Below are 141,363 nucleotides of genomic sequence, written 5' to 3'. Positions count from 1 at the left end.
CCGCCCAGCGCGTCCCGTTGCTAGGGCACGGTCACGTGCACCCTAATGCACCCTGGAGCAGGAGCTGTAGCCCCGGGCGGCGATTAATCGGGACTCGGGAGGGAGCCGCCATGGCCGATTTAGTCGGGACAGGAGAGGAAATAGGAGCCATTTTGGTCCGGGTAGGTCAAAGCTGACCAATCCCCTCCCCGCCCCCACGGAGGTCTCGGGGTTCAGCTGCCCCCTTCCCATGAGCCTTTGCGATTCCACTTTCCCATGAGCCTTTGCCCCTAGCTAAAAAACTCCCGTGAGCCTTTGAGCTGCCAGCCAGCCTCCCCCCTCCCCCATGGTGACTGGGAAGCCAGATGGGTCACAGCCCCTCTGAAGGGGCAGATGGGGGAGGGGAACTGGGGGGGGTCAGCCCAGGCTCTGTGGTTGGGTCACGGTGCTGAACCGGGGCTAGAGGCTGGCTCTGGGCAGGCAGCCAGGCCCCCATGGCGGCTGAGCAGGGGACAGCGCTGAGGGAGGATCTCAGGGATGGTGCCAGCCTGAGTTCTGGAGCTAGCTGGGCGGGCGGGTGGGCATCACAGCCTGAGGCAGCCCTTGCCCCTGCTGATGGGAGTGTGGCCCCACTGAATGGGAGGTGGGTGGTAGGCCAACCTCCTTGGTCAGGTGTCTGCATCACCGAGAGGGCAGTGGATGGCAAGAACGTGCTCCGAAGCAGCTGAGACTCTGGTGCCTTCATTTGCCCACTGTTGAACAGAAGACAATGGGAAGGGGTTGATACAGCTGAGTTGGATGGACAGATAAAGTTGCCACCAAAAGGCTGGGAACAGGCTGTGTTACGTGGTTATAAGTAAATACATGCCGTTCTTCAGTTTCTACATAGCCTTTGCCATTAGCTTCCTTCTGTGGTAGCTGTGGGTGGTAAATGTGCTGAGGATTGGTTTTACTTATTAAGGCCTAGATCCAACTCGCTTTAAAATTGATGGGAGTCTTTTATTTCAAGAGGAGTTGAATTGGGCTCTGAAACAACCCAGGGAAGTACTGCAGCTGCATTACTCTTTTTGTCTAAGAATAGATGGGGATGCCTTTCAGTTGCTATTCTAACCATAATCTTGTTACTGTCCCCAAGCATGTGTGAACTACAGAATCACTTTCTCCTGGTGCTCAAAAGCTACTACTATGCAATTTACTCAAATTAAGCATAAATTGAGAAGTAGCAAACTGTTATTTCTATTGGAAAGAAATAAATAGAACTTTCTACAAGCTGTAAGTGGTAACAGTTGCTCTATAATTGAGATTGTGTAGCACATTTCCTCCTGGATCTCAAAGACTTTACAGAGGAGGACATGATCTGTTCAAATTAAAGTCAGTTGAAAACTTCCACTGATTGCAGTGGAGGGAGGCCATGCAGATGGGTGAAAGGAAGTGCAAAGAGATTAAGGGGATCACTCCAAACCACCCATTGAGTTGGTGGCAGCACTGGAAATGTTGTTGATGAGACAAATTCAATCAAACCTGGGGCCCACTGCTAAACTTTTGATTGGACTCTGGACTAAAAGGCATAAGAGCCAGTTCCATCCTTATCCATGTCATCTTCCCCAAGCTGATCTGTAATGGCTGGACATGGGAAGGGGAGACAGTAGGGAATGTATTCACAAATGATGTGTTTATAAAAAGATTTACTTGTACAAAAGATGATTTGCTGGTAAATAGAAGGGAAAGACCTCTGATATGAAACCAGTCTGGAGTCAAGGGGGGATCCTGGTACTCCAAGGGGATTCAAATTATAATTACTGCACAAAGTCACTTGCACTCTAAACTCTGTGGCACAAGAGTACGAGCAGAAAATATCACACTAGCATTTCAAACTGTCCCTGATGATGTGGGCTTGCCTGTCGCCCCAGGTTTAGGAATGTTATCTGATCTGGCGTTGACTTAGAACTCAACGTTCTAACTCTATGGGGGACTGCTAACTGGCTCTTTCCTTGCAGAGGGAGTGAGTTGATTTAATAAGTCTTTTCCATTTTTAATTACTTTGGTCCAATATAGTTCCTCAAGAATTATTTTTCTCTTTCTGTTGCATATATTATTGTAAAGATAGAAAATAAAATACACTTATCCGGTGTGGTTGCACTGGCTAGCACTCAGTTTCTAAGTGAAAATCAATAGGCTGGTTAACCAAGTTTCAGAGGAAGGAATGTGGGCTTTGCTGTGAGTAATTGGTTAGAATGATGGGGGTCTATGACCCAGCAGGGAGTGAGGAAAATTGTCCCTGGAACTGCTCTTTCCCCCTTTCCATGAAGAATAGAGAATGTAGCCAGGAGCTGCTTTCAGACATGTAAAATACAAGGGGATATTTTTTCTTTTTCTCCTTCAAGACTATGATAGATTCTGTTTCTGTGAGTTAGGTGGGGTGAAAGGAAAGCAACCTGTGTCATGAATGTCACAGCAAGTTGGCTGGGGTATTTGCACACAGTGGAGAGAAGGTGGGTGGTCTGGAGAAACATACTTATATAAATGTGTGTAATAATGTTTATGCATGTATATAATCCTATGTATAATATGAATTTGTGTATCATTGACATTTTGCTTTTATGTTATCTGTATATTATTCTTTGTCTGTCTTGTCTATTTAGATTTATAAGTTTGTGCAAAGACTGTGTCTTCCTAACTATTAGTACAGTTCTTAGCATAATGAGGCCTTGAATCTAGTTGAGGTCTTTGAGCGTTACCACAATACAAATAATTATCATCAGTGACAAAGACCTATGTGATCTAGCTATTTCAGTGACTGCCTCTACCCTTTCAGACCTTTGGCAGCACCTGCATCCCTCCAGAACTGTGCCAAGAGTGATATTTTGAAGGGAATGGGATTAGGGCCCCACTTGATAGCAGGCCCTCACTTCTGAAGCTCACTTGGGTAGCGTTGTAGGATGTTGTTCAGGTTTTTCCACTAGCTGTCAACTTCAGAAGTCCTTGGCAAGGTTTCTCCCTGTCTCCTGTAAAATTGCAGGTCTGCAGGGGCTCACAAAGGTATTTGTGTCCTCTATTTATGAAATGTTTTTGCTTTGAATTGAAACCCTGTGAAGTACACCCATATGTTATGGTGATATCTGTGATTATTGGTATAGTAAATTGGTATTTTTGTAGGTTCAAGAAGACCTTCACCAGCTTAAGGACAAACTGACAAGCATCAACCTTGAACAAAATGGAAAGGGTGTGGATGTTTGCGTTCTTGAAACAGCCATTGAAAGAACTGAAAATGGGCTGAGGGTAAGTAGAGCCATTGCTAAAACAGAATCGGAAGAGCTTGCCGGTAGTGAAATCCGTGTCAGTAATTCATTGTAAATACATGGGTCTAAATAGTTGCCTCTGTCTGTATTCCATTTCTGAATAGCAAACAATAGGATGCACCAAGCATTGTATTTCAGAGCCATAATTGCACTTTTTGGGTGGTCAAAGTCAACTGACCTTGTGGTTTATGAAGTTACCCAAGATGTGCTATAATCACCCCCAAATGTCCAGCCTATCATTCCTTTTCAAGTAATTAGTAGAACTAGAATGTTAAGTTAATTGAGCTAAGTGAATAGGCTGAGTGTCCCTAACTCCCCTGTAATAATCTAAACTTGACTTTTTTCTCTAACAGAAAAATGCTGAGAATTATTTAAATGCTATAAATAGAAGTGTGTTGACTATCCCCTATACTGATGAAAAAGAAATGTATTCAGAAGAGCTCCCCAAATGGCAAGTAAAACCATTTTCATTTTTATTGTGGAAACTAATGCAAGTAAATACTGTAAAAAGTTAACTTTTGCATTCAAATGGGGCAGCCCTTAAGAGTGAACTTTATATATTCCTACCAATGGAAGAAGACAGGAAAAAAAATTTATAATACAGACTCCTCTAAAGGGAATTGAAGCAGCTGAGTATTTAAGCCATCAGTTGAAATACTTACTCTGGACAAGGTTAATAGATGAGTGCTGTCTTCTAATTCCAGAATCACATGCCTTGAGAAATACCTTGCATTGTTAAAATGGTATTAATTCATGGATTGCTCTTCTGTATTATATAAAATGTTGAAGAACAATATAAAAACAAAATGCAGTTCCACATAGGTATATCAAGCTTTTCTGCTAACTTGTGTAACTACTATTTTTGGTGTTTCGGATATTCATGAATTTTAGTAAAACTACAGTAGCCAACCAGATAGAGGCAGTACAAGATTTATAGGTAAAACCAAAACAAGTCTTGTCACTTTCATTATTTCTCTTTCTTTCCAAACTAGGAGGCTTCCTCTTGGTGCTCCTCAGAAGCAGTTTATTTTTCCACGGGTGCCTGTTAAACCTCTGAGTGCTCAGCCGTACGGCAGATCAGAGCCACATATTTCTCTGGGTTCACAGGTCTGAAATAACATATTACTACTTGGACATATAGACCCTAAGTAAATGTTGTAGGCTAGGGTCAAAAAGCTTATCAAGAATGCCTTGGGTCTGAGTCAGTTAAATATATGAAATTGCTTAGCAATAATTCATGTAATTTATGTTCTCCTAGCCCTCTTGTTCCAAACGCCAAACAGATTCACTTTAGGCTAGTGTGGCCATTTGGTGGCTCAGGGTTTTAGAAAATTCTCAAAAGAATGAGCACTCCTCAGAGATGGGAGGCCCTTCTCCTGGCTTCAGAGCAAGGCAAGGTCTTGGCCGAAGAGGACATCAAAACCCTCAGGGAAGCCTCTAAAACGAGGCTGTTGAAGTCCAAGAAAATGCCTTCCTTTTTTTCTTTCCATAGTGACATCAGAGATATTCTTATGGAATCCTGAAACAAGTCAGCTGCTTGTTCTGCTCTAAGTCTTCAATCCTCCAAACACTTACGCATGTGCTTAACTTTATTACTCTGAGTAGTCTCTTTGAAATCAATGGCATCAATGTTAAGCATATGTGTAAGTGTTTGGAGGATTGGGGCCTAAAGTGGTGCCCTTTTTACTTAAGAGATGCCACAAGCCCTGGGGAACTCTTCTATGCGTATATATGGTGATTACCTCTGCAGAAAAGTCCGCTCTCCCTCTGGAAATCTGACATATGGCTGTTTTTTGCAAGCAGAATTTTTACAAAAGCATTTTGATTTTTTTCCCAAAAGTAATGGTTTTTGAAAATCTTTTAATTAACATTTTTGTTTCATTCTGAGTTGTCAATTTTGATTGGTCAGTTTAGTCACATAGTGGTAATTTAAAAAAAAAAAAGAGTTTTGAAAACAAAAGAAGTTAGATTTATCAGAATAAAGCCTCTGAAATTTTCACTAATTTTAAAGTTTTTTTGACTGGCTCTAGTCAGCATGGGTTGGCTGAATAGCATCCTTTGGCTTGCTTCCTAGTTATCTGGTATAATTCAGAGTTCTCAGGCTTATTTTGAATTAATTTTTCAAGTTAGGGAAGCGTCGAATGGGCTGAGAGAGCAGGCTGTTGGTAGGGAGAAACTCTGTTGGGTGCCAGAACCCTAACAACAAAGTAGGGAACGGGGCTTCTTGCAGCAATGAAACAAGGATCAGCCATTCAGATTTCATACTGCTGGATCCCTTTGCAGAAAATCAGTGTAGAAATTAAGACTAAAATTTCCCTTGTCACTGTAAATTGAGAAAATTTGATCTAGAAATCTTCGAGACCATGAATATGGAACTCCATGAGGCCCTGTTTAAAGAGGGATTATACAGATTACAACTGAACTTTAATTCTCCTAGTTTCTTTGTTTTTTGAGATACAACCTTAACATTAGTTTAATATGTCTGTCTGCACTAAAGGATAGAAACAGAACACCCACAAGACCATGCAATTTGGAATGGAGAAAAGTGCTGATGCAGAAAATGCTTTTTAGAATCTTTTTGGAAACAAAATACAGTTTCCAAAAAAGGTTCCAACACTCTGCTGTATGAAGATACTTGTGTCATGGAAAAATTATCAAAGGCCCACTAGTGTATAATCGGAGTATAATCCACGGTCTTTCAACTATTACATGCACGGATGAACTTAACTTAGAGCAGGACACACACTACGCCCTCCCTGACTTTCCCTTGGGAGGCGTTGGAGCCCCATTGTCCTTCCATTTCTGATATCTATGACATCTGCTTAAAAATGCATATCCGTGGACACACAAGATAGCCCTAATTTCCCATTATAAAGTAAATGACAAGCAGTGCTGTTTTGCCAGCTGTTCTACATGCATGGCATGCTAACATAAAAGCTTTTATTATTAAATAGTTGTAAAATCCAGCTGGGAAATTACCACCTATAATTCCCCACTTTCTGTCTTTTAAGGTAGGTAATCCCCAGTTGCAACTATAAACTCTTTTTCCACATTAAAAACAATGCAAGGTGAAGAGTTATCCGTTGTTGAGGGTACTTAAGCATCTACAGGCCTAGTTTATTTAACCTGTTGCTTAGTGGAATCAAGTTTCAAACATATTGTAGATTCTGAATGAAAGAAATAGTTCATATAGCATTATATGGTTTGCGGTCAGTAGCAGACGGTGTGATAGTAGATATGGAGCATAAGTTGTGCTTGCAGTAGTTAGCAGAAAACAAGATTGTAATCAAATTAACATAGGCTATATTTTCACATACAGATTGTTAGAATTCTTGCCATATGCCAAATAGTCTGGCCACAGATGTGCTAGTATACTCTTGAAATTATTATTTACACACAGGTACGGTATTTCTGAATCCGCAACAGCAGGATGAGATTGTGCTAGCCCAGATAATATGGAAAATCAGGATGCATTGTCACCATTTTAGTTCTTGCTTGTTGTAATTGGGTTTGTTCTTCCTGTGAAGAGAGACTTATGTACACATCTCCCACTAGGATTAATTGCGGTTGTCTCTTAAATCCCCTGTACAACAATGGTAGAGAAGACTTTAGTGTCTGTGTAGCTGAGTAGTTCAGTTCACGCTTATTTAGAAAATATGCTGGGTTGAAAAGACCTGAACATATCTGTTTGGGTTTTTTTTCCCAAAAATTGTTTTACTTGTGGCATCCTAAAGATGTAATGGGGGTTCCCTGTTTTCTCCTTAGTAACAATGGGAGTTATAAAGGTAAATGAAGAAAATAGACTCTCTAGTACTGTCAACTAGGTGCAAACTGCCTATTGTTAGGAATGAGAATTGGTTCAAACTGGACCAATATATATTTTTGTTTCAAAGACTAGTATGGTATAGTCAGCTTGCAGGGTGAAGTTCATCCCTGAACACTGGGCCATGTGCCATTTAAGTCCTCAAAATAGGCCTTATGTACTGGAAAGGATTTATTGGCCCTCCATATGGGACATGTATGAAGTGACATTTGTACTGAAATAGACTGAGACTTGAATTATTCCCCTGGATTGTAATGTACAAACGAGATAGTTCTGTGGATGGTGAACCAGTGTGTAGAAGGGAGAAATACACAGAACCTCCAGTAGCATGGAGGCCATTCACAGCTGATCCACAGCTTGATGGGCGTGCAGACACATCTACGCTGCTCTTGCTTGTCATTTTCTATCTATCTGTTAGTACGGGGGCCTGTAAGGTACTTCCCAGTTATCCTGACCAGAGCCAGTGACACCAGGTGGGATGCCCCATCTTTTCCCTATTGGCAGTACATTTGTAGGGTTTGCCACTAGGTTATTTGCTCATTGTACTTGTGTAACATGCTAGTTGTTCTGCCCATCATATATCCCCTTTTTGTTCTGCACCATGATAATAGAAGCTGGAGATAGAGGTGATAGAAGTTATCCAGTCTATCTCCCTGCAAACGTAGGATTATTCCCAACAGTACATTTACATTTATAATGTAGCTTTCATCGGCTCTCTTTATTGAGCATTTCATTTCTCATTATCCTGTGTGGAATTTGCCACTGGGAGATTTATCATTTTACTGTCAGCCTGTGACTGGGGAGTTTACACTGTGAGTTGTCTCTTGTTTTTAATTGAGACCGTCTTCAGAAAGAAACCATTGTATCTTTCTTTCCAACCCTTGTTTAATAGCACAAGCAGTTTCCTTCTTGTATAGCAGTATGATGTGGTAATAAAATAACTACCCCCAAATCATGGTTCAGGTGAAAAATGAACTTTCTGCCTCTGTACAGCCATCTAAGTAAAAGAGTAGTTGGTGTGGATAATAACTTTTGTTTTTGCAAACCGAAGTCTGACAGTCACGTTTGATATGTTTGCTTGTAATTACTTTCAAAAGAAGAGGATATAAAGGTCAGATAAATTCAAACATGTTTAGTTCTTCAATAAATTAAACAAATTGAAATCTTTTATTAATAGTTTTAAGATACCTGCAAAATGATCTCTTAAACTTGCATCCAAATTTATTTGTTTTTCAAAAATTGACATCCCCTTAAAACCTTTTATTCTAACTTGATAGAAATAGCAGTGATAAGTTCTTGTCTATAACTACATTATATATTTAGATAGCTATCTTGAGGATGCACTTTTCCATTCCCATAAGTAGATTACAGGAGTTATGACCACAGAGAGCTGATGTAAATTGATGTAGCTCTGTTGACTTCATTGGAGATAAGTCTATTTACGCCAGCTGAGAACGTTTCTCCATTCATCAGTTGGTGAATAAACCCATATCTGTGCAAAGCAATTTAGCCATGTTACTTCAGTGGAACTATTGGAAGATGTTACTACTCTTGATAGTGATCCAGATGTTTTGCTCTGACTTTCAGTACAATTAAAACACATACACCATGGTAAATGCAAATATTTTCACAGTGATAATTTTACTTTATGCAGCGCTCCTTTTAGTTTTTTTTTACAAAAATTGTATGCATTAGATTCATTTTAAAATGAAATTATTAGGAAAGTGTCTTTACATGTTTTCTATCCTTTAGGATTGCCTTCCATACTAATTATTATGTGCAAAACAGCTGGATCCATTCCACACAAATGAAACAGGACATTAAAAAAATCTCTTGTTACTTACTTGTTACTATACTGATTATTTATTTTCTCCTTTACTTATTAAGCAAATGCTCTACCTGCACTGAGCCAATGGGCTGTAACTGATCCAAGTAAGCTGTTCTGGCCCATAAGGTCAATGATCCCGGAATTTAAAAATCTCTGGCAAGCTTAGCTATGATGGATGAAAGAAACCATTACTGTAAATTATGTCAGCAATGCACATTTAACCCCTTCCCATAATCAGAGTGCATATTGCTACATCCAGTTAATATGGGCCTGATTCAGCAAAGTGCTTCAGCATTTGCTTAAGGAGAGAAAATCATCAAGGAGAAAACAGATTTTTATGTCCAAAAATCCTGACTTGCTTTCTATCCTGAACTGAACTTATTTATACTTACATACTCCCAAGTACAACTGAGTACGTTAAGGACTGATCTTGCACCCATTGAAATTAATAGGAAAATTCCCTGTGAGGGAGGAAAGCGTGGGGAGATTTGGTCCAATTGTGAGTTTCAGGGTGTATTTTAATCCTCACCTCTAAATTTCTTTGTTTTCTATATGGTAATTTACAATATATTTTTTTATTCAGCTACAGAAATTCAAGTGTTGCTTGTGCCTGTAACTGATCTTAGTATTAGATATTTGCTGCATCTCTTGCATACCTTTTACTAAATCGGAGTATGGTTTTATAGTGCTGGAATCCCTTATGGTGTTTGCAAGCCTCGTCTGGAGTTTACCTTTAGTGGCCTCCAAATGACCAGAGTGAGAGCATACTTTACCTGTTTAGCCATAGTACATACAGAGTTCATTAGCTTCATCTTTTCTGTGGATGGTGACAAGTAAATCCCAGGCTGGATTTTTAGTGCCTTCATCCTCACTGGATTATTTATTTATTTTCATTCAGAATATTTCCTTTTGGTAAAATAGAGTAGATGTCCATTTGTAGCTTCAATGATGGAAATTACATACAACCTACGTATGATGTGTAGTGCTGAAACTTACAGGACATGTGAAATAAGTAGATCCAACAGAGTCTGGTGGAATGACATTTATAAATAGCTATTTTGACCCTCTCCTGTGCTATTTGTAAAGAGCTATGTAAATAGCTCTTTTGTGTCAATCATCAAATGAACTAATCACAAATATATTTTTTCATAATTTGTCCAGTTCAATGAATTCTTGAATCACATTAATCAATTTATTTGAAATTTTCTCCCCATTGATTGATTGATTTGATTGATGAGCAATGTTTTTCATTATTCAATCACTCTTGTTTTTAAACATTCTAGTTTATGTAGTAAATCTATTTTGAGAGTATGCATAGATTCTTTTTATTTCTTTGTTTCAGCACAAGCTTGCAATGAATGTGAAAATTATGTATGACTCAGGACACACCAGTAATAGAGTTCTTTTAAAACAGAACTATGGAATCAGTTTGCCACTTATTAATAAGAGAAAATCAGCTCCTGTAAGTAACTTGTTTCAGAGTCCTTTTTATCAATATTGACCTTATTTTTAGTTTAGGCTTTCATATTGAAATGTTTTACATGAGTATATCTCACCCTTTTCTCTCTTTTTTTTTTTTTTTTTTTTTTTTTTGAACTTCATAAGTATTCCTAAAATCATTTTAACAGGGTAACAATGCTGTCAAACACAGAGTTACAGTAGCACTCAGTTTAAAGTAACAGGGCCTTGATCATGCAAAGACTTGAGCACATGCTTATCTTTACACACTGTGAGTAGTCCAATTAAAGTCTGAGTAAAGTTTAATCCTTTGCAAGTTTGGGGTTGATGAAACTTTGGGCCTGCTCTAAAGCCCATTGAAGGAAATAGAAAGACTCCCATTGGTTTTAATGGACTTTGGATCGGTTCCTTTAAGGAACTGTGAAGGAATCAATTCTGTATTATGCCCTCAGAAACTTGAAAATAAACAATGAATTAAAAAAGATTATGAAAAATGCACATACAGTCCTTGATACTTTGGTGTTATATTCTTAATTGACATTTCTTCAAAAGTAATCCTAACAACAAAACACTATAATTCCAGAGATAAGTGTCACTGAACTAACAAAGAAAGGCTCCTTTAATTAAACTAGGGAATCAGAGAATTTTAAAATCCATATCTTGATGAAGTCTAAGGTTTGAAATAAAAAAGAATCCAGAAATACAATGAACTAATTATATAGACTTACGTTTTAGAAAAATTCCTAGAGTAATATTATAGTTTCCTTCACATAAATTGCAATCAAATCCCTTTAGATGCTAATAAACTAGTTATAATTCAGAGCTGTAAAATTATAGTAGGTAGGGTATGCATTCAAAACATTTCTCTTCCGCTGATGACCTTTCAAATATCAACAAATCAAATGTTTACTGTATTTCACAATTTTGTTACCAAAAAAGAAAAAAGATAGCAAGATCATACTTTGCACATGCGATTTCTGTTGTCAAGAATACATTACCTGTGGTGTGCAAAATGCCCGCTCAGATACATTTATATAAATTATAGCACCTTGATACTATGATGGCAGTGTCTTTGAAATATTATAATAGATTATTTGGAATGTTTTGGAAGACTAGAATTCTCTTCAATATTGTCTTTGTATCTTTATGTGAGATTGAGTTTTTATAATATGACCAGGCGCAGTGGGGCTATATTCCACAGGTTTTCTTCCTTCAGAGGAAACATATTGGAGGAGAGGGAGAGAGAGAAAAGATGTCATAAGCTATGTCATTGCTTCTGTTGGGAAGGATAGACTTGTGAAAGCAGAGGTATTGATTATACAAAGAATCAACAATAGACTCTGAGCTCTGTTAAACAATTTGGGTAGGGCTCAACATGGCTACCTAGGTCTTTGTTTTCTCGGAGCATGGTTTCAAAGTAACATATCCCTCCCATCTAATTTGTGTAACTTGAGCAACATAAATTATCAAAAAAATTCAGTTTTCAAAGCATTCTGTTTAGCCGAGATAGTTCTGTGCATGCTGAGCTGCAAAGGCTCTGAGACTTCATTTTCAGTGGGCTTGATCCAGTTCCCGTTGAGGACAATAGGAAGATTCTTTAGTGGAAGTTGTGTCAAATCCAAAGGCTGCTTACTCCATCTCTGTAGACAGGAAAAAAAATAAACTAAAACCGCTTTGAGCAGCTGGATGCAAGCACCTCGCCACTGACCTAAGGCTTCGGCCACATTTAAACCTGCCCTCTTACTGGATGAAAATGGACATTTGGAAAAGAAGTTGCACAATTGTGTGTGACTAAATTTTGACTCACAAATTTCTGCACCTTCTCCACTGTCCTTTTTAAATAAATGAATAAGCATTAACATGGTATTTTCCACAAATGTTGCTCTTATATTTATTATGCACAAACTTACAACTCCAAAGATCAATTACTCTCACAATTTTGATTCAGCGGTATGGACCACAGGGAAGCACGTGCCCTATGATCTCATACAAAGCACTCTTACAATTCAATTTATGTAATAGATGCATCATGCAGCAAGTCCTATGCCATACAAGGCATTCTAGGGTGTTTGGTTTTAAACAACATAAGCAGCATCTATGAATGGCACAGTTGTGGGCTGACACTTATAAAAATGATTTTTGAATGCCGTTGCCCAGACTAGGAGGTGATTTGTCTAACCTTGTGATATAGAGTTAATTAGAAAAAAACCATCATGGCTAATAGCATTTTAAAACCACTCTAAAACACTTGCACAGAGGAATATTATTCTGCTGCAGAGAGTCATGTGTTTTACCACTTTCACTGAAACATGTACTGATCAGAGAAAACATCTTAATGTTGACTTAAATTACAAACAATCTAAATTAGGGAAGCTATTTGATAGAGCTTCTTAGTAATTGTTAGTATGTATATGGTATATGGTTTTATATATAAAAATATGGCAGTAAGATGGACTGAATAACCAAACAGGTATTTTCCATCTTCAGGATTCTTTGATAACGCTACTTAACCGGTAACCTTTTAAAAGTGTTTGTTGTTTGTTGTTTGTTGTTTTTTAATCTCAGGAAGTACTTTGTTTCATTGAGTTTTCTTTTTTAGGAAGATGTTTCAGTTGCTAGTGAAACTTAATGCCAACAGTTTGAAAGCAGGAAGATTTTCATGGATTTTTTTCAAAATAGGCCTTATAGGGCATGTCTACACTGCAATAAATGGCTGGACAGATCAGATGACTTGGGCTCAAGAAGCTATAAAATTGCAGCGTAGATTTCTTATCACAGTGCAGACATACATACCCATAGTGGGATTGTGGTTACAATGTTATCCATAAGTGTTAACTATAATGAAACAAGTTATTATTGCTGCTCCATAATTAAAATAAGATACATAATTGCAGTGCTGGGACTGAAACTAGGGTCCTCTAGCTTTAAAAATAACGACCTCTACCACTTTAGGTACAGAACGACCTCAATTAGAAAAACCCTTATTATCTTTAAGATGTAACCAGCCAATAGAGGACAACATGCCTGTACATACATAGTTCCGGAACTTGCGCCCACTTAAGTCAATGGCAAAAGAACTCCCATTAAAATAAATGGGAGTTGGATTTGGACCAAAAGTGTCCGCAACAAAAAATGATCATGATTTTTCTTAATTGTAACCTATTTTCTTCAACGGTAGCCAGCACGTGAGTGTGCAAGGAAAGTTAACAATTTGGAAGGTTTGAAGGGATATTAACAAACCGGTTTTGAAGTAAAGGGAGACAAAAGATATTAGACAAATCAGTTTCAAATCAGGATATAATTTTTTTTAGTGACTTGAAACTTTAAAACAGTTTGACAAATTTTCTTCAAACTGTAGAAACCTTGTTCTCTGAAAGAAGAGTAAATGTGTCAAATTTCCAAGTCAGGAGCTGATACTGGATTTTTATGATGAAAGCCAAGTACAAGCTTTAACTATGGAGCAGCTACTGCCTGTCCCTAGTTTGGTCATTGTGTTGCCTCAACTTCTGTTTGTCTAATCAGCACTGGCACTCTTCCTCTATCATAGCATTCCATACATATCTAAAACCAAGCAAAGATTATAGTCCCATTTTAAACAATATAGTTATTTTGGGCATCACATTATTTGCCAAATACATTCTGGACAACAAATGAAAAATGATGAGGAAATAAACATTAAGAAAACACACTTCCCATGGAGCATCTAGCAAAACAAAATGCTGATCTGAACCTACTGCAAAAATAACTCTGACTAACTGCTGTGACCTAAAAGAGATTCACAACCGTACTTTCAGTTTTTGTAGAATTGCTGTGCTGCTATAGAGTTATGTTGGCACTTTGGTCCCAGTTTCCATCTAAATAAATATATAATGTAATGTAAACTTAGAAGCTTTTAATTTATTCATGAGGTATAATTTTATACTATGATGATTTCTAGTTTTTATAAGTCGCATCATATTCTTTGTTTTTCATTGACTTACTCCAATTGCAGCTGTATCAGTCACCATATCATTATTCACTCTTTCACCCGGTGTGTGTGTGTGTGTGTTGGTGCTGATTACATACTTTCTCACTAAAAGCATATATATTTCCAAAATTGTAAAATAATGCTAAGTATAGCTAATTCTTTTAATTTCACATGATTAGAAGAATGAGCAGAAGAAAGAAAGGAACAAAAGGCTTCAAAACCCACGTGTATTTTAAGCCCATGCATGTGACAACAATTACAGTCCAAACATAATTTGGCATTGGTAGCAGAATTAGATTTAAACAAATTGATTTTACATGATAATAATTCCAAATGAGCTTGTTGCATTTGTAAACCATCCCAAGAAACACATGAATTGTTGCCACTAAAAATAAAAAAAGGTATAATTGGTGAGATGGAGTTAACTTAACAGATGACTATAGTCAGCATCCTTTCAACCTAGAAATGGGAATGTGAAGGTCACCCCCATCTCAGATGACAAACAGAGAACATTTTGTTGGTAAACAAATTAATCTTTTGAAAGGTCACCATTTGTTTTAAGTTTTTATCCAGTTCTTGTCATCTGGAATAGGAGATTGACTGTCATTTTGCAAGGCAGGGTGCAGTCGGAGCCATCGAAGCTGCTTCTGTACATATCAGCATTCCTTGAGAAAACTCAGTGCCTGATTGTGATGCTATGGGCTGCTGGTTTACAGCTGTCTCCGGACAAGAATGGAGGCCCACCCCTGAATTCCAATAAGATGGGCCTGCATATTCTGCCTGGTGTCAGCTGGCCCTTTGCCCACAAGTAAAATGTATTGTAGTTCAAGCCAGCAATTATCTCTCTTACTTCCTTCTGTGCTGCTTCTGTTCTCTTTTTCAAAAAACAGATGTGGTATTCACCGAAGTTCTGCATCTATTCTCTTTCACACCTGCTATGGCAGAATTTTGACAGAGGTATATTTTGGGAAAGCTAGCAGTAAGCCATCAGCTAGCATTTCTTTGATAATAGTTTAAAGGAACAGTGCTGATTTTTCAGGTAAAAAGAGTACAGAGCTATCTTTAGAGGACCCAAAGGAAATTCAGAATGTCTGCTGTATTATTATGAAGAAGCCCTAGCAGTTCCATATTTAAAGTTGTGTTGGGCTGTCTACTTAAAACAGAGTTTATATCTCCCTTTATACATGAACGTTCTTGTTTATCACCTATAATCTACACTAGAGTGTGTACATTGGAATAAAAATGGCAGACTCGAATTTTTGAGATCATTTTCAAACCCTGACATCTCAGAATTTCAGCAGACAAACCTCTTGAAAAATCATTCATGTGTGACATTTTTATACACAGTTGCACTTTTTTTGGGCACTATCACATTACAATGGCTTTAGTGAAGTCAATGCAAGTTTGGATTCCAGATGGCACTTCATGGTGAATAGAGGAGCAGAATGAGGTCATTTGAAAACAATTTTTAAAATTACGATTATTTAGCTCGTTTGTCTTAATGGCTTTTTTTTTTTTAAAACCATGGAGACTGATGGCTTAGATCTAGCTTCACAAAGAGCTTCTATTCTCCAGTGTTGTCCCTCTAACTCCACTGCTCAGCACATACATACCCACTCAGAAAAACTGTCAACTTAGAGGCCAAGTTTTTAAGACTCCACATCCTAACAGTGCAAACCATAAAAACACCTGTGAAATAGGTAAAGTTACTCAGCACCCTGTCATTGGTTTTTCAGAATTTGAATTAACTTCATTCCATCACTCATAGCCCATGTATCTCTATCCTCCTCCTGAACAGCAGGCCCACTTGATCACCAGCCATGCATATACATATGTTTTGATTATTAACATAGAATCTCTATGGTTTCATAAATTACAATGCATGTGCCTTAGTATAGTGGTATGGTGTCAGATTTCAAACAGTGGCTGCAAGATATGTTTTTCTGTAACGTTTAGGGAAACGTGTGTTAATGGGTGATGTGTGGTGTTTGTGATTATAGTAAATCTGATGGATTAATTTTTAATGAGGAAATTACAGGATCGGGTGGGGTTAGTAAACTTAAAAAAAAAAATTACATGGAAATTTAAATTGTCCTCTGAAGAATTACTAGGCCTGTTCTTCACTCTACTAGTGTAAATTTGGTGCGATGGAGTAGAAAGGCAGGCCCATTGTGTCAGGTGTGGAGAGAAAATTCACAGCCAAAATCTCTGCTTGCATTCCTCCATTAAGCTCAGTTGATTTACACCAGTAGAGAATTTGGCTCGGAATCATTAAAGTGTGAAACCGACAAATTTGAGCCATGCCTTAGGTGCAGATTTCAATGCAGCCTTAACTATCAAGTCACTACAGAGGCCTTGGTGCGTATGTGTTGTCGTTCTCCCTAAATACGGCTATTTTGTAATGAAGGAAATAAATAGTGAACAAATGGGAAAATACTTGCTGCATTAAAACAAATACTCCATTTAAAATGAAGCAATGAAAAATACTGCGTAGAGCAGGACAGTTGTAACCACAAAAGAAACACACTTTTAAAAGGCTAATAGAGTTGTTTTTCTTGTGTCCCAGGTTAATTACACACAAAAGTATTTTTTCATCTGAAGTGCTTATGAAACACACTCCAGGCATATTATGCAGAACAAATCTTAGCCTGCACTACAAATGAAGTGCTCGCTCCTAGTCTCTGAAAACTGTACTTTAAAAGCACACTGTCTGCTGACTCCATAAAAATATACTTGCTGAATCATAATGTTTGTAACATACTTTACTTGAAGATATTACTCACAGAGGAGCATCTCTTAAATTCTAATCAACTCTTTTAAACTATTTAGAGCTCAATTATAGCTCTTCTAAGCCTGAGTTGTGTTGTGGAGGGAGGAGGTGAAGTGCCTACAGGTATTAGGCCTGATTCTGCTGCCTGGTCATTTAGACCTGTGCAACCAGGCTGTAAAACATGGAGAAATAAGAATGGTAGAGTTTTACACTCTGTACAGTTGTAAATGACTGTTCAATGTGCAAGGTAGTGAAGAATAAGGCACATTATACCATTGAAAACACTCTGCAGGCCTTCAGAGAGTATGGGAATGAGTCTCACTTACCTGTACAACAGGTGTAACCAATGCTTTTACAGATCTCCCTTCCCCAGTCCAACCAGTGAGGTGTGCAGGACAGATGGTGGCCTTGCCTGGAACATCCTCTCTAGTATCACCAGCCAGCTACCTACTTCCATTTGCATTTCCCAGCACTGGACGTCAGGTTGCTGGGGGACATGCTCCCTGTGCCTTCTTTCTCTGTAGTGCACCTACATCATAGGAGACGTTATTTAGCCCTTCATACGTAATTAAAACACACAACTCTGACCATCAGTGTATCTGTTCCCTCTTTAACCTATTCATCTGATGTATGTTGAGAGGCTAATTGTTCTATAGAAAGCCTGACTTCCCAAGACCAGTTTAATAAACAAGCCAAGCTCTTATGGGGCCTACTTTTATGGGCACATATAGCACATTTTGGATGCTACTGCAATACAAATAATAAATAATACGAATTTTGGGGGACTAGATGGCACAGTGACTTGGTACAGTCACCTTTTAACTCTGGAGAAACTCCATTGAAAGCTTGTTTGAAGTATGAAATCATACAGCACTGAATAATAAAAATAATAAATCATAGTAATAGTAAACTGCACATGGACCCTTTCTTCACTATGGACTATCTTTCTATTTATTAATTATACATAGTTATTATTTTTAAGCTATTATTTTTTAAACTGGCCAAAACTCAGTTAAAGGAAAATAACTAGTATCTTAAAACATACTTGCCACTTTCTGCTTTCACTTACTCCTGGCCAGCCCCATTGATGTCATACAGAATAAAGGATAGGGGAGGGCATTTGAAGCAAAGAGCATAAAATGCGTTTGTGGTGAGGGGAGGCTGTGATGGAAAAGCAAGAGGGTTATTAAAAAGAGGTGTGCTGGGCTGGATAGAATTTTCCTGATTAAGAATTCTGGGTCAATTCAACTCAGGTTGCTCCGATATAACAACTTCATTGCAGTGGGGTTGCTCAGTGTAAAGGAGAGCATAAATTACCCCACTGTTTGACATGCAGAGAGTTACATCTACCCTGTTAGTTGGCACCTGCCTTTTAGTTTACAGAAATTTAATTCCACCTATTTGCTTCCTTGCCTCACTCCTCAATTTCCTCCTCCAGAAACAAATCTAGGCTTCTCTTGAACTCATACTCTCTGTTTCAATTGCTTTCCTTTGTATCTTATTCCATACATTTACTGACACACACACGGTGCACACGACTGCCTATCATGAAAAATCTACTCAGATTTAAACTGAGGGTAAATCTGGCCAGCAGTAAAAATCAATGCTACCTTACAGATATAGCACAAGATTGCAATGGTCTGAAAAGAGAGCCACTATATAATTAAATCCTATTCTTTTACTATATACTTTATTGTGTCCCCACGTGCAGGGAAACAAAACAACTCACTGTTGGCAAGATTTAAGGCAGTGGGAGGGGGAAGCATAGCTGTAACCCTTTTCTTCAATATCAACCCATTTATAATCCTGGCTGGTGTAAAGCTAATCTTTGCTGCATTTCTCATTGCTATACTCTTGGAATATAATGAAGTAAAGATTCATACCTCTAGTTCCCTTAGAGTGTGATGTTTCATAATAGCCGCAACCAAAAATGTGCATCTGTTACTGCCCCAAAAAATCTTTATTGTAATGAAGCATGCATGCTATTCAGTCTCTTTGGTGTCTGCTGCGGGCAATGCTATTGTATGAATTAGGATGGAGAAATTATAAATGGTGTATTTCGATCTCTCTCCATTTCCTAGTTGGAAATATAAACAGATCTTCAAAATGGCCTATCCCTTTTTATAACGTTGATTACTTTTATTATTATTTTGTGTTACAATAGTGCCCAAATCAAGACCAGGGCCTCATTGTGTTAAGTGCTGTACACACACATAATCATAATAACAGTTATTAACACTTAGCTCTTGTAATGCTCTTCATCGGTGGAGCCAAAAGTGCTTTACAAAGGAAGGAAGTCTCATTATCCCCACTTTACAGGTTGCCCAGGCAACCTTAATTCTGGCATTTTGTATCTTTTGAGTACTTGACTGTGCTACCTAAATAATGTTCTTGTGATGCAATTGTGTGTGTGTGTATTCCAAAGCTTTTAAAACAGTGAACTGAAAAAACAGAAATTCCATCATGTGGCATCACATGGTTCAGCGGCAGGGTTGGAACTTTTAATTCAAGCTCTCTCGCTTGAAATAATGGAGTAACTGATAGCAGTAGTACATGATCATATTCTGTGTGGACCAGCACTGTGGAAGGCTGTGTGTGAGAGACTTAGGCAGTGGATTTCATGGACCTTTGCTGACAGCAGAGGAATGGTGAAACTCAGGGCTCTTGGGTTCCATTCCAGGCTGTGGAGGGCAGTGTGCTCAAAAAAAGTTTGACCCTCTTCTTTCCCTTCCCCTCCAGCCTGTGCCTCTCCTATCCCTTCCCCACATCTGCCTCTTAGTTCCAGTCCCATTCTCCTCACCTAGCCAGTCCCCATCTCAACTCCTCAGGCGTCTGATCTCAGTCCCAAATTCTTTGTCCAGCAAGTCCTAATCTCACCCCTCTGGAATACCTGACCCAGTCTTCCCGCTCCCAGTCTCCTTGTGCAGCCATTCCTAGTTCCCTCTAGTCTCCCAGTGCTTTGTCCCCGGTCTCCTTGCTCAGCCAGCCCCAATCTTCCCTAAGCCCCATCTCCTCAACCAATCTCAATCTCCATCCTCCTTCCCCATGGCTCCAACCCATGCATTTACCTCCCTGGCTTAAAGTCCCAGACTCCCCTCATCTCCCATTGCCCAGCCCATACATCTGCCTCTGCCCCTGCCCTTGAACTCCTAGTCTCACTTTCCCTCTCTGCTTTCCACCCTCCAGTTCTGTCCTCACCACCACCATTCCCATCCAGCTCCCTGTCTTAATCTACTCCCCTATCTCCCGTTGCAGGTCTGGCTCTTGTCCACTTCATTCAGATCAGATAGCTTCCTCCACCATGCTACCTGGGCCCACCAGGGAGGTCATTGAAAGCACTGGAGAGACAGGCTCCCCATTCTCAATTCAGATGCCTAACCCAGAGCTACTATTGCAGGGAAAGTCCTGTTTAGCCCCTGATTGGAACATGCCAGTTTGGATGGCATCTCTAGGGAATGAAGCGGCTGAAATCTAAGAAATCACTCTTGAGCATGTGTAAACTGATTTTTCAAAGGCTTATAATTTGGCCAAATTTTGGTGGATTTTCTCAGGGACAGCAAAAGACTACGGAAACAAACATCAGCTCCTGGATAAATTTCAAGTTCCTTCTCCAAAATATGGGAGCACTAGACCTTTTCAAAGAAAAGGTCACCAAAATTTTTCAACGTGGGCAAAACAAAGCATTTTTTTTCATAGCCTCGTTCTAAGAAATGGCTGAATCATTTGGGCTGAAATTTTTCAAAAAAATTCAACCTGAAGCAGATGCTATGCATGGAAAATTTCAACCCAAACGGTTGAAGTCTGGCAAAGATATAAGCAACTGAAAAAAAGGTTTTTAATGGAAAGTGTTGGGCAACCTGAATAATAGGTGGTGCTACCTGCCCTGCCTATAATAAAACATCGGAAATCTCTTCTAGTGATTTGTCTAGCCATTATCAGTGAGCAATTTACCAGAGGCTTCACGGTCGTAGTTGGTTTTAAGGAGGACAGGATAACGATCTTGCAAATATTAGAATAATTGATTCTGAAGACCAGATTTTCAGCACTTTCCTCCAGTTTTATGTGTGAAATGAATTGTGTGAAAAGCAAGCTTTGTTTGCCTTTGAACAGCCATTTATACGCGTAACTTGGTTAGTTGAACATTCAGTGGGCTGAAAATGTGTCCCTGAATTCTCTTGTGGAGTCTGCGCCCTTTGCTTCTATCCTTCACAAAAGCTCCACACTCCTACAACCCTTCTGTCTAGACATAAGGAAAGTTGAATGAATCCATCCTTACCGATTCTAAAATCAGCTCCAGAGAGAGTTATAGTAGGCACTGACCCCCGGCATACTGGAAAGGGAGGGAGGGAGGAAGACGTGTGTCTCTTTTGTAGCAGCATATTGTACAACCACTAGGCCAAGATTCACATTTCATTTGCCCTCAACCTGCTGAGTAGAGCAGCACTGTGGTTAGCATTTTCCTCTCTTTCATATGTAAACTCAGGGGCTGTACTGTATGACTAGAGAATTGCTAACACATAGTTCCTATTTTTAAGAAAGGGAAAAAAAAGTGATCTGGATAACTACAGGCCTGTTAGTTTGACCTCAGTAGTATGCAAGGTCTTGGAAAAAAATTTGAAAAAGAAAGTAGTTAAGGACACCGAAGTTAGCGGTAATTGGGATAAAATACAACATGGCTTTACAAAAGGTAGATCATGCCAGACCAGCCTGATCTCCTTTTCTGAGAAGATAACAGATTTTTTAGACAAAGGGAATGCAGTGGATCTAATTTACCTAGATTTCAGTAAGGCATCTGTTACACTTCCACATGGGGAATTATTAGTTAAATTGGAAAAGATGGGGATTAATATGAAGATTGAAAGGTGGATAAAGAACTGGAGGGAAGTTACTAGTGCAGTTCCTCAGGGATCAGTCTTGGGACCAATCTTATTTAACCTCTTTATTACTGACCTTGGCACAAAAAGTGGGAATGTGCTAAAAATTTTTGTAGATTACACAAAGTTGGGAGGTATTGCCAATACAGAGAAGGATTGGGATATCATACAGGAAGATCTGGATGACCTAGTAAACTGGAGTATTAGAAATAGGATTAAATTTAATAGTGGAAAGTGCAAGGTCATGCATTTAGGGACTAATAACAAGAGTTTGTGTGATAAGCTGGGAACACATCAGTTGGAAGTGACAGAGGAGGAGAAGGTCCTGGGCGTATTGGATGACTATGAGCCGCCAATGTGATGTGGCCTTGAAAAAAGCTAATGTCATCCTTGGATGCATCAGATGCAGTATTTCCAGTAGAAAAAGGGAGGTGTTAGTACCGTTATACAAGGCGCTGGTGAGACCTCATCTGGAATACTATGTGCAGTTCTGGTCCCCCATGTTTAAGAAAGATGAATTAAAACTGGAACAGGTGCAGAGAAGGGCTACTAGGATGATCCCAGGAATGGAAAATCTGACTTATGAGAGGAGACTCAAAGAGCTTGGCTTATTTAGCCTAACCAAACGAAGGCTGAGGGGAGATATGATTGCTTTCTATAAATACATCAGAGGGATAAATACCAGGGAGGGAGAGGAATTATTTAAGTTAAGCACCAATGTGGACACAAGAACTAATGGATATAAACTGGCCATCAGGAAGTTTAGACTTGAAATTAGATGCAGGTTTCTAATCATCAGAGGAGTGAAGTTCCGGAATAGCCTTCCAAGGGGAGCAGTGGGGGCAAAAAACCTAGCTGGCTTCAAAACTGAGCTTGATAAATTTATGGAGGGGATGGTATGATGGGATAGCCTAGTTTGGCAATTGACTGATCTTTGACTACTCGTGGTAGGTATGCCAATGGCCTGTGAAGGGATGTTAGATGGGGTGGATTCTGAGTTATTACAGAGAATTCTTTCTTAGGTGTCTGGCTGGTGAGTCTTGCCCACATGCTCCGGATTTAACTGATCGCCATATTTGGGTTCAGGAAGGAATTTTCCTGCAGGGTAGATTGGCAAAGGCTCTGGGGGTGTTTCACCTTCCTCTGCGTATGGGGCACGACTTACTTGCTGATGGATTCTCTGTACCTTAAAGTCTTTAAACCATCATTTGAGGACTTTAATAACTCACTCATAGGTTAGAGCAGGGGTATCAAACTCATTTGCTATGGCGGGCCAGATTTGAATTAAATGTACTTCAAGTGGGCCATACATACTATAAATCGAAATACTAGGCACAACCATTTTTATGTAGTATTGTATTTTATTTACTAGATATCAGCGAAAAACTGCAGTAAATTCACTTCTACAACTACTACTATTTTACGATTAAAAGAATCTATCAATGATTAAGAATTATAGTACTGCGCGATGCCCCAAGACCACACTGTCCCTCTCCCGCCTTTTGGGATTACACAGATCTCCTGGCAGCGCGCGCGGCCACGATGTCTCGCGGCGTTGTACTCTCTGGTGGCGTCGCGCGCTGTCGTGAGATCTCGCAGCATTGTATGCTCTGGCAGCAGCGCCTGGCGCAGCGAGATGTCGCAACAGTGCACGGTGCCGCCAGGGGCTGGACCAAAAAGGTTGGTGTGCCGTATCCGGCCCGCGGGCCAGATGTTTGACACCCCTGGGTTATATGTTTATTACAGGAGAGGGTGGGTGAGGTTCTATGGCCTGAGTTGTGCAGGAGGTCAGACTAGATGATCATATTGTTCCCTTCTGACCTTAGAGTCTATGGGTCTATCAGTTATGTCATTGGTAAACTTAACAAGTTTGTATCTGGAATCTTCATCGATGCCATTTGTCACAAATGAGTCAAGCCTAAGAGCGGCCTGTTAATGTTCACAGCACTCTGCTTTCACTTTTCTTGGCTTTATATATTGCTGCATTTTAACTTGGATCCCAGAAACTTTTGACTTCAGAAGCAACCTGTCAGGGGTTCTTTGTCAAAGGCTTTCTGGAAATCTAGATAAACTATGTTGTACGCCTCAAAACTGTCAGGCTTGCCTTTTACTTCTCCACCAATAAGAAGAAATTGAATCTGCTATTCGGAAACATTGCAGCAGATTTTTCGAACAGTTGTATGAAGCATTGTCAGATTAAAACAGATTAGAAAGCACTTTCTTTCTCTCCTTCCCTCTTTCAGCATTGCAGCTATTTGCTGTGACATTTTTCGTGTGACCAAAGATGTGATCGTTAAATCCTGAAGATAATTGTCAGATCTGTGGTTAGATATCAGGCCCAACTCATGTTGTCTTTCTCTCTGTGTGTGCCAGTTATAATCTTGGCCTCTGAGCTTGCTTGTTCAGTTTTGAATGTGCAGAAGTGAGCAAGCATCTGTTTTATGGTCACAAGTCAGGATATTTTTGATGTTTAATAGCACAGAGTAAGTACATGCCTACAGTCGCATGCACAATATCAGAGGCTTATTTGATCCTCTCTCTGAACTCTCATTTACTTCAGTGGGATTGGTGCACACAGAATGGCAACATCCGGCCCATAGTGTATATCAATATGCATCTTTAGCCAGTGAGAAACTGAAAATGTGTACCATATCTGAAGAAGAGAGAGGCAAAATGTTAAGTGATGATATTGAGTATATGTGTGTATACAGCTGTGTAAGGTTATAAAATCTGTTCTTTCCCCTGTGCAATGCTCCATACGTGGGATACTAATTATAATAGCTATAATCTCATTACCATGTGAGGATTATGTGTGTGTGACATGGTGCTTCACACTGGCACTTAGAAGATGCAGGTTTTACCTTGAAAGTACCTCAGAGTCAGTCATCCTATAATAGTTACTGTTCACTGATTACAAATAGTTACATATACCGTAAATCCACTAATATTCTGTGCAGTAAATTTGCTTAGGATTTATTTACATATTTCCAACTACTAACTCCTGCTTCCTTTCCTTTCCAGTACACGGTATGTGTACATGTTTCCTGTATTCAAAGCCTGCTCTGCCAAGAGATACTATGTTTATAATATAGTCATTAAAATTGAGCAAAGTCCTTGCAGTTCCTTTATTAACTAGTACACTGTCTTTGTGTAGCAGAAATTGCAAGACGTTGATTGGATTTAATTAACTTTATTTTAAATTATATACACTAATGACAGTAGACAATAGTGCAGCATGTTCATAAGCAGTAAAAATCAGTGCCCGTACTGTTACATTATTAAACCTTAATGAAACTGTTCATAGCAGAAATTGTATTTATTATTTAGCTTTATGCAAGTAGAAAACTGAGTTCTTTGCAAAGCCAGGAATGTTGTTTGCTAAAGGAACATTCTGTCTGTTCTTAGGTATGCACTCAGAAGATAGTGAAAGGCCCGACAGTTGGTAACCTCTCGGCTTTGCCTGCCTCTCATCAAATGGATGCTCGCTTACCTATATTAGAAAGGGATGCAAGGAAAGGTCAGTCATAGATGCCTACTCATGTGGTTTTTAAGCCCACAGGATGAAGTACTGAGCTCTAGGGAGGCAACGTTGTCTGCTGGGAATCAAGATCTCATGGGATCTGCCTTGTGCAAGTTACTTAGCATCTCTGGGCTCAGATTCTCCATTTTATAGACTGGCACAATATCTGCCTCATGGGAACATTATTTAATGTTTGTAATGTTCATTGAGATTTTTTTGATAAGTGAACTGAAAAGCATCATCAGTAAAGGGTAAGGGCCAAATCCAGACTGCTTATCCCATGAATGGATATATGGGAAAAGAGCTTGTCAGTTAGAGAACCTTAAGGAACAACTGTTGTACTCTATGCCAGGCTTCCCCAAAGCCAACAGAGTTTATTCTCAGCTGGTCTCTGAACCTAGAGCTCCCAAGAGTGAGTGAAGGGACAAGTCGATATATTTAGCACATGCATTCTCTAAGCCAGTGATTCACTTCTTGCACAGACTTTTGTTGCTTCAGGAAAGAAAAATCTGTGTTTGAGGGAGGCTTTCTATATGATTGCACCAAGATCAGAATGCCATGATGAATGCCTGTTCAAAATTATTCAAAATAATTGAAAGGGCCTGACGTTGCCCCACCCTGTAACTAGAGCTGCGTTTGGATTATTTAGAGAACGAATCAAATTGATTGTAATAATTCCATAGCCACAATTACAGTGTAATTTACAAGTGTTTCTTTTCAATAGTTCTACCGCATGTACCTCAAGCCTGCCATTTCACAAATATATAATTCCTATTTATCATACTGCACCAGTACAGTGTATTTAATTTATATGTCACTGTTTATAGGCAGAGTTTGCCTTCCTTGGATTTTGATTTATCATAAAATGAACACCACTTCTCCTCTAGTTCCAGTTGGCTTGAGGAAGAATTCATTAAAACAATTGAAAAGGTTTGTTTTAATCTCCATCTAATTTCTTTCTTTACGATTAGTGATTGACACCACTTTGTCTTTGATGATTGGGGAAAGAATAGCTACAAAGGCTTTTAAGAGGATGAAACATTTTTCTTTAGGTAACCTGAGATGCTCCATGTAACTTTATAAAACAAGAAATTAAATATACATTGTTCAGTGATGTTTTCATTTTCAAGGTATTCTGAATCTAATTGAGCGAAGGCTAATTCCAACAGCAGCAAAGATTACACTTGAGTCACCTCCTGTTTTACCCAAAGCAGCTCCTCTCCATGAATTTCACAAACAGCACAAGAAGCCAGTTGTAGGTAAGGATAAAAGGTTGATAATACTAATCAATCAAATCCTGAACTCCTGTTTCCTCTTAAGAGAGCTGCTGAGGCAGTGAACTCAGAGCCAGGTTTTTAAAGATATTTAGACATCTAACAATGCAGATAGGTGTCTACCAGGATTTTCAAAAGCATCCAGACCCCTAACTCCCATAGATTTTGATTGGGGCCAAATCCAGGCTGCTTATCCAATGTATGGATATATTGGAAAAGAGCTTGCCAGTTGGGGAACCATGGGACACTACTATTGTGCCCTACTCCAGGCTCCCCCAGAGTTTATACTCAGATGCTCTCTGAAGCTGGAGTGCCAGAGGTTTTCAGTGGGAGTTCGGCACCAGGACACTCCTGAAAATCCCACTAGTCACTTATCTGCATCTGTAGCTGCCTATATACCTTTGAAATCTGGCCCTCAGTGCTTAGTAGTGAGTAAACCTCATAATTCAACTGTGATTTATGCTAGCTGATTGGGAGTTGACATTGCCAAGACACTGGAAGAAGCTGCATCCGGTTATCTCACCTGGAGGACAATCATAGTGTTACTCAATGGAGGAGTGCTACCAAAGTACACCAGACCTGAATGTGGAATACAGAATCTACTCAAATCTATTATTCTCTTGCTGCTTAAATCCATGTAAAAAGGCTGAGGTCCCTATGACAGGAATGGCTCAGACAGCAGTTGCTTTGGATTTGAAAGGCGTCATAATGGACCAAAAGATAAAACAAGGGGCCATGAGTTATCGTGGTGGTGGCATGAAATCACATGGAGTAAAAGTGACAAGCATTTCAGGAGTGATATAGTATATTGATTAGGTGCTTTAGTATATCATGGAAAGTGGATATACTGTTGGCTGGTACACTGGCTTTAGAAAACGTATATTAAAAATTGCTGTGGTTTCCTGTAACCTGATCCCAGAATCTGTGATAACGAATTTGTGATTGTCTTTCAGTCTGTTAAGCTTTTATTAGCATTTGATGACAAAGTCATATCATTAGTACTTTCCTTCCAAAAATATTACTGGCTTTGTCAAAACTTAATATTTTGATTACCTCTTTTGAAAAGAGCAACCTATTTGGACATCAAAGCAAAGTAATATAGCTTCTGGGCCAGTTTCTACTGGTGAAATTGCACTTTATTTTTATTATATGGTATTTCTTTTTAGCAATAAAACTTTGCATTGCATTGTTCCATTGGTACAGGAGGGATTGGTAGCAAGGTGGACTTTGCTGGCACAGACATCTTCATCTTTCCAGACTCACAGAGAGGTCCTGATGTCACTTATTCCTCAAAAAAAGGTAGCATTGCTCCACCTCCATCAAGCAGCTCCATGGCTTCAGCTAAGAAATCAAAGCGAGTATGGACACAACCAGCTCAAGGGCTGGAGTTGATAAATTGCACTTCTCCTCAGCCAAAGGTATTTAGGTACTGATGATGAGATTTTATCAGCTAGATATTTCAGTATTGTCTTCATTAAAGATTATTTAAGACATGATCCTGCACCGCCTGAATCAGGCAATTAGGGCCTAATGCAGAGCTAACTAAAGTAAATAGAAAGATGTCCTCTAGTGCCAGTTTGCTAAAGTGTTTCTCCTATAATTTTTGCCTTGTTCATATAGGCAAACAGAATGTCTCACATGCAACAATAGGAGAGTTTGAGCCTAAGTGACTGACTTCTGTTATTACTTGATGTTTGATGATTGTTCTTGGCATCTGTGCATAAAGACATTTCCTTCCCTTTACATGCACCTGAATTTATAGTGTTGCATACCAATCGGGGCTTGGGGTTTTGGTTGGTCTTTTAAGTCTGATAGGATTCAGAAGTGATGAGTCTTGCTGAGTAGCTTTGGGAGATGAGAATATTGCCCCTGCTCTGTGTGTAGGAATGGATGTTCTCCATTCCCTTGGGAGTCCCATAGGAATGGATGTTCTCCATTCTCTCCATCTTATGAATGAGAAAACAATGCTGTAAGGCTGTTGTCAGATACATCATGCACATTATGGGATTAGTTGACGGTATCAGAGTTACCATAAAGCTTTATTTCATATATGACAAGATCAAACATCATTCCCATGAGCAATTAATATACTTCTATAAAAATGTTAATAGTCTTGAGTGACCTAAGGTACTTTTCTGGTAATAAGCACTTTTCTGTGCTTATGACATGTATATGTTAAATCAATATGAGGAATACATTTCTGGATCCATAATTTCCCACAGTTGTGTGGTAAATGATAAAATGGTAGTATGTCTTGACCAGCCATTTAAAAGCAGCTGCAATTTAATCTGTGGCTGTGCTCTTTTTCCACAGAGCCCACATATGATGCCTCCTCAGCCCTTACAGAATTCATTTTTGGATTATGATATAACTATTTACAATGGCATTATAGATCATAAGGCTCCAGACTTCCTGTCATTCAAGCAGCACTATTGTTTATCCTGGGGAAATATTCTTTCTTTCTTGGAACATGTTGAGACGCTTCTCAAGGACTATGCCGTACCATTGGCTATAATAAAGAGTAAGAAGTTGATGGAGCTCATATCAGACTTTGAACTTAACCAGAGGCCAACTAGAGATGACCTTCTTTCAGTGATAAAGAACCGAACAACTGTGAAAAGGATCTTAAATCAAGCTGGCCAGAGATACAAAGGGCAACGTGGTACTGAAATGGCTGCCACAAAGATCCAAGCAACATGGAGGCGCTATCAAGCCAGAAAAGCCTACATCCATTTCAGGAAGCAGCAGTGGGCATCAGGTGTGATTGCCATTTCTTGGCTCTTGCATAATCACGTGGCACGTGTAAAAAAGACCCTGAAGGAATCACGTCAGAGACACCTGGAGAATTTTTACATCAGGGCCAAGGTGTGCAGTGCTGCCAGCTGCTACGGCAGCACTTCTTTTCTAAACATCTCTTGCTTGAGTAATCGCAATAAGCTGTTTCAATTTTTTTCCCTTTAACCATACACTTGTCCGAGCATCATATTTCATCCTTCATCAACGATCCAGCCTTCGTAGCTGCAAAATCTGTTGCAATTTTTCTATGGAAAATGTCCCTTCACTTTTACTTTAGTAGTTCTGTCAGAAAATCAATGTTTTAACTGCATTACCTCAGCTCCCTATATATACCTTGTGGCAGTAAATTGGCTGGAAAAAAAATCCCTCTGTTGTCTACATTGCTGTCACCACTTTGTCAGAAAGTATTTAAGTTTGTAGACAGCCTTTTAATTAGTGCTCACAATTTCATTTATGTTTGCTTTCTTTTTTTTTTTCATTCATATTCTGTTAATTAAGTGAGCAGCCTCTAATCTTCCCCTGCCAGTAGCTTCATGTAGCCACCTAATTAAATTAATTGGGGAAGATGTTTTAAGTATGTAATTAAATCAATTAATATAATTTATGCCTGGCTAAACTGTACAGTGGAAAAACAGCTGAAGTTTGACTAGATGAATCCACTACAGCTTCCTGTCACTGATCAATGCTCTTCTTGATTTTTAGCATCTGGCAGCCAACTGGAATCGCATCAGGACCTCCAGGAGGACTATTATCCATATCCCATCATTAGGTATAACACTTTTGCCTGCAAATCTATCAGCAACCTCTATTACCCACCACATTATGACTCCTTGATTGAGTTCAAGGAAGGCCCCTTGTTTTATTCAAATTGGTCTCGGCAGGAAAATGTTCTCAACATGATGAGAGTAATAACACAGGGCCCTCGCTCGAAACGGCGTTTAATTTGGGGATTAAGCAAATAAAGTCATTATGTGGAGGCCGCTATTCAGTGGAGAGGTGATTTGCTGTAATTCGCTTTCATCTGTATGAAATGAACTAAAAGTTGTATTTTTTCCCCCCTGAAATAACAGATAATGTTTTCAGTCTTCTTTAATGATAGGAGAATGTGGGCCTGTGTGTTGTTGCTGTTACAGCAATAAGACAGGGTATTGCTTGTACACTGTTTTTAATCAAATGTGCAGTCAAAATGATAAGCTACATTCTCTGAAATTATTTAGTTCTAATTACGAGCAGATGGGATGCTTTATTTGCACCTAGGGCGCCTGAGCAAAAAGAAATGCTGTGTGAACAAGAATAATTAAGAAGTTGAATAGTGTTTTTTGCGCTTAAATAATCTGCAGTTTCATGTTAATTAGCACTAATGTAATTATTTAATTACATTTATGAATTGGGGAACTTAAAAGCTGTTTTCTGCAAAGCAGTGGCCAAGTGTAGGTGTTTAGATATTACAGAATATGATTTCTTGGGAATTTCCAAAATGCACCAATAATCTCTTAAAACATGAATTGCTGTCAAAATGTTTGTGATTTGATTTATTTTCTACGCTTTCGTAGCAAATTAATTGACCTTAGAGAGTTAGGATTTCATGAACTGAACTGGGATAGATTTGAATTAATGAAAACTGTGAGTAAATTCTCTCTCTCTCATATTTATGGAATATATATCCTTTAAGTTTTATGAGAACATAATTTTTCAAATGATGTTATCATAAATGTATAGCCAGTGAATGACTGTTTTTATTTACACGTTGATCTTAAACTCTCAAATGAATTAATATGCCAGATTAAATCATGTAACAGAACTCTAATTTAAAGCATAAACATTTTAAAATAATATTTAAATTCTAATGGTTTTGAACCAGATGAGGATGAGGAGGGAGACCAGATATAAAGGAAATACAATTGGTAGTTCTATCTGTAAACTCAGATGTCAGCAATATTTCTAAGCAATAAATGCTTTTCAAATTGTTTTCAAAACTTCAGTATAATAAAAATAGACAAACATAAAAACTATTTAAAGGCAAAATGTCCCTTATACTCAAATGATCCTGTTAACGTCCAGCAAAATGTACAGAAACACTGAAAATATTTAAAACCTCTTGATGATTTATGTAAGGTAAATAGGGAGTCCATTTCCATATGGCATTTAACCTGGTGTCTTGGCACTTATCCTGCGACTTACTACATGCAGCAATCTGCGTGCATGTAAGAAGTTATAGGATTTAGGCTCTAGATAGGAATCTTCTCTCTTTAAAAAGATAAATAGTCTTTATTAGGTATATTTTATTATGAGTTAAAATGTTTTCTTAGGAAATCACCAGGTATATATAACTACCAAATGAAGGAAATACTAAAATTATGTCCATCAAAATAGGGATTCTTATATTATTGTAAGAATATATTTTTCTTTTATAAGAGTTTGATTGAAACCAGAATTTTTAAAAAAGTTGAGCTGCTTTTGAGATATGGAAATATAAAATAAAATAGCTGGAAGCTGACCAGATTGATAGTATTAGAGCTTTAAATACAGCTTACATTTTAAAAAACTGAAAACATGAAGGCTTTTCAGGTCCATAAACAAAGACCATTTCAAGTATATATAAAATAAAATAAAATGGGAACATCTTGAAATTATTAAATATTCTATTCTGCATGGTTTTTCAAAGATATTTTCACTAGATTTTCACCCATCACTAAGGCATTTCCAGTTACTATCATTGTCGTTTATTAGACTTCTCTGATGGTTGTTTTGCTCTGACAAGTACTGTAATAATTCCTGTTTTGAAAAACACTACTAATTACTTTTAGCCAAGATACCAAAACAACTCTTCTTTTTTAACCTAATTGAGCATTGGAATAAATAAGCTTGATTACATATTTACACAAGAGGCTACACTATTCTTTAAACAAATAATATGCATTTCATAATCTGAAGATACAAACATGTCTATAAAACAGAATGGCCCTACTCAACACTACTTATTCACACAAAATTCCAGCTGACTTCAACAGGAATTTTCTCAAAGGAATTGAGTTATAGATCAACATAAAAAGAAGTCTAAATAACTTTACAGTTGAGACACAACTGATGAGCTCCAAGTAATGCATGTTTGACAAAGTGTTCTTCAACAGTAGTGTTGCAGTGTTAGTTAAGAATGGAGAGTGAAATCCTGGCCCCATTGAATTCCCATTGTCTTCACAGAAGCCAGGATTTCACCTGAGTGTCAAAGCCTGAATCTCTTCTCACACAGGTGGAACTCCATTGAAATCAGGCCACAGCCTTAGCTGTGAATTTCTCATCTTTTTACAGTTTGAGAAATGTTTCAGGACCATTACAAGTACATTACAAGTACATTCTGTGCACGTAACTAGGGGAAATATTAAGCAATATGGTTGGTTAAAGACACACTGCCAAGTTAAAAATTATCCTGTTTTAAGGAACAAATTTATGTTTTCATTTTACTAAATAACAAAGCTTTGTTTTATTAAAATTGAGTTTTAAAAATGTAATTTAATTTTCATTATTTAAACAGTTTATTACTTTTTGTATTTCTCTTTGTTAGTATAATGAAAACAGACAAGTGGGTTTCACTTTTGTTTATCGTAATTTTCTAGTCAATTTCGCTTTCAAATTCTAATGCTTTAATAGAGTGCTGCAATATTTCAGTTGCAAAAACCGTAGGAAAATTTTTATTATTTTTATATAACTTTTTTCTATTGGATTGTTTTTAAATTATAGAATATTCTTTTAATTGTTTTTCCAAAAAAATTAAATTTTGGGCCAAATGTGACCTGACTCTAGGTCAAATTCTATTCGCCCATACACTGGTGTAAATTTCCGGTAATTCTTCTGATCTTTAATATGTATTCCAAGCAAGACATTAATGGACTGTAATTATCCACTGAGAATTTATTATCATCTTCATTAAATTAACATGTAAATATTAAAAAAATATATAATTGCAATAAGATATTCTAGTTCTTGAATTATGGTTTAGCTTATTACAAGTAGAGCCTCTTATTACAACATAGTGCTACTGTGGCATTATTTCCTAATAAAATTACTGCTCCCCTCAATAACATTGCTCTGCAGAAACTTTGCATAATATATGGTTATTGTCGCTGTCTCCTGTGTTCCTCCCCCCCCAACTCTCAAGACCTCCTCCTTATTTTAACCCCTTCTTCTTGCTGCATGTGAGTGCAACTCCTATGCAACACTCAGATTCTTTTAGAAAATGGTGTTTCTTTAACGTAAATATGCCAAGTATATTGGGCAAATTAGAGATATGTTTTAGCATATGTGCCCAATACATTAGGCAGTATGAGCTGACTAAACTCCAGTTATCTTTCTCCCCTCTTTTTTCTGCAGGAAAAAAAACCCAACCCCAACTTTCTTAAACTGTTTTGTCTTTGCCATCTCCCTGCTTCATACTACTGCATTTATTTTCAAAGGCCATTTTGAAAAGTGTTATAGGTTCTGTGCTGGGGAGAGGCACTAATGAAGACTTTGAAAACATATTTAGAAAGGGTAGCAGCAGGTCCTGGCAGGAGCTGAGATGGGGAGGCAACAGTAATCCATTACCTTCTACTCCCCCTTTTCAGTATGGCTATGACTCGCCTCTCATTTACCCCAGTGTAAATCGAGAGTAACTCTGATGAAGTCAATGGAAATATATTGGTATGAAGCTGATATTAGAGAAGGAGACCCTCCGTGTTCTTTCAATACCACGAGCACTCATTGCATTTGGCAATCCACAATTCTCACTCTAAAAGATTGAGCTCTTCCATAGTCCAGCTCAGCCATTGGCACATCATGGTGGATTGATGCTGAATAGGGAGTGAATGGCATATCACCAAGCTCTCATGCAATTCTGCATTTTTGGGAGACCAAAATATCACCACATCATTGATTTCAGCCCCAGTTGGAAGCATTATCTACCCATGCTGTCCGTATACACCACCTAAAGTTGTGATTCTGTGACTCAAAAGAGGATCTGTGATTATGGCTTGAGCTCATAGTCAGAGATTCTGTAGCTGCAAAATTGCTTCAACGTTTCAGACCCTTTCAAACCAAACCCAGCTGCCCAAAGTATTAGTAAGACCTAAAACAAATGCATAACTGAACAGATCAAAAGTGGAAGTACATGTTACATTGACAGCACACTGATTGCAAATATAAGCATAGTATATGTAAATTAACTGTGGGGCTGTTATAAAGAGAATAGTGATCAGTTGTTCTCTATTTCCACTGAAGGTAGGACAGGAGGTAATGGGCTTAATCTGTAACAAGGGAGATTTAGGCTAGATATTGTGGAAAACTGTTTAACTGTAAATTTTGTTAAGCTCTGGAATAGGCTTCCAAGGCAGACTGTGGAATTCCCGTCAGTGCAGGTTTTTAAAAACAGATTGGACAAACACCATTTCAGGGATGGTCTAGGTTTACTTTGTTCTGCCACAGCACAGAGACTGGATTTGATGACTTCTCAAGGTCCTGTCCAACCCTAAATTTCTATGATTCTGTGATATTGTGAAGTTGGTTGAAGCTGCAAGAAGTGGAGCAGAAAGAGGCTTCTTTAATGAGTAGTACTGGCTCACCAGCCAGAGCATATGACAGGTGCCAGGACTCACCACTGTTGTAGTGCATGCTGTTAGCTGGTAGGTGCATGGGACGCCATGAGCGAAACTGGAGTTTTGCCATTGACTTCAATGGGGAGAAGATTTCACACAATTTATTTGTGACTTGACATATGTCATTAGTAGTTAGGTAACTAATTTTAGAAAATTGCATATTGTAGCTGATATTGTGCATATGCAAGACTACATAAAGGTAAAAGTTATTGAAATTTGTTCCATAGCTAAAATTAAATATTTGCCATTTAAAATAATTACTCCTTTTCAAAAGGACAATATTAATATAATTTTTCTGCCAAAATTGTGTTCCCTAAATACAAAACTGTTTTTATACATACAGTACAGTGCATGGAAAGCAGTTGTTTGTTTCCTGTGGCCAAAATTTAGGAATTATTAAGCACCACAGGTTAGTGGATTAGAAACATAATAGGGTGCCAAGAACCTGGGCTGTAGTCATGGCTCTACCACTGATTTACTGTGTGGCTTGGGCACATGCCTCAGTTTCCCCATAATGACCTTGCAGGGATTTTGTAAAATTTAATTTTTCATGAGATTGAGGTCAAGATTTTCAGATCCACTAATTCTGAGTGTCCTAATTGAAACTGACATTGAGAGATGGGGACCATTCACAACTCCAGTTTAAGTTAATGGCAGCTGTGGCGTGGTCTCAGGACCCCTGAAAATGAAGCTCTAGATGTCTCAAGTTGAGGCACCAGAAATTAGTGATTGCCTTTGAAATGTATAGACTAAGTCTTTTTAGAATGTAATTTCTCAGTATTTCCTTTGAGGCTTTGCTTCCATAGACAATAGTTATACATACAGAAGGGCACTGCCATACCATTTGGGAATGTTGCTGGTTACTCATAACTAATTTTCTGATCAATAACAAATTCCTTACGATGAGCAAGGAAAAGGTGTAACAGCAGTACCCGGTGCAAATCTATTAATGCTGTCATCTTACCAACATGTAATACTTCACTATTTGAGCAAATTTTAGTCATACCACATTTCTCTTAGTTTCAGGATGACTAGCCATGTGCAGATGCATGGAAAACTGTAACATCTTAATGTTACCAGATCTTGTTAACAGACCACCTAAGAGTCTATGTCAAACACTAGATATTATGCTGCACATCTTATTGATTTAATGACAACTATCTCTGTTAGTAAGTGATTTTATGTTTTTATTAGAATATTTCTCCTAGCCGATTTATTTAGGATTAGCTAAATTTAAAAATCTACACAATTCGAGATTAAAGTCACTATAAATGTGTCATTTACAGAAGCCTTTTAGAAGGTAAGGATGTAATCAGTCAGAAATCTGCCCTCCAAATAGATAAACCTAGCCCAGACAGATTGTTAGTCATTCACACACTACTACATCCTCTGCAACAAAGTGATCAGATGTCATTGAGATTGTACACTGGGCATCTTTTTAATGAGGCATTTTTTGTTGCCTTTTATCTTTATTTGAAAGAAAATGTGCTGATGGAATGGACTGCTCAGTCAGACAGGATCCTTACTTAATTGTGGTGGCACTTACTTTTCTCTACTGTTTAAAAAAAGCAACCCAACAACAACATGCGCAAACCCAAATAAAATACACACTTGCATGTACTTTGGGGTTATAAAACTCTACAAATTTTAATACTGAAGTCCTTATTTAAAAATCTCATCATACACAGTCATGATGTTGCTCCTGTCCATTAACAAAAATGGCTAATTAAATTTACACACATGATGTCGTGTGTTTAGTTGGTAAAACACACTTCTTTCAGACGGCCTCCCCTCAGAGAAGTTGTAACAAACAAGAGGGTTGAAAACCTTTTATAGGAATGCCACATTTGAAACGTTAAATGCCTCATTTCAACTGTTTCTAAAAAATATAATTATGTTAGAGGGAGATGTGAGGATATTTTAGGTTCACCAAAGAGGCCAAAGGTCCAAATGTATGATTTTTTTTGTTTGTTTTTTGTTTTTTGAAAATTGGCATAGCAAAAATAAATTCTCAGTAGGGTTTCCACTAGCACTAAAAATGAGCTGCCTTTTTTTTTTCTTTTTTTTTTTTTTAATTTGTTTTGTTCCTCCTGTTTGGTGCATGTATTTTCTTTAGTTCTCAGTATCAGCAAGTCCTTGCTTCAGACAACAAGGTGCTTAGCTTAAATCTGGCTGACAGTCAAGAATGAATCTGAGATAACATTTTTTAAATATTGCATGGGAGCAGCTATTCCAAAACCCAATAAACTACTCCTCTGGAATTTGAGCATACTCTGCATTTCTCACAATGCATTAAACTTTCATCCTTGTGTGTCACAAATCCTCAGTGAGTTTCTATGATCCTGGTACTGGGAGTTTTACTGCATTAGTAAAAGCAAAAAATAATAATAAAAATAAATAGATTGAACTTCTAGTAGCAGCATCAGCTTCTTGGCATGCATTTTATTGGCCTAATTCTCCTCTCAGTTGTATCAGCAGCAGTTTTTTGTTTTTGACTTTGACTTGGATAGGAGCAGAATCTTGCTCTACATTTGTACTTCAGAATATTTAAAAAAAAAAAAAAAGGATTTAATTCTTAAAGGTAGAATAACTATATAATATATTTTAAAATAATGACTTGCAAAAGGAAAATGTAATTCACTTATCTAAAATCTGATTGCTTTCAAATATACATGGGGGTTTTATTAATAGATACCTTATTTTCTTTTTAGGATATTCCCAATGCATTCGTGAGGCTGCTCATGATTTTGCTCTTCAGCAAAATTTGCAGATGGGGAGGCTGTGTGACATACTAGGTATAGTAAAAGCAGTCAGCTGCCTACATATTTGTTATTGTTTGTCTCCAATTTTTAAGAAAAAGAGCATGAATGAGGGGGACTTTCTTGCTATGGTAATATTGAATGCAGAGCGCATTTAAACTCAAAAGGCACTATTCCGTACTCGATGGGTCCTTTATGCCATTTGCTACTCTCTGAGATGTTCATAAGAGGAACATACTCATTATTTTTGATTCTGCAGTGAAGTAAGATGATCTGATTCTGCACGGTGCTGAGAATTTCTCTGCAGACTCTGAGGTGCTTAGCATTCCAGAGAATCTGGCTCATAATTCTGAGATGCCAGTTATGTATTCAGGATCACATTAGGAGAGAAGATATGCTGAGAAAGAGTAAGCCCTTATTTAAACCAATTTTTTTTAATTAGCAAATGAGGCAAGAAACATACATTTGAAAGTTTTTCCCAGTATGACAGTTCTCCTTTAAGCAAAGGAATGAAAAATATTAATTTGTCAATGACCAACTTTGTTGGCTCCCTGGAATGACATACTTTACATGATTCATATAAATTTCAGTATTATTATTTTTTCATAAATGCCATTTAGTAACTTTGTAACAAAAATATTAGATTTGGAAATTTATGGTAGCCTAAAATAATAATGTAATTGCCTTTATATATTATCTAGGCACTAATGTTGTTTTTCCACAATACAGTTGGCTTTATTTTTTGTATTTTTTTTAAGATAAATTTGTTACATCTACACTGTTCCTTGGAAACTGAAAGGGGGAACATCAATGCATTGTACAGAAGTCAGACTAGATGATCAAAATGGTTTCTTCTCACCTTCATATCTATGAACGTGAAAATTGCATTTCCATCTGAGAATTTTGTTCTTAGAAATAAATAACCTAGAAATAAACCCAAAAGATTACAGCTGAAGGAGATTAGAGATTTTTTTTTCTTTTTTGTTCCCATTTGTTTACTTTGTACATTTGACAGCAGTTTGTATAGACTATGTGCTCTGCACAAACATGTTTACCACAAACATCAGCAGCAAAGCTGAGATTGAAAGTGAAATAGGCAGCAGACAGTGGTGTACACAGAGGGAAAGAGGATGGGTGAAGGAGGGTGTTATTGAGCATGTTGGATGATGTTGTTCTGTGGTCCTCTGCCCCCCAAAATACCCTTCTAAACATAAACGGGAGCAGAAAAAATCCTAAATATTTTTAACATTTTAAAAAACCCCAGAGATTCAGAACATACGATTTAAAGGAGCTTTATCAGAAAACTCTCTCTCTTTTTTTTTTTTTTTTAAAGTATTAGTCAATTTTAAAAAAATGAAGTTGACTGTATTCCCTTCGAATATAATTATATTATAAACCTGTTTACTTTTTACTTATTAAAATCATTTATATAGAACCATAAATTTAAATTAAGGTAAGGCCCAATCCTGCAGTCCTTTTTCATGTGAATGGTTTCACATTGGCAAGGAGTTGGGGGACTGGGCCATTAGATAGAAATAGGGTATTGCTGCTGGCATCCAAATTCATCTTATCCACTGTGTTCAGATATTGGCTCTGATCCCACACAAACACTTTGGCACTTCAGTAACTTTAATACATAAATAGTTCCATGGAGTTCAGTGGACTGCTCACATGCACAAAGTTATGTGTGAGTGTCTGTAGGATCAGGGCCTTAGTGCTTACTTCTGCAAAGTAGGGAGGGTCTGTCTGAACCAAAGAAGTATGTTCTTCCCAGTCAGGCCCTATTCATTTGCATGGGAGTTTATAAGATTACAATCTAAGCCCAGAAGCCACCTGTCCTTTTCAGTGAGTTACACCATACGGTACAGTCTATCAAGAAATAAATATTTTCACAGCAGTGGTTTCCAGTTGGCCAGGCTTTTGGGTGGGTCCTTTTCATTGGTCTTGTTTTCACTAAAGTTTGCAATCGTGCTTTAGCAAATAACCCAATTGTAAACTAGAGTGTTTGCTAATTATGTTGAACCCTCTCCACCTTAAATACTAAATTAGATAAATGTTAGTTCTTATCACAGGAAAAGATGTATTTGGGTGTCTGAGAATGAAAATATGCAGAAACTGAAAAAAGGGGTAAGACACATAGTTTATTGATAATCATCTGTCAGATGCTTAACTCGTGCCCAGCAGAAGAGCACAGAGTCTTGCCACATTGGTTTAATGGTTTCTTTAGAGCATCAGGAAGGTTTCTTTAAACTAATATAATCAGATATCAGCTACAGTCTCCCTGTACATTTCAGCTTATGTCCAAAAGTTTTCATGATAGCTGTTGCTGGGGTACTCCTAGCAGTCTTTAATTCAGCTTTGCAAAATTCTGCTCACTCACTTTACCCTTGGCAAGTAACTTTTTGACAGGGTATTGTAATATCATTAGCTTTTTCATTGTCATAGCCACGGTGGGTGAGCAAACTGTGTGCCAAACCTGGTAAATTTTCAAGAGTGTTTAAGTGACTAAAAGTGATATTGAATATTGATCAAAGCCAAATAGACTGTTGTCCTCATTGTAATTCCTTTTTGAAATTATGTGGTAATGAATTTTATATATGCTTATATATATATATGCAATCAAGGCTTAGATTATGGGCTAGATCCTCAGATCATGTAATTTTTTGTACACCAGTTGAGCATTGGGCCCTATATATTTATATATTTTAGCATTATTTTCTGCAGTAGCGCACCAAAGCAAAGCAAATGAGTGGAATATCTCATTCCAAGTCCTTTATGAAATTAGGTTTTACTTCAATACATATTTTCCCCAAGATTTGGTTGCTGCACCTTCTTAAATTTCAGCATGAGATAATAATAATAATTGTTGGCATTTTTAGGGCTCAATCCAAATCCCGGTGAAGACAAGATAATTCACTTCAATGGGAGATGGATCAGACCTCGGTAGTGTTTTTCTTCATTTGTAGATCTCAAAGTGCTTTTCACAGCAGCACGTTGTGTGTTATGAGGCCCATTAACTCATCAATGTCTAATATTAATGTTTAGAAAAAAATACACCGGGTCAAATTTTCCAATATAGCATCTACAGTTGTGTGGCACTTTTTCACACCTAAGTGTTTGCACGTAGTCTTTCAGTCCAACTTGTTTTACATGCATAAACTCAGATTTGGTATTTAACAAGCCAGTCTCAGACCCACATGTTCTGCAATAGTTAATAATGCCATCCTACTATAAGCATATATGTGGACAGGGCAAGGATAAGAATAGGCCATGCAAAATCCAAACAGAGTATGAAATTGCAGTTTCATCAGCTTTCTAGAATTAATAGCTCGGTTTTATAATTTACTGAAGTTAATGGGATACATGTTTAAAGCAGAGTGTAATTCCCATTGATGTTAATATAAGCTACACAGCTCAATCCCCCTGCAATGCTTTGGAAATTCTCCCTCCAATGTGTTCTGCAGACTTAATTCTGAAAGCTAGCTATTTCTTTGGGTTGCTGACCTGTCTTCAGAGAAATGCTGAAGCACAGAAAAGCAGTTAAAATCAGTAAGGTTTGGGAATTACAAATCTCATTTTATTTCCAGTATGCTTTTAAGGAAGCTGTTTGTTAGCAAATGGTCAGGATTCATCAGATACCAGTTCACAATGGAGTTTACCTTTCTACAGATAATGAACATTGTGCCCATTTGTTTTAGATGCCAACGTGGACGTCATCTACATCTGCCCCCTTCTTCTGAGTGAGGAGTTACTGCAGTATTACAATAAGCTCCTGGGTCTGCAGGCAGCTGTTAGATCTGGGAACCCTGAGGACATGGGTGACCTGCAGGACAGGTTCAAAATTCTCACCCCTGAAGCTATAAACAGCTTCCCTGTGAGTTTGTCTTCTAATTACTACAGCTTGAGGGATGCAGTAAAATTAAATTGGAAATTTTATAACTTGTAACGCTCTGGTACCCATCAGTGAAATATTATTGCAAGTTTAAGAGCTTTACTGATTAGACTACTAGTTAGACTGTTGGAAATAAATATCCCAGTTTAGCGTTATAGATTTAGTTGAGGTTACCAGCCCCTATTGTCTGTAGCCCAGTGTCCATTCTCAGTATTTGTCTGGGACTTTGAACTTGATAGATTTATAATGCTAAGGAAAGCATACCAATAAAAACATTTCTGTTACTCAAACTATAGCCCCTTTTAGGTGTACGGTCATTCATGTATTCATTCCTCAAGAGTGTTTATTGCAATGAAATCCAATTTAGAATTTTTTTTAAAGAGTGTGGAACTTTAAATGTGTGTAATTTAGGTTTTGTAGTAATATTAGCTTTGAACTTTTAAATCCAAACCTGGAACAGTTTGAAAAGAGACTCAAACCTACTGTAAGGACAGCATTGCTGAGGCTACGGCAACGAAGTAAAATTAATGTGTGTGGGGAGCTGTCTAATATTGTAAACTTTAAATCTACAGTAGCTGAGTTATTATTTGGTTTGTAGGAAGTGTGGTGCTCTTTGCTAGATTTTAGGCTCAAAATACCTGTTCTCGTCTTTTAGAAATACAAATATCCGTCTCCAGATATGTTTTATTATGCAAGTATTTGTCCCCGGGGTTTGACTGAAATCAATAGTTCCCAAGGGTAAAGAGGCCTTATCTAGTTATTGCAACATGTAAATTTGTTGGCTTTCAGATTTTAGTCCTGTTATTAGACCCCAAATCAGCAAAGTCTTATTAGTCATGTTTCACGTGGTTTTGCTCTCCTTCAGTTAGTCCTCCGTCCAAATTCAGCCTGACATAAATGGGCACAACTCTCATGCCAGAGTGCAAAACTTGTTGAAGCCTGCTGGAGCTGCATCTGCCAGAGCAGAATATGGCCCTTCATCTCCTAAAGTAAAAAGATTTGGGTAATAAGTCCACAATGTGCATCAGGCATTTGTTTTATTACTGTTTAATTAAGCGTATTTAACTTTGAAAATCGGCAATGATCATGCAGAGGACTTTTGTTACATAACTTTTTCAGTGTGGATATCAGATTCTATGCCTCATATTAGCCACCAAAATGCTAAGTGCATGGTTAAGCTTTAAGGAGCTTTTAAAGCAAATTATGCAAAGCAAATTAAAGCAAATTTTAAAAGTCACCATATTATGGGCTGAGACCATATGTTGAGGCCACATAGAAAGCACGATTCTGATGAATGTCAAATACCTATAATTATTAATGCATTCAAGAGGCTTTTGAAAGGGTTGTTATGAGATTTCTTCAGCATGTTAAAGAGGTCCTGGTGAATACAGCTGTATTTTTTGTTAATATGGATGCACTCTGAGAGGGAGAATCTGCGCTCCATATTCAGGCAAAACATCAGTGACTTCAGTAGCTGTGAGTTTAGTGAGTGTTTTGCCTACGTAAGTAGTATTGGATTAGACCCTTATAGGTGCATTTTAGATACCATTCTTTCAGTTCATGAGATAATCTTTTCTCATTGTATTTAAATTTACCAAAAAATATCCTCAAAGTACCTGAGTTTGGAGTAAAATTAAGGAGCCAGGTCCCAGCTCTGGCAGCACAAAGCAACCTTAATACTGACTTAACCAGCTACCTGGGGATTCTGGTGTAGGGGAAATCGCTGGGTGGTGAGAACTGTGTAGCTGGTGTTGTGCCTCCCCTCGGCCCAACCTTCTGCATGCGGGACATGGCCCAGGAAAGAAGGGTGTGTGGCCCAAACAGTCTGGTGTTCTGGCAATCTCTGGTTGCTGGAATGACCCAATGGGAAGTCACTGCAGCCAGGTACAATTCAAAGCATCCTCGAGATTGCTCTAAATTGTGCTCGTCCTCAGTTGGCCCCAGACTCAGATGGTTTGGAACCACCTTTGCTCACTATCATGAGTCTGGTGCCAAGCTGAGCTTCTCTGGACCCTACTAATTATTGTTCCTGTGTTATTCCCTATTGGAATCCTGAGGATTCCCCATGTCTGCTGGCTTTTATACCTTCTCCCACTCTGCACCCCATGTCATGGCTATCACATCACTACCTGAGCAGGAATGAACTAGATTTTACATCCTGTTGCCTGCTCTCCTTAATTAACTATAGAAGCCATTATTGAGAGACCCATAGCAAATCTCTTCCCTGCATCACCTCTCCTGACCCCAGGGAGCACGTGTCCAGGACTGGAAATTGAACCTGGGTCTCTTGCGCTGTACAGAGTGCTGCCAGGAGACAGTCAGGCTGGCCTTTCTGTCGTGCTTTCACGTTACTGCTCAGGGGAGGAGAAATACAAATATCACTTAACAAAACTTCAAGAATATGCTTTAAAACTGAAAAAAGAAAGGCAACTCAGGGACATAGGTTTAGTCTCTCTGAGGTTATGCCTCTCGTGACCCTCTATGCTGCTGCTGGAACTTTGTGGATCACCCCTTATCTCTGATTTATATCCCACACGTCTCCAAACCATATCCTTCTACTTTACAGAGGGCCTTGGACATTCTTTGGCACTCCACACTGTTTCCCAGTTTGGCTAGGGAGTTTACTGTTGAGTGACATGAGGCTTTCTTTCCCTCTACTTCTGGAGGGTGAGCATGACATTTCCACCATGATCCCAACCCAGAAACCAGGTCCAAAATTTATACTTTGCCCCCTGGCCTGGAAGCATGCAGAACTTTGAAGGAAAACAGCTTTTAAGGTCCCAGTTCAGGAAAACATTTAAACATATGCTTAGGTCCACCCCAGTAAGGACAGTATTTAGGCATGTGTTGAAGAAATAGGAATGCTTTTCAGAACTGGGGCCTAAACTGGTGGATAAAATCTCAATGTAAAGAAAACTTCCTTCCCCATATGATTCTCGAACATTATCTTCATTATCGTGTAGTAGCAATCTCTGACCTGATAAATGTCTGTTGCATTATTCTATACATGGCATCTATCACTGTCTTACTCACTTTCTGAATGTGCCTTGATATTTCCAGTGAAGTAACTTATTTATCGGGTAATTTGGAATGGATGCATGGGGTCTGTTGTCGCAAATATTCCCAATGCTCAAACTTTCATGATTGACGTTCTTAGTTTAATTGTACATGATGTAATGTCTCTCATTAACATCTTGTCCAGAGATAGATATTTTCTTTTTAAAAAGAAATAAAAAACTGAAACCTCTGTGATTTTTTTAAAAGAATCTATGCTTCCTCCTCTGCAGTCAAATTGACTGTAGCCATTAAAACTACTGTATAATGGAAATGTATATCCCCTGTAATTTAATGTGATCAATGAAAGGTTTTCTAAATCAAAATGTTTTATTCTCAGAGAATCTTTTAAAGTACTGCTGCACTGTATGGGGAAATGTATTGTCTGCTATAGGGGTTTTTCTTCATTTTTTGTATTGATTTTGTAGACGCCTTAGAGTTAAACCATGCCAGAAGTGTTGCAGAGATGAATCACTATTATCCAAAGGCCACCAGCCTCTCTGCCGACTGACAGAAGGATAATTCCGCGTGGATCAAATAAATACAGATGTGTAGTAATTAGTTCTATTCCCAGTGTGCCCATTTCCAACACACTAAAGATGTGAACGATTATGGAGCCTCACCCCAACAGCTTTTATCAATTTAAACTGCTAAGCTACAGGATAGGTCATAACCCAGCCAGCTATTAATAATGTATTCATTGTGTGCAACATTATAAATTAGGTGCATGGAATAAAAAAGAACACCTTTTAAGAAGAATAATGTTATCTTTATACAGGGCCATCACATATGCCTGGCCACTCAGCTGAAGTACAGCCCCAAGACAATCAAAAGAATAAAAAATCTTATCCAAGGCAAAGAAGCCTACATCATTGGTGGACTTCCCCACAAAGATGATTTAGCAGTGGCTGACATGTTAAATGTGCCCATATTGGGCTCCGAGCCAGAAATAGCTCATCTCTATAGAACTAAGTCTGGAAGTAAAAGAATCTTTGCTAGTGCGTGTGTGCCAACACCTCCTGGAGAATATGACATCTATAACCATCGACAGGTACGTGGGAAACGGTTTGGGAACCTGTGCCTGTTGGCAAAGAAACAGTTTATTTGGCATGTCAACATATGGACACCTATCGTGAATAGGTAGGAGGCAAACTTTGCTGCCTTGCATAAAATATCAAATGTCTGTCATTGCATTGATTAGAACCTAAATTAGTTTGGATGAATAGTTTGAATATGTATTTTCCCCCTTGGTTTTATTTCTTTCTGCAGTTGTCTTACCATTTAAATTAACTTCTGCCTTGTTAATGAAAGGATTAAGGAAAATAATTGTTCTGGTATTCTTTGTAATCCTCCTCTAGGGCACAAACCATCTTTAAGTATCTGGTCTTCCCAAACAGCTATCATCAATTAACAGAATGTTGAGAATCATTAGGAAAGGGATAGATAATAAGATGGAAAATATCATATTGCTTCTTTATAAATCCATGGTGTGCCCACATCTTAAATACTGCATGCAGATCTGGTCACCCCATCTCAAAAAAGATACATGGGAACTGGAAAAGGTACAGAAAAGGACAACTAAAATTATTAGGGGTATGGAAAAGCTTCCATATAAGGACATATTAATAAGACAGACTTTTCAGCTTGGAAAAGAGATGACTAAAGGGGATATGTTAGAGGTCTATAAAATCATGACTGGTGTGGAGAAAGTAAATGAGAAAGTGTTATTTACACCTTCTCATAACACAAAAACTAGAGGTCACCAAATGAAATTAATAGGCAGTAGGTTTAAAATGAACAAAGGGATGTATTTCTTTACACTTTCACTTTCAACCTGTGGAACTCCTTGCCAGAAGATGTTGTGAAAGCCAAGACTATAATGCAGTTCAAAAAAGAACTAGATAAGTTCATGAAAGATAGGTCCATCAACGGCTATTAGCCAGGATAGGTAGGGATTACTGTTTGCCAAAGGCTGGGAATGGCCCACAGGATGGATCACTTGATGATTATCTGTTCTGTTCATTCCCTCTGAAGCACCTGGCATTGGTCAGTGTCAGAAGACAGGATACTGGGCTAGATGGACCATTGATCTGACCCAGTATGGCTGTTCTTATGTTCTTATCATGGCACATTGTGAGCGAAATCCTAGCCCCATTGAAGTCAATGGGAATTTTGCTGTAGACATAATGGTGCTGGGATTTCACCCCCTATCTCTACTAGGAAGTCATGTCAATAGAGCCATTTCACAGCGTGACATGTGCTGAAGTTCATGCCACTCTGTGAAGTGAATCATTTATCTCAAGGGAGGATTCCCCTTGTTTAGGAAGCGGGGATCATCCAAATTAAGATCCACTCAGCAGATCTGCTGCCTGAATTTTTCCCTTTGTTTAGCTTACCGAATCATTTTCAATTTCATTTATCTTATTGCCATGACAAATCAAGCTCAGCGAATTTTGTGTCTATAGACAAACAGTATGGCACAGGAAAGAAAGAGCTGATACATCACCATTCCTTTCAGGAAGTGGGTTCTTGCAGCATGGTCAGTTCGCCTTACACAGAAGATGTGCTTCCCAAAAATACGCCTCCAAAACTACTTCTGTTTATAATGGTGGTTTACAAGCTAAAACCCTCTATACCTCATCTAAGATTCCACCCACCAATTTCAACTTATTTTTCTGGTTCCGTGGTGCACCCCTCATTGGTTTTCAAATACAGCATTCCAAGCTAGTTGGGCGGGGGAAGCACTCCCTGCCTGTACCAGAGGAGAACACGTGTATATCTTGCCTTTGACATACTGCCTATCTCCCTGTGCCAAATGCTGAATTGTACTGTTACAAGGTATTGTGGGATACTTAGCATAAGAGAGAAAAAGTTAGCATCATACAATTTTGCATGATTGCGCAATTTATATTCAATATACCATAATAACACCATGGGCATAATACCTATTACCATGGTATATACTGCGTCTAAATGATATGTATTGGCAAACAGAGCTTAACTTGTCGCTTTGATAATTGTATCGGGATGACACCTTTGCCAAATTAATACATGAAGTAGAGGTAAGGGCATTCATGTGAGTTTTATATTGTTTTAGCAAACTGCATGAACGACAGTACATAATTAACACAATTAAAACTAATGCACCCTGTAATGCACTTAAAGCTTTTGCTTGTAACTTCTATCTAAATGTGGAAAATTATTATTTCAAGATCATCCTCATGGAGAATTTATCTAGTTGTGCTTATTCTGCTTTGTGCATGTCATTGCTAATCTGGATACTGCGAGTGTCTTTTCAATCCAGTCATGTTTTTAAATTTAAGGTTAGTGGTTCAAAATGTATGTTATAAAGTGATAGATGTTTTTTAAATTTCATCCTGGAGCTGGGGCTTACTTTGAATCATGGATTCATTTGAAAAACTGGAACAGGCATAATTAGTGTGACCTCTAATACTATGTTCATGAAGAATAAAATAGAAATTTGGAGTCGTGGGCTCCCTACATAAACGTTTTATAATTAGCCACTACACGGTATTATCCATCCATATTACAGGTCACCCTTCCTACTGGGTCATCGCCATTTGGTGAGCATCACATAGCAGAAGACAGGAGCAGCTAGCTTTTCTGATTCAATAAAGTGGCCCAGGCCAGCATGGTTATGTATTGGAATTGTGATGTCAAAAACATGATGTCTGCATATGTATCAATATCCTTTAGTGGAACAACAAGCCGTGTGCGGTGCCCACCAGATTTGCGCTGCTGAGTGATACGCCAGTAGCTGAGGTAGAGCTAAGCATTCCTTGAAGATGCTGTCTTTCACATAACCTGCTGAATGGCCAGGAGCCAATTTATCAAATATTGCAGTGTCAGGATCCATTATCGGTAAAGATACCCTAAAGAAATATACATGGAACCCACCACTCAGCATAGTTGTTTTGAATAACATGTACCTTGATTAAGAGGTAGTGTCACTGACCCCAAATTATGAATTGTGCCAAAGGAAATTGTTATAATTGTTGCCAATACATCACAATCTCTGTTGTACTCTGAGGATACCACCATTTGGTTAATTGCTCATCATTAATAAGATTAGGCAATTTCCCTTTTTCAGTATTCCCTAATGAACTAGTTATAGTAGTTAACACATAACTCCCATAAGCAGTGCAACTAATTTCTCTACCTATGTGATTTTCCCTCGCTTTCTCAATGTTTTCTGTGATTATTTCATTAATTTTTACTTGTGTTTGGTTAAGCAGCTTATTAATGTCATGCATATTGTACACCATTTATCATTCCCCATAGCCATGAATTATGGGTTTAGAAACTGTGTCTGCTGCCTGATGCTCAAAATAGTTAATGCATCTTTTTATATATTTCCAACCTGCCCTGTTCCAAATGGACATCTCAGATCCAAATAGCCCTGAAATGGAACCAATAATTCCATCCAAACTGTGGAGTCGCCTAGTTTGAAAGATACCAGACTGCAGAACAGTTTCCTGCCTGGCTATTAGGTCTTGTGAATGTTCCTGGTATGATATTATTGTATCAACTAACAAAGTATGCAACAATATACATTTTAAATCAGGTCTCTCGGAATTTGCTCTGGTACCACCCATATTCTATTTCTGTGGTACATTTGTAACAAAGAGTCATTTGCTTAAGTTAGTTTTGTCTCATAAAATTTTAGAGGCAAATCTTGTGGCAAATCCTTGCACACATCCGCCTGCTTCATTGCTTCTAGCTTTTGCAGTGTACATAATTCAGGTACAGTGTCTATGGCACAGGCTGCAGAAACAAGGGTGCTCACAAATTTACGTAAGACAGTCAAGTTTTCCCTGCTTGAGTAGTCTGCTTTGCAAACCAGTCTGCCACAAAGCTCTCGTGGTGAAAAGAAGCAGTTTTACGATGTCCTTTTCCTTTTAGAACATAAGGAGGGCAGGATAGAGGCAAGAGATGCTATGTACAGCAGAATGGAGGCATGAGCTAAAGGTGAGCCATCAGAAGAGACAAAGTTATGTGAATGCCAGAACAGAATACATTCCATGAAGGCATTACAGAGCCATGCAGAATTGGAAACAAAGAGTAAGGATATTGTAGAGGACACAAAGTGTTCCAAAGTGCAGACTACAGCAGCCAGTCCAGCATCCTGAGCCAAGTGCGGGATACAGGAGAAGGAGAGAGAAAGTGGCGGGGCAGACAGAGAATGGATATAAAGGCCAAAGCCACTAAAGGGTTTGTCTTCCTTGTAAAAGCTGGATCCATCCATGAAAATGCACAATAAGCATGATGTTTTGAAAGAGAGTGGAAGAACTGAGGTAATGAAGTGGAGGTGGCCGGCAAAAGACACTCATGTGGGGGCATCGTACAGGAGCACAGAAGGAAGAAGTGAAGGGTAGGTGTGTCCTTGTCCTGTAATAGCAAGGACCAGCACACTAGTCCTTTCTCCTGTCAGAGAGGAGAAAGCTGATCAGTGTGCATAGAGAATTTAAGATGATTGGGGGAAAGACTAGTTAAAAAGTGAAATGTTTAACATCCCAAAAAGTGGCAAATAAGCTTGATTGCACAGGAAATGTTTACGCTCAGTCGGAGAGAGCACTTTAGATGCATAGGCAATTGGCCTGTGTTTGTCATGAATTTCCTGTGGAAATAACCACTTCACTTGTAGCCCTTTCAAATGGAAAGGTTTGGTGATCAGGTGTGGCTAGGGTAGGAGCATCAATCTTTCAGCTTGTTTGAGTCATGATTATCTGTGTGTGCTCTTGTGTCCATGGCCAGAGAACATCCTTCTTTAAAAGAAGGCACAAAGGGACAGTAATAAAGGCACAGACTGAGATAAAATTCCTATGATAACCAACAAGCCCTACAAAGGAAGAAAGTTTGGAAACACTAATAGATAGTGGTAGGCAAATTATCAGGTCTACCTTTTGCTGAGCTGTGTACTTCCATCTTTGGAGAAGGTGATACCTAAAAAAGAAACTGTTTGAGTTAACAGCTGTGCCTTAGTTGGATTACATGTCAGACCAACTTGATGTAAACTCAGGTGCTCTTCCAAGGTAACGGTCACAAGATAAAGAGTGTCAATGTACTGGTCTAGAAAGTGGCAACAACACGTACTTCATTTGCCTATGGAAAATAGAGGGGCAGTTGTGACAGCCTTGTGGAAGGCAAGTCCTGGTATATTTTTGCCCTTCAAAAGTAGAGGCAAACTTACAGTGGCATTTAGAATCTCAAGAAATTGACCAGAATTCATTAGAAATGTCTAGAGCTGAGAAACATGGAAAGTCCCAAATGAATGATTTAAGCAAGTTGGGAGTGACAGCTATGGTGGGGCAGCAAACGGGCATCAACTGGTTTAGTTTACCATACTCTATAGTAAACTGTCATGATCCATCTGGCTTAATCACTGGCCAAATTGGTGATTTATTAGTAGAAGTACAGTGATAAAGTACACGTTACAGCAGAGATTTTCCAACCAGTGGTATGTGTACCCCTGGGGGTACATCAGAGAACCACAGGGGGTACGCAACAGGATCGGGCGGCTGCAGCCCGCCTCCTGGCTGGGAGAGGGTACTAGGCGGGAGGCAGGTACCTGCAGCCTGCCTCCCAGTTGCGCGCTGGACTTGGCAGGAGGCGGGCAGTCGCCTACCAAGGGGGCCTTCAGGCGCCAATCTGTGGGGGGGGGCATCGGGTCATGATGCACAGGGGGCACAGGAGGCTCCCAGGCAGGTGCCTCCCCCAGGCCGGGGGGGGCGGAGAATGAGGGTGCCCTGTCTGAGCCAGTGCCAGGCTGCGGGGCTGGAGCAGGAGAGCAAGGTGCCGCGCGGCAGATAACTGCAGAGGGCGGGGGTGGCAGGTAAATGTGGGGGCAGTGGAGCCCGGCAGATAAGTGTGGAGGGGCGGATGGGTAAGTGCAGGGAGCTCGGAGGTAAGTGCGGGAACACGGGGTGGTGGAACCTGGCCAGAACCAGGCACTGTGTGGCGAGTAAGTGCAGGGGGCTTGGAGGGTAAGTGTGGGGAGGGGGCTGCGGAGTCTGGCCAGAGCCAGCTCTGCCGCCCTGCACAGGAGGAGGTGAGCGGCATGTTCCCCCCCATCCCTGCAGGTACAGACACACACACACCCGTCAGCTGGGAGGCGGGGCCATCTTGTGGGAGCCGGGGACTCCTCCTGCCCTGCACGGGAGGGCGCGTGAAGCCTGGAGGGGGTGCCCAAATGCAGGCTTGGCCCCTGGATGCCTGAGATCCAGGGTATGCCACTGGAGCTGGATGAGGGGCCCACACAGTGTGCTTTGCCCCGGGCCCCACACCTCCCTAGGGACGGCCCTGCACAAGAAGACTCAGAAGTGCAAAAGTAAAAAAATAAAATAAAATAGAAAATGGTCTTAAATGTATTATCTCTACAACACAAACACATATAAAACATTTTTTGTTTAGCAATTGTTATCTATCGAAACTTTAAATCATAATTCATGGATGCTTAATTTCAATTGTGTGGGTTTACAGTTATATATACATACGTATGCATTTAGCTAACTTTACTAAAATAATTCACGCATGCGTTATTTCGATCATACGGGCTTCAATTCCAACGGATGCACCAGGATAGTGTTTGGTTGAAGAGTGTTGCTTGACAGAGAACATTCATTTCAGTTTAAGCCCTGTATTATTTCTTAAATCAAAAATGGATACATTTCTTAATTGCAAAAGAAAAGCACAGGAAGGAAACACAAAACAGTCAACAGAAAGTGCAAAGCGGCAAAACATCCGTAAGAACAGTGATGATTACTTGCAGTTTGGATTTACATGTTTGGGTCATGAAGATAAATCAAAACCCAAGTGTGTAATTTATCTGGTGGAGCTCTCCAATGAATGTCTGAAACTGTCTTCATTAAAAAGGCACTTGGAAACTAAACATTCCAGCTTATTTGGAAAAGCGGCTGAATACTTTGAAAGAAGGTGTGCAAATTTCAAACAACAAAAGGAATCGTTCATTCATACCTTAACAGTTAGTGAGACTACTCTGAAGGCCTTGTATCTGCACCGGATTGCCAAATGCAAGAAAGCACATATGATCGGTGAATCTTTGATTATGCCTGCTGCAGTGGACATCTGTAAAGTAATCTTTGGCAGCAAGCAAGCAAGTCAAGTCCAAAAGATACTGCTTTCAGATAATACTGTTTCTAGATGAATTTCTGAAATGGCACTTGACTTAGAGAAGCAGGTAATAGAGAGATTGAAAACAGTTTCTGCATATGCACTCTAGGTTGATGGATCCACAGACATGGAAAATCAAGCTCAGTTGTTAGTATTTATTTGCTACGTTTGGGAAAAGAAATTGGTTGAAAATTTTTTTGTTGTCTTACACTGCCAAAACGAACAACAGGAGCAAATATTTTTGAAATACTTAACCAGTACATAACCACGAAAGGTCTTTCGTGGGACAGCTGTAGCGGTACTTGCACAGACGGGGCAAGTGCTATGACTGACAATAAAAGTGGTTTGATAGCGAGAATAAAGCAGGTAGCACCGAACACTGTTTCAACTCGTATTTTTCACAGAGAAGCTTTGGCATTGAAAGAACTGAGCCCAGACTTGAATGACGTTTTACTTTCTATTTTAAAAATTGTGAATTTCATCAAGGCCAGACCTCTGAACTCATGCATTTTTACTGCTCTTTGTGATGAAACTGGTGCAGACTATTGAGGGCTTCTTCTTCATTCTGAAGTTCGCTGGCTTTCCAGTGGCTCTGTGTTGCGAAGAGTGTTTGACTTACACGCTGAGATAACTCAATTTTTGTTGGACCAGAATTCTTATTTGGTTGATTATTTCAAGGATCCCAAGTGGAATGCAAAATTTGTGTACCTGGTGGATGTATTTGATTAACTGAACAGACTTAACACAAGTATGCAGGGATCTGAGACAGACATATTAAATCTCTGTGATAAAATCAAAGGATTTACGGCAAAAGCAGAACACTGGAATGAACGAGTGAGAATGGGAATAACAGCGATGTTCACCTGCCTAACTGACTTCAATGATGGAGAATCTGAAGCAGTGAACATTTCTGAGACAATTTGCAGCCATCTAACAGGGCATGTTGCTCAGTTCAATTTGTACTTCAGTGAAATGGAAGACTTTAAAAACCGACAGGGACTGGATCAGAAATCCATTTTCAAATGCTACCAACAAGGAAATGTTGCATAGTCTAAATGTTAAGGAAGAGGACAAACTCATTGAATTTAGCAGTGACCTTTTTTTGCGTCAGAAGCATCAGAGTTTTGGACGAAACATCTCAAAGTTTTGGTTGGATATCTCAACTGAATATCCAGAGCTTACTTGGAAAGCAATGAAAGTTCTGCTACTGTTTGCAACCATGTATCTATGTGAGTCTGGATTTTCTGCCTTGGCTGCAATTAAAACAAAACATAGATCAAAACTGGATGTGAAGGATGAGATGAGAGTTTGCCTTTCTGTCATCATACCAAGGATTGTCGAGTTATGCAAGATTCAGCAGGCTCAGGTGTCCCATTGAAATGGCAAGTTTTAAGTAAATATATCCAATTATACCAGATTTAAGCATTTTGTGATTATCTTATGGTTAATGTTTTTGGTGTTGTTAAAGAGCACTCCTAATTTACATCAAAAGTAATGTAATAAACATTTACAGCTGGTTTCATGAACTCTGATTAGCTCTACTCTTGGACTTTCCTTACCTAAAGTAAGATTAAGTAGTCCAAGATTAGTAATAACCAGGGATTGTGAAACCAGCCAATACAGTGCGGAAGCTATCTGCATCCAAAGTTTTAATTAAGAGCTTTAAGAACTATTGTTTGGAATTCTGTCCTAACGTAATAGTGTCAGTTCTGTTGTGATGTAAATTATGTATTAGATAAATGAAGAAAATGTGTTAATTTTAGGCCATTATGCCTTTTATTGCAAGCGTGGTAACATCAGGTAGAGTGAAAACCATGAAGGGGTACTTCAGGTGAAACCTTGAGACTGTGGGGGTACAGTTTCTAAAAAAGGTTGAAAACCCCTGCCTTACAGTAATGGTCTCTGAGATAGAAGCTTTTGTCTTATCTGGATATGAGTAATGGTACTCAGGAGGCTGTGCGACAAATTGTAGGACAACAACTGGGCCTGTCTATTCTGACTGTTACACCAAGAAAAGTGGGCTGGCTCACCCCCTGAACCTTCATATGTGAGAAAGTCAGAAAGAGTGGGGGTCAAAGTGCAAGGGTGGTAAGGTGTATGAAAAAATGCTGTGAAAGTGAAGACATTCCACCAAGTCTTCTTCCCTGTGGTTGTAATTGAAAGTGATTAGAGAAATAAGACTTTGAATTATATTTTCAAAATTGCCTAAGTGACTTAGGACCCCAAGTCTGTTTTAAAGATGGGACTTACGTATTAAGGAACCTAAATCTCATTGAAAATCAATGGGATTTATTGTCCTTAGTCCTCAATCCTCTTTTCAAAATGGAACTTACGGTCCTAAGTCACTAAGGCATTTTTGAAAATTTTCTCTTTTGTGCAATAGTCAGCTAGTTTGCCTTGTTCACAGGGATTTTTACAAGGTAACAGGCAAACAAATTAAAATCTGTGATTAGGAAGAAGAAAACATTTTTGCAAGAGGAAAATGTGATTATGAAACCACAGAATCTGGTGGGATCTCTGAACAGCAGGTGTAGTACCTGAAATTACGCATAACTCATTTTTGAAACTGACTAGATTTCAAGTTAACAGTGTCCCTTAACAGCAGCATGCTTAGCCATAGACCTTTTTATAAATGTTCCTTTTTTTCTGATTCTGTGCACCTCCTTCATACCATTGTTGATTTTTTCCCCCGCATGGAATTTGGATGAATTTTGGGATTTTGAGATTCTGGAAGAAGAAATTTCATATCATCAAGAAAATTGTCTTGTTTGTGCTGTGTTTTGAAATGTGCAGTATTCATCCAGCTGGTAATGTCAGCATGTTGTATTTGTGGATGGCAATAATCAATAGCTTCTCTCTTTTTATGTCATAAACCTGAAAATAGTGAGAGGATTCTTAGGCATTCTTGCTGGCTAGCAAAAGGCTTTTTACATTCCTTTTTTTTTTTTTTTAAAACACCAGTGGCATACCATGGGTCTCTGGCACCCGGAGACCATACTTACATTGCCCCCCCTCCCTCCCGTTGGTAGCAGCACCCCGCGGGGGAGGTCTGCAGGCCTGTGTCGTTTGTCCCACTCGCCCCCCGTCGACGTCAGCAGCAGTGTCGGCAGTACTCCACAGGGGGTGGTCTGCGGGCCCATTTCCTGCTCTCCCCCCACTGTGGGGGTGGCAGGGGCTGCCTAGGCGTGGGGCAGGGGCATGATGGGCTCTGGTCCCTGCGGCTCCCTCCTGGTGCCCAGGGCGGGGGCGTAGGGGCTGGGAATATGCTCTGGCTGCCTGCAACAGGGGGCGGCTCCTCTGAGGAGGGCCTGGCCAGCCTCCCCACCTCCCAGGCCGGCACCTGGGGGCATGGTCCCTCCCCGCCACCCCTTTGGTATGCCACAGATTAACACTGAAAATAATAGCAGCTAAACAAATATATTACAACTTCCATATGGTAGATAAAATAAACAAGTATATGTTCACTGATTTGAAAAACAATACTTTAGACTTATAAATTAGATAATTAGATTTATTATTAAGAAATTCATTTATAAATATTTCATACCTAACAGCCTCACATGCTAATTAGTTCCTCTTTTGATCCATGCTGCAACGTTTCAGAAGTTTTCCTTCTGTTGTTTGCTCCTATGAAATATTGACATCGTAGGTTAAATAATAAAAGAAAGGTGACACTATGTTAAAGCACAGTTCAATTTTCACTTAAAGATAGCACATAATTCTTTCCATTGGTACAGTCTTAACAATATTATTGATCCTTTTCATTACTGTAGGGGAATCATCAACAGAAACTCATTTATAGGGTTCTTGAAAGCAACAAATTATAGGATTTTTCGCAAACAGATAATAATTTTGCTTGTGGTCGAAGTCCAAAAAAATATACAACTAGGAGTTCAAAAGATTACCATGTAAAAATACCTTCTAGTCAATGCAGCACAAGATCTGTATAACACTTTTACAAGGTCCAATGGCATTTACTATTTCTAAACAGCTAATTATATTCCACTCCCCGGCTAGTTTTACAAGAAAGCCATTTAAAACTGGGTATGAATATAGATAAATAATTAGGCTTTATCTAGTAATTTCTGCATAAATTTATAACCACATAATTCATTATCCAGAAGGAAACTGTCCCAGATGTTTGCCTTGTATTAGAATGACTGTCGGAAAGTTTTAAGAGAGGATTTTGAAAATAGTCTAGTGCTTCCATCAGCTACCGTTTCGGAGCCACATCCTGAGAAGTACTGAGCTTTCAAATCAACAGCCCTGGTCCAGCAATGAGCTCCACGTAGGCAAACTCTGCACCAACTCTGCCCCATTGACCTTAGTGTGGGTCTGTATGGGGGCAAAGGTCATATGGATCCAATTGCAGAACAAAAAGTGTTCAGGTGAGCTTTAGATTAGCATCCAAACTACTAATCACCAGTATCTTTGCTTTTTTGGGAGGAAGGGGGATTGGGGAATATTGGCAAAACTGGTAGAACCTGAAGCTAGAAACCCTAATTATAGGTCTATTATAACACAAATTTTAGATCAGAATATATCAGCACCTTAATGATGCCCTAATTCAAAATGTCTTTGAAGCCATTCCCTTTGTCTTTATGCCACTGTTTGATCCACAGATGCTTGAAGTTCTGAGTCAGCTGATCATAGATAATCTGGGAGTGAGACGCTGGTTGTTTAAAGTGGACAATGAATTTGGAGGAAATGGCACCGCATATTGTGACATTGCTACGCACCTGAAATGCTACCACTGGGCCCAGAAAGAGTGTCAGAGATACAACACTGAAATGTGGAGGAAGAAATGGGCACACGTAAGTTAGTGAGAAGCTGAGTATCTTATTCTCTGGGACTGTTTGTTCTGTTTTGTGTTGATTATGTTTGTAGGGAGTGGGCCATGGTCACTAACGCGTGCACTTTGTGGTGCACCCCCTTTCATGGAACTTTTGCTTGGTAGGGAAAAATGTAGCTCTCTCTGGAGTTTCCAAAGGAGTTCTGCAGATGGAGGTGGCTGTGGGGATTTGCTGGATTAATGTGCTGCTGCTGGCTTGCACTGGCCTCTTAAAGTATCAACCTCAACTTTCCCTCATGGCAGACTTTTGCTTTGGGAGTCTTATGCGTAAATTTGTATGGGGGCCCCGTAAGTTTAGAGTGATATCTAACTATCATTCAAATGAATGAGTAAGGAGAATATATTACAAATGTAAATGAGAATTCAGTAAATTGAACTTTGTCTTGTGGAATTATTTGGGTGTTGTACATAGGAAGCTTTATAACATTTTATTCACATATAATAATATTAATAATAATACCATCTCTTCTATAGCGCTTTTCATCCCTAGATCTCAATGGGTGTTTCTATGCTGCAGATAGTGTGTTCTAAGAAAGCGTGTATTACTCGCCCCAGCTTGTGCATAAATGAGGTGTTGCAGATGTTTTTAATTCTTTTGTTACCTTCTGGAAATTAATCCAGCTCCTAGTATTATACATTTCTCTCCACTGAAGACGTGCTTGATTGAACAGTTGTCTGGGCCAGATTCATTTCTGATGTAACTCCATTGACTTAAAGCATAAAAGTGAAGAGGAAACATTAGCAGGGATTAATCTGGTCCATTGTGTTTAATGACAAGCTGGGCAGTTCACTAAACTAATGTAAGAAACCATGATTTAAATAAGAGAGTTAAGCAGAAACTGAGGAAAAGAGCAAATAAAATCCTTAGCTCAATAACTATGGGGGTGGACACAAAATAATAATCAGTTAAAACTTCACTCCACTAATCCTGAGCTTAATACTCCGTCTTCGTCATTTGATTTGCTGAATTCAGTAGATTGCTGAGGCAGTGGATTCTGATTTGCAGAAAATGGAGGTGGCCATAAAAGTGATGGCCAGCCACAAACACGCAAACAAAATAATGTAAATGTTATGATCTTACAGCTCTCATTTGTTTACCTTTTAGTCAAGGTACAAGTTTGTTCTTTACAAATTGTTGGACTGAATTTATTGGACCCGATTCATCAAGAATTTGAATTCTGATACAAATTGTATTAATTTTAGTTAAAGGTCTGTGAATATTTAAGTAAGCATTTGATATTTAAAACTATAGTGCCACATTTATTCCCATTAACTTCAGAAGAGTTGTATCGGAAGAATTTTCGCCATTATCCTATTTTAAGTAAAGAAATATTTACAGAAGTTTGGCCTTTTTGATTCAGTCAAGAGCAGTTAGAACATGTGACCTTTGATTGAACTGCATAGTATAATACGATTTCAAATTGTGCTGGTTAAACTTATTTTGAATTTTGATCATTACAACGTAATAGTGCTTTGTGGTATGAAACTTTCTGGGTAAATATTGACGGCTAGATTCTCCAGTCCTCTAAGGCTCCCTGGATGTTCATGAGCAGTGCAAAGTGAACTTAAAACAGTCAGAGATGGCCAGTAGAGAATGTTGCCTCTGGCAGGGAGCTCTCTGCTTGCATAAAGCTAACAGAGGTAGCATGCCCACCTCCTGTACCAGCTGCCCACGTGGGAGGGGAAGGGGGCATTGCAGAGAACAGCTGTATTAGATCTGCTCCTCCACTGATATAAGTTCCTTGAGCACCACTGACTTAAATCAGATCTGTTCTCCTGACATTTTAACTACCCTCAGCGCCAGATGGTTCAGAAATAGGGTGTCATAACTGGTTTTCTTATGGTTCCCCCACCTCAACTGCATTTAAGTGGAGCTCAGACACAGACAAGAATGTGCTCCTTAAAAATTCCTACAACATAATTGCTTACCAAAAGTTGAAAAAATATATAAGGAATGGTACACCTGATATCATTTCCTACAGCCTGTCAGCAGGAAAGCTTCTCTAAATCCAGGCCAGTACTTCCATGAGCGTAGGTGAAATAACAAAACGTGTTGCCATTTAGAACATATTTTCCAGAAATGAGCGTTGACATTTTCTGCCTTCTGAGTTGAGCTCTTTTTAGTAAGCGTGGAGACCTTTCTTATATATAATGAATTGCAATCTCCACTAAATATTACCATTGAGAGCACAGGATTAAAATTATCCTTTGTTACAGAGTACCATTGTAATGATACACATTTAGACATCAAAGCATTAGTTTATGAGCACAGGCATGCTTTAATGTCCAATTGCAGTATGTAGACCTGTTTCTTTCTATAATGAAGACATTGTGTCATCGGCTTAGACTGCCACATACAAAACATATGCTGGCAGGTTATTAAAAAATTCAGCTTCTTGATGAAAGACTATCCTGCAGGCTAAGAGTATAGAGAAAAGACTTTCCATTCTGGTAGAATTATTAGAAATGAGAATATGACTGTAAGCACTGAATTATGTTAATACTTACAAATAGCATCATTTGCATAGCAGTTTATGACACAACACCAAGATTTTTCTCATTGGTATGTAGTAGGCAACAGATTAAAAATAATGTAGTTTATGTGAGTTTGAACTGTATGAGAATCTATTCCATCTAAAACAGAAACAACGAGAGTGCTGTAGCACTTGTTAGTCTTTAAAATGCTACAGAACTCTCGTTGCTTTTGCTGTATACAGACTAACACGGCTACCCCTCTGAATCTAAAACCGAGTGATTTTTAGATTCCTCATTTCAAGCATAACACTGGGCAAACTACAATGCACGACAAGATTAGTAGTGTGTTTTATCCAGTTCAATTAATGCAGAGTCTGAGTTATCTGAGAGATTACTTTGCAGCTGCAGATGGGGTGAAATCTGTGTTGTATGTTAACATTGACTGCAGTGAAACCACTTATGAAGTGAGGCACTACTCAGTGTAAGCAAGGGTATCAGTGGCTGGTGCTTGTATGATCAGATAGTGCTGAAAAGTTTCAGCCCCTCAGTGGGGTTTTCCCGTTCGTTTTTTGCAATGTAAATGACTCTGGGGAAAAGCAAAAAGCTACCTAGCTAAAATATGTGAAGCTTATACATGTGAAACATGTCCTACCTGGGATCCTTTTCTACCTTTACACAATCACATTCCACTCTTATTTGGTATTGTCTTCAGAAAGTAGTCAGAGTCCATTTGTAACCATGAGCCTATGCCTATTCCCATTGAAGGATTGGCCTGAAAATTTAGCAACTCCACTATCAATAGAGAATGTAGTAAGCATTACTGATGATGTTCTGTTTTGCATGTGGAGGTACTACTGTAATAGTTTTTAGTACTGTATTGGATTTTCCAAAGCACCTTAAAAGTTAGATATCTAACTCCCATTGAAAGTCAATGCAAGTTAGGTGTTTAACACTCCTAGGCACTTTTGAAAATCCTACCCATATTTACTGTTTGTTTTTCCATCATCACATGCCATTCTTCTTAACAGGATAAAAAATAAATCACTAACCCCCTGTCTTTCTTAGTTACTTCTTTTGGTAAATGAGAATGTGAGACTTTCAGAATTTGTAAGCAGAGGAGTGCTGCAACCAAAGTTTGTTTTACTTTTTGTGTCTGAAAACTTTCTGTGGATTTGAAGTTCACCCTCTCCATTGCACGCACTGTTAGGGAGGTGCACTAGAAACTCTATAATTATGTTTGCAATCAGTTTACACTGCAAAGCACGGTTTATAGCCCCAGAATTTACATGAAAATGAACACATTCCATAACCAGAGCTGGACCTGTTTAATGCCTGGAATGCCGTCTGTAATTCGGCCACTAGCTTAAGTGTCGCTAGTCTCTGAACACTGAAAACCACTCCTTTGTCAAATTTGTATTTGGGAGTCTGTTTTATTACTTCCCTAGAGCTGACTTCTTACATTTATAAGTCTTCACTGGAACAACAGAGTGTTCATTAGAAAATTTATAACAAGCAGAATAAGTTATTCCCCTTGTTCCTCCTAACGCTTTTTCACCAGGGAAGCTGATGGAGAATGGGTCTCCAACATGGGCTTCCCAGCACAGAAAGCACAGGCTGGAGTTACATAGTAGAGACTGCAAGGAGCACAGGTGGCCAGATGAGGGCGCTTAGAGCAGCTCACTGCTGCAGGAGAAGGCAGGGAAACTTTAGTGCTTCCCTGACTTCTCCAGCTGTGGGGCCTGCTGTGGCTCACCAGAAGTTGTAAGCCAAAGCAGGAGTGCAGTAGTGGGGTTCTTCTGCAGAGCCTAGTAGTAAACCCCCAGATCCCCAGGTAGTACTTGGGGGCTGTAGCCTGGGAATATGTTCTCACCGGTGTCTTAGAAGTCTACAGTCCAGTAGGCTTTGCAGGACACAAAAACCGAAAGGCTGTGTGGTTGTCAGGCTGATCTGTTGGAAGGCTCCGAGTGGAGAAAAAGGCATTCTCTGGAAATGCAGTCTTTGATCTTAGTGATCTTCTCTCTCTCTCATCTTAATCAATCTTCGTTTAATTAGACCAGCTGAGTCTCTGATTGCTGTTTGGAGAGAGAAGTGAAACAGCCTCTGAGATGAGGTAGGAAGCAGGGTTTTCAGGGGCCTGCCCACTCAGAATTCTGACTGCAAAAAGCACGCAGATTGCGGGGTAGTCTGCTGCAAAGGCGTCATGTGAAAGCCTGACAAACATATAGAAAATACCAAATGACTGTCACAGTTAACTGGCTACCTGCACCTTTGCCCCCTCCTGCTTTCTTTGAGTGCATCCCCTCTCAAGCTGACACCTCTCTCTCAGGGTAGAATCACACAATTCTTCCTCTCTCAGACCAGGCTCTGGACTACAGTCCCCTGTGATCAACTGTCATTACTGTCAGCAGATCTGATTTATCTTTAGTGATTTCAGTTCTTTTCCCTATGGGGACAATGGCAGAGTTGCCTTTCTGTTTGTTCTAACAGCACCCATTGAATTAAAGCAATAAACATATATAATAAACATTCCGTTACCCCAGCATCGGTCTGTCTCAATAACCAGGTTACATTTCAGTATTCATAGATTGCTACCTCACAGCTCCATGTCTGCCATAATGATCACTGACTTGAACTGAGTTTAAGGGACTTACGGTGTCAGGAAGTTTTAAAGATAAGGAACCTCAAGTTGGAAGCAGAGAGAGGGGTGCATGTAGGAGATGGAGAAGGGAGAGAAGTGAAGGTGGCACAGAGGAAAAGCAAACTGAATAAGGCAGCAGTAGAAGAAAAGATTCAACATTTATAAATTGGCCTGTAGCAACACAGCCCATAGAAAGCTCTAAATCGTACATCTGTTGTCGAAAGAAAAAGGCTGTTTAACACACAATATATTGTTTTATTTAAGATTTACAGTTTTTTAAATCACTGTTTCTAATTTTATGACTGTAATTTTGTCACTATTATTTGTATTATTGTAGCACCTACGAGCCCTAGTCATGGACCCGAACACCATTGTGATAGGTGTTGTACCAACACAGACTTCTAGGGCCTGGTTAACTCACTAAAATTAGTGATAAGAGACTTAAAATCTTTTTGAAGGAGGATAAAGCACAGAAAACTCCAATTTCCATCAGCATTGACTCAATATTTTAACACTGGTCCTAGGATTTGAACTTGATCACCACCAATTTCAGATGCCAGAAATAGAATATAACTGTTGCCTTAAAATTTAACATTATTGATCATTTTTCAAAAATTCCTTAAAAAGAAATTAGATAAATCCAGAGATTATCTGAAAATCAGGACTAGTGGTAAAGAGGTGTATAATTCTTTGCGTATGGTTCCATAAGGAAAATAAGCCTTATACACAGTTTTCATCACCCTTTTCGTCTTTCCAGAAGCAAAGAGCTCAAAATAAGCAGCATGTATCTATCAACCAACCCAAAATATAACCACAATACTGCCAAAGCCTTAATTTAAGTGTCATAACATCATGCTTTATAACTGAGCTCTATTATTCTCTCGTACACAGTAAAGTTACTGAATGTGTACTTTCCACTTCCTAAAACCCATACTTATTCTTATCACAATATTTGTTAATCACATTCTGTAATGGATTCCAAAATAGTTTGGTTTCAGAAATGTTACCGAGATTGCTGGGGTTCACAAACAGTTGAGTTGTGTTTCCTGGCATACCTACTATGGGTCTGTGGAGAACATTCTTTGAAAAAGCAATCTTGCCTGCTGATTTTATTGATTTCACATACAGTCTTTGGTGTGATCATTTTTCCAGCCTGAAGGGTGCCAGAAACACAGACAGTTACACAGAAAATCCACATACAGTATTTTGAAGGGTATGACAGGCTTTTAAAATTTCTTCTAATTTAATATTGTGTATACTAGGATGGTAAAATTATCTTGGCTAAAGGAACAGATCTCTGCTAGCTACAAACTGTGCAGTGCAGGGTTGTTTCCTCCCTAACGAATATAGGCTTTGCTCCATCAACAGAATATCTTGAGTATTTTACATATTTATTATATCTGAGAACAATCTGCAGTGCTCTCATCAGTCAATTATTATATTTATATAGCTGCCGGAGTTATGTTTCAGGTGATTCTTAAACCCTAAGTAAAATAACAAAGCATGATAATTGTATCCTTCGGTTAAATTAAAACCATGATATCTATTCCTAGGACCTACAATAATCAGATATGCAAGCTGTTGGTTTGTATGTCCTATTGATTTAATATGCTTCTAATCAGTACATAAAGCTATAGGCCTGCAGTGTTAATTTTTCATATGCTTACAAAGTACCCTTTGATTTTCTGTCACGCGTTAATTACAGTGTTTTGCCATTAAATAGGAAGCTTTGTGTAAACTAATTACTAGGTAATCATTGTCTACCGCAAGCGTGCTGTTTGTACCTTTTATTTTATTCTAAAAATGCACAGATCTCGCAGTCTGGAACCACTATACCTTCCAGCCATTAGCTCTCACTAATTCATAGCATTATTGTGTTAAGATTGTAGGAGTTGTAATTGTTGTGGTATCAGTGCTGTTAATTACCGGAGTAAACAGTTGAAATGGTGCCAAGGTCTATTGTACAAGGCAGAGAGAAGGAGGTTTAAATGTTACTTCCACCATCTGGGGACTGGAGTAGAGGCAAATGCTAGAAAACAGCAGTGAGGCAATATCAGAACTTCAGCTCCAGGGTTTTAGGCCATATGGATCTAGAATATTTTGAATCAATTGAATTTTACTGCCAGTTTTTAGCAATAACAGTGTGGAAGGAGAGGATAAAGCAAGAGTACTAAAGAAATCTGAAATTCGCTAGTGTTATCACATGCAATAAAATGCCTATTTGGGATATTTTAAAAATGTTTGTTTTGCTAAAATCCAAAAAGACAAGTGTAAGAATAAAAGAAGTTCAACTGTGTGTCACTTGTGAAACATGACATAGTTTTTATCATACTGCTCTTTGGGCTATTTTGCAAAATAGCTCTGCAATTGACATGGAGTTCTTGTGAATTTACTGAGATTATCCACACAAAGCTTTTTAGTAATTTGTTGGTTTTTTTAAAATCACACTTTTGAAATTCACATAGGCTCCTTTCCTTATGGAAGCAAACGAAGAGGATGGCCGATGAAATAAAGCAAATTATTACAGTTAAAAATATTTTTAAAAGAAACTTGGAAAATCTAGTGAACTTGAGGGGGCATAAACTGAATGTCTATTCACATGGGTCTGACTGATACACTAAAAACGTGCACTCAAATGCTGCTACTCTTATTTTGTATTGGATAGGAATTACTATCTAAGGCTCTGATTCTGCAAACACTTCGCTTGTGAGTGGTTCCATTGATTTCAACATTTTTATTTTGGAAAAAAAAATCTTCGTTGGGGAAAATAATATTAAGAATACATCGTATTGCCCTCGCCCTTCATGGAGAAATGGGTTCATTGGGAAAATTATTTATTTGAGAAATTGGCACCCTGTCTTGCAAAACACTTACACATATGTCTCTTTCAGCACAAAATAGAAATCCGTCAGTCACATTGTTAAAAAAAACAAGCCATTGAATAAAAACTGTCATAATCTCTATTAAATTACACTTGTGCTAAATTTAAATCTGCACGATAATATCACATTGCTTCTAATCTCCTCTTTCTGTCTGATTTTTTGTGGCACTGGATATAGTGTTTTTATATTTAATTTCCTCCCAAATGTTGTTTTCCAAGGTGAAATCGACAAAAAAGAGGTCTCTGTAGCTTGCTGCTGTTACTGGTTTAGTATCATTCAGAGGAAATAGAAGGGATCTCTCTTTCTAAACAATCTTGGTTTATTTATTTTTTTATTGGTCTGTTAGCAGATGTTGAAGTGATTCATGGCACAATGTAAACATGCTTTTAAATAGAAGTATTGTAAGTAGCAAAGTATACAATGAAGCTGGAGCAATGAGGGGTTTTTTGGACTAGGACAATGTTCTCTGCTTTTTGTGTGCATGTAGCTGAATTTAGAATAAAAGAAGTGCTTGATCTTTATATATTGAAATCCTCAGCGTGCAGAGTGACAGCATGAGCCAGAAGAGAAAACCATGGCCCCATGTGGTGTGAAAAAAGGAACAGCAGTTTAAGTGCTGGAAAGTTGAAAGAGAACTAACCTCCTTGTTCTTGTAGTCAAGGAAAGTGGCTGTTTTGTGCTCTCATATTGAAACATAGCATATGTGCCTCAGTTAGACAAAAAGCCTCTTGAGTCAAAGCAACCCTGTGTGCTGATCCAAAACGAAGGCCACAGTAATGAGGGACGAGCTTCTCAAGAAGCAGTGAGTAGATAATACTACATAAGTAGAGAATTCTGTGTAGTGTTCTCTCCATTCTACTTAATGCAAGTCGAAACCACGGTGAACTGCTTGCCATCCAGCCGAAATGGGCCATTAGCTATCAGGGAAAATTGTCTTTGCTACTTTCAGCAGATGGAGCAAATATTTTACAAAGCAATTTTACATACAAAAAACATTTGTGTTACTTGCTAATGACAGCTGTTTTACATGATGTTACCTTCTCCCAGAACATATTTTTTCAGCTCATGGAAGACAAAATTGGCACTTTTTAATTTTAAAATTTGCAGTTAACAATTAAATGTTCATTTTTAAACCAGCTTTTAAACTTCAAATAGCTATGGTAGGCAATGTATCACTTCCAAAAATATTTAAATTTTTCCCCCCAATCTTTCCAAATGTTTTTTTTCTTTAGCCTAGATTATTGCTCTGGACGAGAAAGAATATCAACTCTTTGTCAATTGCAAACAAGGAAGTACTTACAGTAATGTGGAACAGCAGTCAGGACATAAGCTTTGGACTCCGTTTGGAGCTATGGCAATTTACACCACTTTGTATTGTTCTTCTCTGGTCCATTCAGCTTTTTGCCGTGTTGTTGGAGCCCAGTTGGTCCCAGGATATGAGACAAGGTAGGAGAGGTAATATCTTTTATTGAACCAGCTTTTGATAGTGGAAGGTACAAGCTTTTGAGCTGCACCAGTGGTCCCCAAACCTTTTACCCCATGCCCTCCCTTTTCCCATCTGGGCCCCCGCAGATCCCCGCAGCTGGGGCCGGGATCAGGGCCACAGTTGGGGGGGGCTATTGTCAGGGCTGGAGGCCAAGGCTGGGAGTGGGGCCATGGCGGCCGAGGTGGGGGGGCTGGGTGCTGCGACTGGGGACTGGGTGCTGTGTGGAGGCCCTGGGCAGGCCTAAAGCAGAGCGGGTGGATGATGCTCCCTCCCTGCCCCCTGTGGGGGCCGGCCTGAGCCTGGCCAGCCCCCTCCTCCCCCCCCCGTTCCTCCGCACCCTAGAGTTTGGGGATCTCTGAGCTACACAGATCCCTTCCTTCCTCATGCCTGAAGAACAGCTCTGTGTAGCCTGAAAGTTGGTACAATAAAAGTTATTACCTCTCCTACCTTATGTCTTCCGTGTATCTTTACTTATCTGGGCTTTCTTTCTTTGCTCTATTTGCTTCTAAGGCCCAGATAGCTTCCTTTCACTCTGATTCCATCTATAAGCCCCAGGCCTTTCTCATGCACTCCGCTCCACAGCCTCTTACTATCCTGGATTTCTATTTCTATTTCTAGGCCTATTTCTCTTTTTTCCCTTGGTCTCTCTTCTCTTTTCACCAGGCTTCTCTTTGTTGTTTGATCTTTCTCAACTAGATCCGCTACCTGTTTCTTCCAGCTACACCTTTTCCAGTCCTGACGTCACCTCTTGAAGCTATCATTGTAACGCGGCCTTTCAAATTTCTACTTGCTCTAGGAGGGCACGGAATATTTTTTGACAGGAGAGGAAAAAAAATTATTTGTCTTGCTCATCCATGTAAAGAGCACGCCAGTAGACTTTGTGCCTGGGCTTGTCGTGTAAACTGCAACAAAAATATCTGTACCTTTTTTGGTGGCACTGAGAAACATGAGCTGAGAAGTTTAATGAAGTAAGCCTACTGTTCTGAATCAGTCTGAGGCTACATTTGATATTCAAAGTAATTTCTACTGAGCTGTCGTCCAATTTAAAGAAGATTGTCATGAAGATGAGGGACTCTTTTAAAAGGTCTGGCTTCATGAATAAATGCCTGACCTACAGGCTTGAATGGGTTTGACGTTTGTTTTAATGTAGTTTCTCCTGCCTGCTATACTTCCTCGTAGTTGGAGCTATACCTCTCTAAGGGCACTCAGTGATGGAGGAGCTTCAGCTAGGAATTAGATTATTAAGGGCACTTAAAGTGGATTTGATCCCAGATCTACTGAGAGAGTTTGAAAAATGTGATGGTTTATTCATTTCTTTTAAAGCCACTCCCTTCTCCCTGAGAGTTGATTTTCCTTAGTCATTATGATAGCTGGGAGACAGTATTTCTTCTTCGCGTGCCTGCTCATGTCGATTCCATGCTAGGTTTGTGCGCGCCTCCGTGCACGGCTACCGGAATTTATTTTCCCATTAGCCACAGACAGTCGTTGGAACCTTGCTTCTGCTTGCTACCGCAAGCACTTCAGTTCCCCTGGTCCTTATAGTTAGAGATTAGGTTAATTAAGTAGTGCTTTGTTAGTTAAGTACCATAGTTAGTTCGCTGGTTCCTGTTAAGTGTTAGTCCCATTAGGGACTTGGGCTCGGGAGCGGACATGCCCCCGCTCTCCAGGCTTGAAGCCCTGCAGTTTGCAGCAAACCCTTCCTGCTCAGCGACCCCCAACGACAGTTACTTAAAGTGTTGGGGGGAATCGTGCCGGGAAGAGATAAGGCTTCAATTTTGAAGGGGAAGCCCATGATGGGACCCCCTCATTGCTGCACCAGTTGCCTGAGCCCCGTCACCTGGGAATTGGTCTCCGAGGAGAAGGTCTCCCCATCAAGACACGGATCCCCAGGGTTGTGCTCCCTGTTGCCGGCACAGGGGCGATCACCTACGGCTGAGCAGCGCCATCCATGGTGGTCTCCGACAAAGAAGCATGGACGATCTCTATCACCAGCACAGTGGAGCTTGACGCAGCACCGAACCCGCTCTCTCGCACCAAGGTCCCCAAGGGAGCGGCGCCGTTCCCGCTCCCCGGCACCGAGGGACTCCCCTGCGATGGGCAGGCGTCGAAGCTGGTTGCTGTCGTTGAGAGGCTCACTCAGAAATGGTCGGCACTGCCATAGCCCCTCCGGCACCGGGGCGCTCCTCCAATTCCTGGCACAAGTCCCTGCGGTACCGTCCTGGGCAGTCCCATCACCAGTCGTCGAGGTCCCACTCCCCGACGCCCCACGGGAACCATCGTGCTGCTGACTGCGGTGGGTCTAAGGGGTTGAGGCGCCGGTCACCATCGCCCAGGTGCTGGCAGGAATCGCCACGGGACAGTTGGAGGGAGTCAGTAAGAGCCCCCCCGTGGTCCTCTGCTAGTGGCTCTTACTCCTTGGAGGAGGATAGACCTGCTGCCTGCTCCAGTCACCGCTGTGACTCCAAACCCCGGGACCAGGGCCCGGGACCCTCACCATCGGGTTGACCCCTGGGGCATTGGCCCATGCAATGGAAGGATGGCAATGGAAAATGTTAACACTATCGCATGCCAGGAATGGAGACTTGTATTTATACAGATGTGGTCCCAGTGTTCCCAAGCTGCCGCTACACATGCTGCAGGGAATTTTGTATTTTTTAAGTCAAGGAATGAAAATCTTTTCCATCCCCATCCCACAAATCTGTGTGGTGTTTTGTATTTGTTTTTAAATTGCACTGTGCCCAAAGTCACTAGATCTAAATGGTCAGGCTCAGCATGATGGAGGTATAGCTGAACCGACTGAAAGGTGCATATTGGTTTGTAGGTCTGACCTCTGAATGGTATTAATCGCTGAAAAGAACACTTCTCTCTACCATGCTGTATTTATATTAATTGTATAGGTAACGATACAGTTGTTTTGAGATGGCTGCCCCATCTCATAAAAGATATATTAGAACTGGAAAAAGTACACAGATGGGCAATAAAAATGGTTAGGGGTATAGAACAGCTTACATATGAGGAGAGGTTAAAAAGACTAGGACTGTTCAGTTTAGAAAAGACTACTAAGGAGGATATAATAGAGGTCTCTAAAATCATGAATGGGGTGGAGAAAGTGAATAAGGAAGTGTTATTTACTTTTTTCACATAACACAAGAACCAGGGATCACCCAATGAAATAAATAGGGCATCAGATTTAAAACAAACATAAGGAAGTACTTCTTCACACAACACAAGTCAACCTGTGGAACTCATTGCCAGGGGATGCTGTGAAGGCCAAAAGCATAACAGGGTTTGAAAAAGAATTAGATAAGTTCATGGAGGATAGGTCCATCAAAGGCTACTAGCCATGTAGTCAGGGACACAACCCCATACTCTGGGTGTCTCTAAATTTCTGGCTGCAAGAAGGGAACTGGATGACGGGGAACGGATCACTCAATAAATTTCCCTCTTCTGTTCATTCCATCTGAAATGTCTAGCACTGGCAGGATACAGGCTAGATGGACCATTGGTCTGACCCAATATGGCCATTCTTACGTTCTTATGTAACCATTAGCTCTCTTAGCCTCTTGGAATAGTTATATTTAAAAGCAAAACACAAGTCCTGATGAACCCAACTGGTCTTTGCTCACTGTTCTGATGTTTTAGTCAGTCTTGAATTCCCTGGTACAGTTCCTGCTTAGATGAGTTTGGTTTATATCACTGTTTGGCTACAATTTTGATCCTTGACCTCACAGTTTGGAATAGGAGTAAATCACAACATCAGTGTCTCAGCACTACCAATCATGTGGTTGTCTGCTCAGAGGGCGAGCTGATCAGCTGCAGTTACTATTGCTATTTTCGATCTTACAGTAGATGCTTTTAGGAACTCCAGTTTGTATTATAGGATGGTATGAGAAACTTGAGTTGAAGACCAAAAAGAGTTCTTTCTTGTAGGCATTATTGATATGGGGCATTCCTTTTAAGAATTAAAGTCACACCATGAATATATTTTCACCTTTTAGGAAGAATAGCAATTGTACAATTTGAGCTGTCACTGCAAACTGGCGGGGAGCCATGTTCAGTTAGATGTACATTTAGAGTAATTCCACTGAAGTCAATATGGGGAGACAAATTCCAAAGTCAAGGCGTGCTACATGGACAGTGCTCTGCCAGCAGCTTCCTCCTGCTTAAACGCAGGGCTCGCCAGCTCAGAGCCCTCTGATACTCATAAGCGCAAATGTATTGTACAGGGAGAGAGCCTTTCTCTCGGACAGGCATGTCCCATGCCTGACAGATCAAAACCAAACACCTTGTATTCCGCTCCAAAGTCAACAGGCAGCCAGTGCAAATCCCACAGCGTTAATGCAATATTCTCACAACAAGAAAACCCCACGCAACAAGCAGGCTGCTGCATTGTGTACCAGCTTCAGTTTCCACGTGGATTTAAGGTATAGAGCTGTGCAGAGAGCCCGGCAGAGCAGACAAATCTAGAGGTGACAATAGCATGAATAACAGTAGCAAGACCAGCATCCAAAAAACATGGTCCCAGCCTGCAAGCCAGACACAGATGGAAAAATATAAAATACAAAACTGTCAGTGGGACAATTCCAGGAGTAAGGTACTAGTCAGCGTGGGTGACAAAACGTGGCCCAGGATTAGGCTGTGGGCCAGCGGTAAGCCATGTCTTTGCAGTGTAGTTGCTGTTGTATTGTGTTCTCATGTAAGACTTGAAGCACCAGACTTCTGTCTGACGTGGATCCCAGACTGGATGCTGCAGAGGCCGGACAAGCTGATAATGAAACTTCATGTGCTAGACGATGCAGTTGGTTTCACTGGCCTAAAATAGCCCAAATCTGTTAACCTTCAGGGCACCCTGCAAAATCTGTGTGTTATGCTCAGGCTTTGGAAGAGCAAGGAACAGGTTGAGAGGTGGTCATTTGAGCAGAGGCCGATGGGATTGTGTTATTTCAGGCTAATTAGCTGGGATCGTTTTGGCTGTGGGTGAAATGTGCTGCTAAATGTATTTATTTATTTATTGACTTTAAGTGCTTCTTGAAAGGTTTGTCGATGGCACCTACAGCCAGCGATAGACACTTAAAAATATATACTTCTTAGGTCCTTATGTCACCCGCAGCGTGAAACATCTGTGTAACAATGCCACAATCTTTAATGTATTTGCCCTCACTACACCCCTGTGATGTAGGGCAGTCATATTATTCTCATTGTACAGAGGGGGACCTGAGGCACAGAGAGACTAAGTGACTTGTCCATAGTCACACAGGAAGTCTCTGGCAGAGCATGGAAACCAGATCTCCCCTATCCTCGGCTGGTGCCCTAGCCACTGAGCCATCCTTCCTCTTTAATAATAAATACCAATTAAAAACCCCTGTGTGTCACATTGCATGTCATGGAAGTAACATGATTCATTGATTGCTCATGCAGAGTAGCGGGTTTGTTCACATTTATAGAGTGTTAATCACAAGGTTATACCGGGCACCTTCCCACCCCAAAACAAGATCAGGGCTCAGAATGTTGCTAGGATCAGCAGATAAGTGGTCCTCTTCTGGAACATGGGATATTTCTCATTTCAAGTGGATGTAAAACAGAAGGAAAGAGACCCAGGGGAGGCATGAAAATGCTTATGAACCAGCAAGAAAGAGCGACTTGGGGCTTTAGAGTCAGGGTCGTGGCACTTTACATACTTGCTCACTTCTGGGCCTCTTTTGAACAGCAAAGACAATGTACAAATTGTACAGATTTACAAGGATATCTCCCATCATGTATACTCTGTGTGTGTAACGCTTCCAAACTTGCCTGGGCTCCCCCAAATTCATTATGACTGAATGGTGAGTTTTGAGTTGAGTGTAAAAGTAAAAGAGTTGGGAAGAGTATTACTAGAAAACAGCCATTTTAACACTCTCAGTTTTTAAAATACAAATATTGTAGAAGTTACCGACTCTTGATATTGATCACTAAGCCATGACCAAGGCTTTTACGTCATTTGCAATCACAAGGTCATGTTACTGATAGAAGTGACAATAGAATAGATGTTACACTGGAAAAAAATCAGCCTTTCAGGAAAAAAGACTGTATTGGATAAATGTAAAGAGTAGTAAGAAAAAAAATTAAAAAAGACTTCCTGATTGTGAGTAAACAGTAACCACTTTTTTTGTGTGTGCGCCTGTTGGAGGCCTGGTTTTTAATCACCCCACAAGCAGTTTTCATTTCTGTAGTAAAATTGCTTGTGGTTCTATTTAATTTGTTTCTGCAGGAACCAGCTTTGGTGAAGATCTCCCAGGAGCTCCCAGGCCTTTTAGCACAGCACGCACAGCCAGTCAATGAGAAACGATTTCCTACATGGGAAAAATTCCTCCAAACATTTCTTAGTCAAGGTAAATAAGACTGCAAAGTTCCGGTTAAGTATTATAATGGGTAATTATGCCATACTGTACACCATCTTCTTCTTAATCTTGGGCTTGTTTAAAAATGTTTTATTTCCACATTACTTTTAACTGTCCATTTGAGAATGATATATAGGCAATTATTCAATCACTCTTATATTCGGAGTGAATAAGGACCAACAGTTTTAATCTTGTGTTACGATACTGTTGCATTTGGCAAAGAAGCACAGCAGGAAATGTTAGCATGTGAACTAGTGGCATCCAAAACTATAAGTACAGTTAAGTCCTCTGAGTTATTGGTCAGGGAACAACTGTGGGAGTGTGGTTTTGCCATCCCACTGGAACAGAAAGTGAGTTGCATGTAGCACTAGTTGCCTATTCGGGAGGAATTCGGAAGGACCATATAACCCCCAAGCCATTCTCTGTCAGGCATGTTTAGTAAGTTTCTGGTGTGAAGTGCCCTGCAGTTATATTAAATTTGATACGTTCCATGGATTTCATTATCTATAGAAGAGTCAAGAGTACATCAGTATTCCCACTTGAGAATGGTTTGGGGAAAAGAGCACCCACTGTCACATTTAAGAATTGTATGAAAAGCATTATCATTTTATCATAGCTGAATAAAATACTATCGAATATGCAACAGCAACAGTAAGTTAACCCAGAATAACAGGACTGTTTGGCAATGTTTTCTCTATAACCAGCTACGCAGTATTGTTGTTAGAACACATACACTTCATTTTCTAAGAGATGCACAGGGGCTAGCTAGACAGTTCTTATTACGCTTATTTATTTGAAAGCATTTCTGTAGCAGTCCTCACCATAGTATCTGAGCACAATAGATGTTGGTTGGTTGAATTCTGTGCGACTCTGAAAATACAGGAGTTTGAATTCTGTTACAAATTTGACAAAAAATTCCTTTCTTACCAGGCGGTGTAATAGAAGCCTTTCCACCCTCAGAAAATATCACCAACCTTACAGTGGATATGCTGATAGAGCCAATGGGAGACATAAAGATAGTTTCATCTGGCGATCAGATTCATGCAGATAGTCCATTGCAGTCATCCGGCACCACTATTCCACAGTGTTCCATTGATCCAGCAGTTCTTAATTCATTATGTTTAAAAATTGGAGAGGCCTGCAAATCTAGAGGTGTCCTGGGCTACTTCTCAATTGACCTTGTAACTTTCATCCACCCACAAACAATGGAGCAGCAGGTGAGTTGGACAGAACTACATTACAACCTAGCATGTCAGAAAGATCAAGAAATAGCTGAAATACCCACAAGGCTGTAGCAGATCATGTGGAAGACATTACATTTAACAACTCATTGAGCTAATCAACTTTTCCCCTGCAGGCAACTTCTGACTTTTCTGTGCTTCCAATTCTCCATCGGTAAAATAGGAATAATACTCCCACCTGGAGCTTTTGTGAGCCTTAGATCAGTAATATTTGAAAGTGTTTTGAGTTCTTTGGATAGAAGCTGCTGTGTAAGTGCAAAATATCTTTTCCATAAATGTAGTAGTCATGAAAGTTACCAGACAGATGGTGACAGAGATTTTAACTCCACAGATTAGGTACCACACAAGCAATATCAGTGCAAGTGTCACGCTCCTCCATTAACATGCCTAAACCATATCTAGAAGAACCTCCTTCAGTCACTCTACCAATTCAATCATTGGTTCGTTTCAATCCTGGCATCTCTCTCGAGACTGACTACAAGAATTCCAGTAGAACCAGTTATAATGATGGGTTTTGCAATGTGGAATTTGTCTACTCTGTACTGTTCTGAAATCCCCCACTCATTTCACATAGCTGATGACTGATTAGATAGTTGTTACAGGCTGATGATTCCTGTGTCATACCAGCCTGGTACTGATTTGAAATGGTGACCTAGAGGTCTGATGCCCCATATTTAATTGCCAATTTCTGAGCCCTCTCTCCCCAATTAATATTTTAAAGGTAAAATGTTAGTATTAGCAGAATGTTGACTAGTTTGAACCACTGTTTTTTCTCTTAAAAATTCTATGGATTATGGTATGATGTTGAAGTAATTCAGCGTAAGAGTTTAGGTCCTGATGGTCTGTCACAATTCTGCAGAAAGGAGTCATTCTGTGGCTGCAGAATTGAGGAATAGATGGGGCCCTGATAATATTCTTCCCCTTTTTCCAGCCTTCTGAGGCAAAGGTCTGAGGAGAAGAGCTGGGCTTTGTATCATGCCCTGTCTGATGAATTGTGGAAGTGAGTTTCAGGGTACAGTGTATTGTACTGAAAATACCCTGACACCAGCTTTCAGATACTCAGATTTGGAGAGTATAAGATCAAGTGATATTGACTGATCTCAGCTGTTGCAGTGATATATGGAGAGAGAAGTGGTCTTTCAGAGAGCCAGGGCCAACCAAGGTCAGGTTTTAGATAGGAATTTTAAAAGTGCGACTTCATGAATTACGCCTAGAAGCAACTGTACTAAGAAGCCCAGTGTAGTTTTGGAGCTGTGGTGCAATGTACTACCTACAGCAGGCACAGTTAAGCAGATGAAGTGGATGAGAATGGTGATCAAACAGAATTCTGTGCAACCCTGCCTGGGAGAACCCTCACTGTGAATGAGCAATGGGATGTCTTTAAAGAGATAAAATCGGAACTGCTCATGTAACTCCATCTACCTCTGCCTGAGTGTGCAAGTCAATCAGCAAAACCTCATAGCGCTGCAATAAATCCAGCAGGCAGAGTATCAGTTTCAAAACACACTGCTGCCTACAGCAGCTGGGAGAGAACGAAGAGTAGCTGGGGCCACAGTCTTTCTTATCATCCAGCCCACTCACCATTCAGACCCCTCAGGGGCTGTGCTGCTCATTTTCCAGATGGTCCCAAGCCTGAAGCACCAAGGACCCCATCACCAAGAGCATGGATTTACAGAGGCAATGTACTCACAACTGCAGTTAGAGGTGAGTTACCCTCTGTGTAGCATATTTTGGGAGTCAGGCACTGCATCAGTAGGTGACTAAGGAATTACTTTGAGTGTGGGCTGAAAACAATCATACAATTTTTTATTCCATTATTTTAGTATCTTTTCTGGAAGGACTCAGAATGCAAATGACCCATCTAATTTTATTAGCAATTTTCAACATGTTTCAAGCTAACTTTTATTCCATATTCATTTCCTTTTCCTTCTGGCATGAACAGGGCTGATCAGCTTTGACAAATCATGGGACAAAATATTGATCTTGTCTTGTGTTTTGCTGATCTTGAGTGATCTTGCATTTGTTTTGTATACAAGGTCAGATTTCTCTGTCATAATGTCATCTTCCACCAAAAAAGTCCTAATAATGAAATTCTGACTATTCTGGATATTTTCTTCTTTAAAAGAAAGGAAGTCCGGTTATTAAATTAAATTAAAGGGGGCATTGAGATGAAGGGGTTTTGCAACTTATACAATTGGCCAACAATGAAGGCCAGGTTTAGAGACCGAAAACTAATGATAAAACTTTAACAAAAAGGTGAAGTCATTGCAGGTTGTTGTGAGCATGCTATATAGTTGTTGGGTACAAATACACATGTTCAAAATTAGGACATGTATCAAAATACTAACACTAGGTCCCAGTTGTACTTAAGCCTCAGAACCCAAAGCTGATTACGTCACAAACTGACAGCGTCTCCCTGTCTGCTGGCTCCTTTCCCATTGACTCCTGGTTGTAGAGACACCTAATTATCTAAGCAAGGTAGTTGTCTCCCAAGGGGCTTGGATAATTAAGACTGTACTGTATTTATAAGTCACAACTGCATATATTAACATATTTATTTAATCGGGTAAACTATGCAATATGGTTGGGGTTTTCAAAGGAGCTTATGAGAATGACATGCCCAAATCCATTCAATGGAAATTGTGTGCCTACCTCCTATAGACTGCTTGGAAAATCCCAGCCAATGTGCTTTGTGCAATCAGGAGGGGGAAAGGCCTAAATACAGGGGTTTCATTTAAAATCCAGCTGTTACCACAGAATGGTATCTGTTGGCAAAAGTTGACTCTGTAATGGCACCATTGTTATGACAATCGTATTCTATTGTCAAGGTAGAGCGATTTAGTTATCTGATACCACTCTGTGATATTAACTTTGAAATGGGGACCACTGTATGTACATGATCCAAAATATGTATGTGCTCAAGAGGTTTGATTCGGACTGTCCTATAAATTAGCTGCATTGGATCACTTCCATGAAAAGTTTAAAAACAAACAAATAAAAAGGTTAAAGGGTGAAATCCTGTCTCCACTGAAGTCAGTTGGAGTCTAGAAACACTTTCAAGATTGTATTAAGGTTGTGACACATCATGTTAGAAGCCAGGAAAGTTAAAATTAATTACTGCTGTTTGTTCTTTTATTATCCCTGTCTGTTCTGCCTTGTTTTCCCTCCGTTTTTCCCCTCAGTGATTCTACCTTAAAATTTCCTACATTTGTCAGCTCGCACCACAACTTTAGCATTATTTAAGCAGAGTTTTTTAAACTTAATTAGATATAGAGGCAATTAATGATGCCATCTGTCTTGTTGTGAGAGAGAGAGAGAGATTACACAAAAGATTGTGCTTCTAAAAGCACTATTTTTTGGCAAACAAGAAATCCTGTTAGACTCTTAGAATGCTCTCACGCTAATTTCAGAAGTACCCGTTTTAATGCAGTAGCTAAAAGGCTCAAATAAATTTTCTGGAAGCACTGTACACTTAGGCATCCTTTCAAAGTTATATTTTACAGAAAATATCAGATGATCTATTGTTTTTTCAGTAAAACTAAAAATTAAATATATAATTGAACATCTGTTACCAATACAGTCTAACAGTATTTAAATACTTTAAAATCCCTGAAACCTTCATAAAGTTATACATATCTTTTACATAAACACAACTCTTCAAGCAGTGTTAGGGCCTGATTTTCAACTGTGGGTGAAATGGGTGCAAACACACATACTGTGCATGAGCAAAAACCTTTGCATTTGCACACGCAGACTGAGCAGCTGCACACTAAAGAGGGTGTGCGCATGTGTGGGTGGGTGTGTGCAAATGAGGGCTTGGAAACGGTGCGTGTGTATTTGAGGTTTTGAAAATTTTCCCCTTAGAGATTTTTAAACTCCATATTTCTCTCTTCCAAGCATGGTATAAAATCTTTCACTTGGTTTTTCAAGACAAAGGGTTTCCTTGCAACACCCATACTTTGTCATGTTGTTCTGTGTCTCATTTATGCTGCTTCTGTATATGAGTTGTCGGTGGCGGAATAAATAACACAGGCTGTCCATCAGACAAGCAGAACCAATCCCAGGTTAGTTATCGTGCTGGCTGGGAGAGTCTACGGTCCGGATTGTGATTGTCCCATGCGGGAGTGGGGACATGGAGACTGCAGTGAGCCTTACCCACCTCATCAGGGCCTGTCACAGTTGAAGTGCCTGCACTTAGGGGAATAGTGGGACCTGTCTTTCCATGCAACCCGTGGGGTGCACATTGACCAAGAGAAGAGGAAAAAGAGGAAATGGTCTTACCCTTATCCCCGGGCCATGTGATCATCCGAAAGGATGAGGAAGCCTGGGAAGCGGTCCTCCTCACCAGGCCATGTGATGGCTTTGTGCCTCCGTGGGGTGCAGTCCTTCCCATAGTTCCCAGGACGGGGCAGCTCTGCACCATTCTGCATTTGGACCAATACCTAAATGGCGCAATGTGAACGGAATGGCCAAGAAATCCTAGGCTGAAAGGTACAGGATGACGTAAGGTGCATTTTCTTCTTGTGTTCTGGAGTGTGGTACGCACTCAAGTCCCTGCACTGAGTTGAGAACACATCCCTTCATAAGATACTATTGCCTTCTCAAATAGACAAAATCCGCCGGCTGATATTGAATGCAATTTATTCTCAGACAGTTTAACGTGTGATAGAAGTACTTGTTTCTCTTGGTTCCTCCAATCTGTTCACGCCCCCTCTTAGCCCTGTCCTTAACCATCAGTGATCACTTCAATCTGTCATTATCTGGGCAGTCTCTAACTAGCTCACTTCTCTCACTTTCCAAATCTAGCAGGCCGTTTGCTTCATGTATTGTCCGATGTTCTCCCCTCCCATCGCCCAGCCCTGCCAGATGGGTCTCCAAGACTTTCTTGGAGCAAACTCTGTTCCTCTCTTATCTTCTCTCCTCCGAGATCCCATCTTGTATCAGACATCCTTCCAGGGAAGTCACCACGTCGAGGCCTCACAGCTCAGGCAGGCTCAGCAGCTCCTGAACCGGCCATCTCTCCCACCCACGCCGGGGGACCCCACCCACGCCAGTGGAGCCTCATGGAACACCTCACTTGTGAGGGAAGGGATGGAATTCCTTTCAGTCCTGAATCTGAGTCTGATTTTTGGATAGCTCAAGAATGAGGCAACATGAGGCCTACCACTGAATGCATTGTGGGCCCCCTCCCCCCCCGGACTCAGAATTTAGCACTAGAGTAAGTTCAGGACTGCGTCTGCTGCAGGGAAACACACCACTGCCACCGTGTGCAGTAAAAGCCAAGGTAGTGACATTGTGAGAGAGCACAGAGAGCTGTAGACTTGACAGAGGATTCCACCTTCCTTTGAGTTACAGATCTCTGTCTACACCCGGTGAGTCACCCATTTGGGAAAGGGGTATGGAGCCAGGCCACTTCTTCCAATATCTGGGGAGGAGCCAGAGCAAAAACACTGGAAGTGCATGACGTGGACAGACTGGATCGTTTCTGATTTCATCCCTCTCCATTTTCCAAGCCTCACCTTTCAAGGGCAGGGCCTGGCCTCCTCTGAATACAGTCCAGCGCACTGTTGAGTCTCTTACCATGGATCCCAATCCTGTAGATACTTATGCTCATGTGATCCCATTCGGCTGCATGGGATTGCTCACATGTGTAAAGTTACTCATGCACACATTTGGAGGACCTGGGACTTAGATCATCTCTTCTCATATTGGTCTCATAAACTACACATTTCTGCTTCCTATACGCTAGTAGTGAGAGTGCCCTGATCAGGTTGCTCAGATCAAGACCTTTCTTGAGCCTATTCTGCACATAAATTAAGACCTAATTTAAAAGCTCACTAATGTTTTATATAAGCAATAACAGTCCAGGTATGGGGCATTTCCTGGGGATTAATGACCAGTTGGTGGCCTAAAGCAAATCATCATTCACATTTTGTGCACTTACAGAGAATTAATACCTACCTCATTGGCTAGTCAGATCACAAAAGTAGGGGCATTTGTCTGCAATTCAGATATTTATGGCATAGCAAATGCCTCTTTGTGTAATGAAGCAACATAAGGAGAGGGATTCTCTATCACGCTATGACTACCTTGAAAACCCTGGAGCTTGCCTGGGAAGAACTCCACTGGCAAATGCACTCTATAGAACAGCTATGGACTGCCCTGCACAGGTCCCACCCCCTTGCAAGCCCAGCACATCACAGGTGGGGGGGAGAGAGCAGCCCAGTTGGGAGGGGTGCATTGTAATTTAGAGGAGACGGGCTACTAAAAGTGCTAGCGTGGTTGAAAGCCCCATTTGCACTTCTTCCCCCTGGACTATGTGTCTCTGTGCTGCACTTCCAGAGGGCACAGCACAATTTCAGCCAAAAGGTCTGAGCAGTTCTGTATATTCCAAAGATGTTAGCAGAGGTACATTTTTAACACTGATTTGACTATTTATTGCTTTTGGGGTATTGATACATATTAATTTTATTTACAAAACACCCTTCTGCAAAAACTCTTGGGGCACTGCACAACATGAAAACATGATCAAAATACAATCCACATGCCTTAATCTACCCTCACTAAAAATCACCTGTTAAAAACAGCTGAGCTGGGGCAGGGGTCTGATACCAAGAGAAAGAAAAGAGTAGTGATGGGAGTAGAAACAAGGCATCACAATAAGATGGAAGAGATCAGAAGAAGAGATCTCTGACCATAATTTTTAAAAAAATCCAAAGATTGAAGACAAAATCTTTAACGAAAGCTGCACCATAAAGTGTGTACAGCTGATGCGTTTCTTACTGTTAGGGAAGCCAGAGGCCTTTAAATGCTGGTTTACTTTATTTGACAAGATCTGTTTTCTTTTTTGTTTTTATAAGTGCTCTGTTTTCAAGAGTTTTATAAAGGCCAACGTCAGTCTCCAAACACAAATAAGGTCATGGTATTTATTAGCGAAAACAAACGTATTGTAAAATATATACAAATCTGCATGTATACATATTGTGTACAGTACAAAAATGAATGTTACACATCCAGAAATTATCCTTGAATGCAGTAATGGAAACAACAGAGTTCAAATGTGTTCTTTGAGAGAGGAAATATTAATAAAAAGAAGCATTTATATTTTGGATAGTGCAAACAAAGTGATGCCTGGTGTACTTTTCATCACAGACTCCAGCCTGGCTCACAGCAAATGCTATTTCTAGTAGGAGTTTAAAAGTCAGAAAACAAAATGTTTTATAAATAACAACAGTATTATTTTGATGATAAAGCGAATGCAAGCCCATTCAGGGTAAGTTACATAGCAACCCTGGGTTAGAGAGCTCACCTGACATTTGTACAGTGCCCTTTTTCAAAGATCGCAGCAAACTTTATATAAAAGGATCATTGAGATGCAGCCACTTCTGGGGGTTAGAAGGTGCCATTCTCATTTGAACAGTACATAACGGTTTAGGAAATAAAGGGAAGCCTGCTTTATCTAACTAACTACTACAAATGAAACTTTTAAGTAGGCCATTATCCAATGGAATTTAGCTTGAACATCTCATGGGTGCCATCTCTACTGTGAAAAATGTGAGGTGACTTTTAAGGACGGCAGTGGTCAGAATATTTGGTTGAGTTCTCTCACCTGAATGATGGCACCTCAACAACATTGTCCTTCCTTACACCACTGCAGCACTCAGAAGGAAGGATGCCACCTATTGAGTCATGAATACTAACTGCAGCACCCCAGTTTTTCTTAGATGTTCCCTATTGATCAGACCTGACGGTGCTTAGCTTGAGATCTGATGTGAGCTCAGGTAGTTCAAGTGAGCAAGGGATTTTGTGAACTTTGCCATAGATAATCTATAGAAAATATAATGTAATGTAGTCTTACTAAATACTGCTTTCAAATCCGTTCATCTACTAAACTCTACCGTCTTTCTAAATACATTATATTTACATCAGCATTTATTTAGTATTTTTTTTAATAATAATCTTCGGGCCAAGGTCTGATCTAAATGTAAATCTTCATTATAGTTATCCTGGTTTTCACTAACTAAGTAACTAAGAGCAAAATTAGGCTCAGGTCTTAATACCTGTTTTATGAATTGTTACAAGAAATTTAGACAATTTTGAGCATCCTTCAGGAAATCAGCATTTCTGAAATGTTCTTGTCGTACAACAGAAAAGGCTAGCAGAGATTCAGAATTCTTCTGCAGAATAATTGCAGTGATCTCTTGTGCTGGAGAGTTATGCGTTGCACTGTATGGAAAGTTAATGTGTAGAATTATAAAACACCTCGCTGAACATGAGATGATAGGGGGCAAACCGGCATGGCTTCTGTGAAGTGAAATTGTGCCTTTCTAATCTTAGAATTCTTTGAACATGACAACAGAAAATTGGATAAAGGAAAACTGGCCGACATAATATATTTGAACTTTCAAAAAGCTTTGGCAGAGTCCCTCATAAGAGGCTATTAAGGAAACAAAATAATCATGGGGTGAGAGGTAAAGTGGTGTCATGGATCAGAAACTAAGAAACAGGAAACAAAGAGTAGGAACAAATAGTCAATTTTCAACAAGGCTTAACAGTGCGGTGGAGAAAGGTTCTAGGACTGCACTAGGACCTGTGTTGTTTAATAAATGTATGGCCTGGAAAAGAGGATGAGCAGTAAATCGGCAACATTTCCAGTTCAGGTTAGTCGAGACGGCTTGATTCTAGTGGGATTACTGCTAGGGCAAGGTACTATTCAGCATTCAAAACAAACATCTAAACTTCTTGATGGCCAATTTATGTCCATTTTTGTCCATTTGTTCTTATGTCCATATTGGGCCTTAACTTAAATAACTTCTCTCCCTCCCTGGTATTTATCCCTCTGATGTATTTATAGAGAGCAGTCATATCTCCCCTCAGCCTTCGTTTGGTTAAGGTGAACAAGCCAAGCTCTTTGAGTCTCCTCTCATAAGTTAGTTTTCCATTCCTTGGATCATCCTAATAGTCCTTCTCTGCACCCGTTCCAGTTTGAATTCGTCTTTTTTAAACATAGGAGACCAGAATTGCAGTATTCCAGATGAGGTCTCACCAGTGCCTCGTATAAAGGTACTAACACTTCCCTGTTTCTACTGGAAATATCTTGCCTAATGCATCCTAGGACTTCATTAGCCTTTTTCACAGCCGCATCACATTGGTGGCTTATAGTCATCATGTGATCAACCAATACACCGGGGTCTGTCTTCTCCTCTGTTATTTCCAACTGATATGTCCCAGGTTATAGCAAAAATTCTTGTTATTAATCACTAAATGTATGACTTTGCACTATTAAATTTCATCCCATTTCTATTACTCCATTTTACAAGGTTGTCCAGATCATCTTGTATGATATTCCAGTCCTTTCCTGTGTTGGCAGCACCTCCCAACTTTGTGTCATCTGCAATTTTATTAGCACACTCCCACTTTTTGTGCCAAGGTCAGTAATAAAAATGTAAAATAAGATTGGTCCAAAGACCAATCCCTGAGGAACTCCACTGGTAACCTTCCTCCAGCCTGACAGTTCACCTTTCAGTATTACCCATTGTATTTCCCCTTTAGCCAGTTCCTTATCCACCTTTCAATTATCATATCAATCCCCATCTTCTCCAATTTAACTAATAATTTTCCATGTGGAACTGTAATAAATGCCTTACTGAAATCCAGGTAGAATAGATCTATTGTATTTCCTTTGTCTAAAAAATCAGCTATCCTCTCAAAGAAGGAGATCAAGTTGGTCTGGCACGATCCAACTTTTGTTAAACCATGTTGTATTTTATCCCAGTTACCGTTCACCTCTATGTCCTTAACTATTTTCTCTTTCAAAATTCATTCTAACACCTTGCATACAATTGAGGTCAAACTAACAGGCCTGTAGTTTCCTAAACCACCTTTTTCCCCTTTCTTAAAATAGGAACTATATTAACAATTCTCCAGACATAGGGTATGACCCCCAATTTTACAGATTCATTAAAAATCCTTGCTATTGGGCTTGGAATTTCAAGTGCCTTTAATATTCTTGTAAGGAAATTATCTGGGGCCCCCAATTTAGTCCCATTAAGCCGTTTGAGAGGTTGAAAGGATTGGAACTTTACTGTTTAGAGAGGAGAGTGATACGAAAAGACGTGACAGAGGTATACAAAATAATGAATGGTATAGAGATAGTAAGTCAGGCACTTCTGTTTCATCATTCATAATACAGAGACAAGGGAACAGTCAATGAAAGTGACAGGCAATAAAAAATTTAAAACTGAAACAAGAAAGTTGTTGTTTGCCAAATTCATAATTGACCTGTGGAACTCACTGCCACAATGTGTCATTGATGCCAAGAGCGTAGCAGGATGTTAAAAAGAACTGAACATGGATGTGGAGAATGCGGACCGATACTGATTAGATATTTATTAGATAGGATAAAGTATTAGGAGACATGTATGGAGTGCAATGGTCATTTAAGGCTGTAGAGGACGGCACTTGCAGCCAGCACTATTCCAGTCTAGATGAACTAATAAAGACAGACTTGTGGGACAAGAAGGGCAGCTGCTGGAGAGCAGAAGCAGCTTCTGAGAGTCAGTAGAGGGTTTAGGAAGGAAGCCAAACTACTGCCTGTGTTTGGGGATTGAGGCCCAAATCCACAAAAGTATTTAGGCTCTTAACTTCCATTGATACCTTTGTGGATCTGGGCCTGAGACTGGAGTGCTTAAGTGCAGGATGAGTTGGAACTCCCTTCTTCCCTCAGCCCAGAGGGAATGCTGGTAAATGAATGGCAGGACTTGTAGACCAGCCTAGCAAGGCATGCTGGGAAGAGGATAGGGTATTTCAGCAACGTCAGGAAAAGGAATGAGTGTGGAGCGTGATGGAGTTACTTGTAGTTTCTCAGAGACAGGGTTATAAACTGCCATTCTGGTTCCTGGATCTGGACCCTCCTTCCTGAATTTGGCCAAAGGATGGAATCCCTGAGGATGGGAAATTTGTTTGGTTTTGAACTTTTGTCACAAGCTCCTCTGATCAGTGTGTGTCTTTACAGAAGGACTGGGAAACAGGTTCCCTGGGGAATTCTCCCCATGTCTTCCAATTTCATTTCCCTTGGATTTCATCCTGATACCCACTGGGGAGAGTCTGTGTTCTCAATACGGAAGCCTGAGAGAAAGAAACCCTTCAAAGAGGTTGTTTGTTTTGTTCTCTAGGGCCTTTTCTTCATTTGGCCCAGTATTGCCGATCTTGAGTCAGGCCCTAAAAAGAATAATGAGATTGGCTTTAAAATCATGACATTTTAACAGTTCTGATGTTTATAGCATTAAAGCTGAAGATTTAAAATAACATTACTGTAGCTGAAAGCCTGTAATAGACTTATCAAGTGGATTTTACAGTCTTATACTTGTTTGTTATTTGACAATGGACAGGCATGTGGACAGCTGTAATCACTACTATTCTTTGGGTAAGAATCTGCGCATCTTTTACCCCATTTTCCCCACCTTGTCTTGTTTGTTGTTGACAACTTGCCTTTTTGACGGTAAGCTCTTTGAGGCAGGCATTGTCATTTATTTGGTGTTTGCAGAGTATCTTGCACAATGGGGCCTAACTTTATTATGGGCTTTTAGTGCGACCGCAGTATAAATGTTAATAACAATAATAAAGTAATTGGGGTGCATTACAGTCATGTGACCAATACAAAGATTTCCCAGATTCTTCTTAGTACCGCATAGAGTTTTCTTTGTGCAATTTTCAAACAGGTTCCACACCTTTCCCTTTAACTGTGTTCACATCATACAGCCAGCTAGCCAGAGCTTAAAAAGTTGGTCAGAGATGACACTGGGCTATCAAGATAACTGCCACTAGATGGCAACCCGATAAGATACTGTCTGCAATCCTTGCTAAAATATTCAATTCCATTGTGAATTTTAAAAGTAATAAAAACAAGCTCTCTTCTCAAAGCCCAAGTTGCATTAATGTTTTACTAATTGACATTTTTACAGTGTCATCCAACCACTTCTTTAAAAATAGCAGGTGTGCTCTTTACAATAATGTAGACGTCAATACTAGATGCAGATAAAACAATTAAACTGGAGAAAGAAAAGCTATAATTTAGTAACTGTTTAAGAATTTATGTTTTCCTGCCCTTCCTAAGTTTATATTTTAAAGCTGAAGCGTTTTCATGGCAGCTGTAAATAATTACACTATAATTGTGACTTTATTCACTTGAGATGGCTTTATCATGAGGTGCAGCCTGTGGAGCTCTGCATCTTAAAGAAAGCATCTCCTTGCAGTGTTCAGCAGAGTTTGCATACCAGAGATCTTTTGTAAATGATGCCAGATCCTAAGTTTAAACCTTCCCACCCGTAACGTTTTCTTGGCCATGCAGTCAATACGTCTTATAGATTGAACCTCTGATTTTTCCAATGGCCACTGTTGAAAGATTGAGAATTCTGAAAAATCTGAGTTCTCCCTTGTGTAGGCCCAACTCAAAAGCCCAATGATCCTTTTTGAGGGTGTTCAAATTCTCAATCCCAAATTAGCAAATAGTCTCTATCTTTATAATAGGACAGTGCAAAACCCCAGATGTGAGTATCTCTAAACTTTGGGAGGTTTGAAATACAAATGGCAGTTTTAAAGCTTGGATCCATCATCTTCACAACAGAGTTCTGTTTTGGTTAAACTTCCGAACACGACTCTGTTGCTGTTAATAAGAATTACACACATTTATTGAAGGGAAATAGCACCTCTAGTTTGGCAATATTTAGATGGTGACAGAAACCTCTGAAAGCCCTGAAATTTCAAGTTAAAGTTGACTGCATTACTTTTTAACTTGTCACATGGTGGGTTCTGGGCACTGCAGGGGCCACAGATCAGTTTATGACGTCATGCATCGGATGCCCTTCATTGCCTAGATGCGCCAGGGAAAATTAGGAAAATGCGGCCAGGCTTAAACATTAAATGTTCATTACTTTCATGGTTGTGTCACTTTTTGTACTTTACTTATATGTGGCCTCTTTTTTATAGTAGCAGCTGACTGACAGGAGGAGATACCTCACCTTCTTATTAACTGCTAGAAAATACCTGACCTGAGCAGTCACCATTGCGTTTATGAACCACGCGAATATACAAATACAATGAACAAAACGAAGTCTGAGATTTTTCAAAGCATTCTGGGGGATTTTGACACCCATCTTCCATTACAATTAAAGGAAAATATGTCAAAATCCCATAGACCACCTAGGAAATAATTATCCTTTTGTGCTGAAAAGTTAAGAGCTGACTAGCACGGTCCCTGTGGACACAGTTCCATTTACAGTACTAGTCTCGTCCTAGTCACTAAACACTAGTTCAGTTACCAGCAGGGAAACAGGACTCCATTCTCCACCAGGCTTTAGATTGACACTCGTGTGGGATCTTTTCAATAATTCCCTTTTCTGATTTGTTAAAATGATGTAGCAAAAGAACTTTGGCTGTAGCTACAAGCTACCTTTAAAAAAAAAAAAAGAAGTCGGTCATGTGTTTGCCTTTCTTCTGTCTTACGCTTTGGCTCTGTGGATTGTGGCTTTCATTGAATAAGTGGGTGGTATCAACCAGGTACAAGCTGGGATCACATTTCAGTCACCTCTGTTGCTTCTCACAATGAAGAAGGACTGTTCAGTTTTTACAGACTTCATAGAGATCGCCACGGTCTGTCACAGCGAGCGAAAGGAAGATCATTAGAGTAGATGAGAGAAATGATTTTTCATGCAGTCTGGTTAGTTTAGAACTTGTTTTATATAGACTCCGCAATAATAATTGGCTTTATAGGGCCTGATCCAAAGCCCGTTGTAGTCAGTGAGAAGGCTTCCACTGACGCCCGTGGCCTTTGGATCAGAGCCATATAACTCTGTTAATCAAATACTGCAGCAGATAGAAACGTCAAACTTCACTTGTTTCACAGTTCTCACTCCCACAGCTTAGCAGGGAAGAGAAACCTCACTTAGAAGCAGGAGCCATGTGTTTGTTTTCCTTGCTGAGCTGAGGCAGTAGGTGCAATTGGAAATCAGCAGCGTCCCAGGATCTGTTCTCCAGGCCCGGCTCTTTCCTTTAGTATCTCCTCTTTCTTTTACTCAGAGGTTTGGGGGTTTGGTTTTGGTGTTTAGAGTCCTTTGTAGGGCTTCACTCTGATTCTTTTTTCCGCTGTCCTCTCGATCTGCATTGTCTGCTTCTCCGTCTCTCTTTTTCAAACAAAACATTAGCGGGTCTTGCCCTATTTGGCGTTCTTTCCCTTTCCTACTTCCACCAGGTGGTGACGAGCTACAATTGCCCTTAGGCATGCTTCGTACCACCTTGTGCTGCAACTTTCTTGAGCTAAGCAGGGTTTGGGCCTGCTCAGTACTGGAGTGGAACCTTCAAGCAAATACCAGGTGTGGTGGGAAGTGCTGTAGAGATTCTTTGGTGGCATTCTTTCCTCTGGGCGTGGCGCTCTGGGCCACCGAGCTGTTGGAGGTGTTGCTTGTGGGCTGAACTGCAATGCCAATGTCCTACCACTTATGGTAAAGTTGCCATAACACTTGTGTGGGCATTAATTCCCACTGTCTGGCCAAATTCCAGCTCCGATTATCACACCCTTCCACCCAGCATTCCTAGCAGTCCCACTTAGCTCACGTGATCTTCCCTTTCCCACCTGAGTTGTTGCATTTTGTACTGACATGGCTGCGTTTTTAGCAGAGGGTGAAGCCCTGTGTATATCGGTTTGGTATGAAAGATGCTGAGTATGTTGTTAATAGTAAGGGATCATTTCCCTTCCATTAATGCCACCAGACATTTGCTGCTCTGCTCTTCACACTGGGCAGCACTTCACAAGTCAATCAGCAGAAAGAGTAGCCAGCAGCAGAGGTGCTGCAGAATTGAAGGGGGCTTCAAAGCAAAGAGCCTGTGTGCATTCTGCTACCCAGGCTAGTATCTTGGGAAGAGGAGGACAAAGGCAGTGGAAGAGAGAAACTCTACTGGGCAATAGGCATTCCTAAACTATTTGTTTCCTAGACATGGCATGTACATGCCAGGCACAGATACACCCTGAAAAACAGAAGGTTTCCTTGCTTTCCTAGTTTCTGTCCACTTGCTCAAAGGTTATAGATTTGTATTATTTCAGGTTCTTCTCCCCTGCTGCTGCTGCTGCTGGCAGCTCCAGCCACATTGATTTAGCTCAGTGCTCTGCATACAAAAAAGCCCTTTCAATGCAGTGGAAACAGGTATTCCTGGCATGCGCCTGATGAGCCCTCCAGGGAAAATGAAAAGTCAACACCTATGGAATCCTCTTTGACTAGAATTCTTTAGCGTCAGATTTAAAGGATTCTATTCCTTTTTCTTTTTTATTATAATTAATCTGAGGCTATTACACCTAGGGGACACCTGCTAACTCCAATGCATGTGCTCAGTATAATGTTACAAGTGCTACTCATTTCCATTTGAGAGTGTATGTCTCTATCACCAGTGAAAGGTGCCAGATGGCTAGGCCTGCAAACGGACATCCGCTCTGCATCCCCAGAACAAGCCCACCACAGGCAGATTTGCCGTGCTGCTCTCCTCAGGAGCCTCAGCCTCACTGAATCCATATCCTCACGGTTGAGGTTGTTTGTCGTTATCAATTGCTATGAATTTTGCAAAGGGCCTATCTGACCAGTGCGACCTGGAGTGAGACTTCCGGCTCATTTCATATCGGACTCTGACTAGCTGTTGGATGGTAACATCTGTTGGTCACTAATGACCTGGGCTGCATATGCACTAGTAATATGAAAAATTGTGTCCTATCAATCCCATGGAAACTAGGGGCAAGAGTCGCACAGAAGTCTCTGTCTCTCCTTCGCGTTGCTCCAGCAGTGCACAGGGGACCTAAAACTGAATGATAGGGACACTTGTGGATTTTTCTATCATAGTGTAAAGCCAACGTAGCTAGTTTACGCCACCTGATCTCCCTTCTTTCCCCTACGTTGAGGGAGTTCCAGGAAATGGCCACAGTGGGATGTGCTCTGGCAGTCGTGATCCCGTGAAACTGTCCCAGGGGAAACATCCCAGCTGGCATCAATTAGTGACCATTTGGTTCCTCTGACTTGCAAGAGGGGTGGTTCAGCCCTCTGGCCAAGAATTAGAGGAGGTAGAAAGGTGGCTTGGGGTCATCATTGCCTTCCTCCTCCCTGAACTCAGTGTTGTTGATGACTGAGCCCTCTATTTTAAAAATTGTGTCATCTGCAACTTTAATGACAACCCTTTTAGCCCTGGAATGTAATAATGACTTAAACTTGCTGTAGGTATTTGGCCCCATCCTGTAGAGTAACAGAAAACAATATCTCGCCTATAGAATTCTGTAGGATGGTTAAAGAGAACCATGGTTAGAGGTGATGGACGTCATTCTGTTACATGCCGTAGGTTTTAAGAGTCCAACTCTTGAATTGAATCCATTTATTCTTATAGAACTTTTTCATAAGGGTAAAATCATCTTGGGATGATGAAGCAGTGAGCATTGGATGTAAGGAACGTTGATAGACTGTAATGCTTCCAGTATTCAGCCCAGTCCAATGACTTCTGGGTATGGAGGCTGCCCTGCCCATAGGCCTTCTGTGGCTAGCATGCAATCTTATAGCCCTTCCCCTGAGCAGGGAGCTGAGCTGGGCTAACTTCTCATTCACTGAGGACTCTGTAATGCCCCTGGGTCTCAGAGTGGTGGGTGGGAATGTGCCTAGCTTGCCTGTTAGAGCCAACATTACATGCTGTGCATTTTGTTCAAATTATACGAAATGTGCCAGGCTGAAGTTGATGGGTCTGTTCTGTAGATGTAAACATAAATAAATGTGGTCTACACACACTTTACAATTAAAGTCACAGGAAAATAGTTGCTGACAAAGCTTGTATGATTCTGTTACTTGTTACAAAAACATGTAACATCACCATTTTTGATATTGTCTATTTGAATTTCCATCATGTTTTGATAAATTTGTCATCTGCTAATGACTATTTCAAGATTGGCGGCTACATTTCTTTAAGGGTTTGTCTCTTGTTAAGTGGAAGGCCAGGTTCTTTACTCATTGTCAGAACATGACTTCGAATGTCCAAAGCCACATCATTATCCACTGATCAGGTACAAGAAGAGCAGTGGCAGTGTAAGCAAAGCTGCCTTCACGTTTCAACCCTATTTTGGAGGAACCGCCTCCAGGGGTGAGGGATTAATTGTCTCACAACTTATGAGATCTTTGCCTCCTTCCCCATTCTGAGGCTTCCAGCAAAGCTTTCACTTAGCGCTGACGTTGATTGTGATTTTACTGCTGTGGCACTGGAAACTGGCCGGAGATCACCAACTCATTTCACATGGGTCACCAAGCAGGCATTGGAAACTAATGACTGTTGGCCAGTGTTGGGACAGATTTGAACCAATGAACTGAAGATTTTCTGTAATCCTTGCTCCTCTTACTCAAGCCATCTAGTTCTCTCTCTATTTGTAGAATACTTATTTTAGATTCTAAACCTAATTCCCACGCAATTAAGGATATATTTGCTAATCTTGATTTACTACTCATACTTATGGAAATGCATTTAATATGAATTCATCATGAACTACTCGTGCTGTAAAGATGTAGCTCATCTGAAGGGTTATCACATGCTGAAATCATCTAAAGCCGTTGTATTTTGAAAGTTCCTTCTCACCTCTGTAGAAAGTGATCATGTCAGACTACCTTTTTAGGGAAAATTAAAACATTGTAATTGGTGAAAGTTTCCTCTGTTATTAAGCAAAAGCAGCCATCAGCATCTGATTTGTATTTTATACCATGTAGCAGGAAATATTTAAATTGACAAATAGCATATTTAATAGCGCAACAGATACTTGGCAGTTAGTTATTAACAACTGTTACAGCTGTGATTTATTTGCTGTTATGAAAAGGGCATTACTATGTGAATATGATTCAGAAATTAGCTCCAGTTTAGCAAGAGGCCTTGGCTGCCTGACCTCTTAATATCCTTATAATGATGCCATTTACCATTCAAAAGCTTATTCAAGTCACTTGCTGCTAGGTTTGTTTTAAAGGAGTCCACTCTAGGGCAGATATTTTATCTATGTTAACAGATCTGATTGCGGGGTTAGGCACGTGGATTTTTCTTAACGTGCCAACTGTAGGAGCAAAATTCTGTACAGGCTTCTGTGAGTACGGCCATCTGGAAGAGAGGAAGATTCAAAGAGCCTTCCTAGCTGCAATGTGTCCCTGTGCTCCCCATAGCACAAGATGAAGTTAGTGCCACTGCCAGCAAAAGTCACCTAAAAGGGGGTGGGAGGTTTTCTTCCTCCATTTCACCCCCTGCACTAGCCACTACAGCTGGCTATGCTCAAAGGGGGTAGATGGTACACCCCCTTCAGGTGTGGCACTGTAGCTTCCCTCCCTATCTGTGTGCTCCTTAGAGCTCCAGGAGGCATTGTACAGGCGTCAGCCATGAATCTTGCAAGAGCTGGGGCTGGGACAGTCGCCTCTGCAGCATCCCAACGTGAGATGGCTCTTAAAAGTATAAGAGCCCCAAGTCTTCCTGCTAATATGGTTACATTTCCGTTTCCTACAGTGAAAGCGTATTACTATTATCATCAACGATGCAGGATTCAGAGGTGCTTCACCAGATACTTATTTGCACAGTTAATGGTGTACAGGGAGGAAAAACGGTTAGGGCACAAGCCTACGACTTGGAAGACCTCGGTTCAAGTCCCTGCTGTGCCATAGATTTCCTCTGTGATCTTGGGCATGTCTTTCTGGGGCTCAATTCCCCATCTGTAAAATTGGGGGGGGCGGGTAACAGCCCTATCTTGCAGAGGTGTTGTGAGGATAAATACATTCAAGATTGTGAAGCGCTCCAATAATATGGATGATGGGGATGTCACACTTCAGGGTGCAATTCAGACCAGCGGGAGGGCACTGTTTGTATTATAACCCTGAGAGCCCCCAAATGCTGCTGCTACTTGTGACTTCCAGCCTGGGCCATACAGACCACCAGCAGCCAGCCATGCACTCTATGTTCTGCAAGCTGTACCGCTCTGAGTCCACCACTTGGAATCCAACAGCCTGCCAGAAGTTATCACAGACACATTCTTGTCTTAAGCAGACTTGGTTAATATTAGCAGGTGACTCCAACACACCCCCAGTCTCATACTTTCCCACACCCGTGTGCTCTGCAATGTCCAGCCCTCTCTTGCAACGTTCAGAGGAGTAATAAGATCCATTGGCGCCTTTAAAAAGACAAAACCCAAAAGCTTGCCACATTAACTGGAGTTAACGTTCACTTTAATCAAACACAGAGCTCTTGGTTTAGATTAAAGGTAAGATAAATTCATTAACAAAAGAAGATAGGATTTTAAGTGAGTTCAAGTACAAGAGATAAAGGTAGAAATGCTTACAGCAAATAAAAGTGAAAATGTGCATCTAAAAGTCTAAAACTTAACCTAGCAAAGTACAGCCTTCTTCATTATGTCTTTTTCTCACCCCCAATCTTCCAGCCAGGTGGCTGACCCCGCCCCACCCCCCTATTTTGGTCAGGATCTCCTCCAGAAGCTCAAAGTGCTGTTTCCTCTGTCGTCTCTGGTGAAAGAGAGAACTTGGGGTTTTCTGCCCCTTTCTTTTATAGTCCAGTGAACCTTTGAAATGGATTCTTCTGAAGATTAGCCCTCAAGCTGTGAGGAGGGCGACATGGAGTCTGGCGGTGAAGGAGGCTCCCTGCTCTTTCTTCCCCACACTGGTGTCTGCTAAAATCCAAATTGTTCTGTTTCCCACAGTCTCGTCCCCTTGTTAGCTTGAGGGCCCTGTTTAATGCTTATATTTAAATCGGTGTAAACCCACATTCCTTTGTTTAGGATAGACCTTCACCAAGGCAAGGCTGTCTGGTCTTGAACATGGGCTAATAACATCATACACGGGGAAATTTATAACTTTACATATACTGTTGCTACATACATTTGACCATGATAGTGTTGACTTGTGAGTTATTAGTTTTCAAATTCATACGTCACAAGGTATATTTAGTACAAAGATTATTACAATATTGTGTGAATACAGAGTTGTTTAGGGTCACAGGGGGTCGTATCAATTCCTGTGGTAGATAGATGCCAGTAAACAGGCAGCTTATTTAACGTTCATTGTAACTTGGACTTTTAGCTCTAATAATATATACGTTTAGACATAAAGAGCCAAAGTTTCAGAACTGAGGCCAAATTGTGTCCTTACAACACTCACATTAGCATTTGTTTGCCAGTGACCCAGTTTGTGCAGATGCAAGGCTTTATGGGTGCACACGTCATTCTCAGCTCTCAAATTTTAGGGCCTGACTCTGCTCATGGTTACACAGATGTAGATCTAGAGTGACTCCATGGAAGTTAAACCTGCATAAAAGTCAGTGGAAGTGGAAGCAGAAGCAGGCTCCAAGTCACATTACTTGTTACATATAAGACAAAGCAACTGCTATTTAAAAGGCCGTGTACTTCAGTAGGAATATGCCTTGCTAACCACCATCATGAAAATCATGCAACAACTCAGACATATTTTATATACAAATAGTATTGCTTTCTATGCTAAACAGTTCCTTTCATTCACAACGTCACACTGCCCTTCAGGTCCTCCTTTTTTTTATCTCACAAAACCACTTTGTAACTAGGGCGTTTTTAACTGTAAAAATTCTTCAGGGGAGAAAATCCCAGTGTACATTTTAATGCCATTTATGAGCTGCTCCACCGCATGAGCTCATCTTCATGTATGTCCTTAATTTCTGCTAAAACCTTTGCAGTGAGTTTTGCTGTTTTCTTATCAGTCTGTTTCTGAGCCCGTCAATATTCTCTGATAGGTATCTTTCTAAAATTATATAACAGGTTTGATGGTTCCAATTTGGAAATGGTTTCTTTATCTCAGTCAAATAAATGATGTACCAGCATTCAGAAACCAGTGAAAAACCAGCTTCATTTGGTGAATTTCACTTTTTTCCTGGTCTTCTTGTGTTTTGATAGGTGTGGGCAACAGACCTTGACCTTTGCTATAGTGACCAGCTGGCCTTCACTCAGCTCATGTTGTATGTGACAAATGGCAATCTAGACGGCTGCTCTAGTCGCTTTGAAGTACCACTTACTTGGAAGAAAACGAAAAGTCAAAGTGTTCAGAGTGAGGAGGAGGAAACTGTGAGTAATGCTTCATTTACAACTAACATGAAGTCACCTCAGGTATAAAAGTCCATTCAGCACCTTCACATTCAGAAACCCCAGTAATTTTTGGATTCAAGGCTTGGGGTTTTCTTTAGCATACCAGCAGCTGCTCTAGAGCCACCCAGTACCAAAGGGTTAATCACTGAGCAGCGACTTCTTTTGCATTTCAGGAAGGTTAAAAAAATGCGACCTCACCTTAGAAATGAAGAGAAAGTGTTTGGCCATTTATGGTGACTCTAATTAGACACATTTTGCGCCGATCAATATTGGTTCTATTTATGACACTAACTAAATGATGAATACTCTGGAGTAGTTCTCAAGTTTTAAGGAATCTTGTGGCATTTAATTCTTAAACTTTGCGAGACGGGCTAACAAAACAGGTGGTAAAAAAGGCACTGTAAGGAGAGCTCCAAGACGTCACAAGAGCTAAAAGAAGGAAGGATAGTTATGGTCCTGTGGCTGCAGTCCAGGATTAGAAGTCAGGACACTTGTGTTCAACTTGCAGCTATACAACTTCCTATGTAAACTTGGGGCACTTAATATCTCTGTAAATTAAGCTTCCCCATCTGCAAGATAGTGCTAATAATACTGCCCTACCCCCCATGGATGTTGTGAAGCTAAATAAATCATGATTTGTAAAGTGCTTTGAGATCCTCATATAGATGGAGCTATATAAGTTCGAACTATTATTATTTGTTGCTGCATTTTTAAAAATTTGATAAAATGTTTGGCTTATCAGCCTTGATGTTGTCCTTATGATGATGGCTATCCCAGCAGAAGGACAGACAAGATGAAACCCTCAGGAAAAATCAGGGTGAGGTAAGAGGAAGTGCCAGGAGAACAACTGTTTAAGATGTTTGATTAGAAGATTTTCCTGTCTATTGAGGAGAGATGTAGTGCCATTCCAAAAAGTGTCAGAGAGTTGTAATTTAGCGGTTAATGAGCTCTTGATCTATTGTTCTTGTCAAGCAACCACTTTAAGTTCAAGAGTAGTAAATTAGTGCAAGTCAGACATGTTCTAGAAATGAAAAGTCATCAAGTAGCAACTTTTTGAATTAAAATTCTGTCAGGATTAACATAAATTGTCACCCTATCCTGTAATTTTTTCCTCATTCTTTATTTCTTTGGTTCTTACCTCCTTAAAAGTTAACTACAAAAAAGTGCTAGCTTTGAAGATCTTTCTAAAAAAAAAAAAGAGAGCGAGAGAGGGACAAATGTTTTTACAGCACATGATCTGTAATGAATGATTAAGTAAAACACTTTGTGTAAAATTATTATGTTAATAATGAATCTGTCCTCTTTATGTATTATATATTCTCAGTGCTGCTAGGGTTGATGTTGATAAAATGAAGCAGCAGAGTTTGTGTGACGATTTTATTTTTAGAAATCCTTCTTTGAAAGAACAAATTTCCTAGATACTGCTGCTACTGTAATTATGTACAAAACCAATCACTCATTATAGTTAGGATACATTATCTTCTAGACAGATGAGGCTAAATAAGCAACACATTAATAATTCATACTGCAGTTCATTATGCATGTGTATGCATGCTTTGTAGCTGAAATAAGCACCTCATCAACCTGATGCCAACCCTTAAACAATAGTTCTGTGTTATTGCAGCCACATTCAAGTTTACGCTTGTTAAACTGCTACTTGGATTATTTTATCAAGCATTCATTTATTTGTGGTCCCCTACTGCAGAGAACAGATTTTGGAAGCTCCTTTTTTAAGTTAATGACTTGAGCAATGGGTGTTATTAATTCTCAGAATATTATAAACATGATTAATTTTCAGGCAGAGATGTATTATATAAGGATTTCAGTTATGTCAACTTAAATGCATCAATGTCAAAATAAATACCATTTTGGAAAAAATACTGTAAATTACATGCTTCAAGATGCAGTATCCCCATTCTGAGAACTAAGAGTCCAATCCTGCAAACAACACTGGACTCAAGCACTAGTTCAGAAAAGTAGCTGCAATCAGGACAGGACTTAAATATGTGCTCAAACGCCTTGCTGAATCTCAGCCATTGTGCTATCTCCACTGATTTTAGGGGCTACTCCCAGCAGTGTAAATGCTGTTCCTTCTAATAAGTATTGGCAGAACGGGGCCAATTTAGGCATCTAACTTCTCTTAATTTCAACGGGAGTTAGGCACCTAACGTCTGTTGATTTCAATGGGCCTTAGTATCTGCGCCTTAAACTGTGCCTCGAAAAAATATTATTATTGAAAAATGGTATTTAAGATTTTCTATATTTAGCGTTAAGTATTTTTGTGATGATTCGGGTGTTTTAATAAAAGATGGCGTAGAATTAATATTAACCATACCTTTGTTCCGCATTGTTTTTCATGTAGGGACTGATTCTGGAGTAGCTGCACTTGCTAAGCTCTCCTGACCTGCAAGGTTGAATTGCATAGTAGAGTGCACGCTAATTCTAGTATCAGCCCTCTAATGAGAACAAAGCTACAATGTGGCTATGATTTAAAAAACTTTAAAAAATGCAAAATGACTGGGCTTAGTTTTGCTGTTCTCTTGCAGGAAAAGTCTATTGATTTCAGTGGGAGCTTTGGCTTTATAAGGACTGCTAGATGAAGCCTACTGTGAACAGGACAAGGGGCTGGTTCTTCTCTCAGTAAGGCACCAAACTTGTCAGTGGGAGTTACATGAGGGTATGGAAGGGATGGTAAAGACATCCCCCACACCTCCTTATAGAGCTACAGGTTTGTCTTCATTAGGTTTTAAGGGTGTGTTGTTAGGGTTGCCCCCAGGCGTCAACAGAACCCACTAGCATGTGCTAATATAAACGCTGCCTTGTCTACACTTGACTTATAGAATGTGTTAGTTACAGCATGTGACATGTTCTAACAATACACCTTTAAATCCTCGTCAGGACAGACCCTCATAGTCCACTCCTTCGGGGATGACTATGTAGTCTGAGCACAGGATTAGTAATCCAGGCTCTGACACTGACTGTAGCCTTGGAAAGTAAGTTAAGGGTCTGATCCATTTCCCATTACATTAACTGGAAAGACTCCCATTGACTTCAGAGAAATTTGAATCAGATTCCTTGTACAGTCTGAAACTTACAATGAAACAAATCAATATGGAGTTTGAGCGTGAGAATGTGTTCTCACTGAATTTTATTTCATGGTAAGATGATATTGATTGGGCAGCATTAATAAGGAGGTGAATGGTAATGGGTAAGCAGAACTCAATTCTATTTTTCACAGAAATAGGGTGGACTGTAAAGGATTTTTTAGAATATTATGTTCCATGTTTGCTTAATCATTTTAGATTCTACCAACCTTATACCCAATGAGTATCACCTCCCTCAGGAAATAGGTCATCTGAGTCTATGGGATTATTTATGTGAGTAAGGTGCTACTTAAATAAGGGTGGAAGGTTACACTCCATTAGCGTAGGTCACAATGCTTCTGTTATCCCTCCTAACTGATTTGATTTATCCAGCAGTTCTCATTGGCATTCAAGTTTTCCACTTTCTATGTATTTAAAGTGATGCTATCAAGCTTGTTATCCCTAAAACTATACCTGTCTTGACAGTTGGCCAGTAGTGAAGGACTTACAGTTATGATGCTATATATGTATTTTTTTCCCAGAGCAATGTTGTTCTTTGATTTCCCTTCCCCTTTTGAACCACAATTTCTATTTTCATTTTCTGAATGGAAATGACACCCCACTCCCTTGAGAGGTAATAGAGAAGAAGGCCAACACTAATATACTTACCCAAACACAGACACTCCTTTTTTGCTCTAGAGGCATAAAAAGCCACTTGACCAATGCAGTTATGTAGAGTGTATGGATTTCTCAGTGAGCCACAGCATACAAGTAATGGCAAAATGAAAGCACTGCTTGTCTAACTTGAACAATATGTCAGTGGAGAAAATTCTGCTTTATTGGATGTGGCACTACTCAGGACCCATTCACTTCAATGTAATGCTGTGCAAAAGGTTCATATAGAATCACAAAACCACCTACATCAAGTTGAATTTGGGGTTTTACTATGAACATTCAGTGGGCATGAGTAATGTTGTTTGCACAGTGCTTGTGACTTAAAAGCTCCAACTGCTTTACAGACTAGATCCTGAGAAATGCCAAGCAATGGGTCAGATCCCCAGCTGGTATAAATTGGTGCCAGTCCATTGATTTTAGAGGGGCTATGTTGATTTGCACCAGGTGAGAATTTATTCCAGTGAGTTGAATGTCTTGCAGGATCATACCGTGAAGACCTGATTAAAGGTGCTCTGGCCATAGTGATGTAGAATTACCTTAGTGTGAATGGGAATCAGACTTTAAAGCAGCTTAAACAATGAAGATCTTTTGGTCATATGTTGTAGGTAAATAAGGTTTGACTTGCAGCATTTCTAGAAATTCAGTTTCCAAAACGCCAAACTCCAAGTAAACCTACGAGTAATTCATTGCCATCCACTGCAATCTGAACCCACGGAGATCATCCATGCCTGTTTTAATGAGCAGTGGTATGTGCCCACCTCAGGGCAGCATTTCCCCTTTGGAAATTTTCATACTATTGTAACTTAACACAAAAATAAGACTGGAATTACCTTGTGACTTCATGGTAACTACCATGCAGTATCATGCTCAGTAGTCACAATGATTCCTAGAGCATTTACTTCTCCTACACACTGATAGCTCTGGCTTCTGTGAGAAACTATGATGTGGCAGATATGATATTGACAGATGGGATGGTGTTGAACTGCCCTTTTTGAACCACCTTAGACCGTTTTATTACTTCTTTGATTATTGTGGCTGAAGATACTGTAGAACCATTCTGCCATATTTGAGAGAGGTTGGTCATATCCATGCTTTGAGATACTGTTACTCTAAAAGTAAACATATGTTGATTGCAAGACCCTTAACTATTTCCTCTGAAGAGTCAGTAAATCAAAATGAAAAATAAACAGGAACTGGTATATCCTTTGTAATATCAAAACATCTTTCCTACCTATGATGCTCAGAATTTTCGCATGTTTTTTCTTCATTTTGCTGTGTTTTGCAGTGCCGATTCCTGAAAATGCAGAACTGTCCTTCAGACCTTAACTTGTTGCCAGGGAAGAATTTCTAGCTGGCTTTGCTGTCACACTGGCTTACCTTTTGTGCTGCTCAGTCATAACAAAAACTATATTCTGCATTTTATGGGCTACAATATAAATACTGTAAGCAACACTTTTCAAAATGGCCTCTACATTTTCAAACACAAAGTCTTAGCAAATTCAGACTGGGGGTGAGACATCAAGCTACTAGAGTTACCTAAAGCGAGAGCCATTTGTGTATGCAAATGCAGTGGCTGCCTGTGCAGACTTGGAGTGAGGCTAGCTGTAAATTTGGCCCTATGCTATCTATATGCCACCTTTTGTTCATAGCTCAAGAAACTCAGTTGACTGTCACACTGTAATTTCCATTCATATCAATAGCAGTTGAGCATATAACTCAAAAACAATATAGTTTTCTGCGTAATGGGGCAGATTCTGCTCTCAGCTATAGCAGTGTAAATCTGGAGTGGTGCCACTATAGTCAAAACCTGATAGAATGGTTCCATAGTGCTTTAGTCACCAGTGAAGTAATTAAAAGATCTATAAGTGGCACAAAGAGCATCTCAGGGAAGTTATTCCAGATTTACACCAATGTAGCTGACAGTAGAATCTGGCCCACTGCACAGAAACCTACACTGCTTCTGAGCTAGATGTTCAACTGATATTGATATGAATGGGAATACCACTGCGAATAGGAATGGAGTTTCTCCAGATTTACACCAGTATAACTGACAGAAAAAGTCCTTTATATTTAAATAGCAAATTGTAGGTGCTTTATATAAATTATATGAAATGAAGAAGCATATGTTGTTGTTTTTTTCCAGCCTTCTCCAGTAAGCAGCCGCTATGCAGTAATGAGCAGTCAGCTGAGGCACTCCAACCTTACAGTAATTTACTATAGTGTTCTCCTCCAAATCTGTAAGGCTCATGGCATTGGATTTGATGTCCAGGTATGAAAGGAGAAAAATGCATAGAAAAATCTAATATTCACTCAGCCTAACTTCTATCTGGAAACTATAACCCTCTGAAATCATACATCACAATACCATGTGCAGAAGTTGTTATACCACATAAAATTCATGAAAAAAATTGTCCTAATATTTTGTTTGTGCTGTGAAGTGGACCTGGTAGTAGTTTAACACACAACTCTTTTTTTAACAGATTTACTGAGGCTAATTTCTGAAAGCTACATTACAAAGGGTTCTTTAGCAAGCCGCATATAAATTAGTCTGATTTAGCAACAGGTTTTCTGATGTTTTCCTTTAGATGAAGTATATTTAGTTGACTTCTTAAAGGGCTACAGTACTGAGGGACCTATATGAACTGCCTTAAAAGTGGGGGCGGTTCTGTGAAGAATGAGAACAGGAGATTGAGATAAGTCAGGTGATAAAAGAGAACATAAGGATAGATAGAGGAGGCAGAGAAACAGACATCACTGGAGAAGGAAGAGGTAGAGGATTTTGAATGGAGCAAGAGAAGAGAGCAATGAAAAAGTAATTGGGGAACATGAAAAAAGAGGGTAGGAGATGATAGGTAGAGAGGGAATAACAAAAGGAAAGAGTATCTAGATGCTGGGGCAAAAGCCTTCCACGTGGTCATTCAGCAAAAACTTCACACTCTCCTACTTGCCTTTCATATCAGGAGACACTTCTCCCATTTCCATCTGATCTGATAATGGCTGCTATCTTGATGAATGAACGACATGTAAACAGAAACAATTTTTAAAATGACCATCCACCATTGTAGAAAGTACAAAATATTTGTTTCTCAATAGACTCTGAAATGTGTATATTTGAATTTACCATTTACAATTTACAATTATTACATTGTATTCTCCAGTGCAAAATACTTAGGTTACCCAGAGCCAGAATCCATTACACATAGTTTAAAACTATCCTTTCTTTGATGTAATGATTTTACACTTACCGTCCTTGCACAATAGATTTTAGCATCTGTTATTGTAAGTATCAGTATGTAACTGTTTTAAGCAACAGTTAAAATAACTTTTTTTTCAATTTAACAGGAAAAACAAGGAACAATTTTTATGCTGTATGAAGATCGCAAGCGGTACAGATTGGGAATGATGTAAGTACATAGTATAAGTTAAATAGCCAGGGAAACAAGTGGACAGTTATTTGCGCTGAAGAAGATGAAAATACAAAGCATTGCCAACGTGATTTTTAATAAAACTGTTGATTTATTGAAAAACCACCTGGCAACTCAGTGATTGCTACCCACTATTTCGTTGTGATGTAAAGACTTCCAGTGAGACTGGCCTGTTGAAAGAATAGAGAATGGCTGTAAAGAGGTTGGTAAGTGGATGTCAGGATGTTAGTTTTGTTTACATGCCAAGGACCTAGGAGGAGAGTTAGCAAGAAACTGAACAAAGAGGAAAATGTTGAGGATCTAAAGTAAATTTTCAGAAGTGACTTGGCACTGAGCAACCTTAGTCTCCTAAGTGCTTTTGAAAATGGGACTATAACACTTCTGAAAATTTAACTCCTAAATTAGTGTTCTTTCCACCCTCCAGAACCTTACACCTTTTTTCCTACCTCTCTTGGAATCTTAGACTCACAATCACTTCCTAATGTATAACTCACAACGCCTTACACACCACTACCTCCAGGTCTGGTCTAATAAAATGAAGCTGACTGTCATCATCAGCTTCCTAGATATGCATGCTGGGGAGGGGCTGAAGGGGCTGCACCTGAACATGGAACTTCATGGGGCTAGTGCCACTAGCTATTAAAAAGGGATTGGGAGTGGCCACGGCCCCACTTCTCTTCACACTGACCCGCAGAGCTGGCCAGCCACATAGGAGAATGCAGGCTATGTCCTCTTAAGAACTGTAGCAGTGGCCACATGAATCTTTGTGTTGCTTGCATAAGTACTGAACTATAGCAGTGGTTTTCAAGCTGTGGTCCGCGGACCCTTGGAGGTCTACAGATTATGTCTGAGTAGTCCATGAAAGGTTGTCATTACCACAGAACAGTAGTTTTCAACCTGTGATCTGCAGACCCCTGGAGATCCACTGACTGTCTAAGATTTCCAAAGGGGTCTGCACCTCCATTCAAAAATTTTTAGGGGTCCACAAATGAAAAAAGGTTGAAAACCACTGATCTCTAAGGTGTATGGATACATTGTTATTGAACTCAAAGAGCCTAATTCCCTATAAAGTAAAATAACTAGGGGACTCCCAAATATGTTTGCCAGCCTGAAGCAGTATCTGTTATTCGTAGACTCTCATCCAGATTTTGCACTTACTTACATAGAGATCCCATACAATATTTAACACTTTCTGTTTATTTCTTATCCCTCAAACAAGACTGCAAAATACCTGTCAGACAACCATTTTAATTTGGAAACCATTCCAAAAATGTAACAATTTGGTGCAGGTTGTAGCATTATTTAAATAGCTCAGCCATATCATTTATCCTGCATTTTACTGCATTGTGTTTATGTGCATTGCAACTGCCATCCACTACATGAGGCATATTCCCCCTCAATGAAAGATGCTATTGTGAGACTCTAGATCAGTGTTTCTTAACCTGGGGGTTTAGAGGGGTCGCAAGTGCAGATCTGGTATTGGGGGTGGCAAGAAAGACAATTGCCTGGAGCCACAGGGGCGCCATGAAACTAAGTTACATGCCTCAGCCCCGTGGGGGTGGGACTCAGGCTTCAGGGGTACAGTAGTTTGGAAAGGTTAAGAACCACTGCTCTAGATGTACTGTCGAGAGATTAAATCCCCAAAGACTAATACTAATATTTCTAAGTACAGTGCAGTAGTCTAAGTAATACTGATGCAGTTCAAGTGTCATGCTATGCATGAATTGTATTTGTGTATGCATGAAGTAGCAACAATTCTTTTAAACTAATTTAAATGTAAAAAAACATGCTAGCGCCACTGTCCTAACTCAGTGGTAGCCTGTGCTTGGAGTAGCTGAACCTATTGCTCTACTTTGCTAAGTTGATTAATAAAAATTATTTATTACACAAATCCTTTCTCTTGACAAGTTAAAATGGAGCCTCATCTTTCAGATCTCCCTGAAGATTGCCACCTTGTGAGATTGAAAATACTCATTAAATTCCATCACCAGACAGACACAAATGAGAGGCCGATTGTTTTTAAGCATGTGAAGGGAATCATTGGTAAACTCATTTGTTTGGATATCATTAACAGAACAATCGGAGAGGATCTCCAGGGGGTCCTCATGACCTTTGCTCGCAATCTCTTCATCATCCATCAAGAAATATCAGCACCTAATATGCAAGGCGAGACCAATTTTAAGGTGAGGTGTTAATTAACTAACGATCTTGGTTAATTTCTGTAGGAGGGCTGAAAATACCTCATGCTGTATTGTAAACAAGTGCTAAACCATTCCTTTTTCATTGTTAGCAGTACATATTTCACAGTGTGTAGGTCAATATAGTAAGTCTCCCAATGAACCTGTTAGTTAAATTTAAGAGTTTGAAACTTTTTCTTTGCAAACAAACATGCTTTAACTTGGAACCAATTGAAACCAAATTTCCAAAGCTTCTGAGTTTCTAATGTAAGAGGCAAAGGAGGCCACCATGCTGCTTTAGGGAATTCTGTCAGAATTGTCTCTCTTGTTTCTAAAGGGATGCGCCCCCAAGATAAAAATCTTAAATTGAAAAATGAAGTTCCCTGTTTTACTAATAACCACTTAAAATATTAATATTGAATTTAAAACATCCAACTCATTCTTCACCACTCATTCGGTTTATTTTTTGCATGTCACCTTAAAGAGTGAAACAGACTAGTCAGTTTCATTTTTGTTTCCTTCCCATATCCTCCTCTGGGGGTACACACTCTACACCAGAGCTCACCTTATCCCCTGGACCCAGCGCAGCTGCAGAGGTGGGGCGCAGAGTTAGTCAGGCCAGCTCTGCGCCTAGCACTGGGGATTTCTACTCTGGGAGTATGTCCCAGGGAGCCCTTATGCATCAGCTTAGCTGGCAAAAAGAGACCATTGGCAATAATGAATCCAGCCCCTATGCCCAGTAAGAAGTTTTTGCTGGATCAGTCCATACAAAGTTACAGAGCATCTAGTTTAGAGTGGAAACAACTGCTTATTATAAAGTAATGCTATCTTTTGACTCCAAAGAGTAGTATATCTTTTCAGCATATAATCCTTTGCTAACCCATAGGCCCTCTAGCTCTACAGAAGACTTAAAAAACTTGGACTATAAACAGTTTCTTAAAAGGCAAGAAGAAAACCCTGTATTGTAAACTTGTGTTGTAACTAGGGTGACCAGATGTCTCCATTTTATGAGGACAGTCCCAGTATTCAGGACTTTGTCGTATACAGGTGCCTATTACCCCCACACACACACCGCTTGTCCCGATTTTTCACACATGTTATCTGGTCACCCCAGTTGTAACTGACATGGTGTGAATTTAAATTTTAATTCTAACTGTATTTTCTTGTGATGAGTAAAGTGTGAAATGGCATTTTTCAGGGAAAACATAATTAAATTTCAACATATTACACAACAAATAAAAGAACTACTTTACTGATCTGAGGGAGGCTCAAAACCAAGTATTGAAGAAAATTGTAAAAGGGGATTCTGATTCATTTTATTTATAGTGAATTAATGATTTATATATGCAAAATAAAACACAACTTAGTTAATTAGAAAAATATAATATGTCTGGCTATATATATTAATTTGCTTTGGATTTCTATTTATTCGTGTTCATTTTTAAATAAATACGCGCACACACACCCATCCCACAGTAATAGTGGAAGATTCCAGGGGTGCATTCTGCTATATAACAAAACTGGTTACTTCTGGAAAAAAAATTGCAACCAGCTGAACATTTTTAAAGATTTTATTCCAATATAACATCCATAGGCGTGCACACGAGGTGTGCCGGGTGTGCCCAGGCACACTGTAATGCAGGGGTGTCACATAGCAAGGTACAGGGATGTGCCGCCGAAATGCGTGGATCAGCGCAATTTTTCGGCAGCGGACAAGAGGCGGTGGGAAATAGTGAAGTGAAATTGACAAGCTGCTGCTGAAATTAAAGGAGCCGGCAGATTTTATAGGGTGGCTGAAATTGACACCCCTGAAAATTCCCTGGGTGCACACCCTAATGAAATGTGCTGCGCACGTCTATGATAACATCCATGAAATAACTTGCACTCTTTGAATCTATTACAGAGAGCAGTTCAAGATATTGAAGCAATTCTGGGAATTACAGCAGAAAACAAATTGAAATTTGAAGAAGAGCAATCCTCCAAAGAAGATGCTCCCCAAGAATAGTTTACTGAAATTTTAAAACTGTCTTTTTCTTTAAGCCTCTAGGAAAAACTCTCTCATTCTTAGAAATGCAGGAAAGAAAGAAGTTACATATTTTGTTGTCCTTGTCTCTTGATAAATGAATTAATATTAGCTTAGCCTGGAAATTTTAATGATTACCAAGTGATCTTAAATCATCAGTAAAATAGTAACTGAAATATACCTGGTTGTGCAAAAGGAAATCTTGGTGAAAAGCAGAGGAACAAAATAAACATTGCCCATTTTTTCATACATGTCCTCCAACTTCATATGAATACAGGTGTACAGCCTGTATTTTTCAAACCTTATTCATAGATTCATAGTTTTAGAAGTCAGAAGGCACCATAATGATCTTCTAGTCTAACCTACATAACACAGACCAGAGAATTTCACCAAATGATTCCTGCATGAAGCTCTTAACTTCTGACTGAGCTAGAACATCTCTTTTAGAAAGATACCCTGTCTTGATTTAAAGACTGCAAGTGGCAAAGAATCCACCACATCCCTAGTAGCTAAATTGTTCCAATGGTTAATGATCCTCACTGTTAATAATCTGTGCCTTATTTCTAATCTGAATCTGTCCAGTTTCCAGCAGCTGGATCTTGTTATGCCCCTAGAGTGCTAAATTAAAGAGTACTCTGCTATGAGAAATCTCTTCATGCAGATAGTTACAAACTGTGATCAAGTCACATCTTAAACTTCTTTTGGAGAAACTCAGTAGCCTGAGCTTCTTTAGTCTCCCAGTGTAAGGCGGATTCTCTGGTCCTCAACTCTTTTTTGTATCTCTTTTCTGAACCCTTTCTGATTTATCAACATCCTTTTTAAAATGTGGATGCCATATCCAGGCACAATATTCTAGTAATAGTCTCACTAATGCTGTGAACACTTTCTTACTTATATCCCTGCTTAAACATCCAAGGATTGTGTCTGCACTCTTAGCCACAACATCACACTAGGCGCTCATGTTCAGTTGGTTATCCCCCATGATCCCTCAGTCCCTTTCAGAGTTATTGCTTTACAAAATACAGTCCCCCATCCTGGAAGCATAACCTGTGTTCTTTGTTCCTAGACATATGACCTTGCATTTGGCTGTGTTGAAATGTATGTTGTTCAGGCAGGCCAAGTTTATCAAGAGATCCAGGTTGCTCGGTAGTACTGACCTATCCGCATTGTTATTTACCACTCCACTAATTTTCGTATGAGCTGCAAACTTTACCAGCAATGATTTTATATTTTCTTCAGGATCAATGATAATTATACTGAACAGCATTGGTCCAAGAACAGATCCTTGTGGGATCCCACTACAACCCCTCTTCCCCCCATTGGATGATGATTTCCCATTTACAATTATTTTTTATATCAATCAGTTAGCCATTTCTTAACCAATTTGATATGTTCTGCATTGATTTTGTACTAGTGCTAACATTCTAATCAAAATTTTATGTGGTATTATGTTAAATACCATATAGTAATCTATGTATACCATATCAGCAGTTACCTTTGTCGACCAAATTTGTAATCTCATCGAAAAAAGATACCATGTTTGTTTGACAAGATCTTTTTTCCATAAAACTATGTTGATTAGCATTAATTATACTTACCATCCTTTAATTCTTTTTTGACTGTATCTCACATCAGTTTCAATGAGTTTGCCTGGGATCCATGTCAAGCTAACTGGCCAATAGTAACCCATGTCATCACATTTAACCTTTTAAATATCAGCACATTCACTTTTTTTTGGTCTTCTGGAATTTCCTCAGCTTTCCAGATTTGTTAAATTATAACATTTTCCTCTCTTTGTTTTTTAGAAGGATTCTTCTACTGCACCTATTTGTAAATTGTGAAAACCAGGTTTTGTACACTCAGAAATTGTTTGTGTAAGTAATTTAGATATATATATGGTAAAATATCACTTCTTCTTTCCTATGTGTTTCTTAGCATCAGATCACTTGCCATTTGCCGTCTTCAGGGCAGAAGGGCAATGGGCTGGGGAAGACCTGTCTCCCCAACCAAGGCTGTAATATTTATCCTGCTGGCAGATTATGCTTTTGCTTTAAATTACAGTTTATTTCCTCCTGCAGATTGAATGTATTATCTCCTGAACATGCCAAGTCTCTACCGGGCTACAGCTCAAAAATCTCAAGCAAATTACCAAAGCCAGAGTTTTCCAGTCAGTAATGAAATTCACTATGGAACTACAGTGTACAGTGCCTTTCTTTTTCAAAGACAGGTTTAACTAAAATACTCATGTGCCATTCATGAGCCAAGAATCCATTAACTCTGTGCAAAAAATTCCATATCCGCCTCTGTATTCTCCACAGTGGTTGAAGAAATAAAAATAGAAGTGAGTACCCTTATATAATATGTTGATTATATTCCTCAAATAAAATATACGTTTATGTATTTTTAAATTGTTTGGGACTTTTTGTCAGGTAATCGCAATAATTCCTCAATTTTGGATACACTTGTAGCACAAGCAGGCTTTTCTGTTGTGGAATTCAGCCAACAATCCTCCTTTCTAGAAGCCTTTGTTATGCTGCAGTTGTAAATGAGTGTGGCAGGTTCCTTGCCTCTGATGGGTGCAATAGTAAACTTTTGTTTGCAAGAAGTCCATTGCCAAAAGACTTCGCTAATGAACAGCACTATTTGCCTATTCATCCTTAAAACAAGGACAATGGATATATTCACTTTTTGTTCTTTCTCTGAGGTGCTGAAGATAAGTAAATCCCTAACTTCCTCCCCATTGCAACTAAGGAACACAATCTATACTTCACTACCCTTAATAAGAGACTCTTTCTAGATTTCTGACCTAACCCCCCCTCTCCACTGGTCACTAAAAACAGTGTGTGGGGGGCAGACACTTCCTAGGTGATATCAAGCTGGGAATTAGCTAGTTTCCTAAGGCTTAAGAAGAATCAAGCCTTGATTCATGCCAGAACAACATAAGGTCTGAGAGGCTCATTAGTTCACTGGCACTCAATAGACTGCAGTGTCCTAGGAGTAAATGAAACCCTCTGCTTCTTTATGTCTTTGTTCTGTTCTGACAAAAGAAAACTGTACCTGTTTTTGCTCAGCACAAGCGATCTGAAAGTTCCCATGGTGAGACTTATTTCTCAGCATGTACAAAGTGTGAAATGTATTTGGAGGAAAAAGTTTTTAATTACTATTAGCACTTCTGAGACTTGAGTTGATGGCAGGATTGAAATTGCTTTACAGTCTCTCACATTCAACTCTCATGCTGCTGGTGTCAAAAATGTCATTTTCCAGTAATATGGCTGCTATAAGCTAAAATGCCAATTTTCAATTTAAAAAGATTCCAAATATATTTAGCATAATGTATTCATGGTGCTCTTAATCCCATGTTTATGCCATTGCATTCTATTTCCCCTTGCCACAGGAAAATTTGACCCCTTGAATAAAGATATATTGCATCTTAAATTTGTAGGGCCATGATGATCCAGATGTAGGGTTGCAGGAAAATATGGCATCTGAGAAGGGGGGCTCATGTTGGACAGTTATCATGATTCAGGGTGGGTTACTTTTCAGACGCTGCAAGAAAAGTCAACAGTGGAAGAGCAGTAGGGCTCCACAACGAAGAGTTGTGGTGCAATGTTTATCAGAAGGAGATAGAGAGTTGTTTCAGAAGCTGGGAATTGGCTATGGGGTGCAGTCGCAGAATGTATAGGCAGATAAAATAAGATTTGGAGCTTTTGATTGGTCAGTGGTGCCTAGTGAGGATGAATACACTAGTTTGACATGCTCTATGAATTCTCAAGCATTTAACAAAGTATTGCAGCCAACACGGTGGAATTCTTATATTAGATCTTGTCCTAACAGATAAAGAGGAACTGATCGCAGAACTAAAAGTTAATGGTAGCTTAGATACAAGTGATCATGACTTGATTACATTTACAATATGCAAGCAGAATAAAGTCCAGACCAATAATATATGTATTTGGTCCTTTCATGGGGCCAATTTCACAAAGCTGAAAACAATTATGAGCCAAATCAGCTGAGAGGAAGAATTTAATCAGAAATATGTGAATGATAATTGGGAATCTTTAAGAAGACTTTACTTATGTGTGCGTGTGTGTGTCTGTGTCTATGTGTGTAACTAACAAATGGAAAAAAGGGAAAGTTGATAGTAATGAAATTAGATATTATAGAAAATTGATAAGGGAAGCCAAAGAACACAAGAAGACATTTATGGCCAGCAAAGTTAAGGAAAATAAAAAAGCGTTTTTAAAAATATATTAGAAAATAAAGGAATCCTAACAATGGTATTGGTCCATTACTAGATGGAAATGGTATAATTATCAATAATAATGCAGATACAGCAGAAGTGTTCAATAAATATTTTTGTTCTGTATTTGGGGAGAAAAAAGATGATGCAGTCTCATCATAGGGTGATGATAACATTATTTCCATGATATTAATGTCTCTGGAGGATGTTAAGCAGAAACTACTAAAGTTAGCTATTTTTAAATCAGCAGCTCCAGATAACTTGTATCCAAGAGTTTTAAAAGACCTGGCTGAGGAGCTCACTGGACCATTAATATTGATTTTTCAAAAATTCTTGAAGCACTGGGGAAGTTCCAGAAGACTGGAAGGAAGCTAATGTTGTGCCAATTTTTTAAATGGGATGACCAGGTAATTATAGGCTTGTTAGCCTGATGGCAATCCCAGGCAAGATAATGGAGAGGGTGATATTGGACTCTATTAATAATGTAGTAAAGGAAGATAATATAATTAATGTAAATCAGCATGGGTATATGGAAAATAGATCCTGTCAACTAACTTGAGATCTTTTTCTGATGAGCTAACAAGTTTGGTGGATAAAGGTAATGATGCTGATTTCTGTAAGGTATTTGACTTGGTGCCACAGAACATTTTTATTAAAAAACTAGAATTACATAAGATTAACACGGCACAAGTTAAATGGATTCAAAACTAGCTAACTAATGGGTCTCAAAATATAACTGCAAATGGGGAATCATCACTGGGCAGGTCTGTTTCCAGTGGGATCCCACAGGAATCCATTCTCAGCCCTATGCTTTTTAACATCTTTATCAATGACTTGGAAGAAAACATAAAATCATCATGGAAGAAGTTTGCAGATGACACAAAAATTGGGGGAGCAATAAATAATGAAGAGGACAGGTCACTGATTCAGAGCAATCTGGATCCCTTGGTAAACGGGGCACAAGCAAATAATATATCTTAATATGGCTAAATGTAAATTTGTACATCTGCAAACAAAGAATAGGGGGGACTCTATTCTGGGTAGCAGTGACTATGAAAAAGATTTGGGAGGTCGTAGTGATAAGCAGCTGCAAATAAGCTCCCAGTATGACGCTGTGACCAAAAGAGCTAATTACAATCCTGGGATGCATAAACGGGAAAATTGAGTAGAAGTAGAGCGGTTATTTTACCTCTGAATTTGGCACTGGTACAATCGCTGCTGGAATCCTGTGTCCAGTTCTGGTGTCCTAAGAAGGATGTTGACAAATTTGAGAGGTTTCAGAGAAGAACCATGAAAATGATTAAAAGATTAGAAAACATGCCATATAAAGAGACTCAAGGAGATCTATTTAAATATGCAGATATAGTTTAGGAATGATTTTGGGGAAGTTCTATGGCCTGTGCTTTCTAGGTCAGACTAGATGATCACAATAATCCCTTCTGATGTCTGAATCTATAAAAACTCAACTATGCCAATTACGAATGTTTCAAAAACTTAAATATTTTTAGCTGTATTCATGTTATTGTGAATGGGACCTCTGGACTTAAGCACCAACTAAATGGGACAATTCATGTGCTTACAGTTAGGTATATGCTTTACTCATACTACAGTTCCTGAAAAATAATTTATCAATTGTGAAGTACTTGAAATAATGGTAATGAATAATGGAATTGAACTGGGAGCTTTATTTTATTTGATAAGATTATTTAATACAATAAAATATTGGTGCTTAGGGTGGGGGACTGCGAGTCAGGACTTCAAAATTCGAATGCTGTTCCTACAGACTTGTATAACCTGGAACAAGTCATTTAAATTCTCTTCCTCACACCCTCATTCTGCAATAATGTACTCACATGCCTAGCTTTATATGCTATGAGTAATCCCATTACAATCAATGAGACAATTCACAGTGTGTAAAGTTAAGCACGTGTGTAAGTATAGGATCAGGGCCTCGGTTTCCTCAACTATAAAATGGGGATAATATGACACATACTGAGGTTGTGAGACTTCATTAATATCTGCAAAGCAGTTTCTGATGCTCTGATAAAAAGGGTATAAAAGTGAAAGGAATGATTACTGAATGTCATCCTATTGTTTTGTGGGTATGCTGTTGCACTTCTTCAGCAAGGCCTTCATAATGAAATACAGAAGTTTATTTTTCACTGTAATAGTCTGACTCATGGTTGTGAACCTCTATTTCACTTGAGGAAGGACTCTAGCTATTACTTGTTTTAAACTGGTAGTTTCTGGGATATTTGTGTACATGATGAAAGGCACCAAAACAATAAATATTCTATTTCCAAAACTATTGTTTTTTAAAAAACATCTTCTGCTATTTTATAGCAAGATCCAAAACAAATTACCACAAAATTACAGCCTGGTAATTTTGACTCACTTTAACTATGTAATGTTTATAGTCTGTTGTCTCAAAGACTCTTTGAGAAGTGGCATGTCACATTTCAAGAGACTGTTTTGGAATAGCAATTATACAAAAGCACAGTGCACTCCAAAAACCAGAGACTTCAATATATAAAGCATAAATTGTGCAGTCGGTGTTTATTATACAGCAGCACTGCTGTCAGTAGTTTGTTCTTTCTAAATGAATAATGTTCAGATGGATACCCCAAAATACTCAACTTAATAAATAAATAGATGGATAAATACATACATACCAGGCATTTGTGAGAGGTTTGGGATGTTTTGCTGGTCTGATGAAAATGCAGGTGCTTCTCTCCCTCTATTTGTAGTATACAGTATGAACACACACACAAATATCAGTACATTCACTGGTTTAATGAGAGGCTACATTTAAAAGGCTGTAGAATTATTTTGTTCCTCTCTATGCATGTTTACAAGGAAGAGCAAATTCAGGCTTTGAATTCATGAGTTCAAAATATCTTGAAACTCCAAACTAATATAGTTTAAAAATTAAAAGTAATTATTTCTCAATACATTCACTAACTTTCAGTCCAACATATATTTACTAGAACTAAATTATTGGGGTTAAAATGTAAACACTGACTGAGCATGAACTGTAATAGCACAAATAGTGCTACTGGAGTATGATGCATTAATCCAATCCTGCATTTCAATGAACCACAGCATCAGGTTCCACTTTCTTTTTATCCTCAGTCATTGTTGCTGCTAATAAAGAAAGATATTAAAGCTAACTATATGCTCTATTAATTATAGGAAGGTGAACTTGAGTCAAATTTGTTACTGACAATGATTAATAATTACTGGTTCTGCTACATAGTCATGTAGTGCATTACAGTAAATAAACAGGGTACATTGTTGGATAGTAATTGATTAATTAGCACATTCATACTACACAGCTCAATGGTCTAAGATTGCTGAGTTTGAGATATTGTTCATAATTATTCAAAGAAATCTGTTCCTATTTCTCGGTTTACTCTTCTGTACAGTCATTTTTTCTCAAACAGAATGTTTAATGGTTCAAAACCTTAGGTTTTGTTAAGATAAATCACAGAATTTTTAATTATGATTTTAAAATACAGTATTCCTCTTCCAAGGGCTGTAAAATATTCAACCCAATTTTAACCTCAGATGTTGCTGTCAAACTTCACTAAATAATATTGGTATCTTAATATAATGCAGCCTAAATCAAATTGTTCCCGCACACTCAGGTTAATCTCTTTCATACTCCAATCCCAACATGTGCCAAGAAACCCTGGGGTGGCCTCCTCAGTGTGCAGGGCATACATAACAATCTGTAGCTTGATCGGCCCACTCAGAGTGCTTTGTGATCCCTTTTGTAAATGAACACTACTAATGCATTTTCTTGGTGCGGATTATTGATTTATCTGCCTTGCACTGGAAGGTGACAAGGGGCATGGAAGTGCCTCTAATTTCCATTTAGTGCCTGACCTTATTTCTTTGTAGCATCCCACAGCAGTGTATCACCTCAGCAGCAGTGCAGTGGCCGCCAGCTCGATTTTCATGCTCTGACCCTCCCCCTTCCAGTGTTTCCAGCAGGGACCCCCATGCCCCTCGCAAGGATTGGGCAGACTCAGGGACTCCCCCAGGGGCCCCTCCACGATCTCCCCCAATACCTCTGGGTGACCCCTATCATCCCCTAAGAGACCCCCCTGACCCACCCAACGGAACCCAGAAGACCCCCTGTGTCCCCTTCAGGGGCCTCATTAGCAGGGAGCCCAGGTGACCCCGTTTCCCCCCTGGGTGACCCCAGTATCAGGAACCTCTGGTGACCCCCAGTATTCTCTCAGGGACCCCAGTACCAGGAACCTCTGGTGACCCCCAGTATTCTCTCAGGGACCCCAGTATCAGGGACCTCTGGTGACCCCCAGTATTCTTTCAGGGACCCCAGTATCAGGGACCTCTGGTGACCCCCAGTATTCTCTCAGGGACCCCAGTATCAGGGCCCCCAGTATCCCTCCACACACCCCTGTAACCAGTGAGCCCCGCAGGTCACCCCTCCCCCCAGCAGAGAGCGCGCCGAGGGACCCGCGCTCCGGGGCGCGCGCCGGCCAGCGCCGGGAGCGAGCCTTGCCAACACCCTTCTGGAGCGCCCGCACGCACGCACGCGCACATCCGGGGGCGCGCACGGCCGGGGCTGGGCTGTGCGCGTCTGTCTCCGAGAGGGAGCCGGCGGGTGGGGGCGGGGCTAAGCGAGGGAGTCGGGCCAGGCGCGGAGGGGCCGCTGGGCCCCCCCCCCAACATGCTGCTGCTGCGGCAGCTGCACGAGGCGGCCCTGAGGCTGCTCCAGGGGCGCGCCACCGCCAAGCCCAAGGCCTCCGAGGTGCTGAGCCGGCACCTGCGGCAGCGGGGCCTGCCCCACTGGACCTCGTACTGCGTGAAGTACAGCGCCGTGCGCAACGACCAGTTCGGCCTCTCGCACTTCAACTGGCAGGTGGACGGCGCCAACTACCACGTCCTGCGCACGGGCTGCTTCCCCTTCATCAAGTACCACTGCTCGCGGGCTGCCCGCCGGGACCTGGCGCTGCAGAACGCCGCCTTCACCGCCCTCAAGCTCATCAACGCGGGTGAGCCGGCCCGGCCCGGCCCGGCCCCGGGCTCCCGAGCTTCCCCTCCCCCTCCTTCCCCTCCCCCTCCGCCAGCCTGTGGCCGCCTCAGGATCATGGCGCGACGATCAGGCCGCGCTTAGGCCTTGACCCCTGTCCGAGGTGGCGCTAGCCATGGGGGGGCCCTACGCAGTAATGTTTTGGGGAACCCCCCCCTCATCCCTAGACATGCGGCTGGCCTTACTTCCAGGCCCACGCACCACGGCTTGTCCGGGAGCCCGCCTCCCCTGAGGGGGAGGGCGGTTCGGCGGGCGACGCTACATCGGGGCCCCCTCGAGCGGTGGGACCCCGAGCGATGGCTTTGGCTGCTGGTGCCAGCGCCCCACTGGCTCCTGGCTGAGAGCAGGGCCCTGACACTGCGCCGCGCTTAACCCTCGTCACCTCACCTTTGCCGGGTGGCCCGTTGCAGCCTTGAGCGCTGTCGCTGGTAGACACGTCTGTGTTTAAAAAATAAACCCCAGTACAAGAACATTAACTGGCCTCTTACCTATGGCTTAGGTAACAAGTTTTCATACTGCTTACACGCCTGTTTAAAACGCCCTGCTGCCCGCTCGTTCCATTTCCTGTCTGCTAACTGACACCTCAGACTGTCAAGAAAAATATTTGCACCCGCCTTGATTTCAGTTATTTTAAAAATGATATCTGACACACTTTACAAGTTTTCAGTTTTCTTTGCAGCTGGTTGGAGTGACTAGAATATAACTTGTATTCCACCAAAGTTAAATGTTTGACTGGGTAGCGCTGTCAGGCTGTACAGTAAGATGCACCACTTGTGACTGTGTGTGTGTGTATATGACGTTTCAGAAACAAATTCAAATTTATCACAGAAAACAAATCATGGGACACTATCAACTGAAATAAAACACCATGCCCTCCGAAAATGTATCTCAGTTATTACAGATAATTCTTAATATTACCATGGGCCAAAATCGGTCCTCCATTAAACTGCTGCTACAGCCATTGGCTTTGCTGATATCAATGTGATTGCACAGACATAACAGAGAAAAGAATTTGGCTCTGGAAAATAAGTACTGGGTCTGTCCTTTATTATGTGTTTGCACAGTACCTAACACAATGAAATTGTGTTCTTCAGACACTGCCACAAGATACATTTTTATTTGTTCTATGTATTACTGTAGTACCTAGCAGCCCCAGTCATGAACCACGGACCCAATGTGCTTGGCACTGTACTAACACTGAAGAAGAAAAAAAGACAGTCCCTGCCCCACAGAACTTCCAATCTAAGTATAAGATGAGACAACAGATAGATACAATTCAAAGAAACAATGAGACAATATTGGTCAGCATGATAGGCAGTGGTTTCAGCTCACCAGCAGCCTAATCTTTTAATTATAATAAGTATTGGTATAACATTTGTTAGTGATTTTACATGAAGAAGCAATCTATCCCCTAAATTTGTTTTAAAACTGATTGGAACATAACATTAATTAATTACATTGTAATTTAAAAAAAATAGTGTGTGGACAAGACGTTTCATATTTAAGTATTGGTAGTTAGAGGACTGTAATCTTTCATATTAACAAATTTTACTGATTTTGTCTCTGGCTGCTTCAGTACACTGTTAGATTTACACTATAGTAGTTACTTTGCAAATTTTATATATTTATATTAAAAATGCTCTCTTGGTGCAATTTTTTTATTCTATCCTCTCTGCCTCAATACTGGGATCTACTGTCCAAATCTGCTTCGTCTGTAATAGCACTAAGATTGTTCTCTGTCTGTCTAAGATAAGCTCTCTGTCTACACAGCCAAAACTCTTATCCAGCCCCTCATCATTTCCTCTCTTGACTAGGACAACCTCCACTTCTCTGGACTTCCTGACACCCAAGTAATCCTCCACATGTCCTCCATTCAGGTGTCCTAGATTTCTGGTGCTCCATTCAAACTAGCTTATCCCCCATCTTTTTTGAGGGCCCAGTTCAGTAAGGCACTAAAGCACATGCCTCACTTTAAGCATTGAATAGTCCCGTTGAAGTCAGTTGGACTACTCAGATGCTTAAACTTAGGCACATCCATAAATACCTCACTGAATGAGGGGCCTGAGTCCATCTGTAGACTCCCACTTCTTCACTGCATCAAATACAAGCTTCTTGTTCTTACATTTTAAGTCCCTTCTCAGCTTGGCCCCTCACTACTTATCCACTTTGTATCTTACATATTACTGTAATACAAATAATAAACAATAATTACCTTCCCCTCAAACACCCTTCCTAGCATCTTCACCTATACCAACAATGCCAGCCGTCATCACTTCTTTATCCACTTCTCTCACAAACACCTTCACATTTTCTGCTATTCCTTGTGCCTGTGACACCCTTTGCCCATTGATCTATAAAGTCTTTACTCTTTTTCCCTTTAAGTCCTACAAGTCACTACTGTGATCTCTGTGGGAAACTATGACCAGATAGCAATTAAGTAGAGACCAGTGTAGAGTTCTGGTATCTATTTTATTTCATTTTTTCTTTTAAAAAAAAAAAAAAAGACAAAATCTAGCGTTAGCATAACTAGTCCATGTAACCCATATTTCATATTTCTGTTACCCTCAGTCTTTCTGACTGTGTACTCCCCACTTATTACATCTTATTTTAAATGAGGCCATGACTCTATCCTGAGAACCGTCAGGTGACATGCATGGGCATCGGAATCTGCTCACGTAGTTCTGAGAGTGTAACTGGGATCTACGGTCGTAAGTGTTTCAGTGCAGGGAATGTACAGCTGCTTACACAATAAGCCCCTTATTGTAATATTGATATTTTCCTTCATAGCCATTATTTTTAGATATCACTGTGTTAGTTTTAGTTTTCTTGGTTTGTAATGGTTTTATGTAACAAGTTCTTCTCTTTTGTAGGCATCCCAACTTTATTATATGGAGTTGGCTCCTGGTTTCTTGTCAATGTCACAGAGACTGTTCACACAAGTTGTGGCCCAGTTACTATTTATTTTCTGAACAAAGAAGATAAAGGTGCTATGTACTGAAATTGTGCATTTAAGCACTCTCATTTGGTGAGTCTTCACAGTTGTGGCTATTTAAATATTCCTGCTGCTTTAAAATATAAACAACTTAAAAGCAAACCTTTGTTTTCAGTGTGTTCCTTTTCATTGTGGTATTGTCCTCAAAAGACTTCATTCTCCTTTTTCCAGTTACAAAAAATGTTCCTGTTTTGGCAGAGAATATTAGAGTCAGTGAAGATGAAGAGATTAGAAGCTTTGGAAAATGAATTGACTTTTCTACTGTCCTCAAAAGTGTTAGCTCTAAAGACAGTGATTGAAATGCTTATTGCTGAGAAGAATCTTCTGATTATTTTTTAAATCTCTTTATTTATATACATGGGTTAGGTTATGATGTTTGTAATGTAACCTGAAACCAAAATGTTACACATAATTGTAATTGATGAGAGTTTTAGACTCAGTGCCTGGGTGTTCAACAATATATAAATTGTCCTAGTAGCTAATCAGTGTGTGAAGGAATCCATAACATCACCCTTATATAGGTGTATTGAAATGCTCTTTTAAACACTGCTCCACAAATTAAAATCCACAATAACAAAATATGTAGTATTCTGCAGTAGTCATTAACAGAATATTAACCTTCACATCTAAACACTTTTTAAAAGAAAACATCTGAAAGCTGGTTTCACCTTTTTCTTTCAATGCCTGAATTCAGGGTTCTGTGTTTTCTTTTGCTATAGTTGGTTTCATCTGTAACACCTAAACAAGTCTAAAAGATGCAGTTCCCTACACTGCTTTACAGGTCTAAGGTTATTGATACCATTAACAGTGTTTATTGTGATCAAGCCGGGAGTTGCTAAACACCGCTATATCCTCAACACATGCTCTTGCAAAATTTTGTAAACCGCTTTGTAAACCGCCTTAACACATGGTTGACAAGCCTCTGAAAAGTGGTTCCTGCATTAATTAACCCAAATGGTAACATGATTTCATACCGTCCCATACCAGTAATACAAGAAGATTCCTTTCTGTACATCTTCACCTATAGGGATCTGCCAACAGCCTTTCATGAGATCAAACACACTAAGACATCTAGGTTTGCTCAAAATATCAAACATATCATCAATTCTGGGCAAAGGATAAACATCTGGAACACTTACAGCATTTAGTTTTCTTTAGTCAACACAAAACCTTACAGTTTTATCTCTTAGATACTAGCACAACCGGTGAGGTTTGGCTTGGGAGAGCCTTGAGGAGTTTGCTGGTGAGGAAGAGAGACTGGTGTGGCTGACATGGTCTGATCATCAGCAAAACTCAGTGTTGCTGTGGCAAAGGGGTAACATAATGGCTCACAGCTCTGAGTATCCCCAGCAGCATATTACAACATGCAAAAATACTTTTTAAAGGGTAAAGTCGCTAGTATGCAAGTATAATGAACTGATGCAAAATACAACTTACATATTCTTATTGAAAATGATTTGTAAGCAGTGAACTGTTACACTTCTTTCATAAAGCATGGATCTGCTTGTCTAGAAGCAACACTAAATAGAACTTCTGTTAAATGAGCACTTATTCCAGTATGTTTAGTACTGAAGAATATCCTTGACACAAGTTGAATAAATGACTTTCACAGAAGAGGAGATGGTGTTACATTAAGCTTCATTAATAATAAAACTCTATTAGCGTTTTGCTAGAATGGCTAGAACTGATTTCCTCTGTAATGGGCAAAAGTTAAATAACTACAGCTCATAAGTTTGAAGTCAAATACTGCTCATTCATTGCTACTGATCTTGTCAATACTTTGCTGTAAAGGTTTGGTCTCAACATGAGGCTGATAAAATGGTTTTTAATTACCAGACTATAAATACAGCTTTTCATTGGAGTTGCACCTCCATTCACTGCAGCTTGTTTGATTTCTGATAATGTGTACTGCTGACTTTGCTTACCTGTTTTTCAATAAATGCAGGCAACGTGACTCCTTGTCCATACGGTGATGGGCAAGTCTCCTTAGAGAACATCTTTGACAAACTACCCTATTGATCACTGCAATTCTGTGCTGCTAGCAGCATTAAATAGAGACTTGATTTCTTGCTCAATGCTCTCACTGTGTTACAATTAAGCAAATGTAATATTTTCTTGTATTACATGAAAATCAATAGACCTCTTGCTCTTATGGAGTTGATCATGGTGAAGGATGAACTGGAAGATGGCCGAGGGCAAAGTTCAAATATAGTATCATTCATTAGATTCATTAAGACTTGTGTATGACCTGTTGGAGTACTTAAAGGAAAATATGCTATTAATAAAGGATAGTGCTTTCATTTACACAAATATTTGAGGTATTAAGTCATGGTGAATCCCTATTTTAAAAAAATAACCTCACTGGCTTTGATCAAAAGTGGAAAAATTAAATCTGTCTTTCATTCCCTTTCTTTGTATAAAGGATTTTTTTTTCTGAGACTGTTGGGGTCAATCTCTGACCAAGATTTATTCTTTTGTCATGATCTGAGTTAAAAATGAAAACATTGTTGAGGTACAAGCTTTGTCTCAAGTGTGTTCCCCATCTGAAAAGGGTGGTGACGACTTTGGGTATGGTTCCAGGCCTGAAGAGGAACCTCTGAAACTCTGTTGTGCAGTCTTGCCCATGGAATGATCTTTGTAAGAGAACAGAAATCATAGAAACTGCAGGTAAGAATGGATAGATAATACTGAATTCTATGACACCTCAGCATCTGAATCTTATCAAACCTTTGCTTCATTGGGAAAACTATCAGTTTGGCTACTTGTCTAGTCCCCATCAGATAAATTCTGGTTCTCCTTGCATTTAGTTTAGCTCCTAAATAGACAATCATCTGAGGGGGGACCAGGGAGTTGTAAGTCTGTTGCAAATCCATGTGCCTGAAACATGGAGAGGGTCCTCTGGGTTGTTTGCTATAAGGGACATTTGAAGCCCATAGGGCTAACTTGCCTTTATTACATTCACTGCCTTGCTTTCTTATATAGAAATACATAGTGATTTTAATAATAATGGGTCTGATCTTGGGACAAGAACTCCAGTATGTAGCCCCGTCTATATCACTTTGAGGGTCAACCCTCAAAGTAATAAATGGGAATTCTTAAGTAATCAATATAAGTAATACATAATCTATAGATGGGGCTACATTTTAGGGACAAGGTTCTGATGAGTGTTATCTAAAAATTGCCATAGATGAATTCCTAGACTCTAGCCAGGTTAGTATCACTACCTATCCCTTTGGGAATATCCTGGGTGTATCAAACAGACTGGAAAATAATGTGTTGTATTGACAATGAAGGTAGGTGAACTTGTGACATTGCTCATGACAGAACTTGATGGGAATATTCAGATAAGCTTTTTTTTCCAAGTCACTGACGACAGAAGATCTAGAGAGATTTGAGTGAATGTGGAATCTAGAGTCTCCACTCAGAATTTTGTCTTCCTCATCAATCTGTTTAACCAGTTGAGGTCTAAGATAGCCCTAACTCCTCCAAATTCTTTTTCTATACTATAAAGTAGATCAGTGAACTTCTCTTGTCTTGAGAGACCAGTGAACTCTCCTTCAGGATAGTTTGAAGTTTCTTGGCATCTCCTGATATTGGATAGGGCATGAAGAAAGGATGTAGACTAGCCTATAGTTCCAAAGAGTATCCAAGCTGCACTGTCTCCAGGATTCACCTGTGTAAAGTCGACTGGGTCCATGTGGTTGAGAAGGGCACTATTGATATTGGTATGGAAAGGCCAATGGTTTGGGAATGCTATCCTCTACAGGTCTCATCCAAAGTTCATTGAAGTAAATGGGTGTGTGTTGACTTCAACAGGTTATAGATTGGGCCCTGGAGAGCTTAAAGGTTGGGGGCTCAGATCTAATTAACATTATGCGGAGGTTATGGCTGCAGCATTCCTTCCTTCCCAGCGCATGGTGTTGGGCACTTGCTCGCTGTCCCTAAAGCCTGCTCTAATGTTGAGTTCCATTTTTGCCTCCTCTGCTTTTTAGTGTATATATGGGCCGGTGGGAAGGTTAGTGAGGAGGCACGTGCTGTTGTGCTTTTAGTATGCTGATGACACCCGGTTCTGTATCTCGGCCAACGCAGTAAGCGCTGTCAAATGTTTTACCTAGTGTGTGGTTGAGATGGGAGCACACATGAGTTAGCTGGCTGAAACCTAGTCCAGATAAAACTAAGGGGTTGATGGTAAATTGGAGGAAGCACCCAGAAGATGTGATGAGGATTTTAGCTGATCCTCTTATTAAGAGTGAGTGCCCTCCATTGTTTAGTTTGCAGGTTAGGGGTGTTAGAAGATCCTAAGGTGCTGTTATCAAGGCAAATAGCAGTAGTTTGTAGGGAAGCCTTTTTCAGCTTTGGCCAGGGGAGTGCACCTTTTTTATGTGGATCTGCTTGGGTTTTGACTTCATCTTCAGTAAATTGCTCCCAAGTAAAAAAATAATGTGGAGATGTTTAATTTTTGTTTGTGATTATTTTTAATTGACAGGCTCCTTTTTGTACCTACTAAATTATATATACACAAACACACATGTATGTTTAATATATATCAGTACTTTATCACAGACGATTAAAATACAAAATGACCCTTCAACTTGCTGCTGACTTGATCTTCTCTGTTCTCATTTGAAACAAAGTACAGTCTGCCTTGTAACTCTTGCTTTAATTATCTCTTCATTGTATACAGGATGATGTTTAAATGAGTGAGATGACATAAGAAGGCAAAGAGCTTTGTTTCACCTCACTTAACAACTAATGCAGATAACTGAAACCTTACTCTAAACCCAGTGGATCAGGTAGCTACTTTTTTCAGCACTCGCTTTTTAAACAGTAATGACTACTGGGGGCATCTTAACCTAAATGAGCGCTTAGCATTACATCTTACCTGGGTCAACAGTCTAGGGTATCAGAGTTAAACTGTTACTGTAAATTAATGGAAAATGTAACTGCACTTTGCTGAAAGATCAATGTCCAATAAAGGCTGCACAATCAAATCTTGTTGCAATGATTGAGGTCCTTAATTGCCTTTCAAAGATAAGGTGGTAATCAACATAGGTTTAACTGATCTTTTTTACTAGTTCAATTACATGCTAATCACTAGTGCCAAGTCAGAATCTTTAACTACTTATACTTATTAAATCTTATGTTAGTAATGAAAAATTACTTAAGCCACACAATCAATAAAGCACAAGTCTTAATTACTATATTTCACTTTTATACCTTTTGTGTGTTTGACAAATTTATTTCACTAGAGATTTCCCAGCAATAAAAGGTGTTATTAACAGAGACTATATTCCTTGGAGTACAGTTTACTAATTTAAATTGCTAAATCTTAGATGTTTTGTGTGTTTGTTTTAATGGAAACTTCTTGGCTAAATACCCACTAATGCAAACTTCTAATGTTCTAGGCATCTAACTATATGAAGATCAGTTTCTGTATCTGATGGCAGCACCTTTTACTGCTGGATCTAAAGCTGTCTGTGACCTGCAGGCTGTCAGTAGATTTGTATATTACACCTGCCCCTAAGTCTCCCTGCTAATTTTGTGGGTAATTAATCACATTTTCTGCTTTCTTGAAAATATTTTGTTTTTCCTTTATTGTTGTAAGGGGAAAAACTCACACCAGCTGCAGGCAAAACTAAGGGCCTAATCCAACTCTTATTGACTTCAGTGGAAATTAGTCAGCCTGTACTTACTATACAGAAAGCACAGCGGAACAGACTATATGCATGACACTATTAAAATCACAAAGTAAACAAACTAAGAGATTTTTCTCTCAACTTTCAGTATAATAAACTTGGGTGTTAGTCGTAACAACAATAAATAGAAATCTTTCTTGCAGAAGTGATTTAAAAAAATCTATCTAAGTACTTATCTGCCTTCGTTACAATTGTATCCTGGTGTCACACGATCATTAACACATTTTATCCTCACAACACTCCTGTGAGGTAGGCAAGTATTATTCTCCATTTTACAGATGGGGAACTGAGACACAGTGTTAATAAAGTGAGTTGCCCAGTAGACAATGTCCCTTTAACAAGTTCATAAAAAGGCAGTGTAAGCTGATGGACTAGATGAGCAGAAACAAAATACAGCAACAGGCTGTAAAGTACCTTCATTGTGAGAATCTTTTTAAACACAAGTCAAACGGGCTCTGTCTATGTTAAAGAAACATGTACTGGTGTAACTACATCAAAGTAGCTACACAGGTGCAAATCCTTACTGTAGAGGTGAATAGCAGAATATATGCCCATGCTCAATGTGACAATATACTGAAGTAAGCCCTGCTTTGCGCTGGTCCAGTGAGTTTATATTATGGGTTTGCACTGGTGCAGCTACATTGACGTAGTGCAACTTTCATTATTGTGGACTGGGCCAAAGTAACACAAGCAAAAAGAGTTAGACATGAACAAAGTAAGTTTCCCTAACCTGGGTAGAGCACCCTGTCTTGTTCCAAGCATTTTTTTTGGTTCTGGCTCTGTTATAGCCATTCCCTTTGCAAAAGCACTCCGGGAGAGGGAGGGAACTAGATAAGCTGGAGTTAACCTTTTGTGTACTGAGGACGAGGGAGTGCTGCTGCATTGCGTCAGAGACAGTTAATCTTAAACCTTTCAGTAAAAAAACAGAACTGATCAGAACCATTTGGCAGGTACAAAGACACCCAAACTATAAAAAGCATAGATCAGCTGCATAAAAGTGTTACTTGTAAAAAAAGCCACATTCATAGTAATACTTGAAGTAGTTAACATGTTTGTAAAGACTCCTCAGGACAGTCCAAAACATTTATTCCAGGCTACAATCATTTCTGTTTTACTCTAGGGATCAACCTAACATTTTTTTACCTGGATTGAGCCAGAAAAATTCAGGTTAGAAATCAGGCATACATTTATAACCATTGGAACAAACCACTGAGAGAAATCGCAGATTCTCCATATTTTGATGTCCTCAAATCAAAACAGGTTGCCTTTCTGGAAGATGTGCTTCAGCAAAATGCAAGTTCTGCTGTAGTCACACATGAGTTATGGGGCTCAATATAGTGGTAAGTGGGTGCTTCTGGTATACTGGAGGTCAGACTAAATGATCTAATGGTCCCTTCTGGCCTTAAATTATGTGAAACTATGAACTTGAAGATGAAATAAAAATAAATTATTAAAAAAAAAAAAACCAAAAACTAATGATGACATGCCCCCAGACAGTTAGTGGCAAAGCTAAGATTAGAATTCAGTAGTCCCTAGCACTAGCCAGTCACTTGCTTAGTTCTCTAGGCCATGCTGCCTTTAAATATGGAAAAAGAGTAAGCCATTTAAAAGACCAAATTTAACAAAACCCACATGCAGCTATATGGTGTCCCCCTGCTTACTTAGAGTTCCTGCCTGTTGACCTATGTCTTGAACTAACTTGGCTTCATTCTCCTTTGGTTCCTGCATTATTTTACTTGGCCATTTATGGTAAATTGTTTACTGTATCATGGCTTAATCTTCCTTCATAATCTTGCTGACTACAGAAACAAGATAATAGAACTTTTGATCTAAAATCTGTACATTTCATAAACCATACTTTGTATGAAAGTTCTTAACTGTACACACCTTTTGGGCATTATCAGTCAGTTTAAATTCACTTGACAGTTACAGCAAAGTGGACTGTGAGAGATAGTAATGACATCTTAATTTAGGGATAAAAAAATTGCTTTAAATATAGCCTGTAATATGTGTGTAGTACAACCTCACTAATTTGAATTAATGATTAGGACACTCATTGCAAATTATTGATCTTTGTGAATTAATATGTGGGAAAAATGCATCTTAAATAAATTAGGATAATGCATCACAAAATGTACATTGCTTCTCAGACAAGGGTTGTTTAGTCTTAATTATTTATGCTAATACTTCATAATGTACTAGTAAATGCACTGTGGTATATTTTATAAAATATGAAGTCTTTCTATGCAAATAGCTATTAAATGTCTGCTGAGAAGTTGGGTAAAACCCATGATTTTTGTTCATGTTCAAATGATAAACTGCAGATTAGTAAAGTCTGAATGAGGAAGTTGTTGTATGGAACACAAATGTGTTATCTATTCAGCATTTAAAAAATGTGATGAAGCTATTAAGATTTTGAAATGATGGAATACTCTGCATTATAAATACCCCAGCCAGTTTGGAATCATTATTAGTGGCTATTTGTTTGGTAAGGTCGAATACGTATAGCTAAGAATTATTTTAAAAACGATTGCATCACTTTAAGCACAGTTTATGAGCATTGTACTAGTTCATTATGAAATCAATTTATTACTTTCAGTGATATTAATAATCCTAATAAAATCAAACTGTAAAATATGTTGCAAAGCAGTTCTTTACACAAGTAGTCAGATCAAGGAACTCTTTCCATTTTAAAATGCATATTTTAAAAACACAACACTTCCTAAAGAATTCTTTAAGTTTTTTGGATAAAATTATATATGTTATAAAGTCAATGTGTTTTAGTTAATCCATATATATTAATCTATTGGAATTCTTTTTATAGGAAGAAATGCCATTAGATATGATAAGTATATGCTTAGTGATTCATGGGCCTTGTTACATACATGCTTTGTAATGTATGAATTATTTAGTAAGAAAAATCACAATAATTTTGTTGTTACTCAAAAATTTATAGGTTGGCAGAAACAATTATGCAGCCCCTGAAGCTGTCTGGAAGGTACAGTAACATCATTAACACTGTATAGGCTGATTTTTGAGCAATTTAGTCTGAAATGTTCAGGCTGTAATTTTTCAGTAATTGTGCTACATATGTAGCCTTTGAATAATATTAATTTTATTAAACATCAAAATATTTGGATTGTATGTATTTTTTCTTTATTTTAAAAATATGTACATCATTTAAAAAAAGACTTAAAACATTTCATGACCCTTCCTGAATTAAGATGATCATTTCCCGAAAGTATATAAAAAATTCCAAATACACTGTACCATGAGGAAGAAATAGGTTTAAGAGTTCCATATGGGGCCTAATTCTGCTCCCACTGAACTGAAATCATTAGACATTTTCCACTGACCATGCCTGCTCCAGTCAAAAATCGTGAAATTGACCAAGGTGCAGATGGTCTCTGCAAACCTGGACCACTTAAACCAGTGCAAAAGGGCAACAAAGGATAGTGGGAAAGGCATGTAGGGCTAACTCTGCGAGTCATGCATGCATTTTAGGGGATCTGCATGTGGGCTATGGCTAGGCTGGTACAGGGGAAGGCACAGAGTGTGGACGAATGGGCATAGAAGTGCTGGACACTCCTGTCTTACCTGTAGGTGGTATGGCTGAGTGAATTCCCTCACTAATGCTTTGTTTAGTTCACCACAGACAGTCTGATTTTTGGAATGTGGGCAGGGAGGGGTGAATTTCACCTCAGTGTAACTTTAGGCTGTTATTTATCCATGCAGAAATGTTTCTCATGTATTCACTTACCTCTTTAAATCAGAAAGAAACATAGCCATGAAAATATATGCCAGGGGAATAATGAGCCATTTCTTGTAGGAGGCAAGGAGCTCTTCCCCTACACACGTTACAGATGTTTTTTGTCCTCCTCTTTAGAATAAAATATTGGCCATATCCAGAGGTAAAATACTGAACGTGGAGGAATATCTATTTGAATCTGAACTTTGGCTCTTAGCCTCTCTCTAATCAGACATATAGTATGCATGGTATATGGACACCTACATTTTTTTAAATATTGAATGTGGCACACAACTTTTAGCACTTGTAGTACAGATGTTAACTCTTTAATCTCCATGCTCCTCTAAGGTGGAAAATATGTATTATTATTCCTGTCTTAATGTTGGAGAAATTGCAGCAGAGGTGAAATAATTTGCCCAGAGGCACACAGAACCAGAATCAGAACTGAGGACTTTCTGACTCCCAACTGTTTTCCCCTCTAGTTTTCTTCATACATTTTATTTCTGAGGTTTTCTCTTATCCAGTGATCCGAACACTGGGCTGGATGCAAACAACTTTGTGTTCTAATCCTAGCTCTGGCATTGTCTCCAACTCCTCTGGTGGCCTACGGCGAGTTCTCTGCCTCAATTTCCACTGAAGAATACTTCCAACAAGAATGTTGTGAAGATTAACATGGGATGAACGTGCACATATAGAGAAATGCATTTAGAGGAAGAGACTATGTAAGTGCTCAGCATCATTTTTATTGCCTGCACTGGCATTAAGCACAAGCACCTGCTCAAGCCCATATGGAGATTCAACTCGTATTCCATTGTTGGCTGGGCGACAAAGCTAGATCTTGGGCTTATAATTCAGGGGTAACAAATAAATTTAGTCACAGTCCAACCTCCTCTCCCTCTTTCTTTATGGCTATATGGCAAAGGGGAGAGGCAGAGGGATCGACTTTTTTTTGTAACATGGAAAAGATAGTGATTCTCAGTGCTAGATAACTCTCTTAGCCGCAGGGAACTTTAGCAGTGGAAGTCTTTCAAATATAATGTTGCTTAAATGTTCCACAGAGCGGGGAATACACTATAAATATGGACAAATGATTACAAAGGGAATTGATCAAATGCATGTTCCTTGTTGACATGACATCTGAATACATTATTTCATTCTCTGTTTACAAATTTTTCTGTATGGAAAACAGTCTTAAGAAAAGGTAAATATGGAGGGAAAAAATATTCATTGGTCTCTGAGAAACATTCAAAATAAAGATCAAGACATTTCTGCATTTTTGCTATATGAAGAGGGAACATTTCTTATCTGGACTGGGCAACGCTACAAACAAATGAAAGCCTCACTAACATTGCCATAGCAAAAATTCTGCAGGATAGTATAGAAAGTGTGAAATAATAGATCTCCATTATTTTATCAAATTTTGGTATATTTAGAACTTAAGTTCCCAGAGAACGGGGGTTTTCTGATAAATTTCTGCGGCAAGCTATACATGTTTGATGTGCTTTACTAGATAAGATATAAAAAGCTGAAGTTTGATTACAGTTGCATCTACACAAATCAGAATGGGGGATCGAGGTTGTGATTAGTCCTGGAAAAGCTATATAATGTTTATGCAAATTTGGTAAATTGAGTTGGTTTTCCCTGAAGCCCTATGAATGAAAAATATATTTGAAAAAAATCATAAAGTCTTAATAATTCTATGATTTTGAATCCTATTCTTTAAAACTTAATAGAAGATGAATCATCATGGAAAGGTATACAGGGACTTTAGGTAAAAGGTTCATTTTAACAGAAATGAAGTTCATGTGGGAAATAGCAGATCCTGGGATATTCCTGACATGAGAGTATATTAATTTCTACTGTAGCAGTTAAATTGTAAAGTTATTGAACAGAGAGATAATTTCTCCCTGCTAATGGCCATTCAAAGATTTATTTATTTTTTTTAAGAAAGCCCAGACAAGGTAGAATCCTAATAAGGGGAGCTGGACTGGAGACTATTTTAGGAATTCAATTGAATATAGTTGGCAGCATTAGTTTTATTGAACATAAAAGTCAAATTGTCCAGCTTGTCACTTGTCAATACGAGGAATAACACTAGCGGTTGTGACCAGGTTATAGAGGACAATATATAATTTTTATTTCACGCACAGTTCCCACAGAAGTCAATGGGAGGGTATGGTGCTCCACGGTTCTGCAGGATGTATCATCAACGAAAAGAGAAATAAGCAGAGATGTGTTGTGCATAAGGCTCATTTTGGTATAGTTGAGTGAGATGACTGGTGATTAGATTGTTATTGTTTGTAGAAAAGAGAGGACAGTGCAGCTTTATGTGGCTGCAGTCTTATGCTGCCCCTCCCCACCATAATACGAGATCTGATTCTTTGATCTCAAGTGCTTGAGGCTCATTCATGCTTTTATGTGCAGAATGCAGAGGTCCCAGCTTCACTCCCCAAAGATTACTCGAACAGGGGCATTGTTACATTTGGCTATGCTGCTTTTAACTCCTAAACCCCATGTGCTCCTGGAGCCAAGAGGGGAACCCAAAATCTCATACCCAGCAGTAATGTTGCTTCCAAATAGTGGCTTTGTAACCCACTGGCAATATGGGTGTATGTCTCCCTCTGTAGGCTAGTCCATACAGAGGATAACAGCATGATTTCCTCGTTATCAGTTGCTCCTGAACTGAAGGTTGTGTGATCCAATCCTGTTGATAATTTGAGGGGTTAAAATATACATACATATATATATATATATAAGCTTATGTACCCCAAGGTAATTGTTGGAATGATTAATTTATATTGCATTAATATGTTTTATTCTTGCATTTTTATAAAGACTGGCTAATGGGATCTGTCCCTCTTAAAACAGGATGTGGCAGACTAATGTCTACACTGAAAAAAAGGTATGTCCTTAACTCAGGTTAGCTAACCTGCATTAGCCAACTTGGGTTAAAATACCAGTGAAGACACAGGAACTGCTTTTTTATCTTAGGTTTGCTGCTCGAGTACAGCCTTAGGCTGCCATGTAGGTTTTAACTCAAGCTTACTTCAGTTAAAAGCCAAATAGTTGTGTCTTCACTGCTGTTTTAACCGAAGTTAGTTAATGCAGATTAGGTAACAAGTTAGGAACAAATCTTTTGCACTGTAGACATATCCTGAGAATGTGTTTGAGTCTGAAGTGATTGTGGGAGTATATGGCTGTGCATGCAAAAAGTGGATGATCTTGCCTATATAAGCTTTAAAAACTGGTCAGAACTTGATTAGAGAAATGTATTTTTCCATAAACCAAGTTTCACCCTCAAACCAAAGGTGTAACCTTAGCACTGCTGGTGACTGGATGCCTCAGGGTATTACTGACGTGCTATCCTGCCTTTTGTTTGCAAGTGACCAGTTTGAATCCTGAGCTCAGCTAACAAGAAATAATAGTTGCTCCTACCAGAGGGAAGACAGGCAGCTCCTCTCTGTGAGATGAGCAGGGGGGTTCTATTTCCCACCTCACAAACTCACTCAGGGGCTTTGGGCTAGATTGTGACGGTCAAATCGCTTTACTCACTCAGACCCCCTTTACAAAAATCTCCTGGTTGTGGGGTCGGACTCGGGCCATGGGGGTGCGGCACAGCTGGGGACAAGGAAGCCTTGGGGCCTCTTCTAAACTCCTAACGAGCGAGAGGCGAAGGCCGAGGACTCTCCCCCCCGGGGCTGGGACGGAGGAAGCCATCGGCCGCTGAACTCGGGGTGCTGCGAAGGGGACCACGCAGCGCGGGCTGGGTGTCTGTCTGTCTGTCTGTGCTGAGGGGAGCCCGGCTGTGAGGGGGTGTCTGTGGGGCACGGGGGAGGGGCAGCGGGGTCTGAAGAGGAGCCCCGGGGTGCGGGGGAGACACGCAGGGTCTGAGGAGCGCCCTTGGGTGCGGGGAGCCGGGGTCTGGCAGCCCATGAGGCGGAGGGGAGCCCATGAGGCGGCGGGGCCGGGCCGGGCCGGGCCGCCCCCCAGGCGGTGCAATGGAGGTGGGGGCCCGGCCCGGCCTGGCGCCGCCTCCCAGCTTTTCCGGCTCCCGCGGTGTGGTTCCGGTGCAGGCCGGGCCGCCTCTCGGGGAGGGAGGGGAAGCGGCAGCTCCGCCCGGCAGCGGCGCATCGAGCCCGGCGAGTGCGGCTGCCTGCGGGGCCCCGGCATGTGAGGCGCGGCGCTGCGTTGCGCGCGCGGGGTGGGGGGAGGGGAGTGTGCGGGTGTGTGGGGGGAGGGCATGCTCGTGCCCGGCTGCGGCCCGCCCCGCGCCATGGAGAGCCCGCCGCTCGTCATCCGCATCACCATCCCGGACGGCGGCGCCGTGGACTGGACGGTTCACCCCGCGCCGCAGCTGCTCTTCAGGGACGTGCTGGTGAGCCCCTCCCCCCGGGGTGCCCGGCTTTCCTCCCCTCCCCCCCCCCCCCCCCCCCGCCCCCCCCTCCCCCCGGGGTGCCCGGCTTCCTTCTCCCCCCCCTCCTCCCAGGGGTGCCAAGTCCCCTCCCCCCCCCCCGAGTGCCTGGGCAGGGGTGTCAAGTTCCCCCCTCCCCCCGGGGTGCCTCCCAGGGGTGTCAAGTTCCCCTCCCCCCCGGGGTGCCTGGAAGTTCCCCTCTCCCCCCGGGGTGCCCGGCTTTCCTCCCCTCCCCCAGGGTACCCCCTCCCCCCGGGATGCCCGGCTTCCTTCTCCCCCCCTCCCAGGGGTGCCAAGTTTCCCCCCCACAGGGTACCCGGCTTCCCTCTTTCTCCCCCCCCCCCAGGGGTGCCAAGTTTCCCCCTCCCTCTAGGGGTGCTTGGGCCAGGCTTCCCTCCCCCCCCCTTTCACTGGGGTGCTCAGGTTGGTGTGGGGACCCTGCTCTGTCCCCCACACTGAAGTAGTGGTTTTCACCCCGCGGCCCGCAGACTATGTCTTCGGTTTCCAAAGGGGGGGAATCCGCACCGCCATGTGAAATTTTTTAGGGGTCCGCCAGTGAAATAAGGGTGGGGGAAAACCTTTCGCATCAGCAAGCAGGGCTGCCTGTGGGTGCAGAGTCTCTGTCCATCCCCTGAGTGTCTGTAGGCAAATTAGGGGGATGAGGTGGGGAGCAGTAGCTAAAAGATCCTTTACTAATCTCTGTTGGAGGAACATAGACCTGGAGACTGCCTTACTCAGGACAGGTGGGCTGTGACAAATGAAAAAACAGATTAATTAGACAATATATAGTGTCTTACCCACCTGGTCTCGCTAATATCCTGGGGCTGACACAGCTACACAACACTGCATCCAACAATATTGACAGTAACTTGAAATGTCTCTTCAGTCACATTATTGTAACTTAAACCGGTTTATAAACAGAAGCCAAGTGGGGAGGGATAGGTATTTTGGGGCAGAGGTTTCTGAGGCCTGGTCTACACTTGGAAGTTTTACTGATTTGATAAATTGTGTAGTCAATTGCTTGATCACACTTTGGTTCCTTATTTCATCATGAAATATACTCAAGAGCCAAATAACCTGTGTCCGACAGGTTTGTTAATATGGTACAGGAAAAAGATTCTATACAATATGTGTCTTCGAAGAGCATTCCTGTGCAGCGATGTTACATTCACTTTATGGAGAAGGTGTGCTCCCCAAGTTACACATTTCATCTGGCATTATTTATGTGATTTTACAAGTTACACATTTCTTTACATGTCACTAAAATCCAACCCATCAGTTTGTCCCTGTTCTCTAACTTATGTTCCTTCTTTATTTATGTTTTGGATATTAGCATTTCAGGTACTGATCTGTGAAGGTACTTCCTTAGCTTGTATTAAGACCTAGAATGAAAGTATCTTGATTTTTGACAAGTTTCCTATCTGCCTGTGCCAAATGCTTACTTAAGCAGATGCAAGGTGTTATGGGATACTTAGCATAAATGAACAGGATTATGTTGTAGGCCAGTTTAAGCTATATCACTGTTACAGTATTTTTGCTTAATGTTGTTGGTGCTTAATGCATACTAATATATGTATATGGTGCAGACAATACATATTATTAACTGTATATATAACTATATATATATATGTTAGCCAGCATATATTTGTCAACAGGAATATAACTTTTTCCTTTTAGGGGTATGATTTTTTTTTTAAACCAAAATAGTTATACCAGAACAAGCCCAAGTGTGGATACAGTTAGTATAAAGATGCCTTACACCTGTATCACTTATTCACCTTACCATACTGGAATAAGTTATGTAAGCACTTTTATAACAGTATAATTATGTCCACACAAGGGAGCTTATATCGCTTTAACTATACCGATGTTATTAAAGTGGTACCACTTTTATGTGTAGAGAATGAGCTGCAATTAAATGGTCAGGTGGACACCTTGAATAGTAATAACAATAACATTTATGAGGACTGTTTCTCAGAGGTACTGAGCATGCAAAATTTCAGATGAAGTAAATGGGAGCTGCAGATGCACAGCATCTCTGAAAATCAGATAACTGTTAATTTAGTGCGCATCATGAATGTGCTGGGTATGGTACAAAACAGATTGAGATTAGGTTCATATCCTAAAGAGGTTACACATTTATAGAAGCAACACAAATCAGAACACAGTATATCAGATTATTTAACACAGGCTGCTGCAGGGTCTTAATTTTTTAAAAATAAATGTGTTTCCTCCCATACTCCAAAATTGAACTTCTTTACTCTTAGAAATAGGAAGCTGGCTCCTTAGTGCCTAAATCTCTTTTTGAAAATGAGACTTAAGCTCTTAAATCAGTTTGGCATTGCAGTGCTGAGCACAGCAACACCTTAATGCCTTTAAAAATCTGAGCCCTAATGTCTAGTTACACTGTTTTACACACTAAACTGCACCCACTTTAAATTTAATATTCAGATGTTATATGCCTGCATAAGGATTTCATCTTGGAAGAGCGCTGATAAATAGCTGCATGGTACAAATGTTTCTTTAAAAAATTAAATAATTATTAAGACCTAAATTCCAAAAGGTACCTACATATGTGCCTATCTGTCAGCACCTAAATCGTTTCTCAGAAGCAGGACTACTCACATGTTTAAAATTAGGCACATACTTAAGCACCTTGCTGATTTGGGACCTAAGTGCTACTCTTTGGAACACCACTTTAAATTCACTGTGAGACAGGTTTGTGGTGTACTCCACTTTTACAGATCTTAAATTAATGGATTTAGATTTTTCAGTTCTTTTTTTTCGAATTGTAAAGTAATGTAAATGTGAACTTTAAAGTGAAAATATTAAGCAGGCTAGTAATGCGAGGGTGATGGTAAATCATACCTTTGGTAGTTTTTATAGCCTGAGTTGGAATTCTTTGAAACCTCAGATGTGTTCCTTTCTCATAGCCCACACGTATTCTCCTCGCATGTGTGCTCTTGCTCTCTAAACTTGTGCTGGTTTAACTAAAATACATTTTTATACTGGTTTACGTATGGCTTTATTTACCAAATTAAGCTAGTTGAATTCAAGTGTGTCTGTGCAGGGGTTTGCACTGTTTAAGTAACTCGATTTAAAAAACAATTTTAGTTAAACCAGTGAAAGTTTTGTGTGTAGAAAAGACCTTTATTCCTTGTACTGAATTCGTACAGTTAAACTGTAACCTCTTGTAGACAGTGATTATATCTTCTGAAGTGTTCTGTAGAACATCTACTGAGCTATAGAAATAATTAAACACAAAGAATTCTCTTAACACTACACTGAGCTGTGCGTTGCCTAAATTTTGGCTGGGCAATGTTTCTGCAGAATCATTAAGTCATCTGTGTTGCACATCTGTTGCCTGTTATTGGTATGTCTTTTATAATTTAAACTGTAGTATGTAGAGGTAATTTATTTTAACACATCTAAGATAAAAAAGCAAGTAATAGTTCTGTATCTATAATTTGGCCCAGTTAACTTTTTCCTGTTACATTTGCTGCCTTTTCATTAAATTAATTATGTCATCTTAATATTGGATCTCACATTTCATTTCCTAGTTTTATTCAGAGGAAAAGAAAAGAGAAATCAAAAAGAAAAATAATGGGACAGTGGTCACTAAGGGTCCCATAATGTGGCATGCTGAGCACCCAAAGATGCATAAAATTTATTTGCAATAAATATTTTTATTCATATATTCCTGAGCAGTTTGTGACACCGTCAGTGAAAAGCTTCATGACATGAGAAATCAGGCAGTGGGAAGGAAGAATCATGCTGTGCATTTTTACTATGCCCCTACATGACATATTGCAAACTCAGTATTGGCTGATGACAGCATGTAGACTAGAAGGCCTGCATGAATTGATCTGCCACTGAATTTTGAGTAACTTTGGTATGCCCAGGGTAAAAAACATCTTGCCATTTTTGCTGCTAAAAATGTTATAGAATAGAAAATGTGTTTAAGAATATTAGGCATAAAAATGTACCATTTGGGACAGAAATGTGTAACAAACACAGCAATTCTACATTTCTGGGCCTCCTGATAAATGCAGATTGATTCTGTCCTTAGAAGATAATTAACATGCTACCCAGTGTTTAGAGGTGAAATATTTGCACTGCTTGAATATTTTGGCTTAATTTCTTACTGGACAACCAGTGTTTTATATTATTTCAAACCAACTATAAATCAACTCAGATTTTTGCAGGATTTAAACTTCAACTAAAATAAAATAAATAATTATAAAAGATTTCTAGCTCATATGGTTGCAGAGATGATCTTCCAAATCTAAATCAAGGTTTTCTTGTGAGCGTGCAGCAGGCATTTCTAGTGCATCCCTATTCTTCAAAGCTTTCCTGTGCAGTAGCAAAATGTAATCAACAAGGAATTCGTGTCCCTGCTGCTGTTCAGATGCATGTGGGCTGCAGAGGTAGGCACAAAAGCTACTCCTGGGTGGAGGAGAAGGACCAGAAAATGGGCTGAGCAAGTTATAAAGTAGTGGACCACTCTCCCTCCAACAGTTGAAATGGTCAGGGGTAAAAAAGCAGAGAGAGCGTTCCTTCTCAAGTACAGAAATGATTTATAAATCTCCATTGATATGACTTGCCTTGAAGAGTTCCACATACATTTTTCATACCCTAAGGACAAAATGAATTCTTTACATTGCAAGAAAAAGCAAAATGGAATATTTGTTCTGAAGTTATGATCAAGTGATTTAAATACTGTTATGCCCTCTAGGTGGCATAGGGTGGAGGAAGGGGGAGACTGATTGAAACTGCTTTGCATTCTATGCTAAAAGTTTGGAAGGTGGGAGGGTTTAAAGTCTCTTCTCTGTAATAGACGCACAGTTAAATTTAATGTACTCTGAAATATCTCGAGCACGTGCAGTTAGAAATATGGCTTATTCTGTCCGTTTCATTGTTTAGGATGTCATTGGACAGGTTTTGCCTGATGCAACAACAACAGCATTTGAATGTAAGTAAAGCTTCTTTAACTTCTGTCTGCAGTATGTCTGGTAAGGGCTCCTCTGCTCACATTATGTAGTTGTCATTTTTTAAATAAATAATGTTTATATTCATTATATGTTACAGTTAAATATTTATACATTAATGCAAGTTTAATGATGATACTGAGCTAAGTAATATTTTATTATTTAATTACATCTTGAGTGAACATATCTCTACAATATAGCTTTAATTACCAGCATGACCTTATCATGCTCTGACTCCTCACTGCAATTATATGGCTTGAATTAAATGAAAAGTATAAAGTACCTGTAGTTCTGCGATTGTAATTTGCAAATTTAATTCTCAATTTAAAAAAACAAAAGAGCTGCAAATACAGCTTTTAAAAAAAATGTGCTAGAAAATGATGCTAGAATGATACTGGACATGGCAGTATAGCAATTGCTTCGTTGAAACCTTGACTCAGCCAGATTTGGGACCTTTCCTTTTTGATTCAATGCAGATTGACCATATTATGGAGGATGAACCTTTGGTTTGTACTACGAAAGGAGCTTTCTGCATACTGCATCCCCTGCGGGTTGCTGGGGTAGGAGAAGAATAATGATTGACTGAGATCTTATCTTGCTTATTCTCTTGTATGAGGAGATGATCTTTCTTCTCACATGTGAAGAGAAGTATCAGAACATGACAGTCAGATACAGTGCATGCATTGCAGCGGTAGGGGAAAAGGACTGCCTCTACTGCCTTGAGATCGATTGTTTCTTTGGATCTAGGACAATCACATCCCGTATTCATGAAGCTGGATTTGATGGTGTAGGACAGGTGTTGAGGGCCATAAGCTTCTCCAATGGTTTTGCATTTTCCCTGCCCTGATGAACAAAGAATTCTCCGTGGGAGGAGTTAGCAGTTTCTTTCCATTAGAAGGATGCTCATGAGATGTCATGTCATTGGTTTTCCTTGCTTCCTCTATAAGTTAAAGACGTTGGCCAATTTTCTACATTCTCCCTTTTTCTTTTCTTCGCTAGGATGATGGAGGAGTGGGTGGCCCAAACCTGAGCAGTGCTATGATCCTGTGCTCTAGGTCGCAACACCTGGAGCACGGAGCTGGGCTCAGCCACACAGGACAGGAGCTGCCACTGTGGGGTGAGAGCAGGGCAATCTTGCTCTGCAACATCCCCCGCAGGGCCTCCCACCCCCTGGGGACAGGACCTGACACCCTCCCGAAGGGCCTTGGGTTCAGTAGGGGAGGGAGAATATATAAAGGGAAATAGGGGAGGAGTTCTTTGCACTAATGGGGAGGTTGAGATACAGGGGCTCAATGGGGGAGAGGGAATATTTAAAGGGTACTGTTCTATGCTTGCTTATAATTCCTAAGACCCTTTAATACCATGGAATAATGCTTAATAAATGGTTTAGTATAGATAAAGTGGGATTTATGGATTTTTTTAATATAGGGTCATTTGAGGTATTTTATTAATGTAAATGAAATAAAAAGAAGTAAAAGCATTTTTAATGGATAAAATGAAATAACAAGAAATTCCTGAAAAATAAAATGAAAAATTATAAAAAATAAGACGTTCACAGGGCTCTATAAATAGGCCAGGACCCTGCGGTAATTGAAGCAAAGCTCTCATTTATTACATTGATGCCGTTTTGGGCCTGATACCAACTTGCTTTTTCTTTTTCTTTCTCTTTCTTTTCATGTTTTGATGGCTCCTATTGCACTGTTCTCGAGAAAAATCAGTTGTGAAGGTCCGTCTAACTTCTGTGCCTCAGGCAATAAGATCAGTAGTTTACTAAACTGGATAGGCTTTCTACTGCTCCCTTCTAGCATATTGTTTATTATGGGTCTGTGTCAAGAGTCTGTGCCGGAGGAAAGGCTCCACCAATTTTCTGTAGAAGGTCTGCCCCAGTTGAGATGGGGCTTACAAAAAGAACTGTGAATTTTGCATCTGGTTTATGAATCTGCTACCATATATTGATGCTAGAGGTGAGAGAGTATATGTGATAGAAGGTAAGGTAAGGCACATAGTTCTTGGCTGTGTTGTGCTTGATGGATAATCATGGGCATAGAAAATTAAATGAAGTCATTGTTTTGTGAATCTTCGGGTACTTTTGTTGCTTTTATGTCTGGATGCTTATGTTTTTGACTAAAAAATATACCTGGTGCATAAGAATTGTATTTGTAAACCTCATTTCCCCTGAGCCTGGGACATGTACCCTGCCCCACTGTAGAAGCTAGCACTTGCTATAGGGACCTGAACAAAACCAGGCTCCAGATCTTACCATTTCTTTTATGATTTGTTGATTTTTGTTACCTATTTCCCACATCACACATTAGCTTTGTTTGAACTTCATGCACCAGTAAGAGTCACTGCAATCAAAGCAGTAGCCCATATTAATGGTACCATGTGTAGAACTTTCCTGGAAGTACTTATTTCATTGCGTCTTCTAACATCTGCTGCTGTGCTTTCAGTTCATGTCTCTAGTCTGTCATTTACATCTGCACAAAACTATTTCCCCTGCCATTTAACTGGCATCTAAAATATGTTATGTATGTTGATGCTTGATTTCCTGGTTACTCTATCCATATCAAACGCATAGATTTTACTCGCTGAAGTGTCATTCTCACCTGCTTGATTACTTTCTGAGATGCGGATAATTGCCAGCTAGTATAGTCTCCTCTACTG

At 39.8% G+C, this 141,363-nt stretch overlaps 5 protein-coding genes across 13 annotated transcripts in view; all 5 read left to right on the top strand.

Moving 5' to 3' along the window:
* Positions 1–3,141: 3,141 nt before the first annotated feature.
* LOC137158274 (IQ domain-containing protein H-like) lies at positions 3,142–30,422 on the top strand. Its single transcript, XM_067556059.1, has 9 exons — positions 3,142–3,258; positions 3,632–3,729; positions 4,271–4,385; positions 10,272–10,391; positions 25,404–25,515; positions 26,649–26,777; positions 27,996–28,210; positions 29,106–29,657; positions 30,291–30,422. Exons 2-9 carry the CDS (start codon positions 3,704–3,706, stop codon positions 30,420–30,422), a joined length of 1,401 nt encoding a protein of 466 aa, XP_067412160.1. The 5' UTR covers positions 3,142–3,258; positions 3,632–3,703.
* Positions 30,423–39,021: 8,599 nt separating this feature from the next.
* On the top strand, positions 39,022–91,507 carry LOC137158273 (IQ domain-containing protein H-like). Its single transcript, XM_067556058.1, has 7 exons — positions 39,022–39,061; positions 41,673–41,848; positions 45,699–45,971; positions 57,694–57,885; positions 73,652–73,772; positions 74,712–74,998; positions 91,439–91,507. The coding sequence occupies exons 1-7, from the start codon at positions 39,022–39,024 to the stop codon at positions 91,505–91,507; spliced, it is 1,158 nt and encodes a 385-aa protein (XP_067412159.1).
* A 2,089-nt stretch (positions 91,508–93,596) lies between these two features.
* Positions 93,597–107,673, top strand: LOC137158271 (IQ domain-containing protein H-like). Its single transcript, XM_067556057.1, has 6 exons — positions 93,597–93,665; positions 95,991–96,158; positions 102,081–102,206; positions 103,280–103,341; positions 105,437–105,545; positions 107,443–107,673. Exons 1-6 carry the CDS (start codon positions 93,597–93,599, stop codon positions 107,542–107,544), a joined length of 636 nt encoding a protein of 211 aa, XP_067412158.1. The 3' UTR covers positions 107,545–107,673.
* An 8,690-nt stretch (positions 107,674–116,363) lies between these two features.
* Positions 116,364–122,648, top strand: CUNH15orf61 (chromosome unknown C15orf61 homolog). Of its 2 annotated transcripts, XM_067555522.1 has the most exons (3): positions 116,364–116,826; positions 119,735–119,889; positions 120,028–122,648. In XM_067555522.1, exons 1-2 carry the CDS (start codon positions 116,502–116,504, stop codon positions 119,860–119,862), a joined length of 453 nt encoding a protein of 150 aa, XP_067411623.1. In that variant the 5' UTR covers positions 116,364–116,501; the 3' UTR covers positions 119,863–119,889; positions 120,028–122,648. The 2 variants fall into 2 exon arrangements, with proteins under 2 accessions (XP_067411623.1, XP_067411622.1); XM_067555521.1 differs by lacking the exon at positions 120,028–122,648 and having other exon boundaries at positions 119,735–120,021.
* A 10,887-nt stretch (positions 122,649–133,535) lies between these two features.
* Positions 133,536–141,363, top strand: part of MAP2K5 (mitogen-activated protein kinase kinase 5) — a 185,876-nt gene continuing 178,048 nt past the window's right edge. For 7 of the 8 annotated variants that reach the window (XM_067555517.1, XM_067555520.1, XM_067555515.1 and 4 more), the window contains exons 1-2: positions 133,536–133,675; positions 138,635–138,683. In XM_067555517.1, coding sequence (XP_067411618.1) covers positions 133,541–133,675; positions 138,635–138,683 — 184 coding nt within the window. In that variant the 5' untranslated portion in view covers positions 133,536–133,540. The remainder of the gene's footprint in view (positions 133,676–138,634; positions 138,684–141,363) is intronic. The other variant, XM_067555519.1, reaches the window with a different exon arrangement.

The sequence above is a fragment of the Emydura macquarii genome, unplaced genomic scaffold (genome assembly GCF_026122565.2).
Source record: "Emydura macquarii macquarii isolate MOO-44397 ecotype Brisbane River unplaced genomic scaffold, CSIRO-AGI_Emac_v2 contig_1644, whole genome shotgun sequence".
NCBI classification, from domain to species: domain Eukaryota; kingdom Metazoa; phylum Chordata; order Testudines; family Chelidae; genus Emydura; species Emydura macquarii.
Note: the sequence above shows the minus strand (reverse complement) of the source record. Positions and strands in the feature narration are given on the sequence as shown.

Excerpts from the sequence above, each read along its gene's own strand:
- LOC137158274 (XM_067556059.1), top strand. The coding sequence starts at position 3,704 with ATGTATTCAGAAGAGCTCCCCAAATG. Across the intron at positions 10,392-25,403 it reads ATAAGAGAAAATCAGCTCCT|GTATGCACTCAGAAGATAGT; the intron begins GTAAGTAACTTG and ends GTCTGTTCTTAG. Across the intron at positions 25,516-26,648 it reads AGAAAGGGATGCAAGGAAAG|GTATTCTGAATCTAATTGAG; the intron begins GTCAGTCATAGA and ends TTCATTTTCAAG.
- LOC137158273 (XM_067556058.1), top strand. The coding sequence starts at position 39,022 with ATGTTTACCACAAACATCAGCAGCAAAGCTGAGATTGAAA. Across the intron at positions 73,773-74,711 it reads CCAAACATTTCTTAGTCAAG|GCGGTGTAATAGAAGCCTTT; the intron begins GTAAATAAGACT and ends CTTTCTTACCAG. Across the intron at positions 74,999-91,438 it reads CACAAACAATGGAGCAGCAG|AACTTTTTCATAAGGGTAAA; the intron begins GTGAGTTGGACA and ends TTATTCTTATAG.
- LOC137158271 (XM_067556057.1), top strand. The coding sequence starts at position 93,597 with ATGCAGGATTCAGAGGTGCTTCACCAGATACTTATTTGCACAGTTAAT. Across the intron at positions 93,666-95,990 it reads GTGTACAGGGAGGAAAAACG|GTGTGGGCAACAGACCTTGA; the intron begins GTTAGGGCACAA and ends GTGTTTTGATAG. Across the intron at positions 103,342-105,436 it reads CGGTACAGATTGGGAATGAT|AACAATCGGAGAGGATCTCC; the intron begins GTAAGTACATAG and ends TATCATTAACAG.
- CUNH15orf61 (XM_067555522.1), top strand. The coding sequence starts at position 116,502 with ATGCTGCTGCTGCGGCAGCTGCACGAGGCGGCCCTGAGGCTGCTCCAG. Across the intron at positions 116,827-119,734 it reads CCTCAAGCTCATCAACGCGG|GCATCCCAACTTTATTATAT; the intron begins GTGAGCCGGCCC and ends TCTCTTTTGTAG.